Here is a 144,179-nt window from a genome sequence, read left to right as displayed (position 1 = left end):
CATGTTCATCATGTGTATTGTGCACCATTTCATATGTCATCAACGAACCAATTAGTTCTTCAAGTGAAAAAATATTTAAATCTTTTGTTTCTTGTATTGCGGTTATTTTTGGATCCCACCTTTTTGGAAGGGATCTTAAAATCTTGCTTACGAGATCAAAATTCGAAAAAGATTTACCAATAACTCTTAGATTATTGACGACATCCGTGAAACGGGTGTACATGTCACCTATAATCTCGCTTGGTTGCATTCGAAAAAGCTCAAAATCATGCAATAAAATATTAACTTTTGAGTCTTTGACTCTACTAGTTCCCTCGTGCGTGATTTCAAGTGTTCGCCAAATATCAAAAGCCATTTCGCATGTAGAAATCCGATTGAACTCATTTTTGTCCAAAGCGCAAAATTGTTGAATCTCATATTTTGATGATGAAACTACTTGATATATGTTTATGATTTAATCTGTGTTTTGAGTGACGCAGGGTGCTTCGATCAGGATGAGACAATTAAAGCAGGAATATCATGTTGTGCCGGAAGAACATATCAGAAGATTGGACGTCGGGCCGGTGGATTGGTCGACGTATCGACAGAAGGCTTCGGGCCGTGGACTCGGGCATCGGGCCAAGAAGAGTGGGTATTGTGCCAAGGATATCGGAGTTGCGGAGTCAACTGGCCGATTGGGCAATAGGCTGCAGGAAAGGACGATGCGCCGAAGAATCGGACGAAGCGTCGAGTGACCAATGACATGCTGGACAACTTGGTTAATTGCTTAGGATTAATTGTCTCGATCGAAGTTTTTGTTTTGAGTGTGCAGGATTGACTACGATGAAAGTTAGACAAGCAGCAGGAGTTGCGCCGGAGTCAAGTTCTGTTGAATCTCGGATTTTGATGATGAAGTCAATTGTCATTTGTTGTCTAATCTATGTGTTGAGATAAGTGTGCAGGATTAACTACGATGAAAGATAGACAAGCAGTAGGAGTTGTGCCGGAGTCAAGTTCATGATCACGTTGGGAGTTCGAGAGTTCGACGGAAGTTCGGACGGTCGTCGGAGGTTCTGCGAGAACAGATCCGAGAAGTCCAGAAGCTTGCTAAGCGAAGCTCGTCGGAACTTGCCAAGTGGATCATCGCAAAATCCAGGAGTTTGCCGGAAGTCCGCAGGAGCATCACCGAGGGTTCATCGGATGACCGACGGAAGTTCGCCGGAAGGAGCGATTGACGCACCGAAGCAAAGCTGCAGAAGTTGTCTTAGATTTAATCGTAGTTAGCACGTTGATTAAGTTGGAAAATGGGAGGTGATCCCATTGGCTTAATCTTGGGGCAATTGGGCCCCTAAAAGACTGAAATTGGGCCGAATAGAATGAACCATTCGGACCCTGATTGCACCAGGAGGTGCAACCGCCCAGGCCAGGAGGTGGCACCGCCTGGGCTAAGCCTCCTAGCGAGACTGGGCGGTGCAACCTCCCCAGCCGGGAGGTGGCACCGCCTGAGCTCAGTCTTCGAGCTAGACTGGGCGGTGCAACCTCCCTGGCAGAGAGGTGGCACCGCCTGAGCTCGGTCTTCGAGCTCTGCCAGGCGGTGCAACCTCTCCAGTCAAGAGGTGCAACCGCCTGATCCCAGAATTCTAGGATTTGATTGTTTTGAGCTCCAAATTTGAATTGGGTTGGGGCCTATAAATTCCCAACCCATTCAGCACTGAAAACATACAGACCTACACCGAAATCTTGATCTTTTCTGTGATTCTAAGAGCTCAAAAGTGTTGTAAAGCCTTTAAGTCTCCTCCTTCTGTTCTTCAAGTTTTCAGTTGTAAAGTGAGGAGAGAAAGGTCTGTAAAGGTTGTCTCCTGAGCCTGTCAAAAGGAGAGAAACTGTAAAAGGGCAGTTTGGCCTTCGCCTATTGAAGGAAGGCCCCTAGTTGACGTCGGCGACCTCGTCGGTGGAGGAAGCCAAAAGTGGAGTAGGTCAAGACTGACCGAACCACTCTAAATCTCTGGTTTGCGTTTATTTTTTAGCACTTTATCATTACTGCAAACCTCCTTCATTACTACTGCTCTCTGCGCTTTCACGAACAAGTTCTAAGTGCTGTTCTTCCGAATTTGCATTCAGACGTAAATTCGTATTTTCGTACATCACAGTTTACGTTTACGTTTGATTCTGCAGAACTGTCTTCCGTGTTTTTACGAACGAGTTTCTTTGCAGTTTACACTTACATTTTGATCCTATTGATAACTGCAAACTGTCCTCTGCAATTTTACGAACGGGTTTCAACATTTAGACGTAAAACTGCATTTAGATGTAAATCGGCTTTCCTCGCACAATCATCAGATCTCAGTTCACGTTTACGTCTTGATTTCAACTACATACTGCCTTCTGCGAGTATACAAACGAGTTTCAAAGTTCAGACGTAAATCTGCGTTTAAGACGTAAATCTGCGTTTAGACGTAAATCTGCGTCTAGACGTAAATCTGCGTTTAGACGTAAATCTGTTTTTTTGCAGATTACTTTTTGAGCTGTACAACAGCAGCACATTGTCTTTATACTTCTGCTTAAACTGCTCCTAGACACAAACTGTGTTTAGACGCAATCTGCGTTTAGACGCAATCTGCGCTTAGACGCAATCTGCGCTAAGACGCAAACTGCGCTTAGACGCAATCTGAGTTTAGACGCAATCTGCATTTAGACGCAAACTGCGTTTAGACGCTAACTGTGTTTAAACGTAAACTGCACTTAATCATAAGTAATCTTAGAATCGGCTTTTGCATCAAAATAGTCTTTATCGAACGAACGCAGCTTTCATTTTTAATCGCTGAAAAATATCCGCTGCACTAATTCACCCCCCCCCCCTCTTAGTGCTCTCGATCCTAACAATTGGTATCAGAGCCCGGTTAACTCTCAAAAGGATTAAAACCCAAGAGAGATGGCTTACGCCGGAAACCAAGAGGGCCATTCCATTACACGTCCACCCATGTTTAATGGGACGGACTACACCTACTGGAAGACCCGAATGAGGATCTTTCTTATTTCTATGGATTTTGAACTGTGGAATCTTGTCTTCCAATGATCGATTGGAATGATTTGGAGAAGAAGGCTTTCGCTCTTAATGCAAAGGCTATGAATGCCTTATTTTGTGCACTTGATAAAAACGAGTTTAACCGTGTTTCAACTTGTGAAACTGCATTTGATATTTGGCACACACTCGAAGTGACCCATGAGGGCACAAGTAGAGTAAAAGAGTCAAAATCAATTTGTTGTTACATTCTTTTGAACTTTTCCGCATGAAACCGAGTGAAACCAATGGCGACATGTTTACCCGTTTCACGGATGTCGTCAACGGTCTAAAAGGACTCGGAAAGAGCTTTTCGGATTTTGAGCTTGTTAACAAAATACTAAGATCCCTTCCTAAGAGTTGGGATCCTAAAGTCACTGCTATTCAAGAGGCAAAAGATCTGCGAAATTTCCCTCTTGAAGAACTAATCGGGTCATTAATGACCTACAAAATGACTTGTAAAGCTCATGAAGAGCAAGAAGACATCCTTCCAAAGAACAGGAAGGATATGGCACTCAAAACTTCAGAATGCCACTTGAGAGAAAACTCAAGTGATGAGGACTGTGATGATGACTTGGCACTTCTAACATGAAAGTTTAAAAAGTTCTTTAAAAGAAACAAGTTTAAGAATGATGCAAAAAATAAACTTGAACCCAAAAAGGACCAAGTAATCTGCTATGAATGCAAAAAGCCGGGACACTACAAGAGTGATTGTCCCCAAGTCAAGAAAAGAACAACAAAGAAGAAGGCGATCCAAGCAACATGGGATGATTCGAGCGCATCTGAGGAAGAGGAGTCCAACACCAAGCAAGTTGCTCATTACGCCTTAATGGCCATCGAAGATGAGGTAACAAATTCAATAGATGCTGATTTATCTTTCGATGAATTATTAAATGCTTTCAATGACTTATTTGACGAATGCAAGAGTATAAGTAGAAAATATAAATTGCTGAAAAAGATGCATGATAGTCTTACTTGTGAGTTTGATAAGTTAAAAGTCGAACATCATGATAGTCTAAATTCATGTATCAAATGTCATGATTTAGAAACTTTGCAAAAAGAAAACCTGCTACTCAAGGACACCTTGAAGAAATTCGAGGTTGGTAGCAAGTCATTAAATATGATCCTTGCAAACAAGGGTCACATTCCAAAAAGGAGCGGAATTGGATTTGTGAGAAGTCCTCACCAAAATCCAACCACCTTCATAAAAGGCTCCATCTTACATGTTCAACACCAAACCAAGTGCAACTTTTGTTGCAAATCTGGACACAAGACACACTGTTGTCCATTCAAGAAAATAAGTCCAAACAAACTAATCTGGGTTCCTAAAGGAACCATGACAAATTCTATGCAACATGATAAGAAATGTAGATCTATTTATGAGGCACCCAAAAGCAAATGGGTTCCTAAAGATCATCCCTTCCTATAAAAACATTAAAATTTTAGGCCGGAGCAAGAAATAATATTCTGCTCCTTGACTCTCGATGGTCAGAAACCAAGAATCAAAAAGGAACTCGCAACGCTTAAGTAACAAGTGGAAGTTATGAAATCACAAATACGATTTGGATACAACCTTATTAGAAACATATGATATCCAAATTCACATACCCCCTTAATCTACGAATTAATTCTTGTATCATGAAGAAACTAAATATGTCATGATCTTAAAAGGGATACCAAACAAACTATCAACATACGTATGCACGTTAAAAGATCTATCTTGATCGTACAAGAGCTTCTTCCTTAAATAAAAACTCATACGAAATCATGTAACAAACATTAATTGCTCTGAAACTCTCCTCAAGGCAAAGGCTCCCTGATCAAATCATATTAGGTGCTCACTGGCTGCAGGCGGTGGCACCTCCAGCTATCACGGGTTGCCAGAGGTTGCACCGCTCCAGCCAGAGGTGCAACCGCCCGCAACTTTGCCTTTTTAAACCCACACTAGGGCCGGCTATGGAACCGACCCCAACTCACTCCCATTTCCTCCTCTACTCTTCCAAGTCTCCTCCATTCCCATTTCACTCCTCTAAGCCTTCCAAATACCTCCCATTTCGGAACAAAACATCAAGAATCCTTCCTTTTCTTGAAGATCTCACAAAGGTACTCTCTAAGAAGCTCTTAAATTCTGTTTTGTTCTTCATTTACTCTAGCTCATCATCATCCCTCTAAATAGCAGTAGTTATGGGATCTAGAAGATCCTCAAGGGACAAGGGAAAGAGGAGATTAGTAGAAGAGTTTGATTTCACTCTTTTCGATTTGAAATACCATGCTGAAAAATTTCCCTCTTTCGAACTTAGATGTATCAGTAAGGGAAAATACGTAGATCTAAATGAACTAAGAGACTTAGAGACCATCCAATGGTTTGCAAACCTAGGTCTACTTCCAATCTTGCAGATTAACGAACCCATCTATCCTAGGCTTGTTAGATTATTTTACAATAACATACAAATAGATGATGAAGGAAGGATGTCCACCTATCTTTTGGGACAACACATCTCAATCACTGATAGGTTCATTTGTGATATGATAGGCATTCCCATAAAAAGCATAGGACTCTACTTTAGAGGATCATGGGATGATGAAAGTATTGGAACATCCTATGTTGAAGCCTTAGGAACAATCTTTGCCAATCCTAGCATAGCATTGGTTCCTAAATGTTGTGAACATCTATTGCCTTTGAACACTAAGATACTTCATTATATCATGACTAGTATAATTCTTCCTAAACAATACCATCATGATGAAATAAGTCAACTAGAATTAGGAACTATGTACTCAATCATGAAGGGACATGACATCTGTCTTGGCTATCTTATTCAACAAAATATGTTAGAATTATCTAAAAAAGATATGATGCTCCCATATGGTGGTATAATCACTAGAATAATAAAAGCTTACGACATTCTAATATCACCAGAAGAAGAAGTAATGAAAGTAGATTGATTCAGCATAATAAACAAAAATCTACTTCACCGACTAAGATGTTACTATAGAAACGGTAACTGGGTTAGACTCCCTAGAAGGACTGATCACCCTCAACCTGAACCAGAACCGGAAACACCAGTATTTAGGGGTACCCAATCTCCTCCGACCCTTCCCTTTGAGGAAACACATCCAGTTGAGCAAACTCATACATCCATCGAAGAAATTGGGATTCGTATGGATCGATTCGAACAGAGACAAGAACGGATTGAACAAAGACAAGATCAAATCCTATCTGAGCTGCAGCAAATTCATAGTCAATTTGACTCCTTGTTTAGGCACTTTAATTTTCCACCTCATCAATGAACTTATTGAACACCTGTTGTTGTTGTAAACTTCTTATGATACTTCTGATGTACTGGCTGTAAACATCTATTGTGGTAAAAGTTATCTCAGATTTTTATGGTATCATTACTATTTGGTATGTGATGTGTCCAAATTAAGAATGTTGTGCTTTGAAACTAAAAGTTTTGAAAATCTTGTGCTTTGATTCGAAGAATGATGATGTGTCCGAACAGATAAATTTGTTAAAATCATCTTTCGGACTATATTGTATGATCAAATCACTTGATTTCCATGATTATATGTGAAAATCTGCAACAAAATCTTGTCCGAATGCATCTCATTTATGAAATAGATTTTCTCGTACATGAAAATTGAGTTTCTGAAATAGATTTGATGAAGTGATTCATGTGTATGTATTCCATCCTGCAAAATCTTTACAATGGATTATAACACAAAGGGGAAGAAGTATTTAAAGCAATCTATGTAAAATTCCTCTATAAGCTTGCTATTATTATTTTCTGGTATCATAGTTACTATGCTTTTTGTTGATGACAAAGGGGGAGAAATATATGAATTGATAAACACTGCCATGATTAGAAATACTATGAATGATGCTATAAACACTGCTATGATTATGCCATCCTTGCATCACCAAGAGATATATGAACAGAACATGTGCTAAAGTTTGCATGATTAGAAATACTATGAATGATGCTATAAACACTGCTATGATTATGCCATCCTTGCATCACCAAGAGATATATGAACATGTGCTAAAGTTTGCATTATGCCCTGAGTTGATATCTTATCATGTGAAGAAAATGCAAAACTTGCTAGAATATTTCAAATGTGTGCATCATGTAATAGTGTTTCACAGCTTTATATGATAATGTTCAAACTACATGATGAATAGTTACAAACACAATCATACAAACTTGTTGATGTATGTCAAGCCTTGACATCATCCTTAAAGAGATACATCATGATGAGTATCATGATGGGAGTATTGATAAGTTTAACTGATCTAACTTATCAATACGTCACTTGAATTCTTAGGTCTTGAATTCAAGGTTGACTTATCTCAACTATGGCATATAGACAGGGGGAGTTAAGGATAACTCCATTATCAATTGATTGTCATCATCAAAAAGGGGGAGATTGTTGAATCTCGGATTTTGATGATGAAGTCAATTGTCATTTGTTGTCTAATCTATGTGTTGAGATAAGTGTGCAGGATTAACTACGATGAAAGATAGACAAGCAGCAGGAGTTGCGCCGGAGTCAAGTTCATGATCACGTTGGGAGTTCGAGAGTTCGACGGAAGTTCGGACGGTCGTCGGAGGTTCTGCGAGAACAGATCCGAGAAGTCCAGAAGCTTGCCAAGCGAAGCTCGTCGGAACTTGCCAAGTGGATCATCGCAAAATCCAAGAGTTTGCCAGAAGTCCGCAGGAGCATCACCGAGGGTTCATCGGATGATCGACGGAAGTTCGCCGGAAACTCGCCGGAAGGAGCGATTGACGCACCGAAGCAAAGCTGCAGAAGTTGTCTTAGATTTTATCGTAGTTAGCACGTTGATTAAGTTGGAAAATGGGAGGTGATCCCATTGGCTTAATCTTGGGGCAATTGGGCCCCTGAAAGACTGAAATTGGGCCGAATGGAATGAACCATTCGGACCCTGATTGCACCAGGAGGTGCAACCGCCCAGGCCAGGAGGTGGCACCGCCTGGGCTAAGCCTCCCAGCGAGACTGGGCGGTGCAACCTCCCCAGCCGGGAGGTGGCACCGCTTGAGCTCAGTCTTCAAGCTAGACTGGGCGGTGCAACCTCCCTGGCAGAGAGGTGGCACCGCCTGAGCTCAGTCTTCGAGCAAGACTGGGCGGTGCAACCTCCCTGGCAGAGAGGCGGCACCGCCTGAGCTCGGTCTTCGAGCTCTGCCAGGCGGTGCAACCTCTCCAGTCAAGAGGTGCAACCGCCTGATCCCAGAATTCCGGGATTTGATTGTTTTGAGCTCCAAATTTGAATTGGGTTGGGGCCTATAAATTCCCAACCCATTCAGCACTGAAAACATACAGACCTACACCGAAATCTTGATCTTTTCTGTGATTCTAAGAGCTCAAAAGTGTTGTAAAGCCTTTAAGTCTCCTCCTGTTCTTCAAGTTTTCAGTTGTAAAGTGAGGAGAGAAAGGTCTGAAAAGGTTGTCTCCTGAGCCTGTCAAAAGGAGAGAAACTGTTAAAGGGCAGTTTGGCCTTCGCCTATTGAAGGAAGGCCCCTAGTTGACGTCGGCGACCTCGTCGGTGGAGGAAGCCAAAAGTGGAGTAGGTCAAGACTGACTGAACCACTCTAAATCTCTGGTTTGCGTTTATTTTTGAGCACTTTATCATTACTGCAAACCTCCTTCATTACTACTGCTCTCTGCGCTTTCACGAACAAGTTCTAAGTGCTGTTCTTCCGAATCTGCATTCAGACGTAAATTCATATTTTCGTACATCACAGTTTACGTTTACGTTTGATTCTGCAGAACTGTCTTCCGTGTTTTTACAAACGAGTTTCTTTGCAGTTTACACTTACATTTTGATCCTATTGATAACTGCAAACTGTCCTCTGCAATTTTACGAACGGGTTTCAACATTTAGACGTAAAACTGCATTTAGACGTAAATCGGCTTTCCTCGCACAATCATCAGATCTCAGTTCACGTTTACGTCTTGATTTCAACTGCATACTGCCTTCGGCGAGTATACAAACGAGTTTCAAAGTTCAGACGTAAATCTGCGTTTAAGACGTAAATCTGCGTTTAGACGTAAATCTGCGTCTTGACGTAAATCTGCGTTTAGACGTAAATCTGTTTTTTTGCAGATTACTTTTTGAGCTGTACAATAGCAGCACATTGTCTTTATACTTCTGCTTAAACTGCTCCTAGACGCAAACTGTGTTTAGACGCAATCTGCGCTTAGACGCAATCTGCGCTAAGACGCAAACTGCGCTTAGACGCAATCTGAGTTTAGATGCAATCTGCATTTAGACGCAAACTGCGTTTAGACGCTAACTGTGTTTAAACGTAAACTGCACTTAATCATAAGTAATCTTAGAATCGGCTTTTGCATCAAAATAGTCTTTATCGAACGAACGCAGCTTTCATTTTTAATCGCTGAAAAATATCCGCTGTACTAATTCACCCCCCCCCCCCCCTCTTAGTGCTCTCGATCCTAACAAGTTCATGATCACGTTGGGAGTTCGAGAGTTCGACGGAAGTTCGGACGGTCGTCGGAGGTTCTGCGAGAACAGATCCGAGAAGTCCAGAAGCTTGCCAAGCGAAGCTCGTCGAAACTCGCCAAGTGGATCGTCGCAAAGTCCAGGAGTTTGCCGGAAGTCCGCAGGAGCATCACCGAGGGTTCATCGGATGATCGACGGAAGTTCTTCGGAAACTCGCCGGAAGAAGCGATTGACGCACCGAAGCAAAGCTGCAAAAATTGTCTTAGATCTAATCGTAGTTAGCACGTTGATTAAGTTGGAAAATGGGAGGTGATCCCATTAGCTTAATCTTGGGGCAATTGGGCCCCTGAAAGACTGAAATTGGGCCGAATGGAGCTAACCATTCGGACCCTGATTGCACTAGGAGGTGCAACCGCCTAGGCCAGGAGGTGGCACCGCCTGGGCTAAGCCTCCCAGCGAGACTGGGCGGTGCAACCGCCCCAGCCAGGAGGTGGCACCGCCTGAGCTCAGTCTTCGAGCTAGACTGGGCGGTGCAACCTCCCTGACAGAGAGGTGGCACCGCTTGAGCTCAGTCTTCGAGCTCTGGTAGAGAGGTGCAACCGCCTCAGTCAAGAGGTGGCACCGCTTGTGGCTCAGTCTCCGAGCCAGACTCAGGAGGTGCAACCGCCCCTGACACAGAGGTGCAACCGCCTGGGCTCAGTCTTCGAGCTCTGCCAGGCGGTGCAACCTCTCCAGTCAGGAGGTGCAACCACCTGATCCCGGAATTCTGAGATTTGATCGTTTTGAGCTCCAAATTTGAATTGGGTTGGGGCCTATAAATACCCCACCCATTCAGCACTTAAAAGATACAAACCTACACCGAATTCTTGATCTTTTCTGTGATTCTAAGAGCTCAAGTTTGTGTAAAGTCCTAAAGTTCTCCTCTTTCTGTTCTTCAAGTTTTGAGTTGTAAAGAGAGGAGAGAAAGGTCCTGTAAGGGTTGTCTCCTGAGCCCATCAAAAGGAGTGAATCTGTAAAAGGGCAGTTGGCCTTCGCCTATTGAAGGAAGGCCTCTAGTTGACGTCGGTGACCTCGTCGGTGGAGGAAGCCAAAAGTGGAGTAGGTCAAGACTGACCGAACCACTCTAAATCTCTGGTTTGCGTTTATTTTGAGCACTTTATCATTACTGCAAACCTCCTACATAGCTACTGCTCTCTGCGCCTTTACGAACAAGTTTCTAAGTGCTGATCTTTCCGAATCTGCATTCAGACGTAAATCGGTGTTTTCATACATTACAGTTTACGATTACGTTTTGTAACTGCAAATTGTCTTCTGCGCTTTTACGAACGAGTTTCTTTGCAGTTTACATTTACGTTTTGATTCTATTTATAACTGCAAACTTTCTTCTGCAATTTTACGAACGAGTTTCAAGGTTTAGACGAAAATCTGCATTTAGACGTAAAACTGCATTTAGACGTAAATCGGCTTTCCTCGTACAATCATCATATTTCAGTTTACGTTTACGTCTTGATTTCAACTGCATAATGCCTTCTGTGAGTCTACAAACGAGTTTCAAAGTTCAGACGTAAATCTGCGTTTAGACGTAAATCTGCTTTTTGCAGATTACTTTTTGAGCTGTACAGTAGCAGCACACTGTCTTTATACTTCTGCTTAAACTGCGCTTAGACGCAAACTGTGTTTAGACGCAAACTGCGCTTAGACGCAATCTGCGCTTAGACGCAAACTGCGCTTAGATTCAAACTGTGCTTAGACGCAATCTTAGCTTAGACGCAATCTGCATTTAGACGCAAACTGCGTTTAGACGCAAACTGTGTTTAGACGTAAACTGTACTTAATCATAAGTAATCTTAGAATCGGCTTTTGCATCAAAATAGTTTTTAACGAACGAACGCAGCTTTCGTTTTTAATCGCTGAAAGATTTCCGCTGCACTAATTCACCCCCCCCCTCTTAGTGCTCTCGATCCTAACAATTGGTATCAGAGCAGGGTATTTCTCATTTCGGATTTACACCCGATAGAAATGGCTTTTCAAGAGGGCTTTTCGGTCTTTCGTCCACCGTTGTTTAACGGATTGGACTACACTTATTGGAAAACTCGAATGAGAGTTTTCTTGATTTCTACAAATTTGGATTTATGGAATATCATTGAAAACAGTTTTCAACTTCCCTCTAAACCGACGAACGAATGGTCGGATTTGGAGAAGAAGTATTTCTCTTTAAACGCAAAGGCTATGAATGCCTTATTTTGTGCTTTGGACAAAAATGAGTTCAATCGGATTTCTACGTGCGAAACAGCTTTTGACATTTGGCGAACACTTGAAATCACGCACGAGGGAACTAGTAGTGTCAAAGACTCGAAAGTTAACTTTTTATTGCATGATTTCGAGCTTTTTCGAATGCAACCAAGCGAGACTATAGGCGACATGTACACCCGTTTCACGGATGTCGTCAATAGTTTAAGAGCTCTTGGAAAATGTTTTTCGGACTTTGAACTCGTAAACAAGATTTTGCGTTCTCTTTCTAAGAAGTGGGATTCAAAAGTAACTGCAATACAAGAAGCTAAAAACCTAAACAACTTACCACTTGAAGAACTAATTGGTTCATTGATGACATATGAAATGGTGCACAATGCACATGATGAACATGTTGAACACAACCACCTTCCAAAGAACAGGAAGGATTTGGGACATAGAACATTTGAAGACCACTCGAGCATAAGCTCAAGTGATGGTGAACTAAGACTACAAATGAAACAAAAATTAAAAAGTAAAAAGAACGGAACTACTTGTTTTGAACGCAAGAAGAAGAACAAAAATTGGGATGAATCGAGCTCCTCCGAAGATGAGGAGAAAATCAAGAAAGGCGAGGTGGCAAACTACGCCTTAACCACTTTCAATGATGAGGTAATCAAAATCCCCCTAATTTACTTTGAAATTACTTGATGCTTTCATGATGTATTTTTAAAATTAATGTTTAAAAAAAAAAATTATGATCATGCTAGTAATTTCGAAAATGTAATATTACATATTTTATGATAAACAAACAAAATGATTTTGATTAAAAATATAAAATCATGGTTAAGAAGTAATAATGTGTATCATGTTGATGTCCATTGTTATTTCTCGATTTTGAGTATATTAAATCATGTTTAAATTTGAAGTTATGAGTATATATTTTTGAAATTATGTATGATGATAATTATCGATTTTCATGATAATAACAGTGGCCTTAAAAATTGATGCATGTTTTCATTTGACATAAATGAAAAGGCATGCTAACATGAAATCGATCACTTAAGATGAAACACTTAAAAAAAAGGGGGAGAAATATATGAATTGATACTATAAACACTATGCTATGATTATGCCATGCTTGCATCATCAAGAGATATATGAATTGATATGATTGCCATATTTGCAATGCTTATATGAATTGATGCTATGATTGCCAAATTTGCATTATGCCATGTTTGCACCATACGTTAAGATATCAAGAACTTGTATCGTAATTTACGCATTGATATCTTACCATGTGATGAAATGCTACAATTGATAAACACTTGAAATGCAATCCTCTATCTTATTGATTTTTCAATAAATCTATGCTTGTCATATATGAATTTATTGAATGTAATTTTGAGGATGATTTTAGATTTGACAAATGCTTGATTCGTATTTACGACATAAGATACACTTTAAATATGAATCATGCTTCAATCATTTTCTATCTCTAGAGTTCTCGATTTTGATGAAATACAAGTGATAAATTTATTTATGATATCTTGTAAATTACTTGAATTATAAATGAGTTTTTATGATGTGTTAAAAGAATCACTTAAAAATAAAATGCTTTTCCCATCTTATCGAGATTAATGCATGATATTGTGTGAATCTCGAAATTGATTTTGATGAAATAGTAATAACGTTATTCATGTTATGAATCTCAAAAATGATAATATGCTTCATGTGATAATATGAATACACGAAACACTTATGATATAATTTTTATACAATTCCGTGTATTCATAAAATATTTATCTCCTCATCCAATAACTCTTCTTGATATTCCTTATGAGATGAAATGAAATAATGCATGAAATACAAATGAGGAGTTATTAATCATGAATGGTAGGATATAATTTGACAAAATTGATACCATCATGATATGAAACATTTATGATTTGCAATTATGCATGTAATACTTGTGCTTTCTAATTATGATGTGATGTATTGCATATGATGTAAATCATGATTTAAAATGCTATGAGTGCTAAGTTACACATTTTGAGAAGAAATTGCTATATTGAAACATTAATGTAATTATGAATGATGATATGATATTATGCATGTAATACTTCAACTTATGATAATGATGCATGCAATGATAAAATATTCATGATGAAAAATTGTCTTGACATTCATAACTTGATTATTCATCCTTTGTCATGATTTTGAAATCGTTGTAAAAGGAAAAAGAACTACAAAACTGTATTCTTCCTTTCTTTTTGACAATGACAAAGGGGGAGATAGCTAGCTTGCACAAGTCAAGAAGATGCAAAAACTTGATTGCTAGCTTGCCTATCTTAAGCAGCAAAGATTGCTAACTTGCTTATTTCAAGAAGCAAAAGTTGTCTTCTTGAACATCACCATCTTGAATATCTCAAGAAGCAAGACTTGCAACCTGCACATTACAATAGGAAGCAATAATCATGAGCCTACACAAGAAAGTTATCTTGCATTTGCTTTCGAAGTTTTTGCTAACTTGTATATCGTAAAAAATTGCTAGCTTGTAGTCTAAAGAGAAGCGAAAAGTTGCTATCTCAAAAGAAGCAAATGTGCTATCTTGCCTATCTCAAGAGGCAAAAATGCTAACTTGCACATCTAGCAAAACTTGACAAATTTGCATATCTCAAGAAGCAAGAGTTGCTTTCTTGAACATCTCTAAATTGCTAGCTTGCATGTTCTAAAAGTGCTATCTTGTATACTGAAAAACTTGCATATCTAAAACTTGATAGCCTGAATATTCTAAGCATGATGTAACATTTGCTAAATTTTTTGGCTTCAAAACTGCATGATGATAAAACTTGATAATATGTTTTTCATGCAATAAGTTAAACCAATATCACAAACACTTGATTGTGGTACTTCTCCTTTTTGTTGATGACAAAGGGGGAGAAGTATGTTGATGACATGACATGTTATGCATAAGTTTATGCATAAGTTCATGATAACGTGTTGCAAGAATTCATGATGAATATTGCAATGACTTGAATTCAGTTTGAATTCAAGGTTCTATCAATATGGCATATTGATAGGGGGAGTTTGTTTAAACTTCGGGAGTTAAGTTTAACTCCGTCATCAAGTAGTTGTCATCATCAAAAAGGGGGAGATTGTTTAATCTCATATTTTGATGATGAAACTAATTGATATATGTTTATGATTTAATCTGCGTTTTGAGTGACGCAGGGTGCTTCGATCAGGATGAGACAATTAAAGCAGGAACATCATGTTGTGCCGGAAGAACATGTCAGAAGATTAGACGTCGGGCCGGTGGATCGGTCGACGTATCGACAGAAGGCTTCGGGCCGTGGACTCGGGCATCGGGCCAAGAAGAGCGGGTATTGTGCCAAGGATATCGGAGTTGCGGAGTCAACTGGCCGATTGGGTAATAGGCTGTAGGAAAGGACGATGCGCCGAAGAATCGGACGAAGCGTCGAGGGACCAATGACATGCCGGACAACTTGGTTAATTGCTTAGGATTAATTGTCTCGATCGAAGTTTTTGCTTTGAGTGTGCAGGATTGACTATGATGAAAGTTAGACAAGCAGCAGGAGTTGCGCCAGAGTCAAGTTCATGATCACGTTGGGAGTTCGAGAGTTCGACGGAAGTTCGGACGGTCGTCGAAGGTTCTGCGAGAACAGATCCGAGAAGTCCAGAAGCTTGCCAAGCGAAGCTCGTCGGAACTCACCAAGTGGATCGTCGCAAAGTCCAGGAGTTTGCCGGAAGTCCGCAGGAGCATCACCGAGGGTTCATCGGATGATCGACGGAAGTTCGCCGGAAACTCGCCAGAAGAAGCGATTGACGCACCGAAGCAAAGCTGCAGAAATTGTCTTAGATCTAATCGTAGTTAGCACGTTGATTAAGTTGGAAAATGGGAGGTGATCCCATTAGCTTAATCTTGGGGCAATTGGGCCCCAGAAAGACTAAAATTGGGCCGAATGGAGCTAACCATTCGGACCCTGATTGCACCAGGAGGTGCAACCGCCTAGGCCACGAGGTGGCACCGCCTGGGCTAAGCCTCCCAGCGAGACTGGGCGGTGCAACCGCCCCAGCCAGGAGGTGGCAACGCCTGAGCTCAGTCTTCGAGCTAGACTGGGCGGTGCAACCTCCCTGACAGAGAGCTGGCACCGCCTGAGCTCAGTCTTCGAGCTCTGGCAGAGAGGTGCAACCGCCTCAGTCAAGAGGTGGCACCGCCTGGGACTCAGTCTCCGAGCCAGACTCAGGAGGTGCAACCGCCCCTGACACAGAGGTGCAACCGCCTGGGCTCAGTCTTCGAGCTCTGTCAGGCGGTGCAACCTCTCCAGTCAGGAGGTGCAACCGCCTGATCCCGGAATTCCGAGATTTGATCGTTTTGAGCTCCAAATTTGAATTGGGTTGGGGCCTATAAATACCCCACCCATTCAGCACTGAAAAGATACAAACCTACACCGAATTCTTGATCTTTTCTGTGATTCTAAGAGCTCAAATTTGTGTAAAGTCCTAAAGTTCTCCTCTTTCTGTTCTTCAAGTTTTGAGTTATAAAGAGAGGAGAGAAAGGTCCTGTAAGGGTTGTCTCCTGAGCCCATCAAAAGGAGTGAATCTGTAAATGGGCAGTTGGCCTTCGCCTATTGAAGGAAGGCCTCTAGTTGACGTCGGTGACCTCGTTGGTGGAGGAAGCCAAAAGTGGAGTAGGTCAAGACTGACCGAACCACTCTAAATCTCTGGTTTGCGTTTATTTTGAGCACTTTATCATTACTGCAAACCTCCTACATAGCTACTGCTCTCTGCGCCTTTACGAACAAGTTTCTAAGTGCTGATCTTTCCGAATCTGCATTCAGACGTAAATCGGTGTTTTCATACATTACAGTTTACGATTACGTTTTGTAACTGCAAACTGTCTTCTGTGCTTTTACGAACGAGTTTCTTTGCAGTTTACATTTACGTTTTGATTCTATTTATAACTGCAAACTATCTTCCGCAATTTTACGAACGAGTTTCAAGGTTTAGACGAAAATCTGCATTTAGACGTAAAACTGCATTTAGACGTAAATCGGCTTTCCTCGTACAATCATCAGATTTCAGTTTACGTTTACGTCTTGATTTCAACTGCATACTGCCTTCTGCGAGTCTACAAACGAGTTTCAAAGTTCAGACGTAAATCTGCGTTTAGACGTAAATCTACGTTTAGACGTAAATCTGCGTTTAGACGTAAATCTGCTTTTTGCATATTACTTTTTGAGCTGCACAGTAGCAGCACACTGTCTTTATACTTCTGCTTAAACTGCGCTTAGACGCAAACTGTGTTTAGACGCAAACTGCGCTTAGACGCAATCTGCGCTTAGACACAAACTGCGCTTAGACGCAATCTGAGCTTAGACGCAATCTGCATTTAGACGCAAACTGTGTTTAGACGCAAACTGTGTTTAGACGTAAACTGCACTTAATCATAAGTAATCTTAGAATCGGCTTTTGCATCAAAATAATTTTTATCGAACGAACGCAGCTTTCGTTTTTAATCGCTGAAAGATTTTCGCTGCATTAATTCACCCCCCCCCCCCCTCTTAGTGCTCTCGATCCTAACAAAAATAAGGCATTCATAGCCTTTGCGTTTAAAGAAAACATCTTCTTCTCCAAATTATTCCAATGTTTCATTGGAAGAGAAGACATTTCAAATCCATTTTCGATTATGTGCCATAAATTTAAATCCAAAGAAAGTAAGAAAACTCTCATTCGAGTTTTCCAATAAGGGTAGTCCGTCCCATTGAAAAAGGGAGGATGAATGAGAGAGTGACCCTCTTGAAAGCCGTAAAGAGCCATTTCTATTTGGGTGTTAAACCAAAGTAGAAAATCATGGCTCTGATACCAATTGTTAGGATCGGAGCGGTACTAAGAGGGGCGGGTGAATTAGTGTAGCGGATTAAAAATTCGGTTTTGGAAAAATCTTTCGTACGATAAAAAACCGAACTCGAAGTGCTTATCTTGAAAGCGTGTTCGTAAAGGTGTGCAGCAAAAGTAATGAGGAAGTAAAGCACGTATGAAGGTTTGCAGTAAGGTAAATAGCAATAAGTAAATGCAAACCAGAGAACACACCAATTTAAAGTGGTTCGGTCAAAATGACCTACATCCACTTGCGAAGCCTTCTTCGAAGAGGCTCCCAACTTCCACTAGCAAATCACTTTGAAGGGGAAGGACAAATACCCCTCTTACAACCTTTTACTAGTGGTTCACACTCTTATAAATTTTCAAAGAGAAAGAGGGAGGTGAACACTCAAGCTATTGAAAACAAAAACTTGCTAAAGGCTTTGCTAAGACTTTTATCTCAATCTCTTGCTTCTCAAAGGTTGTATTCTCTGCTGAGAATTGAGGGGTATTTATAGGCCCCAAGAGGATTCAAATTTGGGCTCTAAATTTTGAATTCTTTTGGGTTTCCGAGGCTGGCGGTGCCACCGCCTGTCAGTGTCGGACACTGACAGGTGTACTGGCGGTGCCACCGCCGGACCACTCAGGTGCTGGGCGGTGCCACCGCTTGGTTCTCGGGTCCTAGGCGGTGCCACCGCCTACACTATTTCAGCTCAATGGTTGGGCTCCAAACTTGGCCCAAACCAGTCCGAACTCGGGCCCAATTGGCCCCTACTTGGGTTATAGGATTAACACTTAATCCTAACCCTAATTAACATGTTATTTACAAATTTAAAGACATTTCTCTAAGCTATTACAAAGTCCACAAGTCAAGACTTCTTCCAGCGAGCTTCCGGCGAACTTTCGGCGATCTTCCGATAAACTCTCGGAAACCATTCTGCGGACTCCTGGCAAGCTCCTAGACTTCACGATTTGATCTTGGCGAGTTCCAACGAGCTTCTTCGGCAAGCTCCGATCTTTCTTGGTGAGCTCCGCGAACTTCCAACGAACTTTCCAACGAGCTTCCGAAAAACCCTTCGGCAAGCTCCCTACTCATTCTCGGCTAGTTCCGGCAGCATTCCCGACGAACCTTCGGGCTTCCGTCGAACTCTCGAACTCGCAACGAATCCTTCGCGCTTGACTCTAACACTTTGTTTCGCTTTATGTCTTCGTCGTTATTGTAGTTAATCCTGCACATAAAAGCCAAAACTCTACTCCGATCTAGACAATTATTACAACGCGAATTGACATTCTGTTGCCCGGCACGTCATTGGTTGGCGCTTCGTCTGATTCTTCAGCGCATCATCCTCTCTTGCGGCTTGTTTCCCAATCGGTGGTTGACCTCCGCAGCCCCGATATCCTTGGCGCAATTCCACTCTCCTTGGCCCGATGCCCGACGTCCGAAGCGTTCTGCCATCCAATATCCTGACGTGATCTCCTCCGGCGCAACGTCAATTCCTCTTGCTTTAATTGTCTCATCCTGATCGAAGCATCCTGCGTCACTCAAAACGTAGATTAAATCATAAACACATATCAAGTGGTTTCATCATCAAAATACGAGATTCAACAGCAGCAACTTGGAGGGAGGAACCCCTATAGAGTTCCAAGGAGGCCGATCCCCTAAAGAGATCAACCCTAAGTTTAGAATCTGCAAGGGTTCTAACACCTGGTATCAGAGCAGCATTCTTGGCATCTCTCTGCCCTTCCATAGCCATCCATCAGCTCTCCACAGCCGCCCAAAGCAATTCCCACAATTGCTTAAAAGATCGTCGCCAAATTCCGCCATCATCTCCACCACCGCGGATCATCCTTTGATCTCCACTTGAATTGCAACAGGTTCTGGTTTCCTACCTTACTGCTGCTGCAATTTTGTTATCCCTATCCGAAAATCCAAAAAAAAAAATTATTCTTATATTACTGCATAAACTTTTCGTCACAAAGTTTTCATCTCTACAAAGAAAGATACATTGCAGAATTTCAGCCGCATAGCTCTGTTTGTTTGATCTTGATACTGTATTTTCTCTGTCCAAACCAATCCACCAACCCTTTCAACCATCACTTCTCTCAACCTATACATGCATTTAACCCGTCAACAAAAGAGAGATCTTAACATCACAGATTTGGAGTCATATACTATGGCATCTAAGGAGGCAATCAATGCTAAATTTGAAGCCTTCGAGGCACGAATGGAGGATAAGATTCGGACTCTCCTTACCGAATTCAGTTTGGGCCGACCACCAAGCCCGAAGAAATCACATCAAGGAGAGAGCTCTAACCAATCACATCATGCCCAAAGAGATGACTTCCAAGAGAGGGGAGGCTCTATGACCGACCCCAACTATTCGCGCATGAGAGTAGACTTCCCTAGATGGGAAGAAGGAGACCCAATTGGTTGGATCTCGCGCGCGGAGCGATATTTTCGGTACCATAAAACTACGGATGCATCCATGGTGGAAATTGCAGCTATAGATCTTGAAGGGGATGTCATACAATGGTTTGACTAGTTTGAACACACTTATGGAGTCCTTTTATGGCAACAATTCAAAGAAGGAATGCTGATCCGCTTCGGACCAACGCATCGCTGTAGAAAAGGGAGACTTCGTATGATTGAACTAGTAGAAGAAGAGGTCATTGAACATCCAGAAGAGAGCCTTGAATATGAAGAAGAAGATATGGAAGAAGAGCCACAACTGACCGACATTACGGTACACGCACTAGCCGGCTATTCAAACCCGCAAACGATGAAAGTTGGAGGCCTTCTCAAACAACAGCCGATTACTGTTCTCATCGACACGGGAAGCACTAATAACTTCCTGAATAGTAAGGTTGCTGCTCGAATGGCACTGCATATTGAAGGTTGCAGCAAGTTCGATGTAAAGCTGGCCGACGGCAGAATCCTAAAGTGCGACCAAAGATGCCCGCAGGTGAAACTATTACTGTAAGACCAAGAAATTATTATCGATTTCTTCCTCCTACCACTTGATGACTATGAGGCAGTGCTTGGTATAGAATGGCTGACTACACTAGGTGATGTCACTTGGAACTTTTCTAAATTAATTATGAAATTCTACTGTAAGGGCAAACAGATCATCCTACGCGGGAAGCACGGAAGCAACGTTACCACTGTTTCGACCCAACGAATGGAGAAAGTTTTACACAAGGTAAATGGTGGCTTTTTGATGCACCTCCAGCAGCAACCAGGGGGGAAGAAAATAGAAATTGAAGATCAACATCTTGCCCAATTTCTTACTGAATTTGTCGATATTTTTGCTGAACCATGCGGTCTTCCTCCTTCTCGACAACATGACCATCGAATTCCAATCCTTCCGGGCAAGCCACTAGCGAACACTCAACCGTACCGATATCCTCACCTCCAAAAAGATGAAATTGAAAAGATCGTAAAGGAGATGCTTGAAACAGGGGTGATTCGGCCAAGTTGCAGCCCCTATTCTTCACCAGTGCTACTTGTACGCAAGAAGGACAGAACTTGGCGGATGTGCATCAACTACCAAGCTTTAAATGGCATCACCGTCAAGGACAAGTACCCAATACCAGTGGTGGATGAACTTCTTGATGAATTAAAAGGAGCTCGAGTCTTCATGAAGTTGGACCTCCGATCCGGTTACCACCAAATTCGGGTATGTGAAGATGACATTCCAAAAACTGCATTCGGCACACATGATGGTCATTATGAATTCTTGGTAATGCCTTTTGGACTCACTAATGCTCCTTCAACTTTTCAAAGTCTCATGAACGATATTTTTTGGAGCTTTCTTCGCAAATTTGTGCTGGTATTTTTCGATGATATTCTAATTTACAGCCCTTCTCTTGAGACTCACTTTCAGCATTTACGGATTGTTCTAACGATCCTTCGGGAGAATACTCTTTTTGTTAAGCAACTAAAGTATAGCTTTCTCCAGCAAAAAGTAGAGTACCTTGGGCACATAATATTAGAAGAAGGAGTGGCGGTAGACCCAACAAAAATTGAGACAATGCAAGGCTGGCCGAAACCTACAAACGTGAAATTACTACGCGGGTTCCTTGGACTAACAAGCTACTACCGAAAATTTGTTAAGGACTATGGGAGGATCAGTGCACCACTCACTTCTCTACTGAAAAAAGATGATTTCCAATGGTCGGACAAAGCCTTTGCTACCTTCAGCAAACTTAAGGTAGCCATGACAACGATGCCGGTGCTAGCGCTACCAGATTTCAGCCGACCCTTCATCATTGAGACCGACGCATCTGGAGTCGGAATTGGAGCCGTTCTCATGCAAGATGGTCGACCACTCACATACACTAGCAAGGCATTATCTCCCTCCCATCAAAACATGTCAATATATGATAAGGAGATGCTCGCCATTGTACACGCAGTAATGAGGTGGAGACCCTACTTGATTGGCCGGCGATTTCAAATTAAAACCGACCATAGAAGCCTCAAGTATTTTTTGGAGCAAAAGATATCATCCCCTGAGCAACAAAAATGGGTAACCAAACTTCTTGGATTCAATTATGAAATTATTTACAAAAAGGGGAAAGAAAACGTTGTTGCAGATGCACTCTCACGGCTACCTGAGCAAGCTAAGGTTTCAGCCATCTCCCTTCCTACCACTAGTCTCCTCGTGGACATTAGGGAAGAATGGAAGAAGGATCCAGAGATCAGCAACATTACAAAAAAAATTGGAGGAGGATCCAAGTGCAATAGCCCACTACACTTGGGATTCGAGGGATCTACGCTACAAAGGTCGTATTGTGCTTATACGTGACTCCCCTTGTATCACAATCATCCTACATGAAATGCACTCCATACCTTCAGCAGGGCACTCTGGATTCCTAAGAACCTACAAAAGAGTGAAGCAAAATTTTTATTGGAGAGGGATGAAAAAAATTATTGCTGAATATGTGGCACAATGTGATGTATGTCAACAGCACAAGGGTGAAACTGTGGCAAATCTAGGGAAACTACAATCACTACCTATACCGGACTCCGTGTGGACTGACATCTCCATGGACTTCATTGAAGGGCTGCCACCTGCCAAAGGTAAATGCACAATTCTCGTGGTGGTTGATCGACTTACGAAATATGGTCATTTTTATGTTGTGAGAAGTCCCTACACTACTGCTAGTATTGCCCAAGTTTTCATAGAAAATATTATTAAACTACACGGGATGCCAAGGTCCATTGTAAGTGATCGTGATAGGATCTTCACTAGTAAATTTTGGACCGAGTTATTCCAGTTACAAGGCACCAAACTCAAGATGAGCACAGCGTATCATCCACAAACTGACGGCCAAACAGAGGTGGTAAACAGGTGTTTAGAGACATACCTTCGGTGTTTCGCTTGCGACCAACCAAAAGAGTGGGCAAAATGGCTTCCCTAGGCCGAATGGTGGTATAATACTACATATCATTCATCTACAAAATGTGCCCCTTATGAAGCATTGTATGGTCGACCAGCCCCTATGATTCCAAAGTATATAATTAGCTTGGCCAAGGTAGATCAGGTTGAACAAGAATTGATTGATAGGGACAAACTCCTACAACTGTTAAAAGATAATCTCTCTACAGCTCAAGCTAGAATGAAGCAGCAAGCCGACACACAACGAAGCGAAAGAGAATTTTAAGTAGGAGATTGGGTTTATCTTCGCCTACAACCATACAAGCAACTCTCCATCAACACTCGAGCCTCCATGAAGCTATCTCCACGATTTTTTGGGCCCTATCAGATCACATAGCGTATTGGAGCAGTGGTGTATAGACTTAAGTTACCTGAGGATGCCAAAATTCACCATGTCTTCCACGTGTCATGCTTGAAGCCCAAGTTGGGAGAACACGAGTCACCCTAGATCAAACTGCCCAACACCACTGAGGATGGAGTTATTCAAGCTCAACCACAAGCCATCCTCGATCGCAGGATCGTGATGCGTCGCCGACGTCCCTATACTGAAGTACTAGTGTATTGGAATAATTTACTACTTGAAGACGCCACATGGGAACCATATGAGGAGCTAAAGACCCGGTTCCCTGAGTTCATGGAATCTCAGCCTTGAGGATAAGGCTCATTTGAAGAGGGCGGATCTGTTAGGACTCTAGCTAGGAGAGTCCTAATTGAGAGGGACATTCATGTAAGAGGTTTCTCTTATAGAAGAATTAGGAGTTGTAAGGGAATAGGAGTCTTGTGTTGAATCTCGGATTTTGATGATAAAATTAATTGATGGGTTAATTGATCTAATCCATATTATTGAGTTAAGTGTGCAGGATTAACTACGATAACCAGAAAACACAAAGCAAGAATACCGGAGTCAAGTTCGAAGGACGTTTAAGAGTCCGAAGAATCATCGGAGATGCTGCCGGAACCAACCGAGAAGAAATCGGGAACCTGTCGGAATTTTCGGAAGTTCACCGAAGAGATTGTCGGAGGTTCACGGAGATCACAGAGAAGGCTCGGCTACTCGTTAAAGTCATCACAAGTTCGGGAGCTTGATGGGAGTCCATCGGAAGAAGTTCGTCGGAAAGCTCGCCGGAACAAGACTCGATGTTCGCGGTTGAAAACTTGCTTAGGATGTGTTTTGTTATGTAGTTCACTTGTAATTAGGATTAGGATTAAGAGATAATCCTATATCCTGGTTAGGGGCCAACTGGGCCCAAAATTAGACTTGGTTTGGGCTAAATTTGAAGCCCAACAAGTGAACCGAAGGGTCTGGCGGTGGCACCACCCAGCACCCGAGAGCTGGGCGGTGGCACCGCCCAACACTGTCAATGTCTGACAGTGACAGGCGGTGGCACCACCACTGACAAGCGGTGGCATCGCCAGCATCGAGAACCCAAAGAGAATTCAAATTTTGGAGCCCAAATTTGAATCCTCTTGAGGCCTATAAATACCCATCAAATCTCAACTGAGATTACAACTTTTTGATAAGCAATTGATTGAGAGAAAAGTCTTAGAAAGTCTTAGCAAGTCTTGTTTTTCAATTTGCTAGAGAGTTCACCTCCTTCTTTCTTACTGAAAATTTGTAAGAGGTTGAACTGCCTGTAAAAGGTTGTAAGAGGGGTATTTGCCCTTCCATTTCAAGAGATTTGCTAGTGGAAGGTGGGAGCCTCATCAAAGAGGGGCCTCGCAAGTGGATGTAGGTCATTTGACCGAACCACTGTAAAATCTGCGTTATCTGGTTTGCATCCTACTCTTGCCATTTACATACTGCAAACTTCTCTACTTAGTTACTACGCTTCCATACGTTTCTAAGTTATCAAGCTTCTAAAATCGGTTTCCATTGATATTGCTTTTCATCGTACGAAAGATTTATCAAAACCGAAGTTTTAATCTGTTGCACTAATTCACCCCCCCTCTTAGTGCCGCTCCGATCCTAACAATTGGTATCAGAGCTAGGCTCACTCTCATATTTGGTTTGATACCCAAGAGAGATGGCTTACTCCGGCATACATGAGGGTCATTCTATCACACGTCCACCCTTGTTTAATGGGTCGAATTATACTTATTGGAAGACTCGTATGAGGATCTTCCTCATTTCCATGGATTTCGAGCTTTGGACTATTGTTGAAAACGGATTTCAAAAATCTTCTCTTCCGATGAGCGAATGGAATGAATCGGAGAAGAAGGTTTTTGCTTTAAATGCAAAGGCTATGAATGCTTTGTTTTGTGCACTAGATAAAAATGAATTTAATCGTGTTTCAATTTGTGATTCGGCTTTTGATATTTGGAGAACTCTTGAGGTCACTCATGAAGGCACTAGCCGAGTGAAAGAGTCCAAAATCAACATTCTTGTGCACTCTTACGAACTTTTCCGAATGAAACCAAGTGAGTCCATCGGAGACATGTACACCCGGTTTACGGATGTCATCAATGGACTCAAAGCTCTTGGTAAAGATTTTACCAAAATCTTAAGATCCCTCCCTAAAAGTTGGGATCCAATAATCAATTTACTTTTACTTACCAAAAAAAAAAAAAAAAAAAGTTGGGATCCAAAAGTTACGGCCATTCAAGAGGCCAAAGACCTTAAAACATTCCCTCTTGAAGAACTCATTGGGTCTCTAATGACCTACGAAATGACTTGTCAAGCTCATGACGAGCTCGAGAACCCCCTTCCAAAGAACAGGAAGGATATGGCACTCAAATCACAAGAAGACCACTTGAAAGGAACATCAAGTGATAAGGACAGTGACAATGACATTGCACTTTTGACTCAAAAATTTAAAAAATATTTAAGAAAAGACAAATTTAAAAATAATACAAAAAATAAATTCAAACAAAAGAAGGACCAAGTGATTTGCTATGAATGCAAAAAACCGGGACACTACAAGAACAATTGTCCTCAAGCCAAAAAGAGAACATCAAAGAAGAAGGCGCTCAAGGCAACGTGGGATGATTCAAGCGCGTCCGAAGAAGAGGAGTCCAACACCGAGCAAGTTGCTCATTACGCCCTAATGGCCATCGGAGAAGAGGTAACGGATTTAATTGATGCAGATTTACCTTATCATGAATTATTAAATGCTTTCCATGAGTTATTTGATGAATGTAAGACAATTAGTAGAAAATACAAATTGCTAAAAAAGGAGCATGATAGTCTCACTTGTGATATCGATAAATTAAAAATTGAATATCATGATAGTTTAGCTCCATGTATAAAATGCCATGATCTAGAATCTTTTCAAAAGGAGAACTTCCTACTTAAGGACACCTTGAAGAAATTTGAGGTTGGTAGCAAATCTTTAAACATGATCCTTACAAATAAGGGTCACGTTCCTAAAAGAAGTGGAATCGGATTTGTGAGACGTCCTCACCAAAATCCAACCACCTTCATTAAAGGCCCTATCTTACATGTTCAACACCAAAGCAATTGCAACTTTTGTTGCAAATATGGACATAAAACTTATAAATGTCCATTCAAGAAGATTAGTCCGAACAAACTAATTTGGGTTCCTAAAGGAACCATGATCAATTCTATGCAATATGATGAACAAGTTAAATCAATTTTTAAGGCACCCAAAAGAAAATGGGTACCTAAAAATAATCCCTTCTTGTAGAAACATACACCATCACAAGCTAGGAGCAAGAGATGGTATCTAGATAGTGGATGCTCAAGACATATGACTGGAGATCCATCTCATTTCTCTATACTCACTAGCAAAGAAGAAGGGTACGTCACCTTCGGAGACAACAACCAAGGCAAAATCATTGGCAAGGGAACTATAGGTAACAAATTAAATTTTTCTATTGATGATGTCTTATTAGTTGATGGATTGAAACATAATCTCTTGAGTGTTAGTCAATTATGTGATAAAGGTTATATCGTTAGATTTGAATCAAATGTGTGTATTATTGAAAAACCAAACCATAACATAACTATGATTGCATTAAAACAAAATAATATCTACACCATCAACCTTGATGAACTAAGTAATGAAATGTGCTTCTCCGCTTTAAATGATGATGCTTGGCTTTGGCATAGGAAACTATGCCATGCAAGCATGAAACTAATATCTAAGATCTCATCTAGAGAATTAGTCGATGTAGAGTGGTTGTCCCAGAGTGCTGCATAACTTTGCAATAAAACGTCGACTCCAAAGATGTAGAGGAAGACCTTGAAAGGATACCCATAATGGGATAGACTGTAGGCTATCTAACTCCAAACGGACATCAGGAGACCAGCGTCGTAGAATCATTGGATGGCCGCGAATAGTCCAGAATCCTTCGAGGACCCGTTGTAAATCTTCTTCAGAGTATAGCTTGCAAACAAAGAATCCGTTCTCCAGCATATGAAGATCAAATGACGATATTCCCCATCGAGTTTTGATAAATGAGGATAGTGGGAAATAAGATGTTTTGAGACCTACCACATAGCCAACAATCGCCATAGACCATGTCTCAATAAGCTTTGCTGAATCAGCAGTCTCGTATACAGCAATCTTCTTATCAGCCTGAACTTCTGGAGTAAAGAATTCCAAGCTTAGATCCGGACTTCCAACCGGAGCCTTGAAGAGGCTAGTCCAAGGCCTAGGGTCACTGGAAATGAGGGCAGGCTGCCGCGATCTAGAGCGCGATCTACTTCGATGCTGTTTCGTCGAAGGAGTTTCTCTCTGGAGAGGATATGGAGGAGGAGCCAATTGAGGGGTAACGATAGGGAGTCTTACCATCGTATCAACCCTCCTGCCACCATCGCCAGCCCTAGGGGCCGTCGCTGCCATGTTTGATCCCTCTTCTGGTCGCGGCTATAGAATCAGACGAGATTAGCATTTGCACGAGCATGTGTACTGGTTTCTTCCGACGAAGATCTTCCAAATGAGGTTTTCTATCGTGATCTTGACGGGAACACTCGGAAGGTACATGTCTCATATTCCTGGAAGCCACAACGATGTCAGCATTGCTTATCTTTTGGTCATGCAAATGGAGCTTGTCAGCAAACTCCAAAACAAATCACAAAGGTCTATCGACCACGTCAAGCGCCTCAGCAACAAAGCGAGTCTTCTCTAATGGTAGTAGCACCGATAGTGGCGAAGACTATTGAGCATTCCGACTCGCAAGGACAGCACCGCGGACAGAAGGACAAATCCAAAACTATATCTCTTCCTATAATGTCGGAGCCTTCCACAATAGAGGTTTCCCTTGGTACTAGTGGACAGGAGAAACATAAGTCAGGAACTTCATCTCTTCCAATATCATTGGATCAGTCCACAATAACTCAACAAACTCAGGCCCAAACAAATCTCGCCAGCAAGGATATTCTTCCTCAACAAACTCAGGCCACAACAAACATCACCAACAAGGATATTCTGTCTCAACAAACTCATGCCCCAACAAACCTCTCTAGCCAGGCTACTCCAACAAGTACTATCCAGGATATTCTGCTGCAACAATCTTATCGTGCTTCAACAAACCCTGCCAATCAAGACCACATGATTCAAGGTATTTTAAAGTTTAAAAATCTGCAAGCTGTAGATGAAGTGGATAAATATAGGAATAAAGCCATAAAAGGTAAGGATATTGTGCGGGAGGAAAATACAAAACCGAAGGATAAGAAAGAGGATGGTACAGTCCATCCAAAGTCGTAGGATGAATACCTTACCACTGTTAGGATCGAGAGCACTAAGAGGGGGGGGGGGGGTGAATTAGTGCAGCGGATATTTTTCAGCGATTAAAAAACGAAAGCTGCGTTCGTTCGATAAAGACTATTTTGATGCAAAAGCCGATTCTAAGATTACTTATGATTAAGTGCAGTTTATGTTTAAACACAGTTAGCGTCTAAACGCAGTTTGCGTCTAAATGCAGATTGCGTCTAAACTCAGATTGCGTCTAAGCGCAGTTTGCGTCTTAGCGCAGATTGCGTCTAAGCGCAGATTGCGTCTAAACGCAGATTGCGTCTAAGCGCAGATTGCGTCTAAACACAGTTTGCGTCTAGGAGCAGTTTAAGCAGAAGTATAAAGACAATGTGCTGCTGTTGTACAGCTCAAAAAGTAATCTGCAAAAAACAGATTTACGTCTAAACGCAGATTTACGTCTAGACGCAGATTTACGTCTAAACGCAGATTTACGTCTTAAACGCAGATTTACGTCTGAACTTTGAAACTTGTTTGTATATTCGTAGAAGGCAGTATGCAGTTGAAATCAAGACGTAAACGTGAACTGAGATCTGATGATTGTGCGAGGAAAGTCGATTTACGTCTAAATGCAGTTTTACGTCTAAATGTTGAAACTCTTTCGTAAAATTGTAGAGGATAGTTCGCAGTTATCAATAGGATCAAAATGTAAGTGTAAACTGCAAAGAAACTCGTTCGTAAAAGCACCGAAGACAGTTCTGCAGAATCAAACGTAAATGTAAACTGTAATGTACGAAAATACGAATTTACGTCTGAATGCAGATTCGGAAGAACAGCACTTAGAACTTGTTCGTGAAAGCGCAGAGAGCAGTAGTAATGAAGGAGGTTTGCAGTAATGATAAAGTGCTCAAAAATAAACGCAAACCAGAGATTTAGAGTGGTTCGGTCAGTCTTGACCTACTCCACTTTTGGCTTCCTCCACCGACGAGGTCGCCGACGTCAACTAGGGGCCTTCCTTCAATAGGCGAAGGCCAAACTGCCCTTTTACAGTTTCTCTCCTTTTGACAGGCTCAGGAGACAACCTTCACAGACCTTTCTCTCCTCACTTTACAACTGAAAACTTGAAGAACAGAAGGAGGAGACTTAAAGGCTTTACAACACTTTTGAGCTCTTAGAATCACAGAAAAGATCAAGATTTCGGTGTAGGTCTGTATCTTTTCAGTGCTGAATGGGTGGGGAATTTATAGGCCCCAACCCAATTCAAATTTGGAGCTCAAAACAATCAAATCCCGGAATTCTGGGATTAGGCGGTTGCACCTCTTGACTGGAGAGGTTGCACCGCCTGGCAGAGCTCGAAGACCGAGCTCAGGCGGTGCCACCTCTCTGCCAGGGAGGTTGCACCGCCCAGTCTTGCTCGAAGACTGAGCTCAGGCGGTGCCACCTCTCTGTCAGGGAGGTTGCACCGCCCAGTCTAGCTCGAAGACTGAGCTCAGGCGGTGCCACCTCCCGGCTGGGGAGGTTGCACCGCCCAGTCTCGCTGGGAGGCTTAGCCCAGGCGGTGCCACCTCCTGGCCTGGGCAGTTGCACCTCCTGGTGCAATCAGGGTCCGAATGGTTCATTCCATTCGGCCCAATTTCAGTCTATCAGGGGCCCAATTGCCCCAAGATTAAGCCAATGGGATCACCTCCCATTTTCCAACTTAATCAACGTGCTAACTACGATTAAATCTAAGACAACTTCTGCAGCTTTGCTTCGGTGCTTCAATCGCTCCTTCCGGCGAGTTTCCGGCGAACTTCCGTCGATCATCCGATGAACCCTCGGTGATGCTCCTGCGGACTTCCGGCAAACTCCTGGACTTTGCGACGATCCACTTGGCAAGTTCCGACGAGCTTCGCTTGGCAAGCTTCTGGACTTCTCGGATCTGTTCTCGCAGAACCTCCGACGACCGTCCGAACTTCCGTCGAACTCTCGAACTCCCAACATGATCATGAACTTGACTTCGGCGTAACTCCTGCTGCTTGTCTATCTTTCATCGTAGTTAATCCTGCACACTTATCTCAACACATAGATTAGACAACAAATGACAATTGACTTCATCATCAAAATCCGAGATTCAACAATCTCCCCCTTTTTGATGATGACAATCAATTGATAATGGAGTTATACTTAACTCCCCCTGTCTATATGCCATAGTTGAGATAAGTCAACCTTGAATTCAAGACCTAAGAATTCAAGTGACGTATTGATAAGTTAGATCAGTTAAACTTATCAATACTCCCATCATGATACTCATCATGATGTATCTCTTCAAGGATGATGTCAGGGTTTGACATACATCAACAAGTTTGTATGATTGTGTTTGTAACTATTCATCATGTAGTTTGAACATTATCATATAAAGCTGTGAAACTTATTACATGATGCACACATTTGAAATATTCTAGCAAGTTTTGCATTTTCTTCACATGATAAGATATCAACTCAGGGCATAATGCAAACTTTAGCACATGTTCATATATCTCTTGGTGATGCAAGGATGGCATAATCATAGCAGTGTTTATAGCATCATTCATAGTATTTCTAATCATGGCAGTGTTTATCAATTCATATATATCTCCCCCTTTGTCATCAACAAAAAGCATAGTAACTATGATACTAGAAAATAATAATAGCAAGCTTATAGAGGAATTTTACATAGATTGCTTTAAATACTTCTTCCCCTTTGTGTTATAATCCATTGTAAAGATTTTGCAGGATGGAATACATACACATGAATCACTTCATCAAATCTATTTCAGAAACTTAATTTTCATGAAGGTGTACGAGAAAATCTGTTTCATAAATGAGATGCATTCGGACAAGATTTTGTTGCAGATTTTCACATATAATCATGGAAATCAAGTGATTTGATCATACAATATAGTCCGAAAGAAAATTATTTTAACAAATTTATCTGTTCGGACACATCAACATTCCTAATTCTCTTCTAATGAAATCAAATTGTTCTTCACTTAGAGGTTTTGTAAAAATGTCAGCTAGTTGATGTTTAGTATCAATGAACTCTATGGTTACGTCATGATTGGTGACATGATCTCGTATAAAGTGATGACTAGTATCAATATGTTTTGTTCTTGAGTGTTGTATAGGATTCTTGGATAAGCATATTGCACTTGTGTTATCACATTTAATTGGAATATTTTTTAGATGAACTTTATAATCTTCTAAGGTATTTTTCATCCATACAACTTGTGCACAGCATGCACTTGCTGCAATATATTCAGCTTCGGTTGTTGATAGTGCAACCGAGTTTTGTTTCTTTGATGATCAGGAAACAAGGGCATGTCCTAAAAATTGACATGATCCTGATGTGCTTTTTCTATCTAATCTATAGCCAGCAAAGTCAGCATCAGCATAAGCAATTAACTCAAAATTCTCTGATTTTGGGTACCATAATCCTAGATTTGTGGTACCATTAAGATATCTAAATATTCTTTTAACTGCTTTGAGATGAGATATCTTAGGGTTTGATTGAAATCTAGCACAAAGTCCTACACTGAACATGATGTCTGGTCTGGTTGCAGTGAGGTAAAGTAAACTTCCTATCATACCCCTATAAGTTTTTTGATCAAAGCTTTCTCCACTTTCATCAATTTCTAACTTAGTGGAGGTGCTCATAGGAGTGTTACTAGCCTTTGAGTTGTTCATGTTAAACCTTTTTAATAAATTCATGGCATATTTAGTTTGACTAATAAAGATGCCATTGCTTAGTTGTTTGATTTGTAAACCTAAGAAGAATGTTAATTCTCCCATTAAGCTCATTTCGAATTCAAGACTCATAGTTTTAGCAAAAGATTCACAAAGAGATTCATTTGTAGAGCCAAAGATGATATCATCAACATAAATCTGAACAATGAGAAAATTATTTTCAAAATTCTTGATAAACAATGTAGTATCAACCTTGCCTTTTATGAAATTATTTTCAATGAGAAAAGAACTAAGTCTCTCATACCAAGCCCTTGGGGCTTGTTTTAAACCATAGAGAGCTTTAGTTAATCTAAACACATGATTAGGGAGGCTATTATTTTCAAATCCAGGAGGTTGTTCAACATAAACTTCTTCGGAAATAAAACCATTTAGAAAAGCGCTTTTAACATCCATTTGAAATAACTTAAAATTATTACAACTAGCGTAGGCAAGGAGCATCCTTATGGCTTCCAATCGAGCCACAGGTGCGAAGGTTTCTTCGTAATCGATACCTTCTTCTTGGTTGAAACCTTTGGCCACTAATCTAGCCTTGTTTCTAACCACGATACCATTTTCATCTTGCTTGTTTCTAAAGACCCATTTAGTACCAATAACTAAATGGTCATTTGGCCTAGGAACAAGCGTCCACACCTCATTTCTCTCAAATTGATTTAATTCATCTTGCATTGCGATAATCCATGAATCATCTTTCATGGCTTCATCAACACATTTGGGTTCAATTTGGGAGAGAAAGGCGGCGTTGGCACAAAAGTTTTTAAAAGAAGATCGTGTTTGAACCCCCTTTGATGTGTCTCCTAGGATTAGCTCCTTAGGATGAGCATCTACATACTTCCAATCCTTGGGTAAGGATGTTTCGGAAGTGGATGCATCCAAGTTGCTAGTTGGAGACGGGGTTTCGTTTAAATTCAAGGAATCAAAATTAACATCATCATCAAGATCATTTTTCTTAATTTCTGAAATCTCATTGAAAACAATATGAATGGATTCTTCAATAATTAAGGTTCTTTTATTAAAAATGCGAAAAGCTTTAGAAACCGAAGAATAACCAAGAAAGATTCCTTCATCAGATTTAGCATCAAATTTTCCTAAGTTATCCTTTTCATTCAAGATAAAACACTTACACCCAAAGACTTTAAAATATGAGACATTGGGTTTTTTGTTATTCCATAACTCATAAGGAGTTTTGGTGAGTAAGGGTCTTACTAGGACTCTATTTAAAATATAGCATGCAGTGTTTACAGCTTCGGCCCAAAAATATTTGGGTAGGCTATGTTCATTCAACATGGTTCTTGCCATTTCTTGTAAATTTCGATTTTTTCTTTCTACTACCCCATTTTGTTGAGGATTTCTTGGAGTAGAGAAATTATGGTTGTATCCGTTGAGTTCACAGAATTCTTGGAAATCATGGTTTTGAAATTCTCCACCATGATCACTTCTAATTGACGAAATCATAGATCCCTTCTCATTTTGAACAAGTTTACAAAACTTGGTAAAATATCTAAAGCATTCATTTTTCTGTTTTAAGAAGTAGGTCCATGTATATCTGCTATAGTCATCAACAATGACAAAGGCGTATTTGCTACCTCCTAGACTCGATGTAGAGATTGGTCCGAACAAGTCCATATGGATCAATTGTAAGGGCCTAGAGGTGCTTATTTGATTCTTAGCTTTGAAGCTACCCTTAATTTGCTTACCTAATTGGCAAGCATCACATACATTATCTTTGATGAACTTGATATGAGGAATTCCTCTTACAAGTTCTCTAGATGATACTTGAGTGATTAGTTTCATGCTAGCATGACCTAATCTTCTATGCCATAGCCAAGCATCCTCATTCATAACGGCAAAACACATTTCATCACATAAGTCATTGATGTCAATAGTGTATACGTTATTTTGTTTTAATGCAATTATAGATATATTTTTGTGTGGTTTTTCAATGATGCAAGCATTAGATTCAAATCTTATAATATATCCTTTATCACATAATTGACTAATGCTCAAGAGGTTATGTTTTAAACCATCAACTAGTAAAACATCTTCAATAGAGAAGTTGGATTTGTTACCTATGGTTCCTTTGCCAATGATTTTACCCTTGTTGTTGTCTCCGAAGGTGACATATCCTTCGTCTATGCTAGTGAGCTTAGAGAATTGAGATGGATCTCCGGTCATATGCCTTGAGCATCCACTATCAAGGTACCATCTCTTGCTCCTAGCTTGCGATGGTTTAGTTTTCTACAAGAAAGGATGATGTTTAGGTACCCATTTGCTTTTGGGTGCCTCATAAATAGATCTACATTTTCTATCATGTTGCATAGAGTTTATCATGGTTCCTTTAGGAACCCAGATTAGTTTGTTTGGACTTATTTTCTTGAATGGACAACAATGTGTCTTGTGTCCAGATTTGCAACAAAAGTTGCACTTGGTTTGGTGTTGAACATGTAAGATGGAGCCTTTTATGAAGGTGGTTGGATTTTGGTGAGGACTTCTCACAAATCCAATTCCGCTTCTTTTTGGAATGTGACCCTTGTTTGCAAGGATCATGTTTAATGACTTGCTACCAACCTCGAATTTCTTCAAGGTGTCCTTGAGTAGCAGGTTTTCTTTTTGCAAAGTTTCTAAATCATGACATTTGATACATGAATTTAAACTATCATGATGTTCGACTTTTAACTTATCAAACTCACAAGTAAGACTATCATGCATCTTTTTCAGCAATTTATATTTTCTACTTATACTCTTGCATTCGTCAAATAAGTCATTGAAAGTATTTAATAATTCATCGAAAGATAAATCAGCATCTATTGAATTTGTTACCTCATCTTTGATGGCCATTAAGGCGTAATGAGCAACTTGCTCGGTGTTGGACTCCTCTTCCTCAGATGCGCTCGAATCATCCCATGTTGCTTGGAGCGCCTTCTTCTTGTAGTGTCCCGGCTTTTTGCATTCATAGCAGATTACTTGGTCCTTTTTGGGTTCAAGTTTATTTTTTGCATCATTCTTAAACTTTTTTCTTTTGAAGAACTTTTTAAACTTTCTTGTTAGAAGTGTCAAGTCATCATCACAGTCCTCATCACTTGAGTTTTCTCTCAAGTGGCATTCTGAAGTTTTGAGTGCCATATCCTTCCTGTTCTTTGGAAGGATGTCTTCTTGCTCTTCATGAGCTTTACAAGTCATTTCGTAGGTCATTAATGACCCGATTAGTTCTTCAAGAGGGAAATTTCGCAGTTCTTTTGCCTCTTGAATAGCGGTGACTTTAGGATCCCAACTCTTAGGAAGGGATCTTAGTATCTTATTAACAAGCTCAAAATCCGAAAAGCTCTTTCCGAGTCCTTTTAGACCGTTGACGACATCCGTGAAACGGGTAAACATGTCGCCAATGGTTTCACTCGGTTTCATCCGAAAAAGTTCGAAAGAATGTAACAGCAAATTGATTTTTGACTCTTTTACTCTACTTGTGCCCTCATGGGTCACTTCGAGCATGTGCCAAATATCAAACGCAGTTTCACAAGTTGAAACACGGTTAAACTCGTTTTTATCAAGTGCACAAAATAAGGCATTCATAGCCTTTGCATTAAGAGCGAAAGCCTTCTTCTCCAAATCATTCCAATCGATCATTGGAAGAGAAGACTTCGAAAATCCATTTTCGACAAGATTCCACAGTTCAAAATCCATAGAAATAAGAAAGATTCTCATTCGGGTCTTCCAATAGGTGTAGTCCGTCCCATTAAACATGGGTGGACGTGTAATGGAATGTCCCTCTTGGTTTCCGACGTAAGCCATCTCTCTTGGGTTTTAATCCTTTTGAGAGTTAACCGGGCTCTGATACCAATTGTTAGGATCGAGAGCACTAAGAGGGGGGGGGGGGTGAATTAGTGCAGCGGATATTTTTCAGCGATTAAAAAACGAAAGCTGCGTTCGTTCGATAAAGACTATTTTGATGCAAAAGCCGATTCTAAGATTACTTATGATTAAGTGCAGTTTATGTTTAAACACAGTTAGCGTCTAAATGCAGTTTGCGTCTAAATGCAGATTGCGTCTAAACTCAGATTGCGTCTAAGCGCAGTTTGCGTCTTAGCGCAGATTGCGTCTAAGCGCAGATTGCGTCTAAACGCAGATTGCGTCTAAGCGCAGATTGCGTCTAAACACAGTTTGCGTCTAGGAGCAGTTTAAGCAGAAGTATAAAGACAATGTGCTGCTGTTGTACAGCTCAAAAAGTAATCTGCAAAAAACAGATTTACGTCTAAACGCATATTTACGTCTAGACGCAGATTTACGTCTAAACGCAGATTTACGTCTTAAACGCAGATTTACGTCTGAACTTTGAAACTTGTTTGTATATTCGCAGAAGGCAGTATGCAGTTGAAATCAAGACGTAAACGTGAACTGAGATCTGATGATTGTGCGAGGAAAGCCGATTTACGTCTAAATGCAGTTTTACGTCTAAATGTTGAAACTCGTTCGTAAAATTGTAGAGGATAGTTCGCAGTTATCAATAGGATCAAAATGTAAGTGTAAACTGCAAAGAAACTCGTTCGTAAAAGCACGGAAGATAGTTCTGCAGAATCAAACGTAAACGTAAACTGTAATGTACGAAAATACGAATTTACGTCTGAATGCAGATTCGGAAGAACAGCACTTAGAACTTGTTCGTGAAAGCGCAGAGAGCAGTAGTAATGAAGGAGGTTTGCAGTAATGATAAAGTGCTCAAAAATAAACGCAAACCAGAGATTTAGAGTGGTTCGGTCAGTCTTGACCTACTCCACTTTTGGCTTCCTCCACCGACGAGGTCGCCGACGTCAACTAGGGGCCTTCCTTCAATAGGCGAAGGCCAAACTGCCCTTTTACAGTTTCTCTCCTTTTGACAGGCTCAGGAGACAACCTTCACAGACCTTTCTCTCCTCACTTTACAATTGAAAACTTGAAGAACAGAAGGAGGAGACTTAAAGGCTTTACAACACTTTTGAGCTCTTAGAATCACAGAAAAGATCAAGATTTCGGTGTAGGTCTGTATCTTTTCAGTGCTGAATGGGTGGGGAATTTATAGGCCCCAACCCAATTCAAATTTGGAGCTCAAAACAATCAAATCCCGGAATTCTGGGATCAGGCGGTTGCACCTCTTGACTGGAGAGGTTGCACCGCCTGGCAGAGCTCGAAGACCGAGCTCAGGCGGTGCCACCTCTCTGCCAGGGAGGTTGCACCGCCCAGTCTTGCTCGAAGACTGAGCTCAGGCGGTGCCACCTCTCTGTCAGGGAGGTTGCACCGCCCAGTCTAGCTCGAAGACTGAGCTCAGGCGGTGCCACCTCCCGGCTGGGGAGGTTGCACCGCCCAGTCTCGCTGGGAGGCTTAGCCCAGGCGGTGCCACCTCCTGGCCTGGGCGGTTGCACCTCCTGGTGCAATCAGGGTCCGAATGGTTCATTCCATTCGGCCCAATTTCAGTCTTTCAGGGGCCCAATTGCCCCAAGATTAAGCCAATGGGATCACCTCCCATTTTCCAACTTAATCAACATGCTAACTACGATTAAATCTAAGACAACTTCTGCAGCTTTGCTTCGGTGCGTCAATCGCTCCTTCCGGCGAGTTTCCGGTGAACTTCTGTCGATCATCCGATGAACCCTCGGTGATGCTCCTGCGGACTTCCGGCAAACTCCTGGACTTTGCGACGATCCACTTGGCAAGTTCCGACGAGCTTCGCTTGGCAAGCTTCTGGACTTCTCGGATCTGTTCTCGCAGAACCTCCGACGACCGTCCGAACTTCCGTCGAACTCTCGAACTCCCAACGTGATCATGAACTTGACTCCGGCGCAACTCCTGCTGCTTGTCTATCTTTCATCGTAGTTAATCCTGCACACTTATCTCAACACATAGATTAGACAACAAATGACAATTGACTTCATCATCAAAATCCGAGATTCAACAACCACCTTTTCATTTCTTTATTACTGATGAAGATAACATTTTGGAATGTTCGCGGACTTAATAAACCGGAGAAATGTCGGGAGCTCAACAGAATAATCAAGTCTGCCGCATGTGATATTGTTATTCTAGTAGAAACGAAAATTAAACAATCGCGCGTTCAAGCTCAAAAGAATTTAATATGGCTGGACGCAGAACTGTTTACCAATGACTCAAATGAAACTTTTGGTAGAATATGGGTCTTATGGCATCCTAACTCTATTAATGCTTGGTTTATTTCTGCTACTGATCAATTCATTCATCTTAAGGTAGAGGACAAAAAGAATGGTTGTCAATTCAATTTCACTGGTATATATGCTTCAAATAGTATGCAAGAAAGAAATACTCTTTGGTCTGACCTGACTAAAATTGCAAATGGCTGTCTCAATGTACCTTGGATTGTTCTTGGAGACTTTAATACTGTTCGGTACACAAATGAAAAAGAGGGGGGTAAACAACTTTCAGAAAGCCATCTTCAAAGTTTTAATGATTACATTGACACTGCAGCTTTGTTTGATATGAAATCTGTGGGCAATTGGCTCTCCTGGAGTAATCAAGGTGCTGCTAACAGAAAAATAATGGCTCGACTTGATAGGTGTTTGATTAATCATGAATGGTTAACAGTTTACCCAGATTCACTTCTTGAGTATGGTGCTCCATTGTTTTCTGACCATTCTTTAATGTATATACACGCAGACAAAGCGACACCAAGAGGCAAGAAACCGTTTAGATTCTTTGACATGTGGAGTACTCATCCTCAATTTCTTGATGTTATCAGATCTGCTTGGAATGTTAATGTGCATGGATCCCCCCCTTACATCTTATGTCAAAAGCTCAAAGCCTGTAAAGCAGCACTAAAGGAGTGGAATACAAATACCTTTGGCAATATTACCACCACAGTTCAATTTTGCAGGAAGGAACTAATGTCATTGCAACATGAGCTGCAACTTCAGCCAAATGATGAGAATATTATCTACAAAGAGACAGAAGCCAGAAATAACTTCATGCAAGCCTTAAAACAGAAGGAAAGTTTTGCAAAGCAGAAGTCTCGATAGCATTGGCTTACACTAGGAGATTCAAATACTAAATTTTTCTATGCTTTAATTGCTACTCGAAGGGCTGTAAACCGTATCAGCAAATGCAGAGGCAAAGATGATAATCTTATTGAGAATTTAGATGAGGTTAAAGCACACACAGAGCAATTTTTTTATTCCTTACTCAATCAAGCTGGGAAAACTAATAACATTCATGTGGAGCCGACTAGAAAATTTGATTCGGAAGCTATTTCAAACCTCAATGCTCCAATTACAGACGACGAAATTATATGTGTTGTCTTTAAGTCACCAAAGCACAAAAGCCCAGGTCCAAATGGATTTCCAGCTGAATTTTACCAAACTGCTTGGTCTATTATTGGAAATGATGTGATCAAGGCTTGCCAACATTTTTTCTCTTCAGGTCATATTCTTAGAGAGATGAATTGCACTTTTATTTCTTTAATTCCGAAGAATGCAGGGGCTGATTCACTAGAGAACTATCGACCCATATCATTATGCAATTTTATTTACAAGATCATCTCGAAAGTATTGGCAAATAGAATGCAAAAGGTAATACACAAGATCATTAGCCCAAATCAAGCTGCTTTCATCAAAGGGAGAAGTATACATCATAACATTTTGCTTGCTAATGACTTGGTCAAAGATTTGCATTCAAAAGTAAGAGGGACAAAAATATGTTTTAAAGCTGATTTACGGAAAGCCTTTGATTCAATTAATAGGAAATTTATCTATAAGATGCTCCTCAATATGAACTTCCCATAGCAGTGGGTTAATTGGATTCAATCTTGCCTGGAAACTCCAAAGTTTTCGATACTCTTTAATGGCTCACCTATTGGTTTTTTTTGGGAGCATGAATGGCATCCGACAAGGTGATCCACTCTCTCCGTATCTCTTTACTAATGCGATGGAAGGACTTAGCTGTATGTTGGAACATGCAGTCTTAAATGGCAGCATTAAGGTACCCAATGCTGGCTCTATTCATATATCACATATAACATTTGCAGATGATTTACTTATCTTTCTCAAAAATGATCCAACTTCAGTAAAAAACCTGGCTACTATTATGAATGACTTTGGTATGGTTTCTGGACTTCAGTTAAATCATTCGAAAAGTAAAATATATATGAGCCCTAATGTAGAGGATAGGGTCTTTATTGCACAAACTTTGGGAGTTAGTGAGGGAAGCCTGCCAGTTCCTTATTTGGGTCTCCCGCTCATATCCACAGGCATCCACAAAACCCACTGTCAACCTATCCTGCAAAAAATAAAGAATAGAATTTCTTCTTGAAAAAATAGGCTTCTATCAAAAGCAGGACGACTCGAACTCATCCGTTCTGTATTGCACTCCTACTCTATATATTGGTGTAATGCATTTCTTTTGTCTGCTGGACTTCTCGAAGATATTGAACGGTTATTAATGAACTTCTTCTGGAATGGCACAAATGATAAGACAATGCATATGATAAATTGGGATAGCATTTGCAAACCGAAAGATGAAGGGGGGCTAAACTTGAGAAATACTAGAGATTGGAATCAAGCATGCCTGGTACAACAATTGTGGGATCTTTTGTAAAACAAATGTTCCTTATGGTCACAATGGGTTTCTGCTAGGTATCTTTCAAAGGAATCAATCTGGGAAATTTCAACAAGAACATACCACTCTGCAGCTTGGAAAGGAATTTTAAAGGCAAGGAATTGGCTAATCAAACATATTTCTTATGCAATCTCTTCTGGAACTAGTACTAATATGTGGTACGATCCTTGGGTGAATGGGAAGAGTATATTTCAATTATATGGCGACAGAATACGAAAAGATCTTGGGGCTCCCAAAGATTGGAAGGTTTCCGAGTTCATTACTAACGGTACCTGGTGTCTCCCTAATCCTATTTCTCCCGAAATGTTATCACTTTGGCCGACTATCATAGCTATTCCAATCGGAAACAACTCTTCAGATATACTTATTTGGCCTCATGACAATGGCAAATTTAGTGCCACATCCGCATGGAATCAAATTAGGCAAAGAAATAACAAGTGGGTCCCAAGCAGTTGGACATGGGATCGACCGGGATCACAAAGACACTCCTTAAGTACATGGCAGACCCTTCTCAATAAACTACCTACAATAGACAATATGAAAAGAAGAGGTATCTATCATGTTAACCGATGCTCCCTTTGTTTGCAACAAGAAGAAACTGTTGACCACCTCGATTTTGCTTGTGATTATACAAAATGGATATGGAAGGAGATTCTCCAGCGATTTGAACTCAATAGACTGCCGCAACCAAACTTGCACCAAGAACTAGGCGACCTTATGCAATGTTTCTCAAGAAAAGGGCCTCTTACACAACTGGCAAAGGTTACTTTCAAATGCGCTATTTGGTGGATGTGGAAGGAGAGATATAATAGAATCTTTGAATGTCAACACACAAACAATGCTCAGCTCTTGAAAGAGATTATTAGAGACTCAAGATCCTATTTGGAGCATGATCTCAAAACCGAGCACTTCACCCGAAGAGAAAAAGATATCTTTATCAAATTTAATTTTGCTATTAGCTAAAGATCTTGGGAATGATGCCAAATAATGTACCCACAGGTAGTTATAGTCTACAGCATGTGTAGTCATAACTATCGCATTCGCACTCTATGAGTTACTTGGCTTTGTCTATGACTTGTATAGATAAAGCTATTTGTAGAAACTTTACACATAATCAATTTACTTTTACTTACCAAAAAAAATCTAGAGAATTAGTGCGAGGAATTCCAAATATAAAGTTTATTAAGGACAAAGTATGCGATGCATGTCAACTAGGTAAACAAATAAAAACTAGTTTCAAACCAAAAACTCAAATTAGCACCACTAGACCATTACAATTGATTCATTTGGACTTATTTGGACCAATTGACATGACAAGTCTAGGAGGAAGCAAATATGCGTTTGTAATTGTGGATGACTATACTAGATACACTTGGACCTATTTCTTAGCTCACAAAAGTGATTGCTTCAAGTGTTTCTCTAAATTTTGTAAACTCACTCAAAACGAAAAAGGTTTCATGATTTCATCAATTCGGAGTGATCACGGTGGCGAATTTCAAAACCGTGACTTTCAAAATTTTTGTGAAGTTAATGGATACAATCATTTAGGCATCATTTCATACGCGATCATGTTCTTAACAATGATATTGTTCTAGAATTCATTGACACAAAGCATCAATTAGCAGATATATTTACAAAAGCTTTGAATGAAGACCAATTTGAATTCATTAGAAGGGAATTAGGTATGTTAAATTGTCCCTAAGAATAAATTTGTTTGAATGGATTTTTTCGTAAAGTTTTTCATCCTCTCTCCGTTCCTCGATGAATCTGATTCTTCTCTTTCGATTCTAAATGACATGTTAAATTATCTCATCTTATCTTGAGTCAAACTCCGCTCCCATCTGATCAAGATTAATGATTTTATGATATTTTATAAATCTCGAAATTGATTTTGATGACTTGATTATGAGTTTCAAGTTGACAAATTGAATTTGAATGGATTTGTATTCGAATTATGATCTTGACTTATTGGAGTTACTACTTGGAATTTTTATCACTATCTCTTCCTTGTACATCTACAGTTTTTGTTATTTATAGAAAGAAGAGATTTGATAAAATGGATGAATGCTGAATTTTCCTTTAAGATGAACTCTGCGTAAATATTTTAGCATACTTAATTTTGAATGATAAAATTTTTATGATCAATGCAGAATACCTAAAGTTTTAATCACAAATTATGTGATTCAAGTCTCATTCCCTTTTTGTTGATGACAAAGGGGGAGAAAAGTGATGACTTGTACCATTTTAATAGAATGACTTATATGAATTGCAAAAGCTTGAGTGATATGAATGTCTTATATGCCTTGCAAAATCTTTGAGAATATCGCAAGATTGATTGATCATATTGAAAGCATGTCTAACATGTATATCATGAAATTCATGTTGAAAATCTTTATCTCCTGTCGTAGTAAAAATTGTCTCTTATCATTCGACTTGAAAATGATTTTTCGAAGTTTCGCAATTACTTATATACTTAATGAGAATAACGATAAGTTCTACGGTTAGAACTTATCAGTTTATGCTTGAATTCAATGGGATGGAATTCAAGTGTTTTTAGTTTCTCATAATATGGCATATAGATAGGGGGAGTTATGTTTAACTCCGTCATCAATTGATTGTCATCATCAAAAAGGGGGAGATTGTTGAATCTCGGATTTTGATGATAAAATCAATTAATGGGTTGTTAGGACTCTAGCTAGGAGAGTCCTAATTGAGAGGGACATTCATGTAAAACTGTTAGGACTTTAGCTAGGAGAGTCCTAATTGAGAGGGACATTCTGTTAGGACTCTAGCTAGGAGAGTCCTAATTGAGAGGGACATTCTGTTAGGACTCTAGTTAGGAGAGTCCTAATTGAGAGGGACATTCATGTAGGAGGTTTTTTCTTAGAGAAGAATTAGGAGTTGTAAGGGAATAGGAGTCTTGAGTAGGAGTCCTATTAGGAGTTGGTTAGAAGTAAGAGTCTTAAGTAGGAGTCCTATTAGGAGTTACGGTTTAGAAGCCCTATAAATAGCCATGTATTCCTCCTCTTTTCTCAAGTAATAGATGAATCTTTTCTGCAGCCTTTGAGCAGCAACTTGGAGGGAGGAACCCCTATAGAGTTCCAAGGAGGCCGATCCCCTAAAGAGATCAACCCCAAGTTTAGAATCTGCAAGGGTTCTAACACCTGGTATCAGAGCAGCGTTCTTGGCGTCTCGCTGCCCTTCCACAGCCATCCATCAACCCTCCACAACCGTCCAAAGCAATTCCCACAATTGCTTAAAAGATCGTCGCCGAATTCTGCCATCATCTCCACCACCGCGGATCATCCTTTGATCTCCCCGTGAATTGCAACAGGTTCTGGTTTCCTACCTTACTGCTGCTGCAATTTAGTTATCCTTATTTGAAAATCCAAAAAAAAAAAAAAAACTGTTCCTATATTGCTGCATAAACCTTTCGTCACAAAGTTTTCATCTCTACGACGAAAGATATATTGCAGAATTCCAGCCGCATAGTACCATCTATTTGATCTTGCTACTATGCTTTTTCTATCCAAATTTCTATGAAATTTTTATGATATCTTTGACACTTCCTAACAGCAGATTTCCCTTTGGTTTTGTCAAAAAATTCTCAATATAAACCATTGATATTTTACATCTAATCTGCTATACTTGAAAATCTACACCGTAAAATTTCAGCCGCATAGCACTGATTGTTTGATCTTGATACTACGTTGTTTCTATCCAAATCTCTATGAAATTTTTATGATAGCTTTGACACTTCCTAATAGTGGATTTCCCTTTGGTTTCATCAAAAAATTCTCAATATAAACTTCTGATCTTTTACGTCCAATCTGCTATACCTAAAAATCTATGCTACAGAAAATTTCAGCCGCATATTGTTGCCTTAACCCATCTATTTGTAATCTTTTTTTAATGAAATTTCTTATACACTTTATAGATCATCTTGGCTTCCATCTAAGATTGATCTATTGAGGAATTCATCTCTAAAACTGATTTTTGTGTTGCTATAAATTTTCATCGTAAACTGCTGAAATTTTTCGACGAGAATTCTGCAATCTCAACTTGCACCAATTTCCTTGCTGTTATACTGCCGAAATTTTCTTGATTAAAATTAGATATCCTTGCTGTCATATAAATTGTGATTTTGCTATCAATTCTCTCCTCAATTATCTCAAGTTTTTGGTGGAAATTACGTCGAGAAACCGTTGTTTCTTCGACGACAATTCTACTCTTACAAGACAGCACATACTTGCGGCAACATCCACTGATTTCTATCAAACCTTTGCTACCATCTACCACAGATCCAAAACATTCATCCATAGCCCTAAAACTCCACTAAACCACACCCTCAAACTACACCCAAAACAGCCACAAAACAAGCCTAAATTGTAGCCTACATCCATCGATCCACCAATCCTTTCGACCATCACTTCTCTCAACTATACATGCCTTTAACCTGACAACAAAAGAGAGATCTTAATATTATAGATTTGGAGGCATATACTATGGCATCTAAGGAGGCAATCAATGCTAAATTCGAAGCCTTGGAGGCGCGAATGGAGGATAAGATTCGGATGCTCTTTACCGAACTCAGATTGGGCCGACCACTAAGCCCGAAAAAATCATATCACGGAGAGAGCTTTGCCCAATCGCACCAGGCTCGAAGAGATGAGTTCCAAGGGAGGGGAGGCTCCATGATCGATCCCAATTATCCATGCATAAGGGTGGATTTCCCTAGATGGGAAGAAGGAGACCCGATTGGTTGGATCTTGCACGCGGAGCGATATTTTCGGTACCACAAAACCGCGGATGCATCTATGGTGAAAATTGCAGCTATACATCTTGAAGGGGATGCTATACAGTGGTTTGACTGGTTTGAACATACTTATGGAGTCCTTTCATGGCAACAATTCAAAGAAGGACTGCTGATCCACTTCAGACCAACCGATTACGAGAATATTGACGGACAACTAGCAAAGATCCGACAAACCTCCACCATTCAAGAGTACCAAACCAGGTTTGAAAGGTTATCTAATCAAACTCTTGATTGGTCTCAAAAACAGCTATTGAGGACCTTTATTGAGGGCTTGAAGCCGGAGATCCGAGGAGAAGTTAAAGCGCGACAACCGTACACGCTTATGGCAGCCATCTCTTTCTCACGACATCAAGAGGAGCAATTGAACCATGAAGCTCAGAGGACTAGGGTCACTCCTCAACCAGTAATATTGAAGCCCTTAGCCCCCCCTACTGTTGACCGAGTCCCTGCACCAAAAATGTTGACAAGAGAAGAGCTTCAGGAGCGATCTGCGAAGGGGTTATGTTGGCATTGTGACGAGCCGTGGAGCCGTGAGCATCACTGTAGTAAAGGAGAACTTCTTATGATTGAACCGATAGAAGAAGAGGTCATTGAACATTCAGAAGAGATCCTTGAACATGAAGAAAAAGATGCAGAAGAAGAGCCACAACCGACCGAAGTTACGGTACATACACTAGCTGGCTACTCAAACCCGCAAACGATGAAAGTTGGAGGCCTTCTCAAACAACAACCGATCACTGTTCTCATCGACACGGGCAGCACTAATAACTTCCTAAACAGTAAGGTTGCTATCCATATGAACTTACATATTGAGAATTGCAGTAGGTTTGTCGTTAAGGTCGCCAACGGACGGATTTTGAAGTGTGATCATAGGTGCCCGTAGGAGAAATTGTTGCTGCAGGACCAAGAGATAATTACAGATTTCTTCCTCCTCCCTCTTCATGATCATGAGGCCATACTTAGAATTAAATGGTTGATGACATTAGGTGATATTTCTTGGAATTTTATGCAACTATTTATAAAATTTTACAGTAAGGAGAAACAGGTGATACTGCATGGGAAACGTGAGGGCGACGTAACGATGATTTGCACACAACAAATGGAGAAGGTTTTGCATAAAGCATGCATGGGCTTTTTGGTACAACTTGAGCAGCAAATTAAAGGAGAGCCAATAGAATTTGAAGTTCCAAACCTATTTCCTTTGCTTCCTGAATTTTCAGATATATTTGACGAGCCGCATAACCTACCTCTTACTCGTCGGCATGATCATTGTATAATGATTTTTTCAGTCAAATCTCCAGCAAATACTCAGTCATATCGGTATCCACATCTCCAGAATGATGAAATAGAAAGGGTTTTAAAAGAGATGCTTGAAACAGGAGTTATTCGGCCAAGTTGCAACCTCTACTTTTCACCGGTGCTACTTGTACACAAGAAGGACGGAACATGGCGAATATGCGTTGATTACCGAGCTCTCAATGGCATAACCATCAAGAACAAATACCTTATTCCAATAGCAGATGAATTGCTAGATGAAAGGGAGCACAAATCTTCAAAAAGCTGGACCTTCGATCCGGGTATTATCAAATACGAGTGTATGAAGAAGTCATACCGAAAACCGCCTTTCGAACACACAACGACCACTACGAATTTTTACTTTCTTCAACAAAAGGTGAAATATCTTGGGCATATCATATCAGAGGAAGGTGTGATGTTGGACCCCTTCAAAATTGAAGCAATGCAAAACTGGCCTACCCCGAGGAACATAAAATTGCTATATAGCTTTTTGGGTTTAACAGGCTACTACCGTAAGTTCGTGAAAAACTATAGAAAGATCAGTGCATCACTTACTTCCTTATTGGAAAAAGATGTCTTCCAATTGTCTGACAGAGTCTCCACTACCTTCGACAAACTTAAGGCAGCCATAACGACGACGCCAGTGCTAACACTACCAGATTTCAACCGACCCTTCATTATTGAGGCCGACGCATCTGGAGTCAGAATTGGAGCAATTCTCATGCAAGATGGTCGACCACTCACATACACTAGCAAGGCATTATCTCCCTCCCATCAAAATAAGTCAACATATGATAAGGAGATGCTCGCCATTGTGCGCGTAGCAACGAGGTGGAGACCCTACTTGATTGGTCGACGATTTCAAATTAAAACCGACCATAAAAGCCTCAAGTACTTTTTGGAGTGAAAGATATCATCCCCTGAGCAGTAAAACTGGGTAACAAAACTTCTTAGATTTGATTATGAAATAACTAACAAAAAGGGGAAAGATAATGTTCTTGCAGATGCGCTTTCGCAGCTACCCGAGCAAGCTGAAGTTTTGGCCATTTCACTTCCGACCAGCGACTTCCTTGAGGATATTAAGATGGAATGGCAGGAAGATTCAGAGACTAGTAAGATTATAAAAAAAATTGGAGGAAGCACCAAGCTCCGTAGCTCATTACAATTGGGACTCAAAAGAATTACACTATAAGAGTACTAAATTGAAAAGGAGTATGGCATATCATGTTGGGAAATCAGTGGGGGGCGACATCATATGCGCAGCGGAAGAACAAGAAAACAAAAATCCCCGATTCCCAAAAAGATGTTCGTCGTCGTGCGAAGATTGGTGCGCAAAATCCGCAAAACACAAAACTACGTATAGAGATTGTGTTACCTAGGGAGATCGTATATCCCTGTTTCCTTGCAGATCCTTAGGAGAGGGTGAAGGAGGTCAAGCGTCCTCCTCTCTAGCGGTGATCCACACAGCAGGGTTACGACGACGCTCCTCAAAACTCCAGGCCTACTCTGAGGTGGAGAGGGAGAGGAGAATAGGAAAGGCAAGCAAAGACTCTAGCCTATGAGGCTGTGAATCTCTCCTATTTATAGAGATCCCGTGTCAAACCCTAATGGGTCCTTCCCTAGTGGGTATTGGATCTGCATCCAATAAGACAAGGGCTCCATCGGATATCTCATATCCGAACCTCTACTCATCGCAATGCCTACCATATGTGTGTGACCCTCTAGGCCCAATATCGAGCTGGCCATGAGTCATACCTGTCAGAACTCCTTCTAACTCAGTGAATTATTATCTCTGTAATAATTCACTCGACTCATCGACTACGGATGTACTAGGCCACTACGCCGTAGTCCCCAAACGATACAGGGGAATCCAATCCATTGGACCTGTCTGTCCTCAGTTACCATGTACCTATAGTCCCTCATCCATCTAATATCCCAGAGACCGTATATCGAGCAAGGTGCTGTCAGACCCATATAGTTTCTACTCGAGTCTTGCTCTAATCGGATTCTCCCGGAGAACTCTTTCTCTCTCAACCCGGATGACCCTGGCCAGGGATTTGTCTGAGCAAGAACACATAGGATATTCCTCTCATGACGCTGAGAGTGGATGATCCTCTATTGACACTCAATAGCCCTCGTAAGGTCGACTACCACTCCCAATGACTAGTTGTACTAGATCTGGGGACAGTCAAACCTATAAGTCTGGTATCAAAGAGTGGAGCACTCATACAGGACATCCTTGGTGTCTCAAGTCTAAGGACCAGATACACCACTAGGACTACGGAATCGCTGTCTGACAATAAGGCATCATCAACCATCCAACATTCCGTAAGCGGATCAATCAGTGAACTCATTCTCCAATGAGCACCTGTACTGTATCCCTAGTGTCCCTACACGAGCAGCTATGAGACCAGCTGCATCCATCATATGGACGGGTATACAGCACACCAGTCTATCCGGTTATCACGATATCCCTCTCGAGTAACCTATGACCGGGATTATTTAGGATGTATGTTTAAAGGTAAATCGATCTCATTATCGTGATCTCATCACGATCCGATTCCCATTGCACAAATCCAAGGACATCACAATATATATATGCACATATGCAATTGTTATAAAGTGATATACGCCAAAATATAATAAGCAAAAAGATTCTGTATCAAGTCACACGTGCCATCACTCACGTGATTGGCTTGCTGGGCACCTATGACTAGCAATCTCCCACTTGACCTAAAGCCAATCACCTATGTGTCTGATCCCCATCAGACTCCTGTGACGCTCAAAGACAATCTGAGACAACGGCTTTGTCAGTGGATCTGCAATGTTATCTTCGGATGGAACTCTTTCCACTGCTACATCTCCTCGGGTTACGATCTCTCTTATAAGCTGGACCTCCTCAGAACACTTCTGATGAGACCCGGGTTCCCTTATTTGAGTAATCACCCCATAGTTGTCGCAATATAAGGAAGTCGACTTGTCGTTATCTGTATCGACTCCCAAATTTGTGATGAACTTCTTCACCCAGACTCCCTCCTTTGCTGCATCTAATGCAGCAATGTACTCCGCCTCTGTGGTCGAGTTAGCAGTGATATCTTGCTTGGAACTCTTCCAGCACACTGCTCCTCCATTCAAGGTGTACACATACCCTGAATTCGACTTGCTATCATCGACATCAGACTGAAAACTTGAGTCAGTGAAGCCTTCAACCTTAAGGCTATTACCTCCATATACTAGTAAAAGATCCTTAGTCCTACTTAAGGATACACTTTGCTGATTTCCAGTGCTCCAAGCCTGGATCCGCTTGATACCTACTCGTGACACTCAGAGCATGCGCTATATTAGGCCTAGTACATAGCATGGCATACATGATAGACCCTATTGCTGAGGCATAAGGTATCATATTCATGTTTGCCCTTTGGAATTTTCCATGCCAAACCTTTTGACAATGGTTTCTATGTACCTGGACTAGGACAAGCCAAGCATCCTCTTAGATCTATCTCTATAGATTCTAATCCCCAAGATAGAGGATGCTTCCCCTAAGTCCTTTATGGAGAAGTGTCTAGATAACCAAGTCTTTACAGTGGATAGCATTCCTACGTCATTCCCAATGATGAGGATATCATCCACATATAACACCAAAAAGGTGATAGCGCTCCCACTTACCTTCCTGTACACACAAGGCTCATCTTCGTTCTTAACGAAGTCATAAGATTTGATCAAATCTTATGTTCCAACTTCGGGAAACTTGCTTTAGTCCATAAATGGATTTAAGCAACCTACACACTTTATCTGGGCAATTTTTGGACACGAATCCCTCAGGTTGCATCATATACACCTCCTCCTCGAGGTTCCCATTAAGGAATGCGGTTTTCACATCCATCTGCCAGATCTCATAATCATAGTGTGCTGCAATAGCCAATAGAATTCTGATGGATTTTAGCATTGCTACGGGTGAGAAGGTTTCGTCGTAGTCAACACCTTACCTTTGACGATACCCTTTAGCCACTAGCCTTGCTTTATAGGTCTCTACCTTTCCATCTACTCCGATCTTTTTCTTAAAGATCCATTTGCAACCGATGGGTACAATACCTTCGGGCGCATGAACTAGGTTCCAAACCTTATTGGAGTACATAGAATCCATCTCAGAATTCATGGCTTCTTGCCACTTCCCGGAGTCTATACTCATAATAGCCTCCTCGTAGGTCTGAGGATCAATATCCTCAGCATCCTCTCCACTAATATGTCCCACATATCTCTCAGGAGGATGAGATACTCTATCAGACCTGCGTAAAGTTGAAACTTGTGTATTAGGTACCTGAATAGACTCGGGCTGTAGAGTGGTGCTTGAGCTTGGTTCTCTAACTTCGCTCAACTCTATCATTCTCCCACTGTCTCCGCCAAGAATGTGTTCTTTCTCAAGGAACACTGCTCTCTTAGCTACAAAGACCTTTTGGTCCTCGAGATGATAGAAGTAATACCCACAAGTTTCCTTGGGGTATCCCACAAATATGCATCGCTCTGTCCTTGATTCTAACTTATCGGGGTTGTGTCTTTTAACGTGGGATGGGCAGCCCCAAATCTTAACAACCTTAAGATCAGGCTTCTTCCCTTTCCATATCTCATATGGTGTAGACACTACCGACTTAGTTGGAACTCTGTTCAGAAGGTAAGCTGCGGTCTCTAGGGCATATCCCTAGAATGAGATGGGTAGGTCAGCGAAACTCATCATGGACCGTACCATATCTAATAAAGTACGATTTCTCCTTTCAGAGACACCATTGAGCTAAGGTGTGTAAGGAGGTGTCCATTGGGATAATATCCCATGGTCCTTGAGGAACTGAGTAAACTCTGTACTTAAGTACTCACCTCCTCGATCTGATCGAAGAGTTTTGATACTCTTTCCAGTCTGGTTCTCCACCTCATTCTTATACTCTCTGAATTTCTCAAAAGCCTCGGACTTGTACTTCATTAAGTACACATATCCATACCTTGAGAAATCATCAGTAAATGTAATGAAGTAGGAGTAACCTCCAATGGCATGAGTTGACATGGGTCCACATACATCACTATGTATGAGTTCCAACAACTCAGTGGCTCTCTCTCTAGTTCCACTAAATGGAGAGTTGGTCAATTTTCCACGAATGCAAGGCTCACAAGTTGCATAAGACATATAGTCGAATGGATCTAGATATCCATCATTTAGTAACTTTTGAATCCTTCTTTCATGGATGTGACCTAGCCTACAATGCCATAGGTATGCATTGTTCAACTCATCTCGTTTCCTTTTGGACACATTTACATTCATGATATGTGGAGTGGTGTCTAACATAAATAAACCATTATGCAATGTTCCTTTCGTGATGATCTTATCATCTAATAATATCGAACAACCATTGTTCTCAAAAACAAATTTATATCCACTAACTGTTAAACATGAAATGGAGATAATGTCTTTGATAATAGAAGGAACAAAATAACATGCATCTAATGCAATAAAAGCTCCACTAGGCAGATGTAGGGCGACCTCACCAATAGCTAATACAGCAACTTTTGCTCCATTACCCATCTTGAGGTCCATCTCGCCTCTCTCTAGTCTCCTAGGCCTTGCCAGAACCTGCAACGAATTGCATATATGATAAGCACTACCGGTATCCAATACCCATGTGTTATCATAAAAGTCTGACAAATGGAGACTGATCATGAATGTACCTGAAGCTTCATCAAGCTTTTGTTTCGCCATTTCTGCAAAGTACTCTTTGCAGTTTCTCTTCCAATGCCCATCTTTACCATAGTGGAAGCACTGGCCTTTGTCTTTTGCTGGGTCTTTCTTAGCAACCTTTGCTTTACCTTATTTGCCCTTGCCCTTTCCCTTCTTAAGGGACCTTTCTGCTTTCCTTTTCTCTTTGGTCTCACCAGTGTAGAGAACTGGCTTCTCTTTCTTAATAGTACTCTCTGCCTCCCTCAACATATTGAGGAGCTCTGAGAGAGTCACCTCAAGCTTGTTCATATTAAAATTCATTATGAACTGTGAAAAGGAATCTGGTAGGGACTGAAGCATAATGTCCACACACAAGTTATCCTCTAGGACCATTCCTAGACCTGTGAGTTTCTCTATCCACTCAATCATCTTTAGGACATGGTTCTGAACCGGTGTCCCCTCAGTCATCCTAGCGCGGAAAAGGCTCTTGGATATCTCATATCGTTGAGTCCTTCCCTGTTCCTCAAACAATTTGCGGACATGTAGAAGAATGGATTTGGCATCCATCTTTTCATGTTGTCTCTGTAACTCTGGAGTCATAGAGCCCAACATATAGCACTGAGCAAGAGTGGAGTCATCAATGTACTTCACGTAGTGAGCGATCTCATCCTCGCTTGCCCCTTCTTCGGGCGTAGGCATCACTGTATCAAGGACGTACATGATTTTCTCCGCTGTGAGAACAATTCTCAAGTTACGGAGCCAATCCGTATAATTTGGACCAGTGAGGCGGTTGACATCAAGTATGCCACGTAAGGGATTTGAAAGCGACATTTTTTGAAAATAAAGATGTAGCAGAAATGAATAACATGCAGATTTTGCAAGAAATAAACTATTAAGATATGGACTTCTATCTTAATATGCTCCCACTATTTTACTATCGAGTCACGCGACACCCTCAGCACGTGAAACGGAAGTCTCCGGCAGACTTCTAGTGGGGATCAGGATCCAATCAGCGTCTTAGTGTAACCTCGAGGGACTCGACCAATCACACTAAGCCTAAAAGGTAGGCAACTCTTGCCGATCACAACTCCTTATGATTCCCGTCCTGTTCGGCCTCCGAATCACCATGGCCTCGAGGGACTCGACCAACCATGATGCTCGGTTAAGTCAACACCTTCGTTACAAGATGAGTCTGATTTGATGATATACCCTCGAGGGACTCGACCAAGCATACCATGCCCTCAGGTCACCGGTGACATCTCTATGTCATAAGCAAGATAGCAAATCGCGATATAGGTGAGTCTCGAGGGACTCGACCAACTCAACCTACACCGGGAATCGGTTCCTACTCATAACGATGGAAGGCCACGTGGGTCAATCTAATTGCCTCACGTTTACCGACTTAATATTATCGAGAGATGTTTCTATGATTTGGTCTCCTAATATGACATATCACACATATACATATTTAATATATATCTACATCGCATGCAAATATATATACATATCTAGTATGTGTATAAGCAATCACACCAGATGATCATGGACCACAACCTAATATGATTAGGCCCGAGCCAGTAGGCCTAATCACTCACATCAAGATCTATGTATGCAACGGTGCATCTCCATGCCCTGTGATCGTCCATCTCGTCCTCGTCGGTTTCGTCGACATCTTGATGCATCTCCATGCATCACGATCGTCCGTCTCGTGGGTCCCGCTGTCGCATCCACGCTCCCGCTGCGCCTCCTCATGTGATTACAACTTAATCATAGGCACGCAGGCCCGACAATAAACGAGAAATATAATGGAGGTTCGCAGACCTCAATAATAATAATCACAAGTACACACATCACACGGTCCATAATCATCCGTCCACACATTATACATTACATGTATAAATAATCATCATCATGTAGGACTACTAGATAATAATAAAAATAATAATCAACTAAACCTTTTAATTAATTAATATTTTCTGAAATCAGAGACATGTAGGGAATTTCTCAATTCCTAAGGGTATTTTCGTAATTTGGACAAAAGACAACTGGAATTTCTCAAATTTCGAGGGGCAAAACTGTCTTTTTCCCAGAAAACCCTAATGCCCTTTCCTCCTTTCGCTACTGCCGCCGCCGCCACCCTGCCGGCGGCGGCCTGTGCGGCGGGGCGAGGGCACTGCCCTCGCCTACAGGCGGCACGCTCGCTGGCGGCGATGCCGCTGCGGGTGGGCGCCCCCTTCGGGAGCCGCTGCCTCCGCAGGCGGTGCTGTCCCGCCGGGCGGCCGCCCCTGTGGGGGGGGGGTTTCGCCCGCGGGAGCAGTGGCGGCAGGTGTCGCGCGTCGCTGCCCTGCGGCGCCTCTGCTCGTGGGTTGCCAGCCCCGCCGGCAGCAAGCCTGCTGCAAGCAGGCCGCCGGCCGGCTGCTGCAGACGCAGCCCCTGCGCTGCACGCACGCAGATCGAGGGCAGCAACTGTTGCTGTCCTTTCTCGCTTTTGCGTCAACGATTTTGACGTCAATATTCTTCCTAAACACAACACACGCAGTTCAAAACAAATCATTCGCACGAACAACCTGGCTCTGATATCACTGTTGGGAAATCAGTGGGGGGCGACATCATATGCGCAGCGGAAGAACAAGAAAACAAAAATCCCCGATTCCCAAAAAGATGTTCGTCGTCGTGCGAAGATTGGTGCGCAAAATCCGCAAAACACAAAACTGCGTATAGAGATTGTGTTACCTAGGGAGATCGTATATCCCTGTTTCCTTGCAGATCCTTAGGAGAGGGTGAAGGAGGTCAAGCGTCCTCCTCTCTAGCGGTGATCCACACAGCAGGGTTGCGACGACGCTCCTCACCTACTATGAGGTGGAGAGGGAGGGGAGAATAGGAAAAGCAAGCAAAGACTCTAGCCTATGAGGCTGTGAATCCCTCCTATTTATAGAGATCCCGTGTCAAACCCTAATGGGTCCTTCCCTAGTGGGTATTGGATCTGCATCCAATAAGACAAGGGCTCCGTCGGATATCTCATATCCGAACCTCTACTCATCGCAATGCCTACCATATGTATGTGACCCTCTAGGCCCAATATCGAGCTGGCCGTGAGTCATACCTGTCAGAACTCCTTCTAACTCAGTGAATTATTATCTCTGTAATAATTCACTCGACTCATCGACTACGGATGTACTAGGCCACTACGCCATAGTCCCCAGACGATACAGGGGAATCCAATCCATTGGACCTGTCTGTCCTCAGTTACCATGTACCTATAGTCCCTCATCCATCTAATATCCCAGAGACCGTATATCGAGCATGGTGTTGTCAGACCCATATGGTTTCTACTCGAGTCTTGCTCTAATCGGATTCTCCCGGAGAACTCTTTCTCTCTCAACCCGAATGACCCTGGCCAGGGATTTGTCTGAGCAAGAACACATAGGATATTCCTCTCATGACGCCGAGAGTGGATGATCCTCTATTGACACTCAATAGCCCTCGTAAGGTCGACTACCACTCCCAATGACCAGCTGTACTAGATCTGGGGACAGCCAAACCTATAAGTCTGGTATCAAAGAGTGGATCACTCATACAGGACATCCTTGGTGTCTCAAGTCTAAGGACCAGATACACCACTAGGACTACGGAATCACTGTCTGACAATAAGGCATCATCAACCATCCAGCATTCCATAAGCGGATCAATCAGTGAACTCATTCTCCAATGAGCACCTATATTGTATCCCTAGTGTCCCTACACGAGCAGCTATGAGACTAGCTGCATCCATCATATGGACGGGTATACAGCACACCAGTCTATCCGGTTATCACGATATCCCTCTCGAGTAACCTATGACCGGGATTATTTAGGATGTGTGTTTAAAGGTAAATCGATCTCATTATCGTGATCTCATCACGATCCAATTCCCATTGCACAAATCCAAGGACATCACAATATATATATGCACATATGCAATTGTTATAAAGTGATATACGCCAAAATATAATAAGCAAAAAGATTCTGTATCAAGTCACACGTGCCATCACTCACGTGATTGGCTTGTTGGGCACCTATGACTAGCATATCACTCACAAATCGACGGCCAGACAGAAGTTGTAAATAGGTGCTTGGAGATGGCCCAAAGCCACCCACCAAATATGACTACCCAAAGAGGACTTCAGACTCAGCCAAGTGCCATTATTGATTGACAGATTATGACTCGACGACGACGATCCACTACTGAATTGCTAATATAGTGGGCAAACCTACTAACAGAAGATGCCACTTTGGAAAACTATGATGACTTGAAGATCAAATTCCCAAAATTTATGAATCGTCAGCCTCGAGGACAAGGCTGATTTGAAGAGGGCGGGTTTGTTAGGACTCTAGCTAGGAGAGTCCTAATTGAGAGGGACATTCATGTAAAACTGTTATGACTTTAGTTAGGAGAGTCCTAATTGAGAGGGACATTCTGTTAGGACTCTAGCTAGGAGAGTCCTAATTGAGAGGGACATTCTGTTAGGACTCTAGTTAGGAGAGTCCTAATTGAGAGGGACATTCATGTAGGAGGTTTTTTCTTAGAGAAGAATTAGGAGTTGTAAGGGAATAGGAGTCTTGAGTATGAGTCCTATTAGGAGTTGGTTAGAAGTTAGAGTCTTAAGTAGGAGTCCTATTATGAGTTACGGTTTAGAAGCCCTATAAATAGCCATGTATTCCTCCTCTTTTCTCAAGCAATAGATGAATCTTTTCTGCAGCCTTTGAGCAGCAACTTGGAGGGAGGAACCCCTATAGAGTTCCAAGGAGGTCGATCCCCTAAAGAGATCAACCCCAAGTTTAGAATCTGCAAGGGTTCTAACATGGGTTAATTGATCTAATCCATATTATTGAGTTAAGTATGCAGGATTAACTACGATAACCAGAAAACACAAAGCAAGAATACCGGAGTCAAGTTCGATGGACGTTTAGAGTCCGAAGAATCGTCGGAGATGCTACCGGAACCAACCGAGAAGAAATCGGGAACCTGTCGGAATTTTCGGAAGTTCGCCGAAGAGATTGTCGGAGGTTCACGGAGATCACCGAGAAGGCTCGGCTACTCGTTAAAGTCATCACAAGTTCGGGAGCTTGATGGGAGTCCGTCGGAAGAAGTTCGTCGGAAAGCTCGCCGGAACAAGACTCGACGTTCGCAGTTGAAAACTTGCTTAGGATGTGTTTTGTTATGTAGTTCACTTGTAATTAGGATTAGGATTAAGAGATAATCCTATATCCTGGTTAGGGCCAACTGGGCCCAAAATTAGACTTGGTTTGGGCTAAATTTGAAGCCCAACAAGTGAACCGAAGGGTCTGGCGGTGGCACCACCCAGCACCCGAGAGCTGGGCGGTGGCACCGCCCAGCACTGTCAATGTCTGACAGTGATAGGCGGTGGCACCGCCACTGACAAGCGGTGGCATCGCCAGCATCGAGAACCCAAAGAGAATTCAAATTTTGGAGCCCAAATTTGAATCCTCTTTAGGCCTATAAATACCCCTCAAATCTCAATTGAGATTACAACTTTTTGAGAAGCAATTGATTGAGAGAAAAGTCTTAGCAAGTCTTGTTTTTCAATTTGCTAGAGAGTTCACCTCCTTTTTTCTTACTGAAAATTTGTAAGAGGTTGAACTGCCTGTAAAAGGTTGTAAGAGGGGTATTTGCTCTTCCATTTCAAGAGATTTGCTAGTGGAAGGTGGGAGCCTCATCAAAGAGGGGCCTCGCAAGTGGATGTAGGTCATTTGACCGAACCACTGTAAAATCTGCGTTATCTGGTTTGCATCCTACTCTTGTCATTTACATACTGCAAACTTCTCTACTTAGTTACTACGCTTCCATACGTTTCTAAGTTATCAAGCTTCTAAAATCGGTTTCCATTGATATTGCTTTTCATCGTACGAAAGATTTATCAAAACCAAAGTTTTAATCCGCTGCACTAATTCACCCCCCCCCTCTTAGTGCCGCTCCGATCCTAACATCTTGAGTAGGAGTCCTATTAGGAGTTGGTTAGAAGTAAGAGTCTTAAGTAGGAGTCCTATTAGGAGTTAGGGTTTAGAAGTGTTAGAACCCTTGCAGATTCTAAACTTGGGGTTGATCTCTTTAGGGGATCGGCCTCCTTGGAACTCTATAGGGGTTCCTCCCTCCAAGTTGCTGCTCAAAGGCTGCAGAAAAGATTCATCTATTGCTTGAGAAAAGAGGAGGAATACATGGCTATTTATAGGGCTTCTAAACCCTAACTCCTAATAGGACTCCTACTTAAGACTCTTACTTCTAACCAACTCCTAATAGGACTCCTACTCAAGACTCCTATTCCCTTACAACTCCTAATTCTTCTCTAAGAAAAAACCTCCTACATGAATGTCCCTCTCAATTAGGACTCTCCTAACTAGAGTCCTAACAGAATGTCCCTCTCAATTAGGACTCTCCTAGCTAGAGTCCTAACAGAATGTCCCTCTCAATTAGGACTCTCCTAGCTAAAGTCCTAACAGTTTTACATGAATGTCCCTCTCAATTAGGACTCTCCAAGCTAGAGTCCTAACAGACCCGCCCTCTTCAAATCAGCCTTGTCCTCGAGGCTGATGATTCATGAATTCTGGGAATTTGATCTTCAAGTCGTCATAGTTCTCCCAAGTGGCATCTTCTTTTGGTAGGTTCGCCCACTGTATTAGCACTTCATTAGTGGGTCGTCGTCGTCGAGTCACGATCCGTCGATCAATAATGGCACTTGGCTGGGTCTGGAGTTCTCTTTGGGTAGTCATATTTGGTGGGTGGCTTTGGGCTGTCTCCAAGCACCTGTTTAAAACTTCCGGTTGGCTGTTGGTTTGTGGGTGATATATCGTACTCCTTTTCAATTTAGTACCCTGCATATAGAATAACTTTGTCCAAAATCTGCTATTGAAGATGCAAGTAGAATTTGTCACAAGCACAATGCGTCCCTTATAGTGTAATTCTTTTGAGTCCCAATTGTAATGAGCCATGGGGCTTGGTGCTTCCTCCAATTTTTTTATAATCTTACTAGTATCTGAATCTTCTTGCCATTCCATCTTAATATCCTCAAGGAAGTCGCTGGTCGGAAGTGAAACGGTCGAAACTTCAACTTGCTCGGGTAGCTGCGAAAGCGCATCTGCAAGAACATTCTCTTTCCCCTTTTTGTAAGTTATTTCAAAATCAAATCCAAGAAGTTTTGTTACCCATTTTTGCTGCTCGGGGGAAGATATCTTCTGTTCCAAGAGATATTTTAGGCTTTTATGGTCGGTCTTGATTTGAAAGTATCGCCTGATCAAGTACAATCTCCACCTCGTTGCTGCACGCACAATGGCGAGCATCTCCTTATCATATGTTGACATATTTTGATCGGAGGGAGATAATGCCTTGCTAGTGTATGCGAGTGGTCGACCATCTTGCATGAGAATGGCTCCAATTCTGACTCCAGATGTGTCGGCCTCAATAATGAAGGGTCGGTTGAAATCTGGTAGTGTTAGCACCGGCGTCGTCGTCATGGCTGCCTTAAGTTTGTCGAAGGCAGCGGAGGCTCTGTCCAACCATTGGAAGACATTTTTTTCTAGTAAGGAAGTAAGTGGTGCACTGATCTTTCCATAGTTTTTCACGAACTTGCGGTAGTAGCCTGTTAAACCCAGAAAGCCATGTAGCAATTTTATGTTTCTCGAGGTCGGCCAGTTTTGCATTGCTCCAATTTTGAAGGGGTCCACTGCCACACCTTCCTCTGATATGATATGCCCAAGATATTCCACCTTTTGTTGAAGAAAGCAAAAATTTGTGGTTGTTGTGTGTTCAAAAGGTGGTTTTCCGTATGTCTTCTTCGCATGCTCGTATTTGATGATACCCGGATCAAAGGTCCAGCTTTGTAAAGATTTGTGCTCCCTTTCATCTAGCAATTCATCTACTATTTGAATAAAGTATTTGTCCTTGATGATTATGCCATTGAGAGCTCGGTAATCAACACATATTCGCCTTGTTCCGTCCTTCTTGCATACAAGTAGCACCGGCGAAGAGTAGAGGTTGCAACTTGGCCGAATAACTCCTGTTTCGAGCATCTCTTTTATAATCCTTTCTATTTCATCCTTCTGGAGATGTGGATACTGATATGGCTGAGCATTTGCTGAAGATTTGCCTGGAAGAATCATTATACAATGATCATGCCGACAGGTAAGAGGTAGGTTGCGCGGTTCGTCAAATATATTTGAAAATTCAGCAAGCAAAGGAAGTAGATTTGGATCTTCAAATTCTGTTGGCTCTCCCTTAGTTTGCTGCTCATGTTGTACCAAAAAGCCGCTGCATGCTTTATGCAAAACATTCTCCATTTGTTGTGTGCAAATCGTTGTTATGTCGCCCCCACGTTTCCCGTGCAATGTCGCCTATTTCTCCTTACTGTAAAATTTCATAATTAGTTTCATAAAATTCCAGGAAATATCACCTAATGTCGTCAACCATTTAATTCTGAGCATGGCCTCATGATTGTTAAGAGGGAGAAGGAAGAAATCTGCAATTATCTCTTGGTCCTGCAGCAATAGTTTCTCCTGCAAGCGCCTATGATCACAATTCAAAATCCGTCCGTCGGCGACCTTAACATCAAACTTGCAGTGATTCTCGATAGGTAATGATATCCGAACAGCAAGCTTACTATTTAGAAAGTTAGTAGTACTGCCCGTGTCGATGAGAACAGTGATTGGTTGTTGTTTGAGAAGGCCTCCAATTTTCATCGTTTGCGGGTTTGAGTAGCTAGCTAGTGTATGTACCGTAACTTCGGTCGGTTGTGGCTCTTCTTCTGCATCTTCTTCTTCATATTCAAAGCTCTCTTTTGGATGTTCAATGACCTCTTCTTCTATCGGTTCAATCATAAGAAGTCCTCCTTTACTGCAGCGATGCTCACGGCTCCACGGCTCGTCACAATGCCAACATAACCCCTTCGCATATCGCTCCCGAAGCTCTTCTCCTGTTAACCTCTTTGGTGCAGGGACTTGGTCGACAATAGGGGGGGCTGAGGGCTTCAATATTACTGGTTGAGGAGTGACCCTAGTCCTCCGAGCTTCATGGTTCAATTGCTCCTCTTGATGTCGTGCGAAAGAGATGGCTGCCATAAGCGTATACGGTTGTCGCGCTTTAACTTCTCCTCGGATCTCCGGCTTCAAGCCCTCAATGAAGGTCCTCAATAGCTGTTTTTGAGACCAATCATGATTTTGATTAGATAACCTTTCAAACCTGGTTTGGTACTCCTGAATGGTGGAGGTTTGTCGGATCTTTGCTAGTTGTTTGTCAATATTCTCGTAATCGGTTGGTCTGAAGCGAATCAGCAGTTCTTCTTTGAATTGTCGCCATGAAAGGACTCCATAAGTATGTTCAAACCAGTCAAACCATTGAATAGCATCCCCTTCAAGATGTATAGCTGCAATTTTCACCATAGATACATCCGCGGTTTTGTGGTACCGAAAATATCGCTCCGCATGCGAAATCCAACCAATCGGGTCTCCTTCTTCCCATCTAGGGAAGTCCACTCTCATGCATGGATAGTTGGGGTTGGTCATAGAGCTTCCCCTCTCTTGGAAGTCATCTCTTCGGGCTTGGTGTGATTGGGCAAAGCTCTCTCCTTGATATGATTTCTTCGGGCTTAGTGGTCGGCCCAATCTGAGTTCGGTAAAGAGCGTCCGAATCTTATCCTCCATTCGCGCCTCCAAGGCTTCGAATTTAGCATTGATTGCCTCCTTAGATGCCATAGTATATGGCCCCAAATCAATGATGTTAAGATCTCTCTTTTGCTGTTGGGTTAAAGGCATGTATAGGTTGAGAGAAGTGATGGTCGAAAGTGTTGGTGGATTGGTGGATGTAGGCTACGGTTTAGGCTTGTTTTGTGGCTGTTTTGGGTGCAGTTTGAGGGTGTGGTTTGGTAGAGTTTTAGGGCTCTGGATGAAAGTTTTGGATCTGTGGTAGATGGTAGCAAAGGTTTGACAGAAATCCGTGGAAGTTGCAGCAAGTATGTGCTGTCTTGTAAGAGTAGAATTGTCGTCGAAGAAACAACGGTTTCTCGACGTAATTTCCACCAAAAACTTAAGAGAATTGAGGAGGGAATTGATAGCAAAATCACAGTTTATATGACAGCAAGGATATCTAATTTAATCAAGAAAATTTCGGCAGTATAACAGCAAAGAAATTGGTGCAAGTTGCAATTGCAGAATTATCGTCGAAAAATTTCAGCGGGTTACGATGAAAATTTGCAGCAACATAAAATCGTTTTTAGAGATGAATTTCTTAATAGATCAATCTTAGATGGAAGCCAAGATGATATATGAAGTCTATAAGAAATTTCATTCAAAAAAGATTGCAAATAGATGGGTTAAGGCAACGATATGCAGTTGAAATTTTCTGCAGCATAGATTTTCAAGTGTAGCAGATTGGACATAAAAGATCAGTAGTTTATATTAAGAATTTTTTGATGAAACCAAAGGGAAATCCACTGTTAAGAAGTGTCAAAGATGTCATAAAAATTTCGTAGAAATTTGGATAGAAAAAGCACAGTAGCAAGATCAAACAGATGGTGATATGCGGCTGGAATTCTGCAATATATCTTTCGTCGTAGAGATGAAAACTTTGTGATGAAAAGTTTATGCAGCAATATAGGAACGATTTTTTTTTTTTTTTTGGATTTTCGAATAAGGATAACTAAATTGCAGCAGCAGTAAGGTAGGAAACCAGAACCTGTTGCAATTCACGGGGAGATCAAAGGATGATCCGTGGTGGTGGAGATGATGGCGGAATTCGGTGACGATCTTTTAAGCAATTGTGGGAATTGCTTTGGATGGTTGTGGAGGGTTGATGGATGGCTGTGAAAGGGCAGCGAGACGCCAAGAACGCTGCTCTGATACCAGGTGTTAGAACCCTTGCAGATTCTAAACTTGGGGTTGATCTCTTTAGGGGATCGGCCTCCTTGGAACTCTATAGGGGTTCCTCCCTCCAAGTTGCTGCTCAAAGGCTGCAGAAAAGATTCATCTATTGCTTGAGAAAAGAGGAGGAATACATGGCTATTTATAGGGCTTCTAAACCCTAACTCCTAATAGGACTCCTACTTAAGACTCTTACTTCTAACCAACTCCTAATAGGACTCCTACTCAAGACTCCTATTCCCTTACAACTCCTAATTCTTCTCTAAGAAAAAACCTCCTACATGAATGTCCCTCTCAATTAGGACTCTCCTAACTAGAGTCCTAACAGAATGTCCCTCTCAATTAGGACTCTCCTAGCTAGAGTCCTAACAGAATGTCCCTCTCAATTAGGACTCTCCTAGCTAAAGTCCTAACAGTTTTACATGAATGTCCCTCTCAATTAGGACTCTCCAAGAGTCCTAACAAGAAGCCCTATAAATAGCCATGTATTCCTTCTCTTTTCTTAAGCAATAGATGAATCTTTTCTGCAGCCTTTGAGCAGCAACTTGGAGGGAGGAACCCTTATAGAGTTCCAAGGAGGCTAATCCCCTAAAGATATCAACCCCAAGTTTAGAATATGCAAGGGTTCTAACAGTAACCTAGGTCTCATCAGAAATCTAAGCATGTTCTGAGGAGGTTCCACCTTATCAGAGAGATCGTAACCCGAGGAGATATAGTAGTGGAAAGAGTTCCATCCGAAGATAACATTGCAGATCCACTGACAAAGCCGTTGTCTCAGATTGTCTTTGAGCGTCACAGGGGTCTGATGGGGATCAGACACATAGGTGATTGGCTTTAGGTTAAGTGGGAGATTGCTAGTCATAGGTGCCCAGCAAGCCAATCACGTGAGTGATGGCACGTGTGACTTGATACAGAATCTTTTTTGCTTATTATATTTTGGCATATATCACTTTATAACTATTGCATATATGCATATATATATATTGTGATGTCCTTGGATTTGTGCAATGGGAATCGAATTGTGATGAGATCACGAAAATGAGATCGATTCACCTTTAAACACATATCCTAAATAATCCCGGTCATAGGTTACTCGAGAGGGATATCGTGATAACTGGACAGACTGATGTGCTGTATACTCGTTCATATGATGGATGCAGCGGGTCTCATAGCTGCTCGTGTAGAGACACTAGGGATACAGTACAGGTGCTCATTGGAGAATGAGTTCACTGATTGATCCGCTTACGGAATGCTGGATGGTTGATGATGCCTTGTTGTCAGATAGCGATTCCGTAGTCCCAGTGGTATATCTGGTCCTTAGACTTGAGACACCAAGGATGTCCTGTATGAGTGCTCCACTCTTTGATACCAGACTTATAGGTTTGACTGTCCCAGATCTAGTATAGCTGGTCATTGGGAGTGGTAGTCGACCTTACGAGGGCTATTGAGTGTCAATAGAGGATCATCCACTCTTGACATCATGAGAAGAATATCTCATGTGTTCTTGCTCGGACAAATCCCTGGCCAGGGTCATTCGGGTTGAGAGAGAAAGAGTTCTCCGGGAGAATCCGATTAGAGCGAGACTCGAGTAGAAACCGTATGGGTCTGACAGCACCATGCTCGATATACGGTCTTTGGGATATTAGATGGATGAGGGACTATAGGTACACGGTAACTAAGGACAAACAGGTCCAATGGATTGGATTCCCTTGTATCATCTAGGGACTACGGCGTAGTGGCCTAGTACGTCCGTAGTCGATGAGTCAAGTGAATTATTACAGAGATAATAATTCACTGAGATAGAAGGAGTTCTGATAGGTATGACTCACGGCCAGCTCGATATTGGGCCTAGAGGGTCACACACATATGGTAGGCATTGCGATGAGTAGAGGTTCAGATATGAGATATCCGACGGAGCCCTTGTTTCTTGGATATCCAATAAACCTCCTGAATTATTGGATCCCATGGACGAGATCCAATAAGAGCCCATGAGAGATTATTGGATAAAGGTCCACTAATCTAAAAGGCTTGGGTCATTGGATGCAGATCCAATACCCACTAGGTGAGGATCCATTAGGGTTTGACAAGGGACCTCTATAAATAGGAGGGATTCAGAGCCTCATAGGCTAGAGCCTTTGCTTGCCTCTCCTATTCTCCTTCCCCTCTCCACCTCAGAGCAGGCCAGGAGTTTTGAGGAGCGTCGTCGCAGCCCTGTTATGTGGATCACCGCTAGAGAAGATGACGCTTGACCTCCTTCACCCTCTCCTAAGGATCTGTAAGGAAACAGGGATATACGATCTCCCTAGGTAACACAATCTACTCTATACGTAATTTTTTTTTAGTTTCGCAGATTTTGCGCACCAATCTTCGCACGACGATGAACATCTCCTTGGGAATCGAGGATTTTGTTTTCTTGTTCTTCCGCTGCGCATGTGATGTCGCCCCCAAAGATTTTTCCAATAGGACCATCAGCGATCCGTCGGCACGCCTCAGAGAGGGGGGTGGGGAGTGATAGGGTGTATTTTGGCCCTATGTGAACCACCGACAAACGTTACAGACCGACGCAACACCGTACGCCTCCAGAACCGCGGGGTGCATGCCACGTCAAGCTTCAATGGTGCGACTATGCGGCCTGACCACCCCAAGTGTTAGGGGCGGTGTCGTCTGCTGTTAGGGCAGTGCCGTCTGACGCCGCTCAAGCACCCTCGAAGATGCCACCTTATCAGAGAGGTTGTTCTGCCCCTAGAGTCAATGGCCATGTTGGACTAGGGCCCGACCAATTCCCACACGCAGGTATAAATACCCCCGACCTGATCCAGGAAAAAGGGGGGGAGAGAAAAATCAATTGATCACTCCATTGACTTGCTCGTCGGAGGGGCCTCATCGGGTGATCCCAACGAGGGCCATTTTTGCAGGAAAACACGGTCATCTCACGAAGATGAGCTGCCAACCACCCCGGAGAAGGAGAGATGCAGCACGGCATACATAGTGCCCGGATCAGCATACCAAGGAACGCTAATCAGCACCCCGTCGTGAGGGCCCGATCGACCTCGACATCCAGCTCAGTCAGTAGAAGATTCCCGATATTGACCCATGGACCAGGCCGTGCTGACTAATCAACCATGAAATATTTGTTCACTAACAAAACGAATCGTAAGTCAATTCAATTCCGATTACAATTCTAATCTGATTTCAGTTCGAATCAAACAACGGTCAGGTCCATTTCGAACCACTCGTCCATCTCATGTTACCGGAGAACATAGCGGCACGAAGATTAAAGTAGCTTTGGCACCCACACATGCACAGAAAAAGCCATGTTCATGGCGTTACAGTCTAGTACGAATATCTAAGTAGTTCTTAAGGAGTCCATGCATGCTTAGAAGAGACTTGTTCCTGAGGTAACAGCATGATGGTGGACACAGCACAAGGGACCCGCCACTTAGGGATTCCATCATCATCGTCATCTTCTTCTTTTCTCTCTTATCTGTCTTCACCTTCTTACGACTTGGAATTTGGCCAGCCACCGTTATCTTTCTTCCTTACTCCACTTCGTAACCAAAAGTCTCAAAGAAGAAGCAAACTTAGAGAGATAAAAGACATCAACACAAGAAAAAAGGGCACAAGAAAATGAAGTTATAGTCCTTTTCTATCCTTGTTCACCGGCTATGGAACATGTGCTGATAGCGTTTGTAGCACTTCAATCGACATCGGAACTCTCCGGGCTCGGTTGCTGATTCAAATCAGGATTCTTGGATCGCCACTGAATCTGAAGGTGGTGTTGCTGCGGCAGCGGCGGTGATGGTGGCGGCTGTGGTGGTACCAGTGTCGCCTGGAGAGCGTCCACCCGCGCGCCCACCTCGGTGGCCTTCTTCCGGATCGAGTCGGCCGACATAACGCCGCCGCTGCCGAAGCCCTCCGCCTCTGGATCTTCAGCGAGGATCTCGTCCGGGAAGTTGAGCCTGGCGGAGCGACCCCGGAGGTAGAAGACGGCGGTGTCGTATGCCCGGGCGGCAGCTATCGCGGTGGAGTAGGATCCCAGCCAAATCCGCGACCGCTTGTTAGGCTCCCGTATCTCCGCCACCCACTTGCCCCACTTCCTCATCCTGACTCCTCTGAAAGGTCTGTCCCTGCCGCCGCCAACGCTTCCCGCCGCCACCACCCTCCGCCTGGACGCTGCCGGCGGTGGCTTCCTTGGTTCCTCGCTGGTGGAGGTGGAGCAGCACTGCCCCTCCATCCCTTCACCCTCTCTCTCTCTCTCTCTCTCTCTCTCTCTCTCTCAATAACATATATAGTTATCACTAAAATGTTGAGGGGATTAACTAAAGCTGCTGATGAGAACTACAATAACTAAAAGCCAAACGGAATAGTGAGTGTAGTGTGTATGTAAAGAGCTGTGCTCTTTGGCGACGGAAACCGACGGCTAAGATGCTAATAATTCTACGTAGTTTGACAAATCCTGCGGTGTAGATTGTGTCAAATCAACCCTTTCAACGGCCAAGAAATTATACACGTAGTCGGCAAGAAACAAACAAGGCAAAGCGAGACGGGACACGGACGCGATAGCTTGATAAGGAGATGCTGCCACGTGGAAGGATGGAGAGAGATCCCAGCCGCCGCCGCCGCCGACAGGCGATGTGGAGCGCAGCACGCCACCACCGGACACGTGACCCAGTGGCCGACGTCGACGTTTCCGCCTCGCCTACGGAAACCCCCCATCCGCTCGGTCTCTCTCTCTCTCTCACACATACACACGACGATGATAGAGATGGGTGGGAGAGAGATCGGAGCTTAGTTCTTCCTCAAGCCAACGGTCGAGATCGCTTGGTGGGGATGAAACGGAGGCTCGAGATGATGTGCGGAAGAAGCGGTGGGGGGAGGACTTTTCAGGAGAGATAGTGGCGGAGAAAGAAAGAGATAGAGAGGAGGTGTGGCTCAGCTAAGTTGTGGCCGTTGTCTTATCCTAATGGAAGAATTGTGGCGACGGAGGTGTGACGAGGAAGACAAGGCGATAAACTAAGAAGAAAGTGATGTGAATAATAATGCAATTGGGATCCTCCATTCCACTACCGACACCGCCGGCATGTTGACTTTTCTTCGAACAGTAGACAGGCTTCAGATGATCCACCCGCCATTCCTTTCAATGGCTACATCAAAATCCATCTCGATTTATCTTATCACACATAAAATAATGCATTAGTTTTTTTTTCCACTATTTACATAACTTTAAATGGGATAAGAAGAGAGATAAAAATTCAAAAGCATAAATAAATATTTAATTGCCTTATTAATTAATAATATACATCCTCAGGAAAAAATGTAATGTTTTGTGAAGGAGCAAGAAAACCAGACCTAAAACAACAAAGGAAGATGATCATAAAAAAATTAAAAAAAAATCCTTTCAAAGGATCATAGGTTCAAATCTTTTTGCGACACCTAACATTTGACTGTTCAAGTGCCAAGTTCGATCATATTCGTGTGGTGCATATTTCCTCCCGTGTTAGATGATAAAGAACTATCCGTATAGGACTTGACCACGTCATACGTATGAAGAAAAAACAAAAAAAAAACAGGAGCAGATTTTTAGCAGCAATAGCATTATAAAGTAGATGTATTTTGTTTTTTACAGGCAGTAGTATAATCCTCCAGGTATATATGTACATACATACCTATGTGTTGCTGGTCACATAGGTATATACATACATACCTATGTATGTATATATGTACATACATACATACATACATAAATGCAAGAGGGGAAATGGTGGTCCTTTTACATTTCCTTTCCTGTCATTTATGTGCCAGCAGAAGGTATCATGCACTTGGCCACGGGACAAAAAGACGACATACGAGATGACAAAGGACTGCACCTTTGATGAACGGAAGGGCAAGAGTTCAGAATCATACCATTGACCCAGTAAAGGAATGATCGAATAATATTAGGTTGTCATAAGAAAATTAAGGGCTTAACGACCGTCATTGACATGATCGAGGCCTTTCGCCTCCTTTAAAGAAAAGCAGAAAAGGGATTAAAGAACCAATTGAATGATTCAATTAGAATGATGATTTAGGTATACTTGAAGGGAGATTTAACATTATGATGGTCAAAGCAAGGTGTGTTTCTTAAGGTTGGTCAACATAAATGCAGATGAATATTCTCCACCTAATTTGATCAAATTGAAATGTGATCTATGTAAACAGTTGTCCTGTGTAGAGTGTGCACTAAGGAGACATCTATTGACCCAGTATTGTATAAATATGTTCTAATGATGTCAAAAAAATGATGCAGTCTAAGAAATTACTCTTTAGACTGAAAGGGTTGGCCATGTCAAAACTTCCATGTCCAGCTCAATAAATAGTGCAGACATTGAAGAAAACATGATCTCTGTAGAGAAGATCGTGCCATCATGTTCTTGAGAGGGAGTAAAGAAGCATGAGGGTTTGACAAAGATGAAGCAAGCGGTCATTGGTCATGTCACATTAAACTTTCTTTTTTTTTTTTGCATACTTTTAGACTATACGGATCAACTCCACTTCCAAAATCTCTACTATTTTCTGTGAACCAAATTGTCGAAACTAGAGCTGCTCTCATCGAAAGTCCAACTTGGTGGTCAAAACGCATGGAGTCTAAAAGCTTTTTAGACTATCAATTCCCATACTATGATGTCTAGTCATTGTTGACATCATCTCATAACTTCGATCTGATCTAATCGCCACCCAAGCGATACTTTAGACACGTGCGTACTAACTCCCTCGAACCTAGGTCTTTCATGTTCCGAACCCATTACCCATCTCAAATGCAAATAACTCTCTCTCTCTCTCTCTCTCTCTCTCTCTCTCTCTACACAAGTGGGACAAAGTCTCCCAAAGCTCGTTCCTTGTTCTGCCTCACGGAAACAACAGACTACAAAGATCAGACTGGTGAAAGTTAACAGATGCCAATGTCCATTGGCTTGGACAGTCAAGGCACTCGGAACCCTAAAGGGTTGTTCGCTCAACCCATGGTGAGGGATGACTAAACCAATGCGGCTTTCTTGGTTTAGCGCATGACAAGGTGAGAAAACGCACCTGAAGGCCATGGTTAAACTGCTGAGGCGAAGAATATGCTGTCTACTTTAGCGTAGGTGTCCGTCTCATGTTGTGCCAGCAATTCCTGGATTCCCAATGCCAATGACCATATCATACCTGCAACACTTGCAAGCAGCAGTAGTAAGTCAAATTCAAGCCAATACAATCATTGTTTCCACTGACAAACAGGTCGACAATGGCATAGTTGACACCCAATCCAACAAAAACCAAGCCAAAATAACCTCAAAAGACCAGCTGTTTGTCACCAGACGGTGTCCGGTATTATTTTAATCGAGTCTCTGCGATCTCAAGAAACAAGGCCATCATTCAGGGACAACGCCGCCAACTGATCAGTGGGGGCATTAGCCTGATGCTGCTGTGCGACGTTCCTCAGAACTTCCATTGCCTCTGCAACTTTCGCTTTCAGGGCATCTGGAGATTCCAGCAGATGCAGGACCTCAGTCTGGTCCATCTCCAGTAGCATCCCTGTAACTTTGGCTGCATGATCATGTTCGAGTTGCTCAACTAGTGGGTACAGATTCTCACCCAGCATCTAGACAGGAAAAACATTTGAATCATTATCAGTGGATCATTTCAGAATCACAAATCAAACACAGTAACTGATCATGGGACATTAAGATAGTCCCCACTGACCAAGCATAATGGTATACTTCAAATATATGAGCATAATATCTGCATCCTGAACAATTTGTGGTCAGTGATAGGCTCCACAGGAAAGCAAGTGACAAGGATTTCAAGCCCAGAGATGGATTCGGTCAATCTGAAAATGCAGAGACCATCAAGTGGCTGGGAGATGGGCCATGTATGGCCATGGAGTTTCAGGAGGTTCACTCATTTTTACCCATAGTTTGGTGCTGGTTTTAGTTAAAGAAACAAACATTACTCTGCCGCATAATATAATATGTGTGAGACATGTTATCCCAACAAATATGTACTACTAACAGAATGGCATAACAGTTTAAAAACATATACAAAGAAAAAAAGTTGCACACGGTAACTGGTAGGAGATGCATCTAGTGAAAAGACATACCATCCTTTGCTGCTCAGGAGTAGCATTTGCAAGGGCTGAAGCCAATGCCCCAATGGGAATAGGTTGTGACATAGGAGCATCTCGCATGGGCAAACCTCCCATGTCATAGGGAGATAGCATCCCTCCAACAACACCTGGTATTGGAATATCAGGCATGTTGCGTCCAGGAGGGTAGCGCTGGACACGGCCCCTTGGAAACATCTGCTATCCAATTTTGGCAAAAAATAATATGAATACACATTTTGCACTATACAAATCAGGATCACTGGAACAATCAAGAAGTAAAATTACTGCATTTGCAACAAAGTAACAATTCATATTGCGTAGCTCCAAATCATGCAGGCAGAAAAATCAACAAAGTGGACCAAGCACCAGACCATCATATAGCAATATTTCAGATTTCATTGATGAGAAATCGAGAAGTAAAACACATCAGACATACAGCTGTGCACAGCTCAAAATTTAGATGGACCATACTTGCGCACCCTATGTCTCTCAGTGTAAGCATGGATCCCATCTGTACTCTCCTCCATCTATTATCATGCATGCTTAATTTTATCATCGAAAAGTGTGACAATGTGCTTGATCTTTCCGTGATGCTTTTTGCAAATCCAGCACTCAGATGCCTCTAATGAGGTTAGAACTGCTCATTTCAGGCATCTACCTGACCAGTCAGTTAATTTTTAACAAATCAGTATCTACCACATATATAACTAGTTGCCTCACCCCCTCAAATAAATCAGAACTAGTGCAAAACCAATTTAAAACACAATGTGGATCTTAACCCATTCAACACCTCTCCTGTTTTATCATGTTTTATTTACAACCAGTTGCAATTATGTGAATATTGCTGAAATATACCATATAAATATAATATTGCAAAAGGTCAGAAAGGGAAAAACATCTCCGAATGCAAAGAGGATGATCGCAGACCTGTTGCTGAACTAGAGGCATAGACTGCTGCATTTGTTGTCTAGGTCCTACTCCAGAACGCCTACCTCCTGGGCGATGCATCTGCTGACCTTGTTGGACTAGGGGCACTAAGAAATTTGGCATAGGTGCCCCTGTGGGCCGCATTCCAGGAATAAGCTGTTGTTGGAAACCAAATCCAGGCTGTAGATGAAATTGTAGAATTTTGAGAATGCAATTAAAGATTAATAAGTATTGGTGCTAATTTATGAACTATAAAAAATTACAACATCAATCAACCCAGTGCACAATAACAATTTATCAATCTGAAATGTAATGATATGAAGATTAGATTTCCAATAGCATCCAAATATTTGGCAATGACAAAAAAGAATAGATCAATAGATCAAAACTCATCCAATATAAAAAAGAAAAAGCATCTGCAAATTGCATATTTTCCTTAAGCATCATATCGTCAAAGCTATCCATCTATTTTCACACTAATCTCATCATTGGGTCAAAAGCCCTGACAAGATTTGACAAAGATTTGAGCTGGAAAGAAGCAGCCTCAACATAAATGCTAGAAATGGTTTTCAATAGTTAAGATTATGAAAAATGCTAGTTGTTACATTGCCGTAGAAAAGACAAATAGTTAATATAATGAGAAGGTGTCCTTCATGTCCTCGTCCTTGCCTGATCATCTCAGAAAGTGCTTAATGCACCTTTTGTAACATAATGGAAATGGCATACAAGTGGTCTTCTGTTAAGTGGGGCAAGCAGCTAAATTCATCAACATTAAGCATATCAAACTTCCAATCCCCATTTTTCCATGTTCTCCAACTTTGTCCGAGAACCATAATGCTGCAATGTCTTTCACATTGAAATATAAAAAAAATCATAACAGGAAAAAAAAAAATCAATTACATTGGAAAATTGATGCTCAAACCTGTTATTAAGCATTATAATGGATGTTATATGACATGCATATTAACCATCATTGAGTTATCACTACTCACCAAATTAAATAACAGCTTGAATGATGATCGTGGGCTTTTTCTTTAACTTTCGGCCAAATCAAATCTTAAGATAAAAACTAAATAATCCCAAGAAATATGAGTTTTCTTTTTTAACATCAATATTACGCTTCATCAAGATATCTTATATTAATATTGCATATAATGAAGACACTCAAGACAGTCAATCAACATAAGGTGTATCATTAAGGGGTTGTGCATGGAAGAAAAGCATTAAATTTTTTTGTAAGCACTGTTGACTGAAAAAATAAATAAATCAAAGTACATAACAACAATATAATAGTTACCTGTGGTGGAATAAGGCCAGGAGGTGCTTGACCATAAAATATATGTTGCCCCACACCAGGAGCACCAGGGGGGTACATGGGAAAACGAGTACCAGCAGTAGGCACCATTGCTACTGGCCGTACTTGTGAAAACTGTGCCTGAAAATTAACAAAACCAATAGAAAGCATGATAAAAATGACCAAAAAACATATATGTAAACAATACATGCAGAGGTAGTACTGTCTAATGGCAGAGTAAAAAATAAAAACAAAATGGTACAAAGGCCACCATGCCAGCTAACAGTACACTGTACATAACTACTAGGTTGGACCATTCAAGGAAAGTAAAATAATCTGGTTTGGTACTTGCAAAAGTAAACACCTGAGTAGAACACTCATGCATGACAAGTGGACAATGAAGCTATCCAAACTTGACAGACATCATAAAGAAGAAGTTTGAGGCAGCCTAAAAACTGCATTCCCAGTGCGATGCTGTTCTAAAATCAGCAAGGTGCTCCCTGTCGAGAACTATACTTGTCAAAGGAAATTGACAAAATTTAACAAGCAGTTCAATTATAAGCACCATATACGACTGTTCGAATTCTTAATACCAGTTACCTGTGGCTAATTAAATCATTCAATTGAAGATTTTTGTTTTTGACATTTAATAATATAGAGCTCCAACACAGGAGACAAATGACTAGTAAAACAATGTGTTGGTGTCCAAACCTGAAGAATCCATCTTACAAGTTTGGGTGAAGCTTCTTGGCCAGCCTTGTTAAACAGGCTGTAGCTGCTATGTAGATAAGTCAACAAGGTCCAAGGAAAAGGGAATAACAGCTGCCAAACTGGTTGCTTGTGGTCTCAGAAAGTGGAGATAAGCAGGATCTAAGGTTGTTTTAAACAGGCTATGAGGGAGGGCAAGGTTAAAAATAATTGTGCTGCCAGGATACATTACTTGCAGGCTGCAGTTGCTAAGGTTGCTTTAAACAGGCTATGAAGGTTCTTCATTTGTCAACAAGTCATGCGCAATATCTTGATCTGCTAACTCAATTGACATTTGACCTTCCATAACTTCAGAAACTATACCAATTTTACTAACCTTTTCAACTTTTTCGATGCCACTTCTGTGAATTGTTACATATCCTTCAAATTACAGTTGTGATCTAAGAAGTTCATTTGCTAAAGTTTTCAAATTTCCTTTGGATGACTTTGGAGTTGGAAGAAGCTATATTTTAGAAGTGTTTGACAATGTCTAGAGCTCTTTATACCTATTTTTCTATTATTCAAACAAGGTGCTTGCAACAAGCTTTTATACTGTTATTAGTTACCATCAATTGCACGCATAACCACATTAAAACAAAGACACTTCTGTGCTGCAATATTGCACCAAGCATCTTCCTTTTAGCAACCTTTTTCAACACCTCCCAAAAGACAATAAAAGTTCATCAATAAACTATCTAATGCTCCTCATCCCCCTTGACATGTAAGCAAGCTTGGTCTTTCAGTCTCACTTTTAAGAAGCAACTCATTCACAGGGACACATGATACATGACTCAACATACACCTCGAGTTTACACTCCAATAAGTCATCAACCCCCATTGTATACAAGCTTGACCATTCACTGTCATCTCGCTAAATAAAGGGGTGGATAGGCCATGAAAGACATGAATTCACATCCATATGCACTGTGCCTGTGTACTTCCCAACACTTAACAAGTGCTTAATACTTGCTTTTATAAAGCAAATTTGCTATTGATAAACATTACCATCTCAAACAAAGCAGCTCTCAAACTTCATGATACAGACCAAATATTATGGTCATTCACAACTTCCAGTGAATTTTTAATAACTTGTCAGAATCTTTTATGTTCCTAAGCTTAAAATTAGTCAGAAGGATAGAAAATCATGGCTATCCTGAAACTTTTCTGCAGATCTGATGTAACAAAAGCAATTATACAAACTTGAGAAAAGGCTTGTGGTAGCCATAGACACCATCAGAGCCAAAATCACTGCTACAATAATGTCAAAATCCCACAAAGGATAAGCTACAAGCTTGCTATGCCATCTTTGTATCATGGTTGTCAGAAAAGATTGTTAAACACACTTGGAAGCAGAGAGTTGTGGTTAATTAGTATTTACAGCTGAAGTTATCTGTCAAAATGCACTTTATAACTCTAACAACAGCAAAAAGGAGCTGCTAACAACACTAATCTGAATATATCTACAAGTGTGAACAGCAAAGTTGAAAGCAGCAGCCATATAAAAGATTGTTTAACATGTCACTGTTTTAAAATTTATGGTGTTTCACAGAGATAACACAATCACAAAAAGGTAGTAAGGATTCGTGGATGAATGTAAAACAGCCCATAAATATGAAGTTAGCATAATACTATTGTATGTCAAAATTGTGGAAACATTTATGACTTTGCATTTTGAAGCGACTATGCTACAGGGTTGCAAATCTTTTTACAGAAATCAAACGAAGCAGCAGGATGTCGTTGCACTGGGCAGGTGGAACAAAAAAAACAGTAGTTTGGAAAAAAGAAATGGGTTTGTTTGGATCAGGACTTATTTGTTTAGTTTAAATCTTGAATGATGGATGGTAGATGATAGTGAACCGAAACCTAAGTATTGATTTCATATGTTCACAAAATGGTCAACCAGTTTTAACTCCCATTACCAGTCCCCAGTGAACAATGCACAAAGTTTCAATCAAAAGCAAACTTCCCAAAAGAACCAATATATATCTCAAAACACATCCAGGAAGTCCTCCCAGAACTACAAATAAGAAAAGAATATTTGACAAACACTACTAGACATTCTCCTGTCACTCCTCATAAAATCAAATGTAAATAGCAAATCAATAAAAACTACATCAACTTCGAACAACAAAAGCTAAATGAAGACAATCAATAGGCTTTTTTGACCAACCCAAAATATCAACAAAATTTTATTCCTCCTAGACTGTTTGCTGCTTTAACAGCATCAGTGAAGCACTTTTTTTGGCTAAACGTAAAATTTCCATTACATAGAAAGTCTAGTACATAATTCTCCTCAGATATCCGAGCACATTACATAAGCATTTTTCATACATCAGAAGAATTATGCTCAATTCATTTCAATCTAGCCAAGAAAAACAAAGTAGAGCAATAGCATCAGGGACAACAATTTGAATTCAAAAAGTACAGGTCATAATACCACTCATTTAGCATAACACTCATCAAAATGAAATATGTATCATCATTCAGATACTGGAGCTGCCATCAAAGAACATGTGCCTTATGTTTTCAAGTAATGCACAGCTCTGCCCCTTCAAACTTCTACATTGTAATAAGGTATCCTAAACTAGAGATAGGCCATTAGTAGAAGGTACTGCATTTAAAACCAGCTGACCATAGGATGACTCACATTAAGGCTTGATCATTACATCGATAAAATACTTGGATAAAGTAAAATACCTGCAACTTAGCTCTTCTATCTTCTTTACGCTGTGCAGGTGCAACGTAAAGTGGCTTCCCGCAGACCATCTTCCCATTCATCTCTGTGAGCTACATAAAAAGGAAAAAAATTTCAGTTTACCATTTTCCCAAACACATAAAATTGGGAAAACTTACAGCTCGAGCTGCTTCATCAGGAGCCGAAAAAGCAACAAATCCAGAACCTTTACTTATACCATTAGGTTCCCGCATAACCTGTGATTTAACCACATCCATAAAACGGCCAGTAGAACTTACCAAAAAAATTGAGCAAAATATGTACAAAGATAGATAAATTATACCTTGCAAGAAGTAATCATACCAAAACCAGAAAAGAGTTCTCTCAGTTCATCTTCTCCAATGCTATCATCCAAGTTCTTCAAATATAAGTTAAGACCTTGATATTTGTCCATTGTCTCCTTTGCATTCCGATCAAACTTTTCTTTCAGTTCCAGTTCCCTTTCAGATTTCTTAAGTGCCTTTCCAACATACCATTCCTTATCATCAAATTTATGCCCATTGAGTTCTTGTACTGCTCGGGCAGCAGCATCCGGGTTCTCAAAATTAATGAACCCAAAGCATTTTGATTTTCCATCTTCCTCCCTCATAACAACAGCACTGGTTATTTTGCCATACTTGCCAAATATGTTTTCTAGATCTTCCTTCGTAGTCGACTCTGATAGATTTTTGACAAAGACATTACAAAATTTTGTCTTGTCTAAAGAATTTTCCCTTTCCTGCTTGCGAACAAACGGTCCAACAAAAACCGGTTTATCATTGACAAGCATGCCATTTAGCTTATTAATTGCATTCTGTGCTGCCTCTTCTTGATCAAATTGAACAAAACCATAGCCTTTTGATTGGCCAGATGCATCTGTTGCGACCTTGCAGGAGAGAATACTACCAAAAGACGAAAATATCTCATGTAGTGCCTTGTTGTCTATTTCTTTATCCAAATTCTGAGGGGGCAGGGAAGAGTACAAGACAAAAAATTGCAAAGGAAACGTAAGTAGCATAAAACAAGCAAGCCATAAAGACAAAAGAATGTTATTGTTACAGCAAACCAAATTGCATTGTACCTTAATGAAAACATTTGCTGCTCCACTTCTGCGGATACTAGGGTCACGGTTCGAATACATGATGCGAATAGGCTTGTTGTTAAGTGGGGTAAAGTTCAGCACATCCAATGCCGTAGCAGCTGTCAGACATATGAGGGTCAGATCCAAAAAAAAAAGTCTTCCTAAATCATTTGACCATCACACTAAAATAAGCATCACTTTTTTTCCCTTGTAGTGTCATACTCAGAATCTTTATGGAACAATCAAAAGACTAGCACAATATTTGTACTGAGACAGCTTCCACATAGTGAAAGCCCTCAATGACCATGAAGAATAATCCAATGATAACAGCGACAAACAACCAAGTTGTCTGACATTGGTGAAAGAGCTTCTAATCAATACAAGAATCATCTTAGTTATTATAAAAAATTTACAGCATGAATGGCATTAATAAAGCTAGCATCAGATTAAAAAAACCATTTTTAACAAATTTCAAACTTCAGAAAGGTAACATTAACAATGTCTGCATTATAGTGATTCTACTACAACTTTCATACCCAAGCATCTCGGATTTTACAACAAAAATTATAAATGAAACAAATGAACTTAAAACAATGCCCAGAAGAATCAGGTATGTTGCAGAAAACCAATTTTATAAATTTATTGCTTAAACTCCACAATAGATCTATCATCTATGCCAAAAGCCCAAAACGAAGGTACTGTCTTTCATAAGGACACTACCATTGACGAAGCCGCGGAAAACCTTCTCTCATCAGCATTGCGAAGCACAATAAAAGATAAATGCTTAGACAAACTGGAGAAGCAATTGCAAAATTTTTATAATCAGACATCTCAAAATAGAATATTCAAGAGGAATAGTAAGGTATAACAAAAATGTCTTTTCTCATCAAATTCTCAGTCCCAGTTCATCCGCTTATTTAACACAATAACAATCCAACAAAGAACACAAGGGGTTGTTCGGTTTAAAACAAGTGGCACTTCCAAATGCATTCAATGTAAGTTGTGCACCCTGCTTCTTCAGTATTAAGTATAGCAGAAGTGAGAAGAAATGGTAGAAGTATGGCATAGCAAGATCCCCCACCCTAACAGATTTGAATTCAGCTGGGGGATCAAAGTTAGTTTCTGGAAAGTGAAACCAAGGTCTCTAGGTAACAACTAATACAACAATTCTCTCTCTTTAATAAAATGAAATAAATTAATACTACATAATTTAATACATCACAAAGGTAAATATGCTTAATCAGACATTGAGGAACCTAATTTAAGTATTTTTCTGGACCAATCTACCTTTAAATATCAATCTAAATGATTAAACTCAAAACCAAATGATTAAATCTGATTCAACAAAATAACAACCCTAAATTGTTGGATCCTTCTTATGCCATAACAAACATTGGTACTCATTGGAACTTGATTTCTGAAAAGCTTTCTTTTCAACAAACACACTCTTAACAGAATTTATGATTAAAAAAGCCTGAATCAAATAAGTCAATAAAATTAAAGATATGTTTTTGTTTGTTGTTTCGGAAAGGACAAAAGCTACAAAGAAAGAGAAATAAATCATCTTGTAAAAAAAGAAAATAGACAGAAAAGGACTGAAATAATTGAGAATAGGGAAGAGACCAAAGGCCAATGACATCCTGAACCATAAAAAAGTTGAGAACAAATCAGCATCCAGCTGATATGAGTTCCTTCTCATGTCTATCAGATCAGTCAGATGGTAGGATCAAGTGGCTGTGTTAAGTTTGAGCTCATTAAGTTATATAAAGGTTTAGTTAAAGTTCACTTTCCAGAAAATTAAGAATGATAATTGGCCTATGATAGCCATTGTTCACACCCATGGTTGTGTTAAGCTTGAGCTCATTAAGTTATATAAAGGTTTACTTAAAGTTTACTTTCCAGAAAATTAAGAATGATAATTGGCCTAGATAGCTGTTGTTCACACCCCAAAATCACGATCAACTGTTCGGCTATGCTTATATGGGCCTGTAGGTAATTTTATTCATTTATACATCCGTTTTTATTTCAACGAATGAGGTCTTCTTTTAGCTTAAATTGGGTTGTCTATGAGCATGAAAATATTCAGTTAACACACTTGGACTGAACAAAATAATTGTTCATACCAAAGAGCTACTGCCACAGATACACACTTCTAAGGCTTTTTCTCCTAGGTGATCAGAAATTCTATTTAACTTGACAAGAAAACAAAGAAGGATGTCAGTGTGTTCACTACAGAAGCCAAAGTAAAAAAATTTCATTTAATGATGTGACGAGGTGATGGATATAAAAATTCACATTCTTGGGAGAGAATGCAGGACAGCAAACAAAATGGGATTCTACAATGTCAAACTTTGAGCACATGAAGTTGAACAGGTACAATTTTATGTTTTAAATCTGGAGAAATATAGGACAAGGATCACAATGTGATTCCATGACAACAACACAAAGAAATTCTTGTTGGATTTTCCTTTCTTTCAATTCTTAGTCAAATACTAGAAAAGAAAATTAAGACATTAGCAAGGTCAAAGAGATTTAAGATTATTGGATATTTCAATTTTTTATGCTATGCTGATACAATCAAACATTGATGAAAATTATTAAGAAAATCTAAACTTGAGACTCCCAATAGATTGTTGGATGACGTCACAATCACAAATATAACAGTATATCCAATAAAGCAAAAAATTACAACAAATCATTGGCTCAGATTATAATTAATCAAGTAACTCATAATATGGTTTGCATATCAAGCAAAGTTAGGGTGCTTGAACTTCAGCCTCTCTCCATGTAAGGAGAATGCATAGTCATCCAACTGTCACCAGCAGTGATCCAACAAAGCAAGTTGAATACACTAATTATTTGGTCAATCAATTGAAGCAGAAAATTTTATAAATGATATCAAGATATATATAAGTAAACAACATACAGATTAGGATGGATATAGATTGGAATTACAAGCCACCACAATAATCACATTCAATGCTTTGTTCACAACTGAGGAGTTATTGAACTCATTGATCACTAATGATTTAGCATCCAATCAGTGACATCATTTGCCAAATCCAAACAATGACTTGGGATCAAGCAATGATAGGCCCACAAATAAGTCATCTAGGAATTCTTTTAATAGGATATTGTCATCCTCTCAATTTATCCAATATTTTACAAGCAATAAAACCTTTTTTTTCTTTTTTTTCTTTTTGTTTTCTCTTGGGAGGCTACTTCTCTTCCTTCAATGAATGAGGCACCAGATAGGAGCCACAAACTCCTACAAAAACGTTCATCGTAAAGTTCCCCATTCACAAATAGGGGAGAATAACCAGCAAAAACAATAAGATCATGTACATATTAATAATTTCCAGCACTTAATGCTAGATATCAGAAATAAGATAAACAAACACAAAAAAGAACCAATCAAAACAAGTGATGACAAAGATTTCAATTTCTTCTTTGTGCAAGAAGAAGAGTTTCGTCATCCTAGTCAAAATTAGAACATCAAGGACTCTTATTTTCCCTTAAAATGTTTAACAAAAAATCACATACCGAAAAAAATTGAGGCCTAAAGTTATCTCATGTAATAACAAACAACAACTAATTCAACCTAAACAATTGAAACATATAAAACAGATACTTCACGGGGAAAAACAAAACTCTACCACTGCCAAAATGGGGCTTCTAAAAATGCCAGAGTACCCTTATTTCTCAACTCAAGCTTCCTTGCCAAATTCTTTAGATACTAATGACTAGACAATTGAAGAGACTCGTGGCTATCAAGATCCTAATAGCAAGTCGTAAAGGAACTACTCCACTTCATTCAGAAAGTACAAGAAGGATCTTATATGCTTTACCTTCATATTTAATGTGGATCGAGTTTTTATAATAGCTGGTAGTCCATCAATATGCCTCTTTCTACCCTACCAATCGTTGATACCACACCATCACTAAACCTAATCCAAAGCATAGTCACTCTTGCTCAGATGGTATCTAAACATAAAACCAACATTAACTAATAATTTTCATCAGGTTAGTCAAACAAATGATAAGAAACCTCAACGAAATTGGCTGTGGCCATCAAATGAGGAAAGGAAAAAAGAGTGTGAGAATAAATAGCATGATATTAGCAATTTAAATATCCAAAATTAGCATGAGTGGACATCTAATCCAAGCATCAAATCGAACTTCCTGAACTGATGACAAGAAGATGATCCAACTCACCATCGGCAGGGTTAATAAAGTTGACATAAGCATAGCCGAGAGATCGGTGCGTATTGACGTCATGGCAGACCCGGACCGACAGCAAGGGGCCGATCTGGCTGAACAGATCGTAGACCTGCGCGTCCGTCACGCTCCCGTGCAGGTCACCCACGTACAGCGACGTCGGCGAGGAGTGGCCCCCGCCGGCGGAGGCGATATTGTTGTCGACCGTCCCGTTCGGCGCCTGATGCTGCATCGGAGCCTGCGCCATCTCTCGCACAGGATAGATATTTTTTGGAATTTTTCTCCCCCTTCCTCTCGTTATTGGAACAAACCCTAGCGATTACAACGACGAGCACGACAAACCTTCCTCTTTTCGATAGGATTTTTTGGTGGGTAATTATGGGGACAAGGATCTGGGATCACGGGAGATCGCTGCTTTTTTTGAGGATTTTTGCAGATTTTTTGGGGATTTTTGCTTGATCGGAAGGGGAGGAAAAGGGGGTCGGGGGTACAAAGAGAGATGTAGACGGATTTAACGAAACATAGGGAAGTAAGAGGAGGGCTTGGGAGGGGCAGCACGGACTGCACCGCGCTCGGTTCCGTCGCCCGGTCCGCGCATCTTATAGTGCGCTCCGACGGGCGTCGACTAGTCGAAAGCGTGGTCGGTAACGCACGCGCTGGTGAGGTCCTGGCCGTTGGATCTTTGCCATCCCTCCTTCGTGGGCGTTCGATTTCACGGCGTCGGTGCGCCTCCGTGTCTCGTGGTCAATAAATAGTTCTTTTTCCTATAAATAATACTTTATAATAATACAAAATGTTAAAATATTTAGATGGTTAATTGGATTTGCAGAATGTGTTGACCGAAAATGGTGGAGTATTTACGCTCACCAGAATGTCTTAACACAAAATATTGAAATATTTAGAGGACCAACTAAATCAGGAGAATGTCTTAAAATATTTAGATGATTATTCGAATGTGCACAATGTCTTAGCTGAAAGTGTTGAAATATTCTGGTGATTGCTTGAATTTGATGTTTTTGAGGTCTAATGGGATAATTAATGAATTAATTATACTTAATTTTGAGTTAATAGTAATAGATTAACCTAATTTTATAAACCAAGTTAACTTTTTACCACAGATGTTACAGTGGTTTGCATGTCAAAAGGAAAAATAATCAATAATCGATAATAAAATTTAAATCAAAAAATCAATATAATATTTATTTAGTTTGACACTCCTTCCATAAAGAAAATCAAAAATATCAACACCCAAATTAGTTTTATGTTTCCTACCCAATACGTTGACACACACATCGTATCTATCTATAGAAAAAATATTTTTTCATACTTGAATTCTCAATCGTACAAGTAATATTATTCGAATATTACTCTCCGAATTCTATTCAAGAATATATACTTGTCAACTCTATTCGATGCGGTTGACCAGTTGTATTTCTTGTGTTTTTAAATATCAGTGGATAGCAAACCATCATGACGCTGTCGGTGCAACATATTATATATATATATATATATATATATATATATATATATATATATATATATATATATATATATATATATATATATATATATATATATATATATATATATATATATATATTGTTGTTGTTTCTATCATTGGAGTATCTTCGCAAAGACATCGAGATAAATATAGGAAGCATTGCACTCCTATTAGTTCAAACCTAAGGATAATATAAAATAAATGATCTCCTATCCTGATATCATATTAAAATTTTTATCATGATCATATTATATTAAGAGCTTAAGTTGGAAAATGATCAGATTTATATCGGTAATATAAAGAAAACGTTAACAGGGGTACGATGGATTGCTCCGTAAAACCGTAATCAATTGGGTATCAAATTTCGTGCTTTCATTTAACTCCGGTCAATTAATTTAAGCACGCATCTTAACGTCCACAATACGTTAGCAAACGCTACTTACAAGAAAACGACCAAGTTATTATTGTTGGCAACAACCAAAATGGAGTGAGTGTATAATAAGAAATGTTACTATTTATAACTTTTGAGTTAGAATTGTTAGTATCGGAGCGAGGGGTGAATTAGTGCAGCGGATTAAAAGTCGTAAGTTTGAAATCGATTTCGTAAATATATAGAGATTTCAATTTGATTAAGGATGACTTAACTAAAATAACTCGAGTAAATATAGCCAGGAGATGAAAACTGAACGATTTGTAGCTAAGTAAAGAAATGGTTCAAAAAATTAAATACTCACACATTCAAGGAGCACCACGATGTATAGTGGTTCGGTCAAATGACCTACATCCACTTTTGAAGCTTTCTTCGATGAGGCTCCCAACTTCTACTTGTAAATCATTTTGAAGGGAAAGGACCAAATACCCCTCTTACAACCTTCTTACAAGTGGTTCACACTCTTACAGATTTTTCAAAGAGAAAGAGGGAGGTGAACACTTAAGCTATTGAAAACAAGATTTTGTTAGAGCTTTTTCTCACTTTCTAACTTGTCAAAAAGGTGTCATCTCTGCTAAGAATTGAGGGGTATTTATAGGCCCCAAGAGGATTCAAATTTGGGCTTCAAATTTGAATTGCTTTTGGGTTTCCCGATGCGGGCGGTGCCACCGCCTGTTAGTGGCGGTGCCACCGCTTGTCAGTGACACTGATAGTGTACTGGCGGTGGCACCGCCAGACCTCTTGGGTTCTAGGTGGTGCCACCGCACAGTCCAGTAGTGTACTAGCGGTGCCACCATCGGACCTCTCGGGTTCTGGGCGGTGCCACCGCCTGGACTGTTCCAACTCACTAGTTGGGCTCCAAACTTGACCCAAACCAGTCCAAACTCGGGCCCAATTGGCCCCTAACTGGGTTATAGGATTAACCATTAATCCTAACCTAAATTATATGCAAACTACGAAATTAAGACATAGCCCTAAGCAAATTTTAAGCGGCAACATCGAGTTTCCTTTTGGGGAGTTTTCCGACGGACTTCTGATACACCCTCAAATTTCTTCCAGCGGACTCCCAGCAGGCTCCCGGTCTTGTGGCGAGTTCAACGAGTCATTGGCAAGTATCTAAACCTTCTCGGTGATCTCCGCGAATCTCCGACGATCTTTCCGGTGGACTTCCGAAAACTTCGGTAAGTCCTCGATTCCTTCTCGGTTGGTTCCGGCAGCACTTTCGACGATTCTTCGGACTTTCGGCAGACTCTTGAACGCTCATCGAACTTGACTTTGGTAAACTTGCTTTATGTCTTCTTGCTATCGTAGTTAATTCTGCATATGTAAAACACACTTCGATCTAGACAATTAATCCTAAGCATCTAATCAAGTTGTCCGGCATGCCATTGGTCCCTCGACACTTCATCCGATTCTTCGACCCATCGTCCTCTCCTACGGCCTATTGCCTAATCGGCCAGTTGACTCTGTAACTCTAATATCCTTGACGCAATGTCCGCTCTTCTTGGCCCAATGCCCGAATCCATGGCTCGAAGCCTTATGTCGATACATCGACCGATCCACCGGCCCAACGTCCAATCTTCTGACATGTTCCTCCAGCCCAACATGATTTTCCTGCTTTAATTGTCTTATCCTGATCGAAGCATCATACATCACTCAAAACGTAGATTAAAACATAAACACATTGATTGGTTTCATCATCAAAATATGAGATTCAACAATCTACCCCTTTTTTATGATGACAACCAATTGACGACGGAGTTAACCTTAACTCCCGAATGTTAGGATCAAGAGCACTAAGTGGGGGGGATGAATTAGTGCAGCGGAAATCTTTCTACGATTAAAAAAACGTTCGAACGATAAAAGCGATTTCGGTGTGAAAGTCGATTCTAAGATTACTTTAACTTAAGATCAAGCGAGATGACGTTAAAATCAATCTATGAAGGCAGTTTGCAGTTATGATGAAAACCAGAATATAAGCGCAAACTGAAATACGACGTTCGTACGAAGAAGCTGATTTACGTCTAAATGTTGATTCGTAAATTACTTGATTAGGCAAGATACAGTTTAAGCAAGGATATAAAGGCAGTTTGCAGTTATGATTGAAATCAAAACGTAAACGCAAACTGAAATATGATGATCGTACGAAAAAATAGATTTACGTCTAAACACTGATTCGGAAAGTGCAAAGCTTACGATTGTATATGCGCAGAAAGCAGTAAGCTTTAGAGGAGGTTTGCAGTAAAGATAATATGCTCAAAGTAAATGCAAACCGAGATTTAGAGTGGTTCGGTCAATCTTGACCTACTCCACTTTTGGCTTCCTCCACCGACGAGGTCACCGATGTCAACTAGAGGCCTTTCTTCAATAGACGAAGGCCAACCAGCCTTTTACAATTTCACTCCTTTTGACGGGCTCAGGAGACAACCCTTACAGAATTTTCTCTCTTCTCTTTACAGCTCAGAACTTGGAAGAAAAGAGGAAGAAGAACTTTTGGCCTTTACAACAATTTTGAGCTCTAAAAATCACATAACAAGATCAAGATTTCGGTGTAAGTTCATGCCCTTTCTGTGCTGAATGGGTGGGGTATTTATTGGCCCCAACCCAGTTCAAATTTGGAGCTCAAAACTGTTAATTCCCGGAATTCCGGGATCAGGCGGTTGCACCTCCTGACTGAGGCGGTTGCACCGCCTAGCAGAGCTCGAATACTGAGCCTCTGGGTGGTGCTACCTCCTGTCAGGGGCGGTTGCACCTCCTGGCAGAGCTCGAAGACTGAGCTCAGGCGGTGCCACCTCTTGTCAGGGGAGGTTGCACCGCCCAGTCTCGCTCGGAGACTGAGCCCAAGCGGTGCCACCTCCTGGCTAGGGCGGTTGCACTGCCTAGTCTCGCTCGGAGACTTAGCCCAGGTAATGCCACCTCCTGGCTGGGGCGGTTGCACCTCCCAGTAGAAATCAGGGTCCGAATGGGTTGATCCATTCGGCCCAATTTGGGTTTTTCAGGGGCTCAATTGCCCCAAGATTAAGTTAATGGGATCACCTCCTATTTCCAACTTAATCATTGTGCTAACTACGATATTCCCTAAGACATTTACTGCAACTTGCTCCGGTGCGTCAATCGCTTCTTCCGGCGAGCTTCCGGCGAACTTCCGTCGATCATCCGATGAACCCTCGGTGATGCTCCTGCGGACTTCCGGCAAACTCCTGGACTTGCGATGATCCACTTGGCGAGTTCCGACGAGCTTCTTTGGCAAGCTCATGGACTTCTCGGATTTGTTCCCACAGAACCTCCGACGACTGTCCGAACTTCCGTCGAACTCTCGAACTCCCAACGTGATCATTGTCTTGACTCCGGCGCAACTCCTGCTGCATGTCTTTCTTCCATCGTAGTTAATCCTACACACTTAAAACAAAACTTTGATCGAGACAATTAATCCTAAGCAATTAACCAAGTTGTCCGGCATGTCATTGGTCCCTCGATGCTTCGTCCGATTCTTCGGTGCATCGTCCTCTCCTGCAGCCTATTGCCCAATCGGCCAGTTGACTCCGCAACTCCGATATCCTTGGCACAATACCCGCTCTTCTTGGCCCGATGCCCGAGTCCAATGCCCGAAGCCTTTTGTCGATACGTCAACCGATCTACCGGCCCGACGTCTAATCTTCTGACATGTTCCTCCGGCACAATATGATTTTCCTGCTTTAATTGTCTCATCCTGATCGAAGTATCCTGCGTCACTCAAAACGCAGATTAAATCATAAACATATATTAAGTAGTTTCATCATCAAAAAACGAGATTCAACACCGGAGTTTAAACAAACTCCCCCTATCAATATACCATACTGATAGAAACTCTTGGATTCAAAAATCCAAGCAACATGTCATGATAAAATCATGACATATAATCAACATACTTCTCCCCCTTTGTCATCAACAAAAAGGAGTACCACAATCAAGTGTTTGTGATATACAAGTTCAACTCATTGAATGAAAAACATAATATCTATTTTTATCATCATGCAAGTTTCTATCATCAAAGATATACATGGTAGTACGATAGCAAGTTTAAAATTACTTAAAAATCAGAATGCATAATTTTAAAATTTATTAAGCATGATCATTATGTATGATATTAAAACATGGTTTCAAAATATTTAATATTTTTATTACATAATTTCATCATTATGCATCATCATATTTTCAAATTCTAACATGCACAATTTTAAAACTATACATTTTATTTTTCATGCATGATACAAATAAATCAATCATCATTATGAGTATATTATACATAATATTCAAGCATTCATGATACATCATTTTGGCAATATGATCATAGCTTTTCAATGATGGTATCTAAATGTCAAAGTTCATTACATCATATCATGCATGATCATTAACTTCTCATTTGTATTTCATACATAATTTCATTTCATTACATTAGTAACATCAAGAATAATTAATTGGGTGATGAGATAAATATTTCATGAATACACGGAATTGTATAAAAATCATATCATGAGTGTTTCATGCATTCATATCATCACATGAAGAATACCAAAAATGATTTTGGTGATAAGATACATAAATAATGAATATAAATTTTGAATATCATGAGATATATTATGATTTTTTTTAATAACTCAAATAGTGAAAAGAAAGAATACAATCTTGATTTATAAAATAAATTTTCAAGTTATAATTTTCAAAAATCAAGATAAAAATCGTGGTTAGATGAAACTCATTCAAATCATCAAAATGATCAAAATCACTTTTAAGATGATCAAATAGATTCATTAAATTCAATAAGATAGAGAAAAAGAATTTTTAAGAAAAATACTTTTCTCTTTTTAGTTGTTTCAATTTATGTGATTGATTTTATATTAGAATGCTCAAATATTTGTTCTTATATTAAAATCATACATCAACGTTTAGGATCAATAAATAAATTTAGTCATGAAAACCACCAAAATCAATAAACTACAAAAATTATTATTTATAACTTCAAAATCTCATGCATAAAATCGTCAAATCATGGTATCAAAATTTCAATATTTTCATTACAATTTTATGCATCATTAAGTATACAATCGTCAAGCATGACACTTACACTATTTCATATAAGCATGCCTATTTCATTTATGTCAAATCAAAATATACATCATTTTTTAAACCGAAAAAGCTACATTTATTATCGTGAAAATCAATAATCCATAAATCATAAAAATCACTATGCATTATTTCAAAAGAAAACTGCATGATCATTATGCATTACTTCAAATCAAACATGATTTCATTTAATCAAAATCGAGAAATAACAATGGAAATCAACATGATACATATTATTACTTCTTAGCCACATATAGCATGATTTCATAAGTCATTTTTAATCAAAATCATTTTATTTATCATAAACATGTAATTTTCATGATTATGTTCAAAATTACTAGAATGATAAGCATGATTCCTAATTTTTATATTTTTAATTTTTTAAACATGTAATTTTCAAAAATAATTATTCTAAGAAAAAAATGAATCATGTAAAACATCAAGTAATTTCAAAATAAATTAAGGGGGTTTCGATTACCTCATCGTTGAATGCGGTTAAGGTGTAGTTTGCCACCTCACCTTTTTTTATTTTCTCCTCGTCTTCGGAGGAGCTCGATTCATCCCAATTTTTGTTCTTCTTCTTGCATTCAAAGCAAGTAGTTCCGTTCTTTTTGTTTTTTAATTTTTGTTTCATTTGTAGTTTAGGTTCACCATCACTTGAGCTTATGCTCGAGTGGTCTTCAAATGTTCTATGTCCCAAATCCTTCCCGTTCTTTGGAAAGTTATTCTTGAGTTCCATTTTTGCTACATTGTTCATTTCGTAGGTCATTAGAGACCCAATAAGTTCTTCAAGAGGAAATGTTTTAAGATCCTTGGCCTCTTGAATGGTCGTAACTTTTGGATCCCAACTCCTTGGAAGGGATCTTAAAATTTTAGTTACTAGTTCAAAGTTAGAAAAACCTTTACAAAGAGTTTTGAGTCCATTGATAACATCCGTGAAACGGGTATACATGTCTCCGATGGACCCACTTGGTTTCATCCGAAAAAGTTCGCAAGAATACACAAGAATGTTGATTTTGGACTCTTTCACTTGGCTAGTGCCTTCATGAGTGACATCAAGAGTTCTCCAAATATCAAAAGCCGAATCACAAATCGAAACGTGATTAAATTTATTTTTGTCAAATACACAAAACAAGGCATTCATAGCCTTTGCATTTAAAGCAAAAACCTTCTTCTTTGATTCATCCTATTCGCTCATTGAAAGAGAAGATTTTTGAAATCCATTTTCGACAATATTCCAAATCTCAAAATCCATGGAAATAAGGAAGATCCTCATACAAGTCTTCCAATACATGTAATCCGACCCATTAAACATAGGTGGACGTGTAATAGAGTGACCCTCTTGCATGTCGGAGTAAGTCATCTCTCTTGGGCATTAAACCAAATTTGAGAGTGAGCTTTGCTTTAATACTAATTGTTATAATTGGAGTGGCACTAAGAGGGGGAGGTGAATCAGTGCAGCAGATTAAAACTCGTAAGTTTGAAATTGATTTCATAAATATGTAGAGATTTCGATTTGATGAAGGATGACTTAGCTAAAATAGCTCGAGTAAATGTAGTCAAGAGTAGGGAGATGAAAACCGAACTATTTGTAACTAAGTAAAGAAATGGTTCAAAAAATTAAACACTCACATATTCAAGGAACACCATGATGTATAGTGGTTCGATCAAATGACCTACATCCACTTTCAAAGCCTTCTTCGATGAGGCTCCCAACTTCCACTAGCAAATCACTTTGAAGGGGAAGGACTAAATACCCCTCTTACAATCTTCTTATAAGTGGTTCATACTCTTACAGATTTTTCAAAAAGAAAGAGGGAGGTGAACACTTAAGCTATTGAAAACAAGACTTTGCTAGAGCTTTTTCTCACTTTCTAACTTGTTAAAAAGGTGTTCTCTCTATTGAGAATTGAGGGATATTTATAGGCCCCAAGAGGATTCAAATTTGGGCTCCAAATTTGAATTGCTTTTGGGTTTTTCGGTGCTGGCGGTGCCATCGCCTATCAGTGGCGGTGCCACTGCTTATTAGTGTCTAACACTGATAGTATACTAGCGGTGCCACCACCAGACCTCTCGGGTTTTGGGCGGTGATATCGCCTAGTCCAATAGTGTATTGACAATGCCACCACCGGACCTCTCGGGTTCTGGGTGGTGCCACCGCCCAGTCCGGCGGTGCCACCGCCCAATCCAGCAGTGCCACCGCCTAGACTGTTCCAGCTCACTGGTTGGGCTCTAAACTTAGCCCAAACCAGTCCAAACTCGGGCCCAATTGGCCCCTAACTGGGTTATAGGATTAACCCTTAATCCTAACCCAAATTATATGCAAACTACGAAATTAAGACATAGCCCTAAGCAAATTTTAAGTGGCAACGTCGAGTTACCTTTCGACGAGCTTTCCAATGAATTTCCGGTGGACTTCCGATACACCCTCAGATTTCTTCCAGCGGACTCCCAGCAGGCTCCTGGCCTTGTGGCGAGTTCAATGAGTCTTTGGCAAGTATCTGAACATTCTCGATGATCTTCACGAACCTCCGACGATCTTTCCGGTGAACTTCCGAAAACTTCGACAAGTCCCCGATTCCTTCTCGGTTGGTTCCGGCAGCACTTCCGATGATTTTTCAAACTTTTGGCGAACTCTTGAACACCCATCGAACTTGACTCTGGTAAACTTACTTTATGTTTTCAAGCTATCGTAGTTAATTCTGTACATATAAAATATACTTCGATCTAGATAATTAATCCTAAGCATCTAATCAAGTTGTCCAGCATGTCATTGGTTCCTCGACGCTTCGTCCGATTCTTCGTCGCATCGTCCTCTCCTACGGCCTATTGCCCAATCGGCTAGTTGACTTTGCAACTCCGATATCCTTGGCGCAATGTTTGCTCTTCTTAGCTCGATGCCCGAATCCACGACTCGAAGCCTTATGTCGATACATCGATCGATCCACCGGCCCGACGTCCAATCTTCTGACATGTTCCTCCAGCCCAACATGATTTTCTTGCTTTAATTATCTTATCTTGATCGAAGTATCATACGTCACTCAAAACGCAGATTAAAACATAAACACATATTGATTGATTTCATCATCAAAATTTGAGATTTAACAAGAATCAATCAGGTAAATCAAAAATAAGATCACATAATCGATACTTTAATACACATTTCGCTATCATATTTGATATAATTGGTTTTATTAGATAAATGTTTTTTCTAAAATTAATTAAAAGATAGTTTTTCTAATGTGATTTATAAGATTAGATGAGTTTATTACTATTAATTTGAATTAAATCACAAATTCTATCAGTCAAATATCATGTGTAATCTGCATCAACGACATGAAATAAGCGACTTCGCAAACACCCAATCCGTTATCAAATTGTAGATATTTTTCCATACATCACTCAAACGAGATGGTCCAATCAAATTCATCAATGTGAGTTATACGAGAGGATGATCATTAGACATAGATAAAACATTCGACCGGCCAAATTTTAGATTACCTGTTAGATCAAACCATGGAGCTATAATCTATTTTAAAAAATGAATTATAATTATTTTATAATACTAAAAGTATTTTAAAGAAAAAATAGCAAAAATGCGGGGATGGTCCGCTAAAGTTCACTGCGGGGAGTTCTGGGGAAGCAACGTTGTAAGCTGCGGTGCCCCAAATCCGACGGCTGGTATTCTTCGGCTTTCGCAGTCGAGAACAACTCCGGTCGTCCGCCCTACCGATCGATCCTCCGAACTACCGACGCTCTCTTCCTCCGGCGGTCTCTCTCTCTCTCTCTTAATACTTTCATTCACCGCCTCCTCCTTCCATCTACTAACCACATTCTTCTCTATCTCCTCTCCTGATTAGCTTTCGTTTCTCTTCTTCTTCTCCTATTAGATCCGGCCATGGCGAAGTTTAGTGCGTGTTTGGCCGTCCTGATGGTGATCGCGGTGGCCGTAACGGCGGTGGAGGCGTCGAAGTCGAAGCACAAGGCGTGCGACAAGGGGTGGGAGTGCAGTGGCAGCATCTACTGCTGCAACGAGACTATTAGCGAGTACTTCGTGGTGTACCAGTTCGAAAATCTCTTCAGCAAGCGCAACGCCCCCGTCGCCCACGCCGTCGGCTTCTGGGACTACCAGTCCTTCATCATCGCCGCCTCCGTCTACGAGCCGCTCGGGTTCGGCACCGCCGGCGACAAGCAGACCAAAATGAAGGAGGTCGCCGCCTTCCTAGGCCATGTCGGCAGCAAAACCTCTTGTAAGAAAGATCCCTCCTTTCCTTCTTTCCTCGATCGTCCCTCCTCTTATTTCTTAATGATAAATTCTCCCTATTTTCCCTGAATTTAGGCTTCAAAATCCAATATTTAGACGTATGGTTCATCATAATCTGTTTATTTGTTGCAAATTACTTCAACGTATGAGTATTTTGGGAGTGGAAATCGATGCGGAATTTCGAATCAGAGCAATAACTAGGTATTGGAATCATGGGGAAGCAAAAAAAAAAAGACATACGCACACGCATTGTCAGCAATGGTTATTTTTGCCTGATAGGGCATATTTTGGTAACCTGCCCTCCAACCACTATTCACAATCACATCAGCGTCAAGGTCAACATACTGGACTGCACCCCTCGGTCAACGTTGTTCCGAAAAGGTCGGATGGTGCCGACCTGCAAAAGTCGGGATGACACCAATCAAGTACAGCGCCGTTAGGTTGGGACGGTGTTGACCAAGTACCATGCCGTCTCGCAAAAGTTGGGACGCCACCAACCAAGTACAGCACCGTAAGATCGGGACGGTGTCGACCGAGTATCGTGCCGTCCCGCTAAAGTTGGGACGGTGTCGGCCAAGTACAGCGCCGTAAGATCGGGATAGCGTCGACTGAGTACCGTGCCGTCCCGCAAAAGTCGGGACGATGCCGACCAAGTACAGTACCATCCCGTAATGGTCGGGATGACAGCAAGTACGACACCACCGCACAACGTCGTGATGCCAAGGACACCCAACATTCGCCCCAAGAGTAAGTCTGTCGCTCGGAGGGTCGGCAACCATAAATATGACAGGTACAGTTGGTCCCCTAGCGGAGGGATAAAAACCCATCGCGGGCCTGACGACAGGTGGTTCTTGGCTCATTTCCCACCTAATTCTAACAAAATCTTCGGAGGGGTCGAAGTCGGGAGCCCCCTTTTCGACCCCGACTTGTGTGCAGGGACTGGTGATAAAGTGGGAGGCAGCCAGCCAATTTGAGGTTCAAGGCCTTGAAGCCAGAGCCCGAGCCTGACCTCACCGGACGACGATCCCCGTTGCCCGAGCGCCGACGTGGATGATCTTGCGCACCCGGGACTGAACCAAGCCATGTTGACTCCCTTTGCCACGGCGTAAAGGAACACTATCATTTTGGCGCTAGAAGGAGGGCCCGATGACGCAGGACCAAGCCCACCCAGGCAACACGACCGAACACTTGGGCAACGAACGCCTCCCGACCCACTCGACTCCTGGGCTCGTGGAGCAACATCCGCCTCCCCCCGAGCAGGAGACCAATGGCTCCATAGCAACCCCGGGGCACTATTGGCGGCTGTTCACTGACCCGGGGTTATTGCCCCCGGGAATGGCTACCACTCAACCTTCCATCTCTACCGAGGCATTCCTCAGCCTGGCGCACCAGGTCCAAGTTCTGGCGGGGATGGTGCAAACCATCGTTCCCCTTGCTCCTCTCCCCGTACAACTCTCGACGCTCCCGCTGACGCCACAACGGGAGTTGCCGCCCCCCTGTTTCCACGCAGCCTCCACCCTCTCCTGCATCACCCTTGGTCCCCGGGTGGCTCGCGACGACGAACGTCGCCTCGTCACCCGAATGGCGGTTGAGCTCGAGGTCGATGCCTGTGTACGGTACGCGAAGCCTCCAACGCCCCCCCTTCGGCAGTCCCGAGCCTGACACACTGTCGTCCGACTCGGTGACTCCCTCCGGGCACAACTGCGATCGGTGAATCGACGTCTGGATGAGGTTCAACGAGAGTTTCACAAGTCCAAAGAGGAGCTTGGAGAGTCCTCTTCAGGAGGATTGCCTTTTACACCTGAAATTCAGGACAAGCCAGTTCCTCCAAGCTTCTATCTCCCTGTTCTCGAAGCCTACGACAGCGGCTCCGACCCGACGGAACATGTCGCCGCCTTTTGAGCCCAGATGGCCCTATACGGCACTTCAGACGCCCTCATGTGCTGGGCGTTCCCTACCTCGCTCCGAGGCCCAGCTCGGATATGGTACAGTCGACTCAGACCGTCCTCGATCACCTCCTTCGACTAGTTGGCCAAGGAGTTTGAGCTCAATTTCCTGGCCAGCGTGCGACCGGAGTCGTCCGTAGCTCTGCTTCTCGGTCTCCGCCAAAAGGACGACGAGCCCCTTTCTCATTTTGTGACTCGCTTTGCCACTGAAATCCGAGGGCTGCCCGATGCTCATCCCTCTTTGATAATGCAAGCGTTCTTAATAGGACTTCGGCCTTCCAGATTCTTCTGGTCGCTGGTCGAGCGGTCGTCGACGTCTATCCCCGAAATGCTCCAGCTTGCTAACCAATACGTAGCCACTGAAGCATTGATGACGGGGAAGCGTGAGGAGCATAAAAGGCTGCGAGCAGAATCGACCCGAGGGCAAGCCCTGGCGTCGCCCAGAAGAACGATCGACCGACCCGACGCACCACTCCCGAGGACCCCACTCCCGCCTTTGAATTCCTCTAGGACGGAGATATTCTTGCAGATCAGGGAGAAAGGACTCTTGAAGGCCCCTAACCTGATGAAGGCACCACGCGAGCTCAGAGACCGCTCGAAGTATTGTCGGTTTCATCGTGACTACGGACACGACACCGAGGAGTGTCGCGACTTGAAGAACCAGATCGAAGAGCTCATATGCCGGGGGCACCTGGGCCACTACCTTAGGAGGCCGTGCGAATTGTCGCCCCGTCCTTCGGGTCCGATTGAGAAGCAGATTGATGTGATCAGCAGCCGTCCGGCGTCAGGGGGAGATATAGCATGGCGAGGCGAAAGGCTTATGCTCGAGCAACCATTGAAAAACGCCCGAGACAACCCCAAGTGCCCGAGATCACCTTCTCGGCAGGAGGAATCGAGTACCCGGAGCATGACGACGCGCTAGTTATCTCGGCCAGGATCGCCAATGCTTGGGTTAAAAGGATCATGGTGGACACCGAGAGCTCCGCCGATGTCCTATACTTCGACGCCTTCCGGAAGCTTGGCCCGACCAAGGAAGACCTCGCCCCAATTCAAACGATGCTTACCGAGTTTACAGGTGATTCTATTTCAGCTCTCGACACGACCGTCCTACCAGTCACCCTAGGCGAAGACCCACAGGTCAAGACAGTCATAGTAACCTTTATGGTGGTGGAACTCCCCTCGGCGTACAACGCCATCCTGGGCCGACCAACCCTCAACAAGCTCAGAGCGGTCATCTCCATATACTATCGGGCGATAAAATTCCCAACTCGAGCAGGGGTCGGGGAAGCAAGGAGCAATCCTCGGGAATCCCGACAATGTTACCTGGCGGTCGTCACATTACCCAAGAAGTCGAGGCGCGAGCATCCTATCGCCGACCCTCGGGACGTCGCCAAGCCAACACAACGCCCCGAACCGATCGAGCACACCCAAGAAGTCCCTCTATGTCACAACCGACCAGATAGGATCGTCATGGTCGGGTCGGGGCTACCGGAGGAGGAAAGAGAGCAACTCGTCAACTTGCTAGTTGAGAATGCTGACGTCTTTTCCTGGTCACCAGCGGACATGCTCGAGATTGACCGAACGGTCGCGCAACACCACCTGAACATCAGTCCCCAAGTGCGACCGGTGAAGCAGCGACCCCGAAAGCTGGCACTCGACCGACAAAAGGCTATAGATGAGATAGAATGACTATTGGCGGCGGGATTTATTGCAGAAGCAAAATATCCTCGATAGCTGTTGAATGTAGTCCTCGTTAAAAAGCCTAATGGAAGTTGGAGAATGTGTGTTGACTACATCGACCTCAACTGAGCATGCCCGAAGGACTGCTATCCACTGCCGAGGATCGACCAGCTGGTCGACGCAACCTCGGGCCACGAGCTCCTCATGTTCCTGGACGTGTTCTCGGGGTACAACCAAATCGAGATGGCACCGGAAGACCAGGAACACAGCTTTCATCACAAACCTAGGAGTTTACTTCTAGATGGTCATGTCGTTCGGGTTGAAGAATGCTGGGGCAACCTACCAAAGGATGATGAAAAAGGTGTTCGCCCGCCAGATCGGGAGAAACATGGAGGTGTATGTTAACGACATGATCGTCAAGAGCAAGTCCACCCGAATCCACTTGACGGACCTTACCGAGACATTCAGAACATTGTGGGAGTGCGACATGCACCTCAATCCCGCCAAGTGTGTCTTCGGGGTCAGCTCAGGAAAATTCCTCGGCTTCATCATCCACTGAAGGGGAATAGACGCCAACCCAGAAAAAGTTCAAGCTATCATCAACATGCAGCCTCCCCGTTCGGTAAAGGAGATCCAGCGCTTGACTGGGAGGCTCGCCGCCCTGGCTCGATTCCTGTCTCGATCAAAAGACAAATGTCTCCCCTTTTTCCATATCCTAAAAAGCCCGAAGAACTTCGAATGAACTTCAGAATGTCAAGAGGCGTTTGGCCGACTAAGGGAGCACCTGGCGCACCTACCCTGACTTGCTACAGTCACCTCGGGAGAGCCACTCAGCCTCCACCTCGCGGCTTCCAAACACGCCGTCAGTTCCGTCTTGACCCGGGAAGATTCTGGAGTGCAGAAGTCGATCTACTACTTGAGCCACGTTCTCAGTGGGCCCGAGACGCGATACCAACCGGTATAGAGACTGGCTCTAGCACTCGTTTAGATAGCCAGGAAGCTACGACCCTACTTTTAGGCCCACCCGATCAAGGTAATAACTGACCAGCCATTGCGACAAATCTTATCTAAATTCGATGTGTCCGGACGAATGCTCAAGTGGTCAGTCGAGCTCGAGGAATTCGACATACAATATATCCCGAGGACGGCCATCAAGGCCCAGGCTGTCATGGACAAACTTCTAAACGAGATGTTTGATGTAATGCTTATGTATATCCATATCTTTTGGTATGTTCATGCTTTGCACAACATGTAGAGGGATGGTCGAAGGCTTAATAGCCCCATTGTAGTTGGGTTTGGTGGCCGTTTTAGGCTTGTAAATAAAGGTTGTATCATGTGGACACTTGTGAGAGATTTTCGGTTTGTAATGGACCATTTTGACCCTTTGTTGTGCAACTGTTCAAAGCTTGTAAAGTCTGTTTGTAATTTGTATTGTCTATGAAGTGTTTTCGGAAATGTTTGCTTGTGGAACCCGAGTGAGGCGTTTTCTCTAACCCGTTTTCTCTTTTATGGGTCTTAAGGGACCATTGGAGGCTTCGGGGAGGCTGACCTTTGCGAACGGACACGCAAGGCTGCCGACTTAGACAAAACCAGCTAAGTCCATGACAGATGGTATCAGAGCGGGACAAGCACTCATAGAAACATTTTGAATGCAAACGTGGGGGACCTAGCGGTGCTATGTTGAGGGCAGTCAGCACACGCGCAACCGTTTGGGGGAAAATGAGCATGAAGATGTAGGGAAAAGGAGTCGCTAGGAGGAGCGGGCATCTGAGATTGACATTTAGAGGAATGGCCAACCCTTCGCTCAAGATGCACCACGAGAACAAGCAAACTTGGAAGAATGCGGAGCGCACAAAGGTTGGGATGGCTGAGTTCGAGCTACGGCTCGATGTTGACAACAATACTTGATGGTGCTCAAGGCAAGCGAGGCGCTTGGTAAAGGATGAGACCATGCAAGGTGAGATGAGTTGCTCAGCTACCGAAAGAGTTGTGCAAAACACACAGAGGTGAGGGGAATTGCTAACTCGAAGAATTCGGTACTCATGTATGGGCTTGTATGCGGACGATGGAATGCTTGCGGCCATCCCAAGGCGATCGAAACTCGACGCCATGGAGCATTGAAACTTTCTCTTCGGCATGTGAAGGATACGTCCGTAGGAGGCTGAAGTGTGCAGCGAGTTCAGCATGTTGCTAGGCCTTGAGTGGTGCATCGGGGGTTGTATTGACGTGGAGTCGCAATCTAGCAAAGTGCGTTTGCAGGAGGCAGAACAATGCACAGTTTATTCAGCAAATCAAAATAGTCCGAAGGGGATGGTGGTCTCCGAAACTTTCAGAGAGAAAGAAATGAAGAGAGATGTTGCTCCAACGGGACAGTTATCCAAGAGGGATAGATCCCGGGTTCTCCAGAGGGAGAATCATGTGCAACAGACTGCACATGTTGAGGAGGAGTACCTCAACAAACAACAACTCCACGAAGCTCAATGGACCGAGCGAGCGGCGAGGAGTCGTCGCATGATCTCGCTTGAGAGAATGCATTGGTGGATATATTGCGAGATCAAGTGGGGGAGCGACCCAGTGCAACACAAATGAAGGCACACTTAGAGTCGATATGGAGATCAGACTCAAGGGAGGGCTGACCCGTGAAATGGTGGGCGTGAGGACCACCATCAACTCAATGCAAAAACGAGGAGCGGAGCAACTTGGGTATAACTTGGCGAAGTACCCACGCCGCATGAAGGGAGCCAGCATAGAAGATGGAACATGGAGCGGAGGCACAGTGCTTTCCTTGGACAGAGGTCAAGGACATGAACTCTTGCAGAGGCAAGAGTAGGATTATGTTGTTCCATGGTGTCACGGACAAACTTCGAAACAGGATGTTTGATGTAATGCTTATGTATGTTCGTGTCTTTTGGTATGTTCATGCTTTGTACAGCATATAGAGGGACAGCCGAAGGCTTAATAGTCTCATTTTAGTTAGGTTGGTGGCCGCTTTAGGCTTGTAAATAAAGGTTGTGTCATGTGGACACGTGTGAGAGATTTTCGGTCTGTAATTGACCATTTAACCCTTTGTTGTGCAACTGTTCAGAGCTTGTAAAGTCTGTTTGTAATTTGCATTGTCTATGAAGTGTTTTCGGAAATGTTTGCTTGTGGATCCCGAATGAGGCGTTTTCTCTAACCCGTTCTCTCTTTTGTGGGTCCTAAGGGACATGGGAGGCTTCGGGGAGGCTGACCTTTGTGGACGGACACGCAAGGGTGTCGCACGACTTAGGCAAAACCAGCTAAGTCTGTGACAGATGGTATCAGAGCGGGACAAGCACTCATAGAAACACTTAGCATGCAAACGTGGGGGACCTAGCGGGGCTGCGTTGAGGGCAGTCAGCACACGCGCGACCGTTTGGGGGAAAACGGGCATAGAGATGTAGGGAAAAGGAGTCGCTCGGAGGAGCGAGCATCTGAGATTGACATTCAGAGGAATGGCCAACCCTTCGCGCAAGAGGCACCACGAGAACAGGCAAGCTTGGAAGAATGCGGAGCGCACAAAGGTTGGGATGGGTGAGTTTGAGCTACGGTTCAACGTTGACAACTATACTTGATGGTGCTCAAGGCAAGCGAGGCGCTTGGTAAAGGATGAGACAATACAAGGTGGAATGAGTTGCTCGGCGACCGTAAGAGTTGTGCAAAGCTCACAGAGGTGAGGGGAATTGCTAATTCAAAGAATTCGGTACTCATATATGGGCTTGTATGCAGACGATGGAATGTTCGCGGCCATCCCAAGGCGATCGAAACTCGGCGCCATAGAGCATTGAAACTTTCTTTTTGGCATGTGAAGGATACGCCCGTAAGAGGTTGAAGTGTGCAACGAGTTTAGCATGTTGCTAGGCCTCGAGTGGTGCAGCGGGGGTTGTATTGACGTGGAGTCGCAATCTAGCAAGTGTGTTTGCAGGTGGCAGAACAATGCACAGTTTGTTCAGCAAATCGGAGTAGTCCAAGGGGATGGTGGTCTTCGAAACGAAGAGAGATGTTGCTCCAACGGGACAGTTATCCTGGAGAGATAAGTCCTGGCTCTCCAGAGGGAGAATCATGTGGGATGGACCTCACATGTTGAGGAGGAGTACCTCAACAAACAACAACTCCACGAAGCGCAATGGACCGAGTAAGCGGCGAGGAGTCGTCGCATGATCTCGCTTGAGAGAATGCATTGGTGGATGCATTGCGAGATCAAGTGGGGGAGCGACCCAAAGCAACACAAATGAAGGCATACTTGGAGTCGATATGGAGATCGGACTCAAGGGAGGGCTGACCCGTGAAATGGTGGGCGCGAGTGCCACCATCAACTCAATGCAAAAACGAAGAGCGGAGCAACTTGGGTGTGACTTGGCGAAGTACCCAAGCCGCATAAAGGGAGCCAGCATAGAAGTTGGAACATGGAGCGGAGGCACAGTGCTTTCCTTGGACAGAGGTCAAGGACATGAACTCTTACAAAGGTAAGAGCAGGATCATGTTGTTCTATGGGTCCTTCATTCTGACGGAGCGAACTCATCTTGCATGGTGCCAAAGACGAAGGGAGCTTCTGGGCACATGCACCTTATCTCGGAAAAGCATTTGATGGAGGAACTAAGGCGATTCAATTTGCGGAGGCGAAGTTGGGTTTAGAAGGCCTTGGCACGGGGAAAGAGGACGCGGAGGCGGGTACTCTTGAAGAATATGCCATAGTGTTGTCGTTCAAGTTGCCAGGCAGGAAGCGGTGCGCAGTGGAGATTGTGCTGGTAGGGGCAGAGGCCCAGGATCCAGACAATGGTGCACTAATTGCAGCAAAGTCGGGGGACTTTGGGAGCTACTAGGCGACGGACTGTCCTAGAGCGGTGCTTCATCTAGGTGTGACCCAAGAGTGGGTGGATGAAGGTCGATTGCCAAAGGAGCGAACAAAATCGAAGGTGGAAGAGACCCTGCGATGTATTGGCAAAGGCCACACATAGAGGGATCACAATTCGAGTTCATCCCACAAGGATCAGAATGCAATAGAGATGTCACCAGGAGGCGACATGGTGCAGCGGATCGTGGTGGAACAGTTTGTGGCAATGCGATACACACGACATAGTCTCATGAGGGACTAGATCATACGGAGGTATGATTGGGAGCTACTGGAAGCTCCACTTCGGTGAACAACACAACGGCAAGAAGGGCTATGGATTCAAGGAATGAAGGCCATGGTACCGCAGAGGCGGGTCTTCCGTGCGTGCATCGAATTTTGCATCGGATGAAAGCCTTGGTCATCAGCATATGAGGGCTGTATTCCACCAAGGGAAAAGTTCGAATGCAAGTACCAGTGAGTCCCAGGGGAGGGACTTGATCATGCAGAGGTATGATCAAAGCAACTGGAGAGTTAGACTACTCCAGAGCCCATATTCGCTTAAGGGAGCCCGACAAGTCAGAGGACAAGGTCGAGTAAGCGAACGTTGCTACCAAGGAAGCTAAGGAGAATAGAATCGGTGCAAACTTTATAACGTGATGGCAGAGGCCATGCATGGGAGTTACAATCTGTCTTTCCATCGATCAAAGGGAGCTGCTTAGAGAACACAGAGGTGTTGAAGCAGAGGGTCGAAAGGGGCGAGGAAGCGACGATGAGTCCAGAGGGACTTAGCTACCCAAAATCAAGCGTCAGTTAGAATGGAGGTGGACTCGGAGGAGTGCCACAGAGACATATCTATTAATCGTAAAGAAAAGGGATATAGATGCGAGGCGACGGATAGTAGGGCCATGGGCATGGCAGCGCCATGGTACCGCAGAGGCGGGACTTCCGTGAAAGTCATTGATCCCTTGCTCTCATGGAGGGAGAGCGCTTGGTCGTGTAAGGGGCTGAGGAGGTGGAGCATGCAGAGGCAAACTCCAAGTACCGAGACAAGGTTAAAGGGCAAAGGCCAAGGAACTTCGTAAGACCGGTGTCAACGAGCTTCTCATCAAGATAGCCGAAAGTGAAGGACTTCGGGTCATGCAAGAGTGCACGACCAAGGAACGAAGCAGGCAGTACGTGGTGTTGTACCTTTGCTACTCAGTGGAGTAGGTGGCAGGGTTGATGGAGAAGACGGTACAATCCCAGAGGCAACCAAACCTATGAGAGAATTACTCCAAGTTGGGGTGAAAACTTCCTGCATTCCAGAAGTTCGATGGCATTGAGAATGTGAATCACAGTAGCTAACTCAACGCAAGGAGTGCAAACACTTCAAGTGCTTCAGAAGTGTGAGCAATGAGCAGGCGAAAGCCAGTAACCAGCTCGATGCATGGAGTACAACCTCGAGGAGGCGGGCGAAGTCAAGTAACCTTTGCCTTCTCAACTCTTAAGAGAATGGGCGAAATCGAGTATCCCAATTCTCTTATCTATCCAGTAGAGGAGCTCTGCACATGTTCATAGACCCTTCGAAGAAAATGGAAGACAGTAGTTGTCAAATCCTCACCAACGGTGATCAATGCTAACTGAGAGTAGATTGTCCGCTTCATTTCCCAATGTACTGCCAATCGAAAACGAAAGTGATGCGAACCTACTTGGAAGTGACAACTAAGTGAAAGAAGAGTCAATGGGCAAATTTTGTGGAGGAAGGACCCAAAAACTTCAGAAGTTTGCGAGACGATGCTCGTTAAAGCTCCAACAAGCATCCATCCAATTCAAGCAGCATGAGCATTTGAGAGACTGACGCATAGTAAGGATAGTCTTTTCTTTCATTTGGAGGATCTGTAGGAATCAACAAGGATCAACACAACTTAGCCAACCCCACACCAGAGTCAGAGTCATTGGTGAGTTGAAGCAGCATGGCGGATCAAAGGTTCGACTACTCAAAAAAGCAGCGGAGAGCAGCTGGGAGCCAGGAGGCGCATTGCAGCTGGAGCAGAAGATTGAAGACTCAGCAAAGGCGAGGAGTTGCAATGCCGACAAAGGCTTCGACGAGGACGTCGAAGGAATAAGTGGGGGAGAATGTCACGGACAAACTTCGAAATAGGATGTTTGATGTAATGCTTATGTATGTCCGTGTCTTTTGGTATGTTCATGCTTTGTACAGCATGTAGAGGGACGGCCGAAGGCTTAATAGTCTCATTTTAGTTAGGTTGGTGGCCGCTTTAGGCTTGTAAATAAAGGTTGTCATGTGGACACGTGTGAGAGATTTACGGTCTATAATGGACCATTTTACCCTTTGTTGTGCAACTGTTCAGAGCTTGTAAAGTCTGTTTGTAATTTGCATTGTCTATGAAGTGTTTTCGGAAATGTTTGCTTGTGGATCCCGAATGAGGCGTTTTCTCGAACCCGTTCTCTTTTTTGTGGGTCCTAAGGGACATGGGAGGCTGACCTTTGCGGACGGACACGCAAGGGTGCCGCACGACTTAGGCAAAACCAGCTAAGTCCGTGACAATGGGTCCTTCATTCTGACGGAGCGAACTCATCTTACATGGTGCCAAAGACGAAGGGAGCTTCTGGGCATATACACCTTATCTCGGAGAAGCATTTGATGGAGGGACTAGGGCGACTCAACTTGCGGAGGCGAAGTTGGGTTCAGAAGGCCTTTGCATGGGGCAAGAGGACGCGGAGGCGGGTACTCTTGAAGAATATGCCATAGTGTTGTCATTCAAGTTGCCATGAAAGAAGCGGTGCGCAGCGGAGATTGTGCTGGTAGGGGCAGAGGCCCAAGATCCAGACAATGGTGCACCATTTTCAGCGAAGTCGGTGGACTTCGGGAGCTACTAGGCGACGGACTGTTCTAGAGAGGTGCTTCATCTAGGTGTGACCCAAGAGCGGGTGGATGAAGGTCGATTGCCAAAGGAACGAACAAAATCGAAGGTGGAAGAGACCCTGCGATGTATTGGCAGAGGCCACACATAGAGGGATCACAATTCGAGTTCATCCCACAAGGATCAAAATGCAATGGAGATGTCACCTGGAGGCGACATGGTGCGGCGAATCGTGGTGGAACAGTTCGTGGCAATGTGATACACATGACATAGTCCCGTGAGGGATTAGATCATACGGAGGTATGATTGGAAGCTACTGGAAGCTCCACTTCGGTGAACAACACGACGACAAGAAGGGCTATGGATTCAAGGAGTGAAGGTCATGGTACCGCAGAGGCGAGTCTTCCGTGCATGCATTGAATTTTGCATCGGATGAAAACCTTGGTCATCAGCATATGGGGGCTGTGTTCCATCGAGGGAAAAGTTCGAATGCAAGTACCAGTGAGTCCCATGGGAGGGACTCGATCATGCAGAGGTATGATCGAAGCAGTTAGAGAGTTGGACTGCTCCAGAGCTCATATTCGCTTAAGGGAGCCCGGTAAGTCAGAGGACAAGGTTGAGTAAGCGAACGTTGCTACCAAGGAAGCTAAGGAGAACAGAATCAGTGCAAACCCTACAACGTGATGGCAGAGGCCATGCTTGGGAGTTGCAGTCTGTCTTTCCATCGACCAAAGGGAGCTGCTTGGAGAACACAGAGGTGTTGAAGCAGGGGGTCGAAAGGGGCGAGGAAGCGACGACGAGGCCAGAGGGACTTAGCTACCCAAAATAAAGCATCAGTTAGAATGGAGGTAGACTCGGAGGAGTGCCACAGAGACATATCTACTGATCGTGAAGAAAAGGGATGCAGATGCGAGGCAACGAATAGTAGGGCCATGGGCATGGCAGCGCCATGGTACCGCAGAGGCGGGACTTCCGTGAAAGTCATTGATCCCTTGCTCTCATGCAGGGAGAGCGCTTGGTCGTGAAAGGGGCCGAGGAGGTGGAACATGCAGAGGCAAACTCCAAGTACCGAGACAAGGCTTAAGGGCAGAGACCAATGAACTTCATAAGACCGGTGTCAACGAGCTTCTTATCAAGATAGCCGAAAGTGAAGGATTTCGAGTCAGGCAAGAGTGCACGACCAAGGAACGAAGTAGGCAGTACGTGGTGTTGTACCTTTGCTACTCAGTGGAGTAGGTGGCAGGGTTGATGGAGAAGACGGTACAATCCCAGAGGCAACCAAACCTATGAGAGAATTACTCCAAGTTGGGGTGAAAACTTCCTGCATTCTAGAAGTTCGATGGCATTGAGAAGATGAATCACAGTAACTAACTCAACACAAGGAGTGCAAACACTTAAAGTGCTTCAGAAGTGTGAGCAAAGAGCAGGCGAAGGCCAGTAACCAACTCGATGCATGGAGTACAACCCCGAGGAGGCGGGCGAAGTCAAGTAACCTTTGCCTTTTCAACTCTTAAGAGAATGGGCGAAACCGAGTACCCTAATTCTCTTATCTATCCAGCAGAGGAGCTCTGCACAGGTTCAAAGACCCTTCGAAGATAATGGAAGACAATAGTTGTCGAATCCTCACCAACGGTGATCAGTGCTACTAAGAGTAGATTGTCCACTTCATTTCCCAACGAAATGTCAATCGAAAGCAGAAGTGATGCGAACCTACTTGGAAGGGACAACTAAGTGAAAGAAGAGTTGATGGACAAATTTTGTGGTGGAAGGACCCAAAACTTCGAAAGTTTGCGAGGTGATGCTCGTTAAAGCTCCAACAAGCATCCACCCAGTTCAAGCAGCATGTGGTATTTGAGAGACTGGCGCATAGTAAGGATGGTCTTTTCCTTTATCTAGAGGATCCGCAGGAATCAACAAGGATCAACACAACTCAGCCAACCCCACATAGAGTCAAAGTTATTGGCGAGTTGAAACAGCATAGCGGATCAAAAGTTCGGCTACTCAACAACAATAGCGAAGAGCAGCTGGGAGCCAAGAGGCGCATTGCAGCTGGAGCAGAAGATTGAAGACTCAGCAAAGGCGAGGAGTTATGGTGTCGGCGAAAGGCTTCGACGAGGACGTCGAAGGAATAAGTGGGGGAGAATGTCACGGACAAACTTCTAAACAGAATGTTTGATGTAATGCTTATGTATGTTCGTGTCTTTTGGTATGTTCATGCTTTGCACAGCATGTAGAGGGACAACCAAAGGCTTAATAGTCCAATTGTAGTTGGGTTTGGCGGTCGTTTTAGGCTTGTAAATAAAGGTTGTATCTTGTGGACACTTGTGAGAGATTTTCGGTCTGTAATGAACCATTTTGACCCTTTGTTGTGTAACTGTTTAGAGCTTGTAAAGTCTGTTTGTAATTTGCATCATTGTCTATGAAGTGTTTTCGAAAATGTTTGCATGTGGATCCTGAGTGAGGTATTTTCTCTAACCCGTTTTCTCTTTTGTGGGTTATAAGGGACCATGGGAGGCTTTGGGGAGGCTGATCTTTGTGACGACGAGCATATTGAGCAATGGTGGAGCTTACACATCGACGGCTCAGCAAACGCAAAAGGGGGCGGGGCTAGCCTCGTCCTCAAAAGCCCCGATGGCCGGACGTTCAGTCACGCGCTACGCTTCGGGTTTAAGGCTACCAACAACGAAGCTGAGTACGAGGCGCTCCTATCCTGCCTTAAGTTGGCCCTCGAGCTCCAAGTCAAAGGCATCGAAGTTTTCACCGACTCCCAGCTAGTGGTCGGCCATATCAACGGAGACTATGAGGCTCGGGATGTTACCATGACAAAATACTTATCCGAGGTAAAGAAACTCGTTAGCTGCTTCTAGCGCTTCGCCATAACAAGGGTGTCGCAGGCCCAGAACGCACAAGCTGACGCCTTGGCGAAGTTCGCCTCGACTCAAGACGCCAAACTGCCTCCGGAAGTCGAACAACTTCCTTACCGAACCATTGCGGTCAAAGAGGTGGCCATCGCATATGCAACCCCGACCTGGGTGGAAGAAATCCTCCGCTACAAAAAGGACGGGACGCTGCCAACCGACAAGGTGGCCTCCCGACGGCTCCGGCGCATGCAGGCATGGTATTGTGAGATGAACGTGCGACTTTATCGGAGGTCGTTCACCCAACCGCTCCTGCGCTGCTTGGACCCCGTGGAAGCTCAATCGGTATTAGCCGAGGTTCACGAAGGAATCTGCGGGGAGCACATTGGCGGTCAGACCTTAGCCTTCAAAGTCCTCCGACAAGGGTACTGTTGGCTGACCATGCGTCGAGACGTCATGACCTACGTACAGCGATGCCTACGGTGTCAGAAGCATTCTCAGGCACCTCATCAACTCGCGGTTCCCCTAACCCCCCTGGATAGCGCATGGCCCTTTGCGCAATGGGGGATGGACCTTCTCGACCCCTTCCCACTTGCTTTGGGGCAGAGAAAATTCCTCATCGTCGAAGTGGATTACTTCACCAAGTGGTTGGAGGCCGAGCCGTTGGCGTCCATCACCAAGAAGCAAGTAGAAGGATTCATATGGAGGAACATGATTACTCGCTTCGGCATCCCCAAGGCCATCATCACCGACAACGGTACCCAATTCGACAACGAAAGGTTCAAAAGATTTTGCTCAGGCTACAGAATACAACTGAGGTTTAGCTTGGTGGCCCATGCGCAGACCAATGGCCTAGCCGAGGTGACCAACCGGGCGATACTGGAAGGTTTGAAGAAAAGGGTCACAGGAGCTCAAGGTGTCTGGGTCGATGAGCTCCCGAGGATACTATGGGCCTCCCGGACAACACCGAAGACCGCCACGGGGGATTCACCTTTCAGCTTGATGTTCGGTACCAAGGCAGTGCTTCCGCCCGAGGTAGTCATCCCGACCCCCCGAGCCGAAAACTTCAACGACGTCACGTCGGAAAGCGGGCTCCGAGCCAGCTTGGATCTCATCGAAGAACGGAGAGCTGACGCATATCTCCGTGCCCTCTCTTATAAAAGAGCTGTCACGAGACTTTACAACCGAAGGGTGCGCCCTCGGCCGATCAAGCTTGACAACTTAGTCCTACGAAAGGTCGAGGTCAGCGACCCTACTCACTCCCGAGGCAAGCTAGCTCCGAGCTGGGAAGGCCCCTACCGAGTAGCGACAGTGGTCCGAGATGGTACTTATCGCTTAGCGACACAGGAAGGGCGACCAGTGCCGAGGACATGGCACATATCAAATTTAAAGAAGTTTTACGTCTGAAAAGTATGTCGGGCAAGAGCCCTATCGCTGAAAAAAGAAGGAAAGACATACGAAAGTGGCAAAGGGAGTTTCATTGATAAAAAAATTTTTACATCGCCCAACCAGTCGCAGCAAGACGAAAGAGCAGCGAGCGGCCATCAAAAAAGCAAGAAAAAGGAAAGGGGGACGCAACCTAGGCCCCGGGAAGATCCGTGCTATCGTCGAAAGGAACTTCCTCGGGCATCTCGACGTCGTCATCGTTGGGAAGACACGAGAAGGGATCCATGTCAAAATGCAGGTCGGGAAACCGAGCCCGAAACCATGACACGACGACTCGATATCCGTACTCATACGAGACCTGCCCCAACCTTTGCAGCCCGAGCTGAAACCCGCGGGACTCCTTATATTCTTCGATCAGTTTTTGGTTCTTTGCAAGGGCTGCTCGGGTTTCCTCCTCGGCCTTCTTCGCTGACACACGAGCCTCTTCTAAGCTCCAGGACAGGGTCCAACAGTTCGCCCTCCATCAAGCGAACTCGCCTGCGAGACTCCTTCAGCTACTCCCGAAGACCCACCTGCTGTTGCCCGGCGCCCTCGAGCTCCAACTTTAGTCTTGCAACCTCTCCCTCCAGGTCAGTGGCTCGCTGCTCGGCTGCCGCCACCGCTTCCGGCGTCGCCCCCACTTTCAGTTCTTCGATTTGGCCTGGGAGCTCAGCGTTCTTATCCCCCAGACTGCTGATTATCCGACCAGCGTCCTGAACATGGTCTACAAGCGTCGTGTAGTAGTGCAGGTTCTGCATAAAGAAACGACGAGGTGTAAGCAAAGAAGGTCGAACGAGGACCGAGAAGGAAAAAGATATCCATACCTAGACCAAAGACTTGCCAACCTTCTCGATCAACACCTCAAAAGGCGAACCGTACAATTGTCTAGCGATATCGGGGATAAGGGCACCCCGGGCGTAAGTCGTAGAGGCCGCGTCGTCCGTCCAGACTCAGCTCCCCGAGGGTCAACCCCGGCCAGCGCATCACGAGAGGGTCGGACGCTTCCCCCTCGGGTAGCTCCGCTATAAAAGAGCCTGGAAAGGTTCATCCTTGGAGCGGGCTCGGGTGCGGCAGAGATCACGCATTGTGGCAGGGCGGGCTGCTTTGGCCGACCTCGCCTTCCCGGCGCGTTCCTTGCCATGCGAGCTCCCAGCTGTCTCCCTTGGGGCAGGACCACAGGATCGCCCCCCAGCTACCGCCAGCTTTAGCGGCGGACGCCCGAGCCGCGGCAGACTCAGGCATCTTCGGTGTCTCGGTTTTCGGCTTCTTACGCGAGCGGTCGGGCTCCGAGCTCCTCGGCCGACCCGAATCTCCTGCGGGTTGTGTGACGGAAGGATTAGACTAAGGAGCCGAGGAGGCACGGGGCATCCCCCGCAGGCGCATGAGATTCATCATATCTATCCAAGAAATCAAAAAGCGTCAACAATGTCAAACAGCGCCAAGACAACTAGTAAAAGGGGGATTGGCCCGAGCCGTACCCCGGGGCGCCGGACTAAGGCTAGCCTCAACCAACCACTCCTCGGTCATGTCCCTAATGGCCCGTGAGGTAGCGAGAATCCCCTTTAGGTGCCCTAGCTGCTCATACTCGTCATTAGATAACCTAGGGCAGCTGTTGTTGATCACTCGAGCCGACCATCTGAGGCTAAACCCCCACCCCCGACTACAGCTAACAAAAAAGTAGCGGCTCTTCCACCCTTTGTTGTTAGAAGACGCCCTGCTCACCCTAAAGCCACCGTGACAGGACAGAAAGTAGCCGCCCTACCCCTTAGACAAACGGAAGTAGGACAGGAAAAGATAGCGGGTCGGGGTGATAGCTGCTCCTCGACACTCCCCGAGGAAGGTCACCATATTCCTCCACGAGTTCGGGGCCATCTGTGATGGCGAGATTTGCCACCAGGAGAAGTAGGCCTCAATCACCGTGTGTAAGGGAAACCTAAGCTCGGACTCAAGGGCGTCAAGAGTCAGTCTGAACCCACTCGGGAACGGGTCGTAGGCCCGTTGCCCGGACCGAGGGACGTGTAACTCATATTCGCTCGGGATACTATAGCGATCCCTGACATGGCCGAACAACTCCGCTGTCACGATAGAATCGGAGTCGTGCAGGGATTTCATGACCTCCAGGGCCCGAACAGTTTTCTCATTCACGGGAGGTGTCCCACCCGACGACGGACCACTATTCGAAGTCGACGCTGCAACCTCGGACCCCGACCTACCAGAAGAAGAAGAAGAGGAGGAGGAAGAGGAGGAAGTGGATATCTGGACCGACCTGAGGCGTTTACCGACCAAGGAGAAAAGGAGGGAGCGGGAACACGGAGCACAAGAATGAACTTAGCCAAAAAGAAAACAAACAAGCAAATAGGGAGAGTGGGAAGGGGGTTTTATAGGGCAAAGCCCCGCCAATCGAGGCGACCCTTCGCCTCCCCCCGGAAGGCCAGCAGTCGCTCCCCTCGCCATAATGACCCCTGGAGAAGCATAAATTCCGAGGCAAGCGTCTCCGCCCTAGCGGGAAACTTCCTGCCAAGGCAGAAGCTTTCCGCCAGGGCAGAAATTTCCCGCCAGGACAGAAACCCACTGCAAGCACGGAAGTTTCCCGCCAAAACTAACGTGGCGGGAATATTCCGGTCTGGTTCGTTTCGGCCGAGGGCAAAGCAGAGCCGCTCGCCCCCACCAGACACACCGCGCCCGAACCGCGCTGCTCAGCCACGTCAGTCATACAGTGCCCGAGTCACGCCCCTCGGTCACGTTAGTCATACAGTGCCCGAGTCATGCCACTCAGCCACGTCAGTCATACGGTGCCCGAGTCATGCCGCTCAGCCACATCAGTCATACATTGCCCGAGTCATGTCGCTCGGCCACATCAGTCATACAGTGCCCGAGTCATGCCACTCGGTCACGCTAGTCATACAATGCCCGAGTCATGCCACTCGGCCACGCCAGTCATACAATGCCCGAGTCATGTCGCTCGGCCACATCAGTCATACAGTGCCCGAGTCATGATGCTCGGTCACGTCAATCTTCATTACCCGAGCTATCCAGCTCGGTCACACCAGCCTACAACGCCTAGGTTATGCTTCTCAGTTATCTTGGCCTTCAACAACCTGAGCCGTGACACTCAGCCACATCGATCCTTCAGTATCCAAGCCAAGGTGCACACCAACTACGACCGAATCACCACGTCCAACATCGAGCAACGTCGCTTGCCCAGTCAAAATCCCGACAAACTTTCCTGACGGACCCTGTCTACGACCGATCTCCGCTCCCAGAGGTTCCCGGCGAACCACTGGCCGTACCACTAGTCATTACACGGGTAGACCCGACTTACGAGATCACACCGCACCATGCACCAGGCCCCTCGAGGAGCGACCCGGCACAAGCCGCTCTCTAAGGGGGGGAGAGAATGATAGGGCATATTTTGGTAACCTGCCTTCCAACCACTATTCACAGCCACATCAGCGTCAAGATCAACATACCGGACCGCACCCCCTGGTCAACACCGTTCCGCAAAGGTTGGACGGCGCCGACCAAGTACAACGTCGTAAGATTGGGACGGCGCCGACCGAGTACCGTGTCGTCCCGCTAAAGTCGGGACGGCACCGGCCAAGTACAGCGTCGTAAGATCGGGACGACACTGACCGAGTACTGTGTCGTCCCGCAAAAGTCGAGACGGCACTGAGTACGACACCACTGCACAACGTCGTGACGCCGAGGACGCCCAACATCCGCCCCAAGAGTAAGTCCGTCGCCCGGAGGGTCGGCAACCATAAATATGACAGGTACGACTGGTCCCCTGGCGGAGGGATAAAAACCCATCACGAGGCCGGCGACAAGTGGTTCTTAGCTCATTTTCCACCCAGTTCTAACAAAATCTTCGGAGGGGTCGAAGTCGGGAGCCCCCTTTCCAACCCTGACCCGTGTGCAAGGACCAATGATAGAGTGGGAGGCGGCCAGCCAAGGGGAGTTTCCAGGCCTTGAAGCCAGAGCCCGAGCCTGACCTCACCAGACGATGATCCCCGCCGCCCGAGCGCTGACGTGGATGATCTTGCGTACCCGTGACTGAATCAAGCCGTGCGGACTCCCTCTGCCATGACGTAAAGGAACACTATCAATGCCAAAGACAAATTTTCAAGATATCAGAACATAATGCACAATAAAAAGATGTGAAACAAGCCATGCACAGTCACTGGACACTAAATAAATCCTATGGTGATTATGAACAAATTTGAAATGTTTTCGACTGCTGTTCCCATCTGCATCAGTGGAACATGATTCCGAGTGTCCACGGTTTGTTCATTTTTCTTGTTCGTGTGATGCAAATTAAATAATCGGTTATATCTTAGGCAAAGGAGATTTATAACAACATGGAAAGAAGCACGAGATCCAGTTTGTCATACATTTCAAGGAAATGCTCTGAGGGCAAAAGATTCAATGAACTTGTTATAGTGAAATTTGCATTAGGTTTCTCAAATTCTAATTGTACAGTCATGGTGAACAAAAAGGTTATACATAGGGCTGTAGGTTGTAATCAATCAGCTTCTGTGTTAATTAGATATATAGACAATCTTAGATCCATATTATAAATAGATAACATGTGATTTACAGTTCTTGTTTCTTCAACAGTAGGTAGTTAAGATAGAGAGAAAAAGGACTGCAGGTAAATAGAGTATATTTAAGACAAGGAAGAGAAATTATCGAAAAAAATGCATATGCAAGAATGGAAAATAGATTATCAAGGAGGCAAATATTAAAGGGCCGTTGTCTCTCTATTTGATGCTAAGTAGCTTCTCAAACTTCACTATTTCTCTCACCGACATATATTATGAATAGCTAGATTCCTAGCCAGATTAGATGCTTGTAAATTATAACAATATGAAAATAAATGTAATCATATGAAAATGGATCCTTTTATCCTCACCCAACTGAATTCTTTTGCACTCATCCTCGTATCTGGCTACATAACTTTTCTGCACTAATAAAATGATCGATGATGAAGATATTATTTAGGAGGACAATGTCTATCAACTTAATAACTTGGACAGCACACTCAGATGTCTGAGATACCCAGAATTTCTGTGATGAGAACAATAAATTGCATTGCCCAGCATGACCAAGCAACCTGGACAAGATTCATCTTAACAGATTCAGCAAAGATAAGATTGAATGGATTCAGTGGAGATGCGTGCAGCTACTGTTCCTTCCTTCTAGTTCCAGTGTATTTGCCTCGGTTGGTAGGCACCACAGGCTGGCAGACACCTTAGGTTGGCATCATGCACAAAAAATGTCCAATTAGATGTTAATTGTTGTCATGCCATGGTTATTGGAAAACCCTAAAAAAGAGATGCAGATTGCACAACGCTCCTGTTAGTGCAGGCTTTGGGGAGATAGAAACCCAATGGATTTACTGGCTTGTGGTGTCTCAGATGCTGTAGGAATGATTGTCATGGCTGCCTAACTTGTTTTCTCATAGACATGTATACATATATATGTATATAATCTGCCGATGATCTTTATCGCAGGTGGTTATGGTGTTGCGACTGGTGGCCCATTTGCATGGGGATTGTGCTATAACCATGAGATGAGCCCAAGCCAAGACTACTGCGATCCAAACTACCTTTATCCCTGCACCGAAGGAGTTCAATACTATGGACGTGGTGCTCTGCCTGTGTACTGGTATGTCAATGGTATTTGTCATCTTGCATTTCTAGTATGCACCAGGTGCAAGGATAGAACAAAATAATTAATCTTATCATTTGGTTGAAATTAATTAAGTGCTGCTGGTTAAATTGATGACTTCTAGGAACTACAATTATGGGCTTATTGGTGAAGCTTTGAAGGTAGATCTGTTGAACCATCCAGAATACCTAGAGCAGAATGCTACCCTGGCTTTCCAAGCTGCCATCTGGAGGTGGATGACACCAATGAAGAAAAAGCAGCCTTCAGCTCATGATGTTTTCGTTGGAAACTGGAAGCCCACCAAGAATGACACCTTGTCGAAAAGGTTGCCTGGCTTTGGGCTTACCATGAATATTCTGTATGGAGATATTATTTGTGGCCAGGGATATATTGATCCCATGAACAACATAATATCTCACTATCAATATTACCTGGATCTCATGGGAATAGGGCGCCAATTTTCTGGAGATAATCTGGATTGTGCCGAACAAGTGGTTTTCAATCCATCTTACAAGCCTGCTACATCCTAAGTGAGAATGCCCCAAAACTATAGTAGTGTTGATGTTTCCATTATAAGACTAATGTTTTAAGACGTGCTTTTGAAGTTCATCATGCTGAGTGATGTTTTAGTCCTTATGGTCAAAAACACTTGTAATGGATACATTTTCTTTATGTGGAAATTATGATGTATATTTTGTGTTTCAAAAGTGATGCTTGGCTTAGTAATTGCAAGTTTATGGTTCTGTTGAAATAAAATCGTTTCTTTGGTATGTAAGACCCCATCAAAAAGGTTAAGATAGCCATGTGACATGGTTGTTCTTTGTTTGGTCTCATTCTTCTGTTAAGATGATGAAGGTTTGCGAAGAGGTTCATGTTCGGTCCGGTGTTTGGTTCATGTTCGGTCCAGTAAACACCGGTTAGTATGATGGATCGGTCTGAACGAAATTACAAATCATTGGTGCATCTGAGAGATGTTTATTTAATGCCGGTCATCATTTTACTTCAATGTTCAGACCATATGATTAGCTATACGCTGGTGATAAATCTTACATAAGATTGCCATACAAGTGTAGACTACATGTATAGCTTTTAGTAGCATACTGACTAGTTCTTGCACAAATGAAGTCTTTCCGAAGATGCTTACGCACAGAACCAACGTTACTCTTATAGGGACCTGCTCTTGCCCCCACATAATCTAACTAGCATCGTCACTCCATATTTTAAACTTAACCAAAGAGTTGCTATGACTCTGACGCTTTTAGCTTGTGGAGAGCCAGAACTGGGGAGTTACAGAATCTCCCGTTGCCTCGGCAACAGAGGGAGAGATCTGCAATGGAGCCCTTTACCACAATCTCAAACCACCTCATTTCTGGAACCTCTGAATGACAACAGCAAAACTACACATCAAAATAGTTGCTGTGAGGCTAACAACAGTGCTACCTAACTTGAAACTTGATATTTAACCTTCCTTTACAAGTATACATGAACACGTACAATACTCCAAATCAACATCAAGGAAAGTAAGATATGGAAACCCAGAGTTACATGGAACAAAGCTTGCTCATAATGGTTTTTTTGCTCAAGGGGAATTGAATCTGGCCAGGAAACCCTTGAAAACTGTTATTGTAGCCCCAACAGTCAAGACCCAGAACACGGCACCCAGCCCAACCAGGAGTGAAATGAAAAGAACCCCTTCATTGCGGTGGTCTCCCCTTCTTATAGATGTGGCAGCGTGTTCACCTGTAGTGGTGTTTGGACCGTGAACTCCAACCTGCCCTGATCTAAAACTCGAAACACGTTCAAGTGCCCTGTTGATGAAGGTATTTTCTGAAGCTAGTGCAGGACTGCTTGGTACAGAATCTAACAAGTTTGAGAGTGCAGAACTGAGCCATGATTCTGAGGTGCCTCTAACATGAGTGCCTTGCTCTTCAGGCTTCTCGATATTGGATGATGCAGAAGCATATGGGACACCTATGTATTGAGTAGCAGCAGCAAATGAGAAATAGCACAGGTAAAAGCTGTATGACCTATTGCCTTGTATAGGTATGCTGGATCATGCAAATGAAAAATGATTAAGCACCTGACGCTGGTGATGCCATGAAGATCCGATTTGTATCTGCATTTGAGAAACCAGAGACCAGATTATGTTCCCAAAGATTAGTCAAGACATGATAGGACTCATTTAGCACCCCATCATCACCAAAGCTATCAAGATATGAGTTCTGTGCTGGAAAGCCCAGAGGCTCAAAATCATTATAGAAAGACAAAGGGTCGTCGAAATAATCGTAAGAATCATAAAATCCATCAGATCCATCAGTCTGGTCTCCGTTACTTGAATTGTTCCCACTCCATATGACAGATTCTGGTTCATTGAAATCTTTGATTTCAAGAAACTCCCCATGAGTCTCCTCTGGACTCTGATGGGAGTTATAGGTTAATGAAGTCATCTCAGGATTCTCAACAGGCTGCACGAAGCAAGAATGTGGTTCTGCAACTTGAAAGCTTGCCTCCAAAATGCTCAACTCACACCGAGTGCTATCGTCCTCAAAAGAAGTAGTAGTTTCAGTTGAGGGTGGGCTGAAATTATGCTTTCCAGCTTCTGTTTCAACATCAACCTGCACAGAAGTGAAAATCCAATAAAAAGCAACCGACTCTAATTAGAATTATCACTGATGGTATAGCGAATCATGAATAAAGAATGTTTCATACTTCATTAGTTTCTGAAACTCAGGATAATAAGTGTATGTGTTGCCAATGAGCTTGGGTGCATTATTCCTTGCAAGTGAGCATATATTGCATGTCTCCATGTATGAGGTTATGCATTGGAAAAGGCGCTGTGTGCATGTATGGTGTGCCATGTGTGTCTCCATGCTTGTGCAGGATTCATGTGTATATGGTTGTTGCTACATTTGCTGCCGTCTATGCACATCAGTAATCTAAATATGTGATGCAAACAAATATGTAGGATTAGGGCATAATCAAAGACTATGGATACAGTGATACCTCTGAAATATATGCAGAATGTTCCGAGAACTGGCCAACCATGTCTTGCTCCTCAGGCAATTTTAGCAAAAGATCCTCTAGCTCGTTTATCGGAAGAGTGTTCCCAGCATCATGCATCACGCCAGACGAGGTAAGATGATGAAGAGGCTTAGTAATTGGTGCTTCGATGTTTTCCTGATTCCTTGACAATTCAATGTTGTCCTGGCTCTTGAAGCTCTCGTCTGCTGCTTCATCAACCCACTCTTCTTCTCTAAAGGGCGCTCCATACTGCTCCCCATTCTTAGGACCAGGTCCACTCTTCATGAAGACCTTATAGAGAGCATAAGAATCCTGGAAAATTGATGACTCAAGGTGAAGACCATCAAAGTATATGCAACAAAGAAAATACACTGATAGCTGTGAATTCAGATACTACAATCAGTTTCCTATCTTTTTCTCAGGATTGACTTGCCTGCACATTGTCGTAGCTCAATAGCACCTGGTCATCCAAAGTGTATTCATGCATCACCCAATCGGTGCGTTCCCCCTTGGGGGCGCGCCCATGGTAGTAGACGAGCGTCTTCTTGTTGCCCGTGGCCTTGGAGTTCTGAGAGATGGTCCGGTCCTTCCCCGTAGCCTTCCAGTAACCGAACTCGGTAGCCCGATTGGATCTCGATCCATTAGGATACTTCCTATCCCTAGGGCTGAAGAAGTACCACTGCTTATCGCCACTCTTCAACACTGATTTCTCTGCAAACAACGACAGAGTCGTGACAGTTCGGTCAGGCAAGGAAGGAAAGGCAAAAAGGCGACGAATTTAGAGAAACCCGACACATCGATTCTAATTTGATTCGAGAAGAAGCTGAAATGATGCATATAGCTGCGACGATCGAGTACGATTAGGCATTCGAGGAAGCAAGGAGAGGATTGAAGTAGCCAATTGCAAGCAATTTGGAGTGATCATATTGAATCCTGCGGCATGGTTACTTGGGCAAAGATAAAGAGGAGGATGAGGCCAAAGGGGAAAGTAGGAAAGGGATTCGCGTCACCAGATTCGGATGCAAAGAGGGAGAGGCAGCATCGTATTACAGCAACAGCGCTGCGTACCAGGGAGTTCCCAGGGCTCCCACTTGTAGACGTCGACTTCGCCGATGACGGGGTGCTTGACGCGGCGTCCGCAGAACTTGCGCTTGAGGTAGTAGAGGACGAGCTCCTCGTCGGTGGGGTGGAACCGGAACCCCGGCGGCCACCACCTGGACTCACCCAGCGAGAAGCGATCGTCGCCCATTCCCTGTCTTCTTCCCTCGCGGGCGATTGTTTTCGGCAGATCAGCTGTTGACCAAGTCCTCCTCTTCGCAGCCCGGAAAGAAGAGCGGGGAAGAGGAGACGAGACGACGGTGGCGACAGCGACGTCAGAGCAAGACGAGAGGCGAGTTCCTCTCCTCACCCCGGCCCCTCTTCACTCTTTAGAGATCAGAGTTTTGTTGCTGCTCCCCTCCCTGCCTTAATAAGACTATCACGAGATGGAAAAAAAAAAAAAAAAAAAAAAAAAAAAATAATAATAATAATAATAATAATAATAATAATAAAAAAATAAAGCAACAACAGCACCGGTAATAATAATAAAAATAATATTAAAAAAAATCAAAATCCGCAAGTTTTCATCGAGTCAGGTATTTGGGCTATTAGATCTCCTCACAATTGAGATAATCGTTCGATGTACACATAATTATCTTGCATAAATTAATCATTTTTTCTATTTTTTTCTATTATTAAATAAATTAATAATTAAGATAAATTTTATAAAAAAATATTTATTTATTAAAAAATAAATGATGAAGATGGGATTGGAGTCTATAACTTTATAATATACCATCAAAGTTTTTATCTGTCAAATTATTTAACATCTTCAATTTTTTTTAATATAACTTGTTGAGTGCCACGTTAATTTTTCTTTTATACTTGATGTTATATATATTTTAATTTAAAACTATATATTATTAACATTGATCCCAAAAATCGGGCATAACAACTTCTAAGTTCGATTGCCACTAGCTAATTCAAAATAGTATATTTAACATAATATTTTTGATTAATTAACAGAAAAACATATATGTAAGTACATATATGTACTGTAATATTTAATTTAGTCCCATCAAAATTAGTTTATCCATTAAATTTTTCTTTGGTTAGCGATGGCCCTGTCATATATACACCTCTCCCCCATGTGGCCGCCTATTGAAAATTTGATCTCCCAATTGGTTCGATTCATTTGGTCAATCTCTATTCATTAGAAAGGCCGAGTCCCAACTCTATCTCGGACATATCCAATGATTATTTTGTGCACTATTTTCAATCACTCGTCCTATTTTCCTTCCATCACCAACTTTGATTTCTACTTGGTCAAAATAAATTTTAAATTTTGTTTTAAAATATTTTTTTTAAAAAAAAGTAAGTGACATTCTAACTCATGACTTTTTAATAAAATATCAATTGATATTTAAAAATATATATTAAATAATATTTTAAATTATTACTTTTTGATATATATATATATATATATATATTCGATATATTATCACTAAATCAATATTTTAGTTAAAAAAAAATATCAGATATAACTTACCAATCAAATACTTTGAATGTTAATTCAATCATCATTAACTTTGCACTAATCATACTTATATTGTTTCTAATAATATCAAATTATATGAATCATCTTACCATTTTGAGTGAAAATATTTCTTTTTTATTATTAATCAAGTATTTTATTTAGTTATACTCGTACGATCTCGAGTTATGTTTCAAAACAACAATCGCAATAATTTGTTCGTGCATTTATTTAAAGAACTACAGATCAAAGTGCGAAACAAAGACTGGTTTGGCTCTCAAAACAAAGACTAATGATCTCACATTCAGCAAAACACAAAAAAACAGGCGATAGCTGCTCAGGTGGCACTCCACAGTGTCATGACAGATAAAATATTAGGTCGAGACATTAAGGCTCGTGCTTAAATGACTTCACTGCATGATGATCAGTCAAAAGAGTAAGGAAGGAAACAAATCTTTGGATCCAAATCCCGAGCGTCGAGTCAAAGTTATGGATTGCTCAACCCCGACTTCGGGCAAGTGGAGACATCCCATTGGGTGGGTGACGCAGGTCCTCCTCGTCAGGAAACTGCGAGGAAGGGAAGCTGTGAAGCGGCAACGACGAGAAAGCACGTCCAATTCCACCAGTAATGTCTAATTTTTTGGTTGACATTTGGTCATGGAAGAAGCTTCGAGGCAGTCTACCTTCTCTTTGGCCGGGGGGGCTGTCTGTTGACCGGCAATGAGATCGTAAGTCTGTCTTCCAGTAGAATTTGAATTAGGATTAGGACGAACGAAGCATACAAATGCACGCAGATTTTGTCGAGGACTTGGTTGACTTTATAATTGATTTTTGTTTGACGACCGAAATCAACACAGGTTTACAAAAATTAAAGGTTAGTTTGTCATGCATAAATGTCGATGAAAATAGATCGATGGACAATCCAAATTTGAATACTCCATTGGTCTTTGGGGTGTTTTATGGTGCTAACATGATTAAGTTTTTCTCTCTCTTTATATATAATAACTTATACTTTAGATTTTTCTTGGCACATGCTCGAATGATTAACTCGATATGTAATATATCTGGTTAGGACACATGAACGTATATTTTTCTTTTTTTAATAATAAATAGTAAATATTTAATTCACCGTTAGCATCTTCGATCTTCGATAAATGAATATGATATATTATAATCATACTATTATTTTAGATGTGCAAAAGAAAATGTAATTTTAAATCAATATGAAAAGAATCAATCTAAAAAACTCATTGAAAGCAATGCAAATAAATTTTTGAATAACAAAACACAAAGATTATGGGATGATAGGATTATGATCATCAACAAGCTTCATCTATTAAAAATGAATGTGTTTGTTGTGGTGTCCACACGATTTATAATTCTTAAATTCAAATTGATGATAATAGACACATATAATCTTATTTATCATCATAATTGTTTACAACATTATCGTCCTACAATTTAAATGCAATGAACAGTTAAAGAAAAGATTTAATCTACTTACTCAAGTCTATATCAAAGAATATATATTAGTGTTTGGAACTTACACCATATAAGAGGGGATGAGTACCAACAAAGATTTTGTTTCTGGTGTTGACACCATCTCGACCATTTATTTATCCTTCATATCACAACCAAATAACATTGGTTGTATGGAATCAAGAGCTCTCGATCGATGCTTAAAGTCGTGATCTATCTTATTGCTGCTGATGTTATGATTTCTTCTTCTTTTTCTATTTGGCCGTCTCCATACTCAATACGATTATTTACAACCAATTCAATTTAAAGAAAAAAAGAATAGGAAGAACAAATGGTTTAAATCCTAGAAGTGACAAAAATAACCGAGTTAAGAATATATCAACGATTAAGATCAGATAAAGTGAAATACTATTTTAAGATCACTCTATCATTTAATGACCGTTAACGGCTTTCGAAAATTATATCATATTCATTGATTTAATAGTTCAACAACTTATGCTTGGTTCAATAAGTTTTAAATGAAGACACCAAGAAGTCACCTTAGTACATCGTAATCCAATAATCTAACATGACTTATTTATCGATCAAATATAATGATCATATCAACATAAAAAATAAATAAATACTCATAGCTATTGAAGACCACGGATAACAATCAACTTGAATGCAAAATAAACATACGATACTGAATATGTATGTCTTAGTCGTACTATTTTAATTTACATGATTACATGACTATGTTTTTATAATAACTATGGCGACAATAATTAAATTAAAAATTCTTTGCTAATTTCCCGTAATTAATTTCGTAGAGACGCAGACGCGTAAAAATATCAACAGTGTTCCAAAGCAGGCCTTCGGAGGTCGGCCTGTGTCCAGCTGGGCCATCCCCATTACTATCGGTGGGTGTTTCAGGACCGTTGCCAAATCCGAATCCAAAAAGTCAAATACGTATCACGTCTCTATTCAGATCCACCCGAATCCAATCGAAGTGGATCTTTGATAGTCCCGAAAAGCCCAATAACCCGTTTTGTTCTGATCCGGAACGACGACTCACGTAATATCGGATCAAACTCTACAGTACGGGTTACCGGATCGTTGCCACCTCGTCCCCATCCAATTTCTTCCCCGTTCGCATATATAAGTATGTTCGCGCTTGTTAACAGTTGCGTCGCGAGCCCTAGCTTTTTAATGTTCCTTTTCTTTTCCTCCGTAAATTTCTCCGTCCTATCTGTCTCACGTCTCCTCCGTCTCATTCCTTCCCTTCTCCGCCTCGGTCCTCCTCCTGCCCTCTTATCTTCTTCGTGGCCGAGCCCGCGCCCAAACTTTAAGAGCGATTTCTCTTTCAGCACTAACGGTAATTAAACTCGTCCTCGCCTTGAGATCGGAGAAGGGTTCCATCTGTCTTTGATCTCGATAGCCAGAGAAAATGCCGCAGATCTGCATCTCGCCGCCCCCGCCCCGCGGGAACTCGCGGCTTCGCTTCTCGCCCACAGATCCGGTGAAGATCCCTTTCTTGCTTCCTCGATCGTCTTCGCGAGCAACCCTAAACCGCTAATGCCTTTTCCCCTAAATTTGGCGTTTGATATTTTGTTAATTAGGGTTAGGGTTTGATGATCCTGCCTACTGTTGTTCCTTCTTGGTGCTCGTGCATGGATCTACTTATTCACTATAATCATGTTTGATTAGCAACGATACTCGTGTTGTTGACTGTCATGCAGCTAGAACTAACCTTCTTTGTTATGACCACATGTTTTATCTTGACAGAATCCTTTCTAGGGTTCTCTTTGATTGTTAGTGGGAATTTTATGAGGCGGATTTGGGAGGTTGGATTCCGTTTTGTTTGCATGTTTCATTATGGTACTGTGCTAATCGTCTTGGACCTTGTTACCGATCGTGGTGTGAGACACCGATTTAGAGGAAGCTCTCTTGCTTACTCTGTTGTTTGTGTTGGGATCCGACACTTCTACTTGGTCCATGATTTCCGAGTTTCCATTACCTATGTTACATGATGACTAGCCAAGCAAACCAATTCAGTGTTGCTCATGCATCTGTTTCATCACTGCTTATTAGTGCATAATCATGGTGTTATGACTAGTACATAAATCTCTTGGGAAGTTTCCTTCTGTCTCTGCAAACAGAAGCTGTTCGTGTTAGTGTGTTAAGAAATTTGAAAAACTGTTTAGGCCTTCGAATTGGAATGATGAGATGTCCAACATAAAAAATGGATGTCATAAACATACAGATGAATGAGACCCTTATAAAAAAAACTCTGATTATATATGTTAAATATCAAGCGAGTGAAAATGGCCTTTTCATTTTTAGGCTTCTTACAAAGTCACCAGCATTATAAATCTCCACTCATGACGTGAAACATATATGCCATAAAGTATCTTTTAAGATTATTTTTCTCCTGGGTTCTGGAATCTCCTTTTTTCTCTCCTTGTTGCATTGGACTAATTTCACAGAACGCTATGTGCATTATTTAATGAGTTCTCATTTGTTTCTCATCAGTTATCCATATTTGTGATACCTGCCATCTTTGTGCACCACACAAATGGAAATATTGTTCATTATTGTCTTTCTTTCTGCTTTCACATTTAGATTCCAACCCTTTGGAGGTAATTGCGTATTTCTTCTTCATTATTGTCTTTCTTTCTGCTTTCATATTTAAATTCCAGCAACCCTTTGGAGGTAATTGTGTATTTGTTTTTGCTATTTGTTGAACTGTTGGCAGCTTAAGGCAACTTTTGTGAGGTATCACATTTAGTTTTTTCTTTGTAAACTTGCATTAGATGTCCTTCCTCACCCTGAATATGCTTTTTAACCTAAGAGAGGCTACAGTTTAAGGCATGGGAAAATTGTCATATATATATATATATATATATATATATGTATGTATGTATGTAGGACTATTTAAGATGGATCTCTGGGCATTTTGTTGGGCATTAACAGTAGGTGATCATGTGAGTAATTAATTGCCAATGATAGAACGGGGTGATGGACTTTTTCTTTGCATTTGCATTTTTCTATATATGGATTTCGATCAATATTGAATGAATGGGAATATTGTTCATATTATGTTACATTAAACTTTTTATTTATCAGCCCCTTCTGGTCAGTGCAAAAATTCTGAAGAATTGGGACCATGGTATTAACTCTACCACAAGGACAACATTTATATCCTGATATAACCATTTCAACAAAAAAGGTAACTTCAGGTGCAAGGTTTCACTAATGTGGGCTCATTTGCAACTATATAGTTCCTTCCATGTCATAATGCAGCAACCACCCTTATATGATGTATCTCCTTTTTTAAATAAATAAATTACAAAATTAGTATGCTTATATGTTATGTGGCCTTTTTTAATTAAAGTGCAATTGTGTTTCTATTCTTTTCCTTGGAAAAATCCTATTGTTCCCTTAATCTATTCGTCGAAGGTTATTTTGGGCTGATATGTTGGTTTTCTTCTTTTGGGGCTGTAGGTGGAGTGCGAGGAACTTGTACCAGAGAGAGTCTGCATAAATTGCTGCAGCAGTGACACCAGGCCTTGTTCGACAGATTCTTACGGTTTTATTAATTATACTTCATTGATGAAAAAGATGAAGTTGTCTGGACTTCACTTATCTCAAGAGGAAGCAAAAAATTGTATGGGTGACATAAGTGATTATTTTTCTCGAGGTCATGCTGAAGGCCACTCGTCTTGTTGGTACACCTGCTACTTGCTGCTCTTTTCTTTTTTTATATTCTTCCAAGAGTTTTTTAAAATCATGAATCCCATTTTATTCTTGTGGTATAATACTTAGGTATTCAGACAAGGATAACTGGTTATCCTGTTGCTGTGATCCTGTGGAAGTAGGCTCATATGCTGCCATGGAAGGAAGTTCTCAATCTTTGGTTAACAGCAGTGAGATCTCTTTACCACATGGCACTAGTCATACACCTCCTCAGAACGGTGCTTGTGGTGGATATGCTCAATTTTCTGTCATTGGATGGATGTATGTTAATGAAAATGGCAACATGTGTGGACCATACAGTCAAGGACAACTTATTGAGGGCTTATCCTCAGGGTTCTTGCCTGAAGAACTTCCCATATATCCTGTTGTTAATGGAAGTGTTATGAATGCAGTTGCCCTGAAGTATTTAAAGCAGTTTTCAAGCCCAATATATTCAGCTTCAAGAGTTGCTGGTGCAGCATCAAGTCAAACTTCTGAGCTGGCACGCCGTAATTCTTTGCCATATGAAGTAGATGAGTCTGTAAGCTATTCCTCATTGTACTCAACTCAACCATCAGAGGCACAGTTGACTATTTCATATGGAGCTCAAAGTTCTGAACAGGGACTAACCAATACGGGCATGATCAAATGTACTTCATCGGTGCTTCTAAGGGTAACTTCTTTATATTCAAACAAAGTTGGTCTAATTTGCTTGGTCTAGTTTCCCAACTAATTCAAATTAATCAATGGGTTTTTTCTGAATCAGTCACTCTCAAGTGAAGAGAGCTGCTGGATGTTCGAGGATCAGGAGGGTAGAAAACATGGAGCACATTCATTTGCAGAATTGTATTATTGGCATCACAACAGTTATCTTGATGATTCTTTAATGGTAAGAAAATGTAGCTTTTGATTAATTATGGTCGGTCAATTCTGCTTTCCTTTTTGTTTAATATATATAAACGACACGGTGCTGTTTATTGTGTGATTAGGATAAATTTCATGTCCTGCAAATGATGGACTGCATCGCAATATGTGAGAATGTTCTTTCATGACCAGTTTCAGCTTAAACTGGGCCATAGTCTGATAGTACACAAGCTCTCCTAGAACATGGGAAAGTTAAAAACCCATATCCTTTTTTTCATATCTGTAGCACTCAAAATGCTAGTTTGCATGGTGGATACCACTTCTGTCAATGTTAGGTCTTGTTATTCCTTTGACTGATATCATTAATTACAAATTCTTGTTTGAGGAAGAACCTATCTTTCTCTCCCTTCCTCTCTTTGTGAGTCAGCATTGCATGTTAATGTATATATTTTCATGGTCATGTCATGTTCACAAAGTTAGGGGTTGTGCTGCTTTTTTTTTCGTTGTTATTGTTGTTGCTGCTGCTGCCACTGCTAGAAGCTCCTTTGGTACCGAAAGTGCACCTGTTATAATATTTATTCATGCCCAGAAGGTCATTTTAGATCTTATACAGGGGCTTCATTTGTTTCAAGGAATCTAGCAATGCGTAAAATTTGAAGTCAGCTACCTGTCCAGTCTATTTTCATCATAGTATTTGACTTTGAAGTATATATAGTAAAAAAAATGTACTGCATTACTTGCTGAGAAATTGCTTTTTATGTTTTTGCAGAATTATAATTGTTTATTAATCTGGTTATGGGCAACCTTTTAACCTGTCTATAAGTTCTGAGCTTTATCATTATGTCTACTTGGTTGATGTTTCCACATGGTGAAGGATTCTGAAGATAAGCCTGCAAGTTCTCATTGTGCGCTTCTACAGATAATCCACATTGTTGTTCAATTTCATCGTGTTTTGCCCTATGCACAGTTTGTAGAACGTTACTTTCATAATGCTTTAAAATTTCATATAAAGGTGTGGCAAAGAATCTTGTTCACTTTTGTTGATGGGTGGGATCTTGGGATTTGCATATCAAGATGCTGAATAATATCTGTCTCTGGGCATAATGTTCTTCAGAAGCTTTTAGCTTTCTATCTAGTTTGCGTGTTTGTATGTGAGAATGAAGCCTTTTAGTTAATAGGTGGAATCTTGGGGTTTGCATATTAATAATCTGCTTAATCTCTGCCTTTTTTGTGCTATACATGTGCTACTACTATAATATGATGTTATTTGGCAAGATGCATGTTCCGGTATTATTTCTCTTTGCTTCCTACTATTCTGGTCCATTGTGCTTCAATTTTTGCCTAACATTCACTTTCTTCCTTTTGTAGATATACCATGTGGATAATAAAATTGGGCCATTTACTCTTGCATCTTTAGTTGAAGAATGGAGCAGAATTTCCAACCAGAACGTATCTGAAACTGATATTAAGAGCGAAGATACTGACAGGGATTTGAACAGTTCTTTTACCAGACTCATGTCTAATATATCAGAAGAAGTCTCAATTCAGTTGCAGTCTGTCATAATGAAAGCAGCTCGACGGGCTCTATTGGATGAAATCTTTAGCAGCATCATACCAGAGTTTATTTCATCAAAGAAAGCTCAGAAATATGTCAGGCCAGAATTAACACATCAGGGTACTAAAACATATGGTTCATCTAAAGGGAAGGTAACTGTGATCATTGTTATTCTTTATTTTTTTAATGGAACAATGTTTTCATTTTCACTTTCATCTTAAACTTTCGATTGAGAATAGTTTACCATTTTGTAGGTAGAAGTTGCTGTTTCACATGAGGTAACTGTGTCTCAGCAAACATGTTCAGAACATTCCAGCAGCTATGATAACTTTCCAGAATTATTGCTAGCACTTTGCAAATTCTTGTACTATGATAGTATGAAAGCTTTGTGGGACACCGTTCTTTGTGATCCTGTAGCAGAATACTGTGGTGCATGGCTTAAAAGAAGGCGTTGGTCTGCATTTCCATGTTCACCTGTTATTGCTGATTGTGAGAGGCAGGATCTGCCCAAGATGGATGTTATGCAAAAGAATAATGATAATGTAACACGTTTTATTTCTTCTAGAAAACTCTTTGGTTTAATTGATTTATTTTTTGATAATGGTTTCTCTATATATTCTGTATATATTTTTTATGCTGCAATTTTCTAGGTAGTCTTGCAACGAGAGCAACTAAGAAATGACATGGATTTTCCCCCTGGATTTGGACCTGGCAAGGGACCTGCACATACTTCTGCTCATTCACCTTTGATTGCAGAAGCTGGTTGTCTAATGGATGAGGAGGTGGATATAGCAAAAGATGCTGCTTGTGATGCCACTTTACCTGGAGATCTAATATATACACAACAAAGTTTAGAGAATGACTTATATGTGTCGGCCAAGACATCTTTGTTCCCTTTTTTTGAGGATGTCATAAAAGAGGAGTTAACAAACTTGTTTTGCTTGGAAGCAGAGTATAAAAAGGATGATGTAAGTTACATGCAAAGATCTTATTTGTTATGTTCTTTTGGTTCTTAGCATTTTAATATCTTTTTATCATTTAGATGTTTTCTTTAGCTGCTGATTGCCTTAAAATAGGTAATTGTTTGTGAGATCTTATTTCCTTAAATGGTCTGATAAATTTTGGTTATTCTTCCGATTACAGGAAATCTTTAATGTGACAGAACGCCATGATCAATCTGTGTCTAGTTCACTTGATCTGACTGCTGATGTGGCGATAGAGCTCCCTGGTATTTTTTTTTCTTTTAAATAGATTATGAAATTTATTTGGAGTTGTGATTGGAAAGCAGATCTTTTGTTTTTTGAAACAGAATCAGCAATTCCTTCTACGTACTGTATAAATAATGCTATTGAACAATTGGGCTTTCCAATTAGCTCTGCGTCTTGTGATGATAATGATGATACTATTACTGATGAACCACCACCTCCTGGATTGGATGACTGTTCATCAATGATTCTTCCTCGACAAGCTAAATTTCAGCCTGCAAAGATGATGGGGCATATTCCTCTCATTGACAAGTATGTGACAATGGCAGTTTTCCGCCAAAAGTTGCACGATCAAGTTCTTAAAATGTGGAAGTCCTCTTACTTCAATGATGCTCTCCATAAATGTTTTCTTTCTTGTGGTGCTTTGAGAAAACTTACATTGGATGCTACTGATGTTGACAGTAAGAGAGGATGCCAGAAAGACATGCTCAAGGTATATTGTTTAGCTTTTCTGCATCTCTTTGGTTTTCGTTATGTCTTCATTTCTCTTGTTACTATCTCTAGTACTTTATTGGTTGATTTTTTTAATTCTTTATCATTTCACTTTTTTTAGGATGGGGCCTATCGGTCAACTGATGCATCTCTGGTAACCGGAAAATATACTTATTATCGGAAGAGAAGGTTTGGCAAGAAAATATCAGACCTGCCCTTAGATTGTTCAGAGAATTCTGGATTATCCAAGCAAGATGTGGACACCTTGCAAGGCCAGAGGATGCTTGACTCAAAACCAAAGTCAGCAGTAAAAAGGACACTACTTGATGTGAGTTCTCAAGAATTAAAAAGTTACAGGACTGAAAATCTGCTGAATAGGCCATCTATGCAGGCTAGTAACAAAACAGAATCACCTGATGCTTGTAGTTTATCAAGAAAAAGACGGAGATTGAGAAAGGCTTATGAGATTCATAAAGAAGCCTCCACAATTCCATGCAATGCTGAATTGCTTTCTCCAAATGATATAGATCCTCTTATGGATGATTCATGGGACAAGGTTAAAGTGGTATCTACTGTTGGTATCAAATACCAGGCTAGTGACCAAAAAGAATTATCTGATCCTTGTGGTGTATTAAGAAAAAGACATAAGTTGAGAAAGAAGAGTAATGGGAACCATGGAGAAGCATCCACACTTTTGTGCAATGCTGAATTGGAATCTCCTGTAATAGATTCTATTGTTGATGATTCATGTGATACAGTTGAAGTGGTTTCTACTATTGATATCAAACACAAGTTGGAAGCAGTTTTAGTTCAGCAACAAAATTCCAACGAGAAAGTTGATGACAATAATGATTGTGGTCTGAGGGTACAAGAAGCATCCAATAAATTGTTCACTTCTAAGGACATTTCAAAATGTAAGTATATAGCTCAAGCTTGTGTTCTTTTTCTAATGTTCTTTGCATTTATATCATGAAAATGTTATTCATTTCATTTTTTTGTTGTTCCTTCATTTTGACAGCAAGAAGATTTTCTCGACTGAAGAGAAAGGCTGAGTTGAATCAACTTACACATCCTAAAATTTCAAAATTATCATCTATGAGTTCTAAGAAATCAAAGCATAAACGCCCTACAAAGCATAAGGTTAAACCAACGTTTCCATGTCCCATATCGGATGGGTGTGCTCGGTCTTCCATCAATGGCTGGGAATGGCATAAATGGTCAAAGACTGCACTACCCTCTGAGAGGGCTCGCGTAAGAGGCATTCGGGTCCATACATACTCATTAGGTTTTCAGCCTAATGCTTCCCAAAATTCAAATCCTAAGGGCCCTTCTGCAAGAACAAATAGGGTTAAGCTCCGCAACCTTCTTGCTGCTGCTGAAGGTGCTGAGCTATTGAAAGTCAATCAGTTGAAGGTGCTTAAAGAAAACACTCCATCTAAGTAAAAACACTCCATATTAAAGAAAACATTTTATCAATTACCTTTTCATCTCCTCTTTGTAGGCAAGGAAAAAACGGCTTCGTTTCCAAAGGAGCAAGATACATGATTGGGGTCTGGTTGCACTCGAGCCAATTGATGCAGAAGATTTTGTGATTGAATATGTGGGCGAATTGATCCGTCGGCGGGTAAAAAGTTATTTCTTTTGCAACAACTTATTATGTTCTACATTTGGAGAGAAAAATTAATCAGGACTGTGGATACAGATATCTGATGTACGTGAGCGCCAGTATGAAAAGATGGGAATTGGCAGCAGTTATCTATTTAGATTAGATGACGATTATGTGGTGAGCAATTTTCGCTATATTTAAACTTGTGCCTTCTTTTCTTTTTCTGCTCTTTACTATAAATACTTTTGGAATTTACCATATAATTTTTATTTTTATACAAGTGTACATTTTGGAATTTTGCAATGCTAGAAAGCATTGATATTGTCAAATTGATGGCCGTAGGTGTAAATGAATTCCGTGTTTCATGTTCTATCTTTTAAACTCCATTTCTGGGCACTTTGAAACTTAATGGGTTATTCTAGGTTGATATTGTGAGTAAAATTATGTCAGAACCAACATGAGCATGAATTTATATGTAGTTCACATTAGGATTAGGTCATCTTGGAAGTATGTTGTGGTATCCTCATCACTCAGGATGTGTACAATTTTTGCAAGATAGAATGGAAGATGGTTAATTATTTTTAAATGGGAAAACTTAGTGTAATCTCAAGATTGAAGTTGAGTGTGGAGTTTGAAAAAAGAAGTGACACCATTATTATGGGAAATTTTGTTGCAAATCATGTTCAAAGGTTAATGTCACTAATCACATTTATTGTTTTTGTCCAAATGCAATCTTTTGGTCTGTTAGACAAAAAATTAGTGGTCATGTTGTGAAGTTCAAAAGGCAGTTCTTGGAAAAAGGGAAAATTAAGTAGCTCGCTAAGAGAATTTCAAATGAAAGATTTAAGTTAGCAAAAGTGAAGATTAAAGGCTCTTGGCAAAAAAGTATTGATTTTAAGAAAAATATATATAAGTAGGAATAATGGCTGATACATATGCTACCAGCAGAGAACTAGAAGACATTTGAAAATGGAAAGTAGATAGGTTCGAGAGGGAACATAAAGTACTGTTTAGCCCTTAGGCAAATAAACTTTGACTTCTAATTTAAAAATCAGATCAATTGCAACAAATTGTATGGATTTATGGGTAATTTTTTTTTATAGCAAATTAGGATTCCATTGAAGTAAATTCTGGTAAAAGAATTATTAATCCAAAAAATTTACATTAATAAAATTTTGAAAACTCTCTGAACTCGTTCTTTATGGCTAATCAATTATCCTGGACTTTGTTATTTATATATAATAAGATCTCCTGGCGCTAATACAACAAAAGATTGGACACGACCTGCACAGCAACCACTAAAATTAATGACAAATTTATTCTGAAATAAATGCAAAACAGGAAGACCCAACTTATGTGTGATCTGAATCCAGACTTAAAATAAGCCTAAACTAGACCTATCCATCTTAGTCAATGACTTGTAGGTAGATGCAAAAGATTTTGGTAAAAATTATAGCATTAATGGAAGTACTTTAGTATTTGAGAAGTAACTATACTTACAATATCAACAGAATTTTAGAACTCAATTCCATTTTTTCTAAGCATCACAACTTGTAGGTTTGTTAGAAGTCCATATTAAATTGAATTAATGAATTAATTTTAAGTTGTGGATTGTTCTTCAGTTTGTAGAATTGAATTCCAAAATTTTAGATAGATTATTAAATTTATTAACAGAATCTGTTAGATACAAATGAAGAAATGAAAGTTAAATTAGTCTTTCTAGGTTAGGATCTTGATCACTCTTCCTTGGATATGATCAGAATTTCTTATCATTTCTTTAGATTTTATTGATGGTCTGATAGTTTGATAAATTCAAACTTTTTAAATTGTAATATAATGTTAATAAAGACTGTTATTGCATTTAGTGTAATCTAATCGATATCTTTTGTGGGTCCTTAGTCTTCTAAAACTCATGCTAAATACCTGGTGCAAGTGCAATAACTATTTGTGCAAATTGCATAGACAATTGGCTATTTTACCTGCTTGGGCATGTGCCATCATTATCGGTAATTTTATGTTTTTCAGGTCGATGCTACCAAACGAGGTGGATTAGCAAGGTTTATTAATCATTCTTGTGAGGTACTTGCTTTAGTTGATTCTTTCTTGGTGAATGTTAGAGAGGTTTTTTGATTTCTCGTTCTGAGTATGTTGATTTTTTCTCAGCCAAACTGTTATACAAAGGTGATTACTGTTGAGGGTCAAAAGAAGATCTTTATCTATGCCAAGAGACATATATCTGCTGGTGAAGAAATTACTTACAATTACAAATTTCCTCTTGAAGAACAAAAGATCCCATGTAATTGTGGTTCTCAAAGGTAATGCTAGATAAGCTATTTTGCAGTTGTTGAGAGAAGTTTTGGCTGCTTATCGTCGGTGACTTTGCATGTTATGGTGGATATTTATCTAGAATCTATGGTTCTTTTGTCTGCTTGATATTCAATGTTTGTACTCTCTCTCTGCGCAGAGGGCAGGCAACCTGTCCATGGACTATGTTCTCTCTGACAAAAGAATAATGTGTTGTGCTTGAGACTTATATATGTGTGTCAGTTGAAGTATGGAATGCAATTCTGTTGTTGGAACTATAGAATTCTGCAGATGTTTTGGTTTTCTGGAGCAAACATGAATTTATTTTTGTTTGGTGTTACCATTGATGCATCAAAACTTACTTGAGTTTACCAATAAATGATAGACAAGCTGTATATCATTCTGCATTAATATGAAATTTTGCACTATATATAGAAGAAAAACCATGATGGACCACTTAGGGTTGACTATTCGTTTCTGTTAATATTTTTGTCACGCAACTGCTTAGTTTCTAACCACATTTTCCATTGTATTTGCTCAAATCATTTTTCTTCTCTGTGTCATCTTTGTATTATCTGTCTCTTGAATGTGTGATGACTACTTATTTCCAAATGTCTGTTGGACATTTTAGAGCCACATCAATAGTTGGTTTTTCTTATTTGACCTTGTGTAATTCATAAGATTGTTGCACAAACTAGTTGTATTGGTTGCACGGGCAGGTTGGATTGAACAGACTGACTAATTACTAACCGTAAATGACTATTCTCTGTTAATGTCATTGTGACTCAGCTATTGTGTAGGGGCAAGTTTGTAGAACCTGTAAATTCATCATCTCACAATGAATAAGATCTTCCATTCATCTTTCTTGTTTCAGACTTCTTGCTGCAGACTGATTCATTCCTTTTATTCTTACGTTAATCATCTTGTCTTCTTTATGGAGAGTATTTTGTCAATGTTCTTTTCTTTGGACAATATCATGGGATAATATTTTTTCTTTTTTTTTTTGTCTTTTTCAATAATACCTTTCTGCAAGATATGTCTTGGAAGTGGTTGAAGTAGGGTTTATTGCTGCCAATGGGTCTGGTTGACCTTGTTTGGAGTGACAGGATTAAAGGTCCTTTATTTGTCTAAAACAAGTTTTACTTATTTTAGGATGATAATCAAATAGTTTTAATTAGCATTTTAAATATTTTCTGGGCAAGTTTTCTGAGCTGGAATACAATTATAGCCCTTCGGAAGCAACCTAGAGTCAGAGAAACAACATAGAGTAGTAGGAGCCAAATGTGAGTGGCAAGTGCCAATACTGTTGGATCGCATAAATTCTCTGTATCTTTCCAAAGTGGAGGTCCAAGTTTGACAACCACAAGTAAGATGCCCACAAGACTTAGCTAAGCTATCACTGGCAATAGTAATTGCATGAAGAAGGAAATTCAGATGTTACAGGTGCTATGTTTTTTAGAAACAGATTCCAAAATAAGAAAGTCAGCTTGATGCTTATCTTGGATGATAATTTGCAATACCTCCTTTGACATTTGCCTTATATTTTTTTTCTCGTGTAGGTGCCGGGGATCCATGAACTGAAGATGAGTGAATATTCATGATGAGCATGTGTTATTGGATCTCATCTCTTGATGCACTTGGTGAAATCAAAATTGTGTTCTCTACTAATGTTCTATATTCGTAAACTGAAGTCCTAGGGGCTATGTCTGTTGCTGCTGGAAGTATGATGCTCCTCCATTTGATTCAAAGGTATTAAGCTGTTATTGTCTATAATTCCTTTGTTTTATGTGTCATTTTAACAAGCAATACATAAAGTTGAAGTTGTTACCATTGTAGATCATATGGTACAATGATGTTCATATCATGGTGCATCTTGAGTGGTCATACAAGTTTCGGCTGGGTTGTTTAATTTGACACAGGAAACTGGAAGCTGCTGTGAAGATCTTCATTTATGATTTGTGCAACACTTTTTTGTATGTATCTAATCATCCTACACTTTCTTTCTCTGTAACATACTTGTTGCGTTGTCGGCTTCAAGAATTTATACATTTAAATTTTTTTGTTTAAGTATGATGTGCTTGGATTATTTGAGAAAAAAATAGCCATTGGAATTTACGATGAGTCAAGAAATAAACATCGAAATATGGAAGCTTTATTGTTAAAGAAGATGAATAAGAACCTTTCTATTTGTTTCACTTTATGTATTATATGTAATATATGCTTTTAAAATGTTCTTTTGTAGGTTTGCCCTACTGGGTAGCAGACAATATCCTTAATAAAGTAGATTGAGAATGTAGTTGCTCCTGTAGTTCTTTGATGGTCAATTTTGGTGAATGCTATTCAAGGTGCAAGTTATTCAGGTTTATGAAAGTTCATATATATGCTCATTATAAGAAAAGTTGTGAGACTACATTTTAAGAGAAACCAAATCCAAAATGTTTACATAATATAGAACTTGAAAACAAATAATGTAGTTTTTCATATATTGGATGGGGCATTGAAATGTGTAATTTTTTTTTCGTTCTTTTGAGATTTTAGATTTTAGAATTACCCGGAACAGCATTTTGAAAACTTGTGGTTCAATCTTTTTTAAGTTCCTGCAAAATGGGTACATAAAGTGCAGCCAAGCATATTTTATATAAATAATTAAAATAAAAGCATAAATTGCAATTAACCTTAGTGCCTTTAATGCACAATGGTCACTAGACTTTTAAATGCAAAATTTATCTTTGTGGGTTGTATTTTCTGAAGACCTGATTGTTGAGTTTTTGTTGTTTCAGGTTTGAATTAACTGCATATCTGGGTAGCCACGTTCTATTTCCACCATGCGTCATTTTTTTTCTCTGGTTGCAAACGAGTTCTCTGCCGTCAAGGTTAATAACTGTTTTGACCCTTCCAAATACGTGGGGTTGTCGAAATTTGTAAATTTTGTATGGCCTGAAACGGGATTGATTCATCAATTTAATAATAATAGCTACCACGAGTTTAGTGCATACCTCACCAGCCTAATTTCTCGTTGTTTTAATGACAAATTTTTTATTCATTTATCTTTAAGGCAGTTAGTGATGATAAAGTTCAATTGTGTTTAAATCTTTTATGACAACAGCAATATGATGGTGAGTTAATGGTTTGCACATTTGCACTTTGTATTACTTGTACTTGTCTATTTTGACATTTGGGAGTGGCTGGATGGATAAATTGATGATGATTGGGATAGAATATTGTAGTTTTTTCAATCTCTTTAAAGATATAATAATATGTTAAAATCAACCATTAGTATGATGGTGGCAATACATGATCGTTCAAATAGTGATGGTGTTATGCTTTCGGGGCGCAATTGAGTGTAAATTTATTATAAGTTTTGCTTCACGAGTGTTTTTCAACTTCAGATTTGTTTTTCAACTTCAGATCTTTCAAATCCTTGAGTGCACTTTTAGGAAACCGTCAGGGGTAATATGAAGTAGTAATAAGGGGTAATATGAAGTAGTAGTAAAGTGTTGGGACTTGTTGAATCCATTGTTGTATTTTTATTCGACATTTGCACAGGTTATTAATTCAAACATGGATTTTATCAAGCAGTGATTTAATTGTAGTAATATGAATGGTTAGTGTTAAATGCACCTCAGTATTTTGGTCCCATATGAGTCGGGTCTTTCATGCACTCATTAATGTGGGAAACTAGAAAATGAATACCACATGTTTTCATTTCGCACAGATTGCTCGTTTGTGCTTTTGTTATGCTTTTCTTTGTTTATTGTTGGGGTTTTGCTTTCTTTGTTTATTGTTGGGGTTCTATTCATGGAAGATTTCTTTGCATGCAGGTACGAACATGTGCATATTATTGTTTTAAATTACAAAAGCGTGTGGTATGTTTTTTATCTCAAATTTGTCCCATTATATCTTAATTGGCTAAAACAAATTAAATAAAATAAATTTAGTAGGATATCATCAATTAAAAATTTTGATTGTTTCTTGGTGTAAAAGCTAAAGAACTTATCGGACACAGAGCCTTCTAAACTATCTAATTGGTGCATAAGAGGATAGAAATATCTAGTTTTGAAAGAATTACAAACGTTCAATTTTATCCATTGTCTTAAGCTATCCCAAGCAAAAGTAAGTTATTATATCTAATTTGAAGTAAGTGTCTCTGGCCTTATGGTCTGGTGGTGCGCTTCTACTTGCAGTTGGCCCAATTTAGCTAATGTAACAGTTTCTTGTGTGAGTTTTTAGAAGATGAGTTTTAAGTAAATTCTAATCAGCAAATATTTATCTTTTCTGGTGGTTATCGTTCAAGTTTAAGACCTCGTGGTTAGTTTATCTTCCAACTTATATTACTATTCTTTAATTTGTCTGAGAAGTTGACGGGTTGTAGACTTGCTAAACATATCACTTGACTATGTCATCTCACCTTCAGTTGCTATTGCCTTCGGCTTATAAGAAGTCAGTTTTTACAACCATCTCAAGCATTCTATACCTTATGGTTGCTTGGATGAAGGGACCTCGTAAGTAACGAGAGCGTCATGTTATGTTTTTGATACATACTGAGACCCATAGTTCTCAACAATACGATTCTAGTGTTCTCCTAACTAACGGTAGTTATTCTTCGTTATTGTTTTGGTGATGAATTGGAGACTTGTAGTGGGTCAAATGATGTCGGTGTTTGGATTGTTACTGGGTGATGCCTTAAAGCAAATCCATGGTCGTCGGTTCGAGTCCGGCAGGTCGGTTCACGTATGGCCTAAACAGGATATATGAATGCAAGAGGCCAAATCTATTACGCTTATTTCACTATATGCTGTAAATAGGCTGAAAGTTCAACGAATAGTCTTTTTTTTTTATTTGTCTTGTCGGAAGCATGTGAGAAAATAGTTGTAAAATAATGCATCCATCGTATCTTGAAAATTAATTGTGTAACCGAAAGATGCTAGCAAAAACAGACAATTTCTTTACTATGTCATGTTTGCTGATGTTGTACCTAACATAGCATTTAACATTACGCTAAATGGAAGGTGTTAACTAGTGTAGTTGGTAAAGATCTTATCGAAATGTATTAGAAAGATTTTATTAGATAATCACAAGATTATATAATTAAAATTTATCTTTATCATTTATTTTTTACACACATAAAAAAGAGGTTTAACGATCGATATAATATAATTTTTGATCAAATGGTGCTTGTGCTTCTCTCTCATTTTGTTGATTTATGCTTGATAATATTAGATGGAGCTTACTATCAATCAGCAGGGTATCGAAAGGAATCATCGTGAACCACTTGGAGATGACGTGTACATTCTCTGACGTACGAGAGGTGCAAATGGTGGTGTGGTTCGAACATTTCTTCAAAAGCATCTGGTATTCCAACATATGTATACTTATACAAGTATCGTAGTAATGATATAACCATCAAAATTTGAGACCAAATGCAGTGGGAGGGATAAAATGCCACCAAAAGATATCATTTCAGAATCGCCAGATTGCCCAAATATCCAGGATGATGAAGACACCGCACACAAAGACTGTCGCTGTTGATTGCCCACTCATTTTTCACATGCAGGTCTTGATTGCCTTTCTCCTATAAGGTCTCATAGTAATGATATAACCATCAAAATTTGAGACCAAATGCAGTGGGAGGGATAAAATGCCACCAAATGAGATCATTTCGGAATCGCCAGATTGCCCAAATATCCAGGATGATGAAGACACCGCATGCAAAGGACTGCCGCTATTGATTGCCCACTCATTTTATCCCTCCCACTACATTTGATCTCAAATTTTGATGGTTATATCATTACTACGACGCATGTATAAGTATACCTATGTTGGAATATCAGACGCTTTCGAAGAAATGTTCGAACCACCATCATTTGCACCTCTCGTACGTCAGAGAATGTACACGCCATCTCCAAGTGGTTCACGATGATTCCTTTCGATACCCTGTTGATTGGTAGTAAGCTCCATCTCATATTATTAAGCATAAATCAACAAAATGAGAGAGAAGCACAAGCACCCTTTGATCAAAAATTATATTATATCAACCGTTAAACCTTTTTTTTGTATGTGTAAAAAATAAATGATAAAGATAAATTGTAATTGTATGAACTTGTGATTATCTGATAAAATCTTTTTAATACCTTTCGATAAGATTTTTATCAACTAAACTAGTTCACACCTTCCATTTAGCTTAATGTTAAATGTTATGTTAGGTACAACATCCAAACTGACATTCTTTGGATTAGTATGACAGCAAAAGAAATGGTCTGTTTTTGCTAGCATCTATCGGTTACACAATTAATTTTCAAGGTATGATGGGAGAATCATTGTGCAACTATTTTTTCACGTGCTTCCAACAAGACAAATAAAGAAAAGAAGACTATCCGTTGAACTTTCAACCTATTTATAGCACATGGTGAAATAAGCGTAATAGATTTGGCCTCTTGTATTCATACATCCTGTTTGGGCCATACGTGAACCGACCTGTCGGACTCGAACAGTCGACCATGGATTTGCTTTAAGGCATCACCCAGCAGCAATCCAACACTCTACCAGTTGAGCTAAGGTTGGTTGGCGTCATCGAGAAATAATCTAAGCACCGACATCTAGCCCACTACAATTCTCCAATCCATCACCAAAACAATAACGAAGAATAACTACCGTTAGCTAGGGGGACACTAGAATCGTGTTGTTAAGAGCTATGACTCTCAGTATGTATTAGAAACATAACATGATGCTCTCGTTACTCGCGAGGTCCCTTCATCCAAGCAACCATGAGGTATCGAATGCTTGGGATGATTGTAAAAATTGACTTATTATAAACCGAAGGCAATAGTAGCTGAAGGTGAGTTGACATAGTTAAGTGATATGTTTAGCAAGTCTACAACCCCTCAACTTCTCAGACAAATGAAAGAATAGTAATGTAAGTTGGAAGAGAAACTAACCACGAGGTCTTGAGCCTACATGATGACGACCAGAAAGGATAAATATTTGCTGATTAGAATTTACTTAAAACTCATCTTCTAAAAACTCCCACAAGATGCTATTGCATTAGCTAAACTGGGCCAACTGCAAGCAGAAACACACCACCATACCATGAGGCTGGAGACACTTGCCATTTCAGATGAGATGTAGTAGCTTGCTCTTGCTTGGGGATAGCTTAAGCCAATGGATAAAGTTTCATGTTTGTAATTCTTTCAAAACTAGATATTTCTATACTCTTATGCACCAATTAGATAGTTTAGAAGGCTCCGTGTCTGATAAGTCCTTTAGCTTTTACACAAAGAAACAATCAAAATTTTTAGTTGATAATATCCTACTGAATTTATTGTGTTTAATCTATTTTAGCTAATTACGGTGTAATGGGTCAAATTTGAGATGAAAAACATACTACACGCTTTTGTAATTTGGAACAATAATGTGCCCATGTCCGTTCCTGCATGCAAAGAAATCTTCCATGATCATAACCCCAACAATAAACAAATAAAAACAAAACAAAAGCACAAACGAGCAATCTGTACCAAATGAAAATATTTGTGGTATCCATTTTCTAGTTTCTCACATGGATGAGTGTGTGAAAGATCCAACTGAAATTATAAAGATTTTCATATTTGATTTAGAGGCAAACATATGAGACCATCAAATACTGAGGTATCTTTAAACATATTGGCATTTAACACTAACCATTCATATTACTACTAAATCACTACCTGATAAAATCCATGTTTGAATTGATAACCGGTGCAAATGTCAAATAAAAATATAGCAATGGATTCAACAAGTCCCAACACTTTATTACTACTTCATATTACCCCTGACAACTTCGTAAAAGTGCACTCAAGGATTCGAAAATAAGTCTGAAGTTGGAAAATACTTGAAAAATTTATTACAGAACTTGCAATAAATTTGTGTTCAATTGCGACCTGGAAGCATAACACCGTCACTACCGAACGGTCATGTATTGCCACCATCATGCTAGTGGTTGATTTTAACATATTATTATATCTTTAAAGAGATTGAAAAAATTACCACGGTCATGTATTGTCATTAAAAAGGTGGTGACCCAAATTTTGACCCCAAACATGCCAGTGGCCTATAGTATCCAGAAAATGATAAGAATGGACTTGTTTAAGATATTCTTTGATATATCAAAAATATATATTTTTTCAGAAAACTGCCCAAAAGGAAGTAAAATGGACCTGTTAAATAAGCAGCATGGGAAAGATTTAAACACAATTGAGCTTTATTTGAAATCACTAACTGCATCAAAGATAGATGAAACAGAAATTTGTCATTGAAACAACGAGAAATTAGGCTAGTGAGGTATGCACTAAACTGTGGTAGCTATTATTATTAAATTAATGAATCAATCCAGTTTTAGGTCATACAAAACATACAAATTTCGTCAATCTCATATATTTGGAAGGGTCAAAAAGGTTATTAACCTTGACTGCAGAGAACTCGTCTATAACCAGAGAAAAAAATGACGCATGGTGGAAATAGAACCTGACTACCCAGATATGCAGTTAATTTAAACCTGAAACAACAAAAACTCAACAATCAGGTCTTCAGAAAATGCAGCCCACAAAGATAAATTTTGCATTTAAAAGTCTAGTGGATATTGTGCATTAAAGGCACTAATGCTTGGCTGCACTTTATGTGATATTCTTGGCTGCATTTTAAAATTATAATTTATGATTTTATTTTAATTATTTATATAAAATATGCTTGGCTGCACTTTATGTACCCATGTTGTAGGAACTTAGAAAAGATTGAACCACAAGTTTCCAAAATGTTGTTCCGGGTAATTTTAAAATCTAAAATATCAAAAGAATGAAAAAAATTATATATTTAAAATCATATACTACCTTACTCAATGAATCATGAAATCTAAAACCAACTCACCAAGACAATAACCGCCTCATAAATCCACAAGTGTGATATTCTATACAATCACAAAAACTAATGTTTACCACATGTTCATATCATTATACAAATTAGCTTAACACTCCAAAATCCTAAACATGAGAGGTTCTTTAAACTTTTACAGAACTCATAAGTTCATATTTAACATCAACATTCCATTAGACACCAAGTGTACTTATACAACAAAACATATCGTCCAATAAATATTTGCCCAAAGTCTTCTAACTTTACACTGCGTTAGCCCAATTTAAACATTTTAGCAAGCGATAAGTTATCCTAAAAAATTTATATAGCAACGGGGTGAGTACATAGAGCTTAGCAAGCGATTAACAGATCAATGGAAAATGAATTAAGTCAGAGCATATCAATGACGGATGAAACATTTCGGAACATATCAATAGTAGATGAAATGCTTCGGAATATATCAATGGCATATGAAGCATTTTGGAGCATATCAATGACATATGAAGCATTTTGGAGCATATCAAGGACGTATGAAATGTTTTGGAGCATATCAAGGACGTATGAAATGTTTCGGAGCATATCAATAATAAATGAAACATTTCAGAGCATATCAAGGACGTATGAAATGTTTCGGAGTATATTAATAATAAATGAAACATTTCGGAACATATCAATGATGGATGAAATGCTTCGGAACATATCAATGGCATATGAAGCATTTCAGAGCATATCAATGGCGGATGAAACATTTCGGAACATATCAATGGCAAATGAAATATTTCGGAACATATCAATGGCATATGAAGCATTTCATAGCATATCAAAGAATAAATACGAAACAAAAGCTCAAACGTCACATTTGACGTTGCATACATTTCATTCTTATCCAAAGTACATATAGAAGCATATAACCAAAGCTTTGGATATCATATCAAACAAATAGAAGGTGATGTGGGATTCCAAACATAATATGG

The 144,179-nt window shown here is 41.5% G+C and overlaps 5 protein-coding genes across 6 annotated transcripts; 2 read left to right on the top strand and 3 right to left on the bottom strand.

Moving 5' to 3' along the window:
- Nucleotides 1-66,969: 66,969 nt before the first annotated feature.
- LOC103973779 (ethylene-responsive transcription factor RAP2-1) lies at nt 66,970-68,098 on the bottom strand. Its single transcript, XM_009388434.3, has one exon. It carries the CDS (start codon nt 68,047-68,049, stop codon nt 67,513-67,515), a length of 537 nt encoding a protein of 178 aa, XP_009386709.3. The 5' UTR covers nt 68,050-68,098; the 3' UTR covers nt 66,970-67,512.
- Nucleotides 68,099-71,031: 2,933 nt separating this feature from the next.
- On the bottom strand, nt 71,032-83,483 carry LOC135641654 (polyadenylate-binding protein 2-like). 2 transcript variants are annotated; one of them, XM_065157214.1, is made up of 9 exons: nt 82,915-83,483; nt 78,700-78,818; nt 77,923-78,579; nt 77,759-77,836; nt 77,603-77,692; nt 74,162-74,299; nt 72,865-73,044; nt 71,932-72,135; nt 71,032-71,433 (listed from the first exon to the last, which is right to left on the bottom strand). In XM_065157214.1, the coding sequence occupies exons 1-9, from the start codon at nt 83,162-83,164 to the stop codon at nt 71,188-71,190; spliced, it is 1,962 nt and encodes a 653-aa protein (XP_065013286.1). In that variant the 5' UTR covers nt 83,165-83,483; the 3' UTR covers nt 71,032-71,187. The 2 variants fall into 2 exon arrangements, with proteins under 2 accessions (XP_065013286.1, XP_065013288.1); XM_065157216.1 differs by having other exon boundaries at nt 71,932-72,132.
- Nucleotides 83,484-93,561: 10,078 nt separating this feature from the next.
- Nucleotides 93,562-116,200, top strand: LOC103973777 (chitinase-like protein 1). Its single transcript, XM_009388429.3, has 4 exons — nt 93,562-93,722; nt 93,842-94,201; nt 115,354-115,507; nt 115,635-116,200. The coding sequence occupies exons 2-4, from the start codon at nt 93,850-93,852 to the stop codon at nt 116,038-116,040; spliced, it is 912 nt and encodes a 303-aa protein (XP_009386704.1). The 5' UTR covers nt 93,562-93,722; nt 93,842-93,849; the 3' UTR covers nt 116,041-116,200.
- A 747-nt stretch (nt 116,201-116,947) lies between these two features.
- On the bottom strand, nt 116,948-119,949 carry LOC135641653 (NAC domain-containing protein 17-like). Its single transcript, XM_065157213.1, has 5 exons — nt 119,600-119,949; nt 118,965-119,242; nt 118,514-118,843; nt 117,591-118,125; nt 116,948-117,481 (listed from the first exon to the last, which is right to left on the bottom strand). Exons 1-5 carry the CDS (start codon nt 119,778-119,780, stop codon nt 117,090-117,092), a joined length of 1,716 nt encoding a protein of 571 aa, XP_065013285.1. The 5' UTR covers nt 119,781-119,949; the 3' UTR covers nt 116,948-117,089.
- A 3,820-nt stretch (nt 119,950-123,769) lies between these two features.
- On the top strand, nt 123,770-137,318 carry LOC135640798 (histone-lysine N-methyltransferase ATXR7-like). The gene is made up of 19 exons (XM_065155548.1): nt 123,770-124,083; nt 126,069-126,292; nt 126,390-126,972; nt 127,066-127,188; nt 128,532-128,870; nt 128,973-129,260; nt 129,369-129,686; nt 129,862-129,946; nt 130,028-130,416; nt 130,537-131,329; nt 131,434-131,828; nt 131,917-132,039; nt 132,118-132,198; nt 134,047-134,100; nt 134,185-134,336; nt 135,885-136,074; nt 136,162-136,298; nt 136,568-136,670; nt 137,106-137,318. The coding sequence occupies exons 1-16, from the start codon at nt 124,012-124,014 to the stop codon at nt 135,904-135,906; spliced, it is 4,041 nt and encodes a 1,346-aa protein (XP_065011620.1). The 5' UTR covers nt 123,770-124,011; the 3' UTR covers nt 135,907-136,074; nt 136,162-136,298; nt 136,568-136,670; nt 137,106-137,318.
- Nucleotides 137,319-144,179: the final 6,861 nt, after the last annotated feature.

The sequence above is a fragment of the Musa acuminata genome, chromosome BXJ3-6, assembly GCF_036884655.1.
Source record: "Musa acuminata AAA Group cultivar baxijiao chromosome BXJ3-6, Cavendish_Baxijiao_AAA, whole genome shotgun sequence".
In the NCBI taxonomy this organism is placed as follows: Eukaryota; Viridiplantae; Streptophyta; class Magnoliopsida; order Zingiberales; family Musaceae; genus Musa; species Musa acuminata.
The sequence above is the reverse complement of the archived record's forward strand: the minus strand, read 5'-3'. Positions and strand labels throughout refer to the sequence as shown.

Coding starts and splice junctions, on each gene's coding strand:
- LOC103973779 (XM_009388434.3), bottom strand. CDS start 68,049: ATGGAGGGGCAGTGCTGCTCCACCTCCACCAGCGAGGAACCAAGGAAG.
- LOC135641654 (XM_065157214.1), bottom strand. CDS start 83,164: ATGGCGCAGGCTCCGATGCAGCATCAGGCGCCGAACGGGACGGTCGAC. Junction 78,580..78,699: donor CAGCAAATGTTTTCATTAAG/GTACAATGCAAT, acceptor CTGCCCCCTCAG/AATTTGGATAAAGAAATAGA. Junction 74,300..77,602: donor ATAGAAGAGCTAAGTTGCAG/GTATTTTACTTT, acceptor GTTAATTTTCAG/GCACAGTTTTCACAAGTACG.
- LOC103973777 (XM_009388429.3), top strand. CDS start 93,850: ATGGCGAAGTTTAGTGCGTGTTTGGCCGTCCTGATGGTGATCGCGGTG. Junction 94,202..115,353: donor TGTCGGCAGCAAAACCTCTT/GTAAGAAAGATC, acceptor TCTTTATCGCAG/GTGGTTATGGTGTTGCGACT. Junction 115,508..115,634: donor GGTGCTCTGCCTGTGTACTG/GTATGTCAATGG, acceptor GATGACTTCTAG/GAACTACAATTATGGGCTTA.
- LOC135641653 (XM_065157213.1), bottom strand. CDS start 119,780: ATGGGCGACGATCGCTTCTCGCTGGGTGAGTCCAGGTGGTGGCCGCCG. Junction 118,844..118,964: donor TGAGCTACGACAATGTGCAG/GCAAGTCAATCC, acceptor TCAATTTTCCAG/GATTCTTATGCTCTCTATAA. Junction 117,482..117,590: donor CATGGCATCACCAGCGTCAG/GTGCTTAATCAT, acceptor CTCAATACATAG/GTGTCCCATATGCTTCTGCA.
- LOC135640798 (XM_065155548.1), top strand. CDS start 124,012: ATGCCGCAGATCTGCATCTCGCCGCCCCCGCCCCGCGGGAACTCGCGG. Junction 126,293..126,389: donor GAAGGCCACTCGTCTTGTTG/GTACACCTGCTA, acceptor TATAATACTTAG/GTATTCAGACAAGGATAACT. Junction 131,330..131,433: donor TTCTAAGGACATTTCAAAAT/GTAAGTATATAG, acceptor TCATTTTGACAG/CAAGAAGATTTTCTCGACTG.